Source organism: Pan troglodytes, chromosome 7, assembly GCF_028858775.2.
Source record: "Pan troglodytes isolate AG18354 chromosome 7, NHGRI_mPanTro3-v2.0_pri, whole genome shotgun sequence".
NCBI classification, from domain to species: Eukaryota; Metazoa; Chordata; class Mammalia; order Primates; family Hominidae; genus Pan; species Pan troglodytes.
In genome coordinates this window covers 50,527,902-50,638,255 of record NC_072405.2, presented here as the reverse complement: position 1 = coordinate 50,638,255, position 110,354 = coordinate 50,527,902, and the positions used below count along the sequence as shown (strand labels likewise).

Here is a 110,354-nt window from a genome sequence, read left to right as displayed (position 1 = left end):
CAGAGAAACCAAGGAAAATAATCCATCATCTGTCCTTATCGTCTTAGAACAACCAACATTTGATCTGCTTCACAAAGTTCTTCTTGAAATAACTTGCTTCAATTGGCTTCTAAGATTCCACATGCTCTGGGTTTCCTTTTTCCTCACTGGCCAGTCCTCAGCAGGGTGTGTGTGTGCGCGCATGTGCGCCTGAGCACTGGTTCCCAGCTCCTCCTCCACTCTCCAGCCTTTATGGGAAATGGCTTCACACTTCAGTCTTCTAACCAGCTTTTCCAACTTGTCCAGTTTTACCTGTTTAAATGGCATGTCTAGCTTGAAAGTCTCCTAAACTCATAGTTCAAGTCTTGACCTCTCCCTTGAGTTCCAGTCTCATACATCAGGCTGTCTACTGGATAGCTCTAGTCCATAATAGGCATCTCAAAGATAAAATGTCCTAAAGAACTCCTGACTCTTGCCCCACCAGCTTCTCCTTAACTTTCCCCCATCTCAGTTAATAGCATTTTAATCCACCCTGCTATCAGGCCAAACCCATAGGGGTCATTTTTAATTGCTCTTTTCACACCCCACATCCCGTCTGCCAGCAGACCTTGTCTGTTCTGTCTCAGGAATATGTGCTGAACTGGATGACCTCTCATCCCGAGCTGCCACTGCCCTAGATCAAACTCCCATGACCTCCTGAACTGTTGCCAAAGCCTCCTCAGTGGGCTTCCTGCTTCTGCTCTTGTCCTCTTATAGAACATTCCCCAACATGTCCCTATTTATACACCCTCCCACTGCACTTAGGATAAAATCCAAGCTCCTGGCGGGGCGCAGTGGCTCACACCTGTAATTCCAGCACTTTGGGAGGCTGAGGCAGGCGGATCACCTGAGGTCAGGAGTTCAAGGTCAGCCTGGCCAACATGGTGAAACCCCATTTCTACTAAAAATACAAAAATTAGCCAGGCGTGGTGGTGGGCGCCTGTAATCCCAGCTATTTGGGAAGTTGAGGCAGGGAGGTTGAACCCTGGAGGTGGAGGTTGCAGTGAGCCAAGATCGGGCCACTGCACTCCAGCCTGGGCAACAAGAGTGAGTCTCAAAAAAAAAAAAAAAAAAAAAAAAAAAAAAAAAAAAAAAATCCAAGCTCCTTTTCATGGCCCACAAGGCCTTATGTGATCCACCTCCTGCCTGCTCTCCTACTGCATTTCTTGCCACTTTTCTCATTGTTTAGGACACACACACGCCCATATTTCATACATACATGTGCCTGCTCAGCATTGTCCCCTCATTGTATGGTTCTTTCCCTGGCTGCCTTCTTCTCATCATTCAGGTCCCAGCCTGGCAGTCACACCCTTGTCACGTTCCTGGACCAGGCCCAGGTTTTTACTTGTGTGTTTCCTTCACAGTACTAAGAACGACTGGTAACTTTCACACGTGGTTGCACATTATGCACTCCCTGCTCACTCCTCCTCCCACCAATGTGCAATGCCAGCTCCACGGGAGAAGGGACTTAATTTTTGTTTCCACATAAGTACTCAATAAAGTTAATAACTTAAATTGCAGTTTTGCTGAAGTGTCAAACATGGCCACCTGTAATCCCAGCACTCTGGGAGGTGGAGGCAGGAGGATCGCGCCCAGGAGTTCAAGACCAGACTGGGCAACATGGCGAGACCCCATCTCTTTTACAAAAATAAGAAAAATGTACTGGGTGTGGTGGCACGAAGAGATGAAGCATGGGACTCTTGGACTCACTCAACCATCTCAGTAGAAGTCAGGAATAGAGATGGGATTATCCCAGAAAATTTGTGGAGGACCCTCTTGTCTAATGGCATTGAACTCCATGACATTACACAGGGGACCCACAAGATTTTTGAGAATGTTACATCAGCAGAGACAGCTTAGCCTGGAAGTGACAGAGACAGTGTGAAATGAGAAAAGGCTGTTGAAATCCAAACTGCTACGGGCAAGAAATGGGCTGATAGAGCTACTGGGCTGCAAACATGCTATCCTTCAAGAAAAAGCAAGAATGACTCCAAGGGCAGAGCCAGGGGCACAGAGGCAGAGGCCAGAGGAGCAGACAGAAGTGATGGATGCAGAGACAGAGGCCTATGAGGTCACTGTGAGCACAGACTCAGAGGCCTATGGAGCCACCATGGGTACAGAGAGGCCCATGGTTCTGCTGTGAGCAGACACAAAGGTCTGCACAACTGCTGTGGGCCCAGTGGGCGGCACTTCAAGCTAGGGAATTATTTGCAGGTCTTGAATCCTAATGGAATTTTCTCTGCTAGATCAAAATTGGTTGGGAATGGTGACTTCTTTATCCCTTCCAATTTTCCCTTTCAGAATGAGAACATCTATCATATGCCTATTACATCATTTTAAATAAATTTATTTATCCAAATTCCAAAGTTATTTGGAAGCTGATAACCTGTAGTATCACAGGTCCACAGCCAGAGAAATTTAATCCTAAAATGAATCATGCACAGGGTCTCACCCACATCTGACTTAGATGATGAGATGCAGGACTTCTGAGCTAATATATAGATGCAAATTTGGTCTTAGTTCATGCTGTATGAGTTGAGACTTTGGGAGATGTTGGGAGGAATAAATGTCTTTTTCATGTAGGACAAATATGGATTTTGGGGTGCCAGAGGGTGGACTGTAGTGGGCTGAATGGTGGCCCCCAAGAAGATGTCCACATCATAATCTCCAGAGCCTGTGAACATTACCTCATATGGCAAACTGTGATTACATGAAACATCTTGAGACAAAGTGCTTACCCTGGATTTTTCAAATTGGCTCTAAATCCAATGGCAAGTATTCTTGTAAGAGACACACAGCAGAGATGTGACAGAGAAAGCGGCAGCAATATGACCCAGGGGCAGAGATGCAGTCACAAGCCAAGGATTGCCTAAAGCCAACAGAAGCTGGACGCCACCAGGGATAGAACCTCCCTAGAGCCTTCAGAAGAGGTGTGATCCTGTTCACACCTTTATTTCAGACTTCTGGCCTCCGGAACTGGGGGAGAATAAGTTTCTGTCATGTAAGCCACCAAAGTTGTGGTAACTAGCTAGGGCAGGTCTAGGAAACTAACGCAGGTAGAGAGAGCAGGCTTTCTTGTCTGTGCCCATTGGTTGGCTTCTCCAGCATTCATATCTTTTTTTTTTTTTTTTTTGAGACAGAGTCTTGCTCTGTCATCCATGCAGTGGCATGATCTTGGCTCACTGCAACCTCCGCCTCCCGGGTTCAAGCGATTCTCCTGCCTCAGCCTCCTGGGTTCAAGCGATTCTCCTGCCTCAGCCTCCTGAGTAGCTGGGATTACAGCCGCATGCCACCACACCCGGCTAATTTTTGTATTTTTAGTAGAGGCGGGGTTTCACCATGTTGGTCAGGCTGGTCTCAAACTCCTGACCTCCTGATCCGCCCGCCTTGGCCTTCCGAAGCCAGCACTCAACCTTGAGACAAAAAGAAAAGCCACGGAATAACTACCAGAGTCCTTCCTCAGATCCCAAGGTCCAGGGATAGTCTTCCATCTTATCTCTACCTTTCAGAGTCTTGTGTTTGTTTATGTGACCAAGGAGTTTAGCTGTACTTACTGAGAGGAAAAAATGTATCTATCTAATCTTTTTGGAAGCAGACATACTAACTCCTGGATTTTCACTTTTTTTTTGTTTTTTTTTTTTGAGACAAAGTTTCGCTCTTTTTGCCCAGGCTGGAGTGCAATGGCACAATCTCTGCTCACTGCAACCTCTGCCTCCTAGGTTCAAGTGATTCTCCTGCCTCAGCCTCCCGAGTAGCTGGGATTACAGGCATGTCCCACCACGCCTGGCTTTTGTATTTTTAGTAGAGACAGGGTTTCTCCATATTGGTCAGGCTGGTCTCGAACTCCCGACCTCAGGTGATCTGCCTGCCTCAGCCTCCCAAAGTGTTGGAATTACAGGCGTGAGCCACCGCGCCCGGCCTGGATTTTCACTTTTTAATCAATTACACTGTTTCAGCCATAAACTTTTTCCATTTTTTTTTCTTTCTTTTCACAACTTGTCCTGTAACTGAATAGCCATAAACTTTTAAAATGACTGCTTTGGTTGGCATTTTCTTCGTCAAAATTCTTCAGTGGCTCAGTTGCCTGTAACATAAGCTCACAGCCCTTAGCCCAACATCCTTTCCCTCCCCAATCTGCCCGTCCTTGCCTTTCGGGTGTTATTTCCCACTGTCATTTACCAGGGTTTCCAAAATTGTGCTTTATTAAATGCTAGTTCATTGGAATGTTAATACATGTTTCACACACACAATCAGCAGGAGAAAATGTTTCTATAGCCAAATGACATTGATAAACAGTGTTCTTATACAAAGTTAAGCCTGTTTCTTTATTATAAGACTTTTCAGATACTTTCCCAGTGCATAGTGTGAATCTCCACAAAGCAAGTGAAACATGAATAGCTCCCTAAACTTACTTGACCACAGAATGCTTCATTCTATCTCCATGGAAACCACTTGTGAAAGTCTCCTACTCCAACTTTCTTCTCCAACAAAACTCACCTGTTTGTGATCATCTGAACTCATTTTGTGCTCTTGCCTTTATATAAAAGAGAAGTTCTGTGAAATGTTGAAGAAGCAGGGTTATGGCACTAGTAATGATCCAGGCACTATACAAATTGTTAAAATTTTCCATTATTTTAGTTCAGAAGCCCTAACCATAGGTATTCTAACAGTGGATTGTGGAACCCAGTATGAGTGTTTGAGACATGTTACAAAATATAGGAGCTATTTTAAAAATGAGTCCATTTAATAATACTGCTAGATGCTGTGAGAGACAGGGACTCCCCGGCCCAGCACACACGCTTGAGCAGGAATGGCGACATGGGCATGGGTAGGCAGGCTGGTGGTCAGCAGATACCCTTTCTGTCCCTCCTCTGTGACAATCACCCCCAAGTAATTTTTGGGATTCAGAATAAGGCAGCTGCTCTCCCATCCTGGTTACTATGAGTCGCTCTTGGCAGAAAGGACCACAGATGGAGAGCTTGGCACTCGCTCCAACTTTGCCGAAAAGAGGACAACCACCAAAGTAGTAGGTAAAAACACAATTTTAGCAGCAGTGAAATAAAAAGAGGAAGTGAGGATGGGGCCAGGCCGCAACTATAATTAAACTGTCTGTTTAGGAGAAGCTGAATCCAGAAGAAACACAAGCTGTAAAGTGAGAGAGGACAGGGAGCAGGGCCTTTGGAGAGCAGGAGAGGACAGGCTGTCACCAAGCGCTGCTCGGACTCTGCCCTGAAAGATTTGAATTGGACACTGTCCAGTCACGTGTGTGGCAAACCGTACTCCAAGCACTTTTCTCACGGCAGAGGAAGGAGCTGCCGTGGCTGTACCCCTGAACGCTCGTGGGGCCAGCGATGTGCGCTGGGCCTCTGTAATGGAGGACCTCCAGTGTGCAGACAAGGCGCCGGCAGTGCCCACGGAGGGCTGCGTCCTGGGTCCTGGGTGAAAGTCACAGCTGCTGAGGAAGCGAGAGCTCCATCTGGATACCAGAGACCGCTGGGCCATCAGTGCAGCAGGAACTACCATGTGAGAGCCGCGGCCAGGCAGCCCCACGTCACGCGGCCTGCTCCAGGCAGCCCCATGTCAGGGGGTTGAGTCCCCCCACTGCACAAGGCCTGCTATGGGCTGCCCCATGTCAGGGGGTCGAGTCCCCCCACATCATGAGGCCTGCTCCAGGCAGCTGTGCTCTTCTTCTTCCATCTGTAACCAGCTCCAGTCTAGGGCCTGAAAGTCAACAGACATGTTAAAAATACAACAGCCACCAACACATTTCAGGTTATTTTTCCTCTTCAGGAGGAAATCAGGACAATTGAGAAATATACTAAAACCCAGCCAGGCACAGTGGCTCATGCCTATAATCCCAACACTTTGGGAGGCCAAGGTGGGCAGATCATGAGGTCAGGAGTTCGAGACCAGCCTGGCCAAAATGGTGAAACCCCATTTCTACTAAAAATACAAAATTAGCCAGGCGTGGTGGCAAGCTCCTATAGTCCCAGCTACTCAGGAGGCTGAGGCAGGAGAATCACTTGAACCTGGGAGGTAGGGGTTGCAGTGAGCTGAGATCGTGCCATTGCACTCCACCCTGGGCAAAAGAGCAAGACTCCATCTCAAAAAATAAAAAATAAAAAATAAAAAGAAATATATTGAAACCCCTTTATTGGCTGGGTATGGTGGCTCATGCCTATAGTCCCAGCACTTTGGGAGGCAGAGGCGAGCGGATCGCTTGAGGCCAGGAGTTCAAGACCAGCCTGGGCAACATAGCAAGACCCAGGCCGCATAAAACAAATAAATTAAACAAATACAAATTAAAAAGCCAAACCCTTTTATTAATAAGTCTTGTGACTGCAGGGTACTCTTAAGCTAAGTTACATATTCAAACTGTACAGGATCTTTTCTTTGAATTGGCTCAGAGTCCTTGAGATTCTGTGACTGTGGGAATTAGAAAGTCGATGTCAGTACCACCGTGGCTCACAGCACTCACTCCCGTGCTCACTGTGGGTAGCTAATCTCAGTTATGGATTTCCAGCCTCACCACATGACTTGGCCTGATGAGACTTCCTCTTCCTCCCACAGACATGCAAGTAAGCAATGAACTGATCAAAACATTATCGTGCCAGGAGGAGGAGAGCAGCAAGAGATACAGAATGTCCACAGACTGGAGGAGGACATGTGACTACATCAGCAAAGGCTGCAATTCACAGTGGTATCCCTTGTAATTCTTCCAAAAGCTTAAAGTTAGGGGAGGTTAGCAAGTGATTAGCAGGTAAAGGCCATGTAAAGATCTAAGCAAATGATGCAGGATTCTCTCAACAATGGAAGCTTTGTCTTAATGTACCTGTAACTTGGCTAGTTTTCTCATAACTAGTACTACCTACCACTAAGCTCCAAGGCCCTGAGGACAAGGCCATGGCTGGTTCCTGCTCCTAGCCCAGCACTCAACACACAAATATTCAGCAGTAGTACCAATGGTGCAGGTGGGGACAGGCTTCTGGGAACAATGCTACCTTCCTCCTCGTCATCGGAATTAAGTGTTCCAAGGATTAAATAAGATAATGCATATATGTAGTTGTAAGCCTTCAATAATTGTTAGCCATCACTATTATTATGAATAATAAAAAATGTGTACTAGAAAATTATAAATATACACTGAAAAAATCAGCTGAATGTGGTGACGCACGCCTGTAGTCCCAGCTACTCAGGAGGCTGAGGCATGAGAATCACTTGAACCCGGGAAGCGGAGGTTGCAGTGAGCCAAGATCATGCCACTGCACTCCAGCCTGGATGAGAGAGAGAGACCCTGTCACAAATAAACAAGCAAACAAACAAACACTGAGGTTGAGGATAATGCCAGATTGCATTTCCATTTTCTCTTCTATTTTGCCATAGAAAGAAAGGACATGGAATCGCAGGAGGCTCACACAAGCTGTTACCGTGAAACTCTGGTCTTGTTCCCTCACGGTGTCCTGTATGGCATTTTCTAGCAGGGTGCACAGGTTATGTGCTTCAGCCACCAGTTCTTCACTAAAGAAAATGATCAAATTATTAGAAAGTGGTCATTATTAGTTATCAGAGCTAACACTGCTATTTTAAAATATGCTAGAGAGTTTTGATAATACTTTTTAAATGAAGTAACAATTATTTTGATCCTGAGTGTCTTAAAACACCAACCCATTGACTAATACTTTCATTCATCTTGTTATGCACTTTCCACATATGAGCGTTACTGTCCAAAATGCAAAAAAGCAAACAGATCTCAATAAAAGTCAGAAGTAAAAAGAGCTCTTTCTGCTTTCTGACTTACTAGATAGCTGAATTTAATTTTCAAACTGCCAAAATCTAAAGATATTCTCCAAATCACCTGTTTTCCAATTTTTGAAGTAGACAAAAAAAAGGCCAAGGAATTTATCAGGGTTCACAGTTCCTTGGAATCTGTTGACAATCAAGTTCTGGGATTTGGTTTCATCTAATCTGATCTCTCTCTTTTCTATAATAAGAAACCCATGTTTCCTCTGAGGACTGGGCCACAGTGAGAAAGAGCAGCATGTAGTAAAACATCCGTCTTTTTCTAACCTCAGCTCTATGCTGTGGGGAGACGAGAGACATCCTATATACCCAGGTCCACCTTTCTAGACCTTTGAGGACATCACTGAAGGGAATAAGCCACATAAAGGAAGACTGCCCTGGAACTCCTCTCACTCTGCAAAATGTGACAATCTGATGGCAGGAGCTCAGAGCACATTTTTGCCAAGCCTCATCTATGGGGCCTCTAGCTAGCCTAAAGGCTCAGTGCCTGCCCCAGAAGGGAATGGAACAGGCTCCCGGTCTAGCTACTATACTCCAGGAGCTCATGAGAGGTTGGGGAAATAATTTTTATTTAAAAAAAAAAAAAAAAAAAAGGGCCGGGTGCGGTGGCTCACGCCTGTAATCCCAGCACTTTGGGAGACCAAGGCGGGCGGATCACCCAAGGTCGGGAGTTCGAGATCAGCCTGACCAACAGGCTGGAGAAACCCTGTCTCTAATAAAAATACAAAATTAGCCAGGCCTGGTGGCTCATGCCTGTAATCCCAGCTACTCGGAAGGCTGAGGCAGGAGAATCGCTTGAACCCAGGAGGCTGAGTTTGAGGTGAGCTGAGATCGTGCCATAGCACTCCAGCCTAGGCAACAAGAGCGAAACTCCATTTCAAAAAAAAAAAAAAAAGGCTGGGTGCAGTGGCTCATGCCTGTAATCCCAGCACTTTGGGAGGCTGAGGCAGGTGGATCACAAGGTCAGGAGATTGAGACCATCCTGGCTAATACAGTGAAACCCCATCTCTACTAAAACTACAAAAAATTAGCCGGGTGTGGTGGCATGCACCTGTAGTCCCAGCTACTCGGGAGGCTGAGGCAGAAGAATCACTTGAACCTGAGAGGTGGAGGTTGCAGTGAGCCAAGATCGTACCACTGCACTCCAGCCTGGGCAACAGAGCCAGAGTCTGTCTCAAAAAAAAAAAAAAAAAAAAAAAAAAGAGAGAGAGACAGTCTCACCATGTTGCCCAGGAGGCTTGCCTCGAACTCCTGCGAACCTCCTGCCTTGGCCTCCCAAAGTGCTAGGATTACAAGTGCGTGCCATACAGCCAAGAGAAAATTAAGTATCCAAGGTCACATAAACACCAAAAGAGGCTACAAACTCCCAAGTACAAGATTCTTCAAAGCAGACTGTATTGAGATATAATTTATATACCATAAAGCTCACCCATTTAAAGTGTACAATTCAAGGGTTTTCGCGTATTTACAGAGCTGTGCAACCATCACCATATCTAGTTTCAGAATGTTTTCGTCATCCTCAGAAGAAACCTTGAATTATCAGTCACTCCCAACCTCCTCCCCTGCCCCAGGTAATCATCGGTGTTTCCCATGCCTAGAGATTAGCCTGCAGGAACCCATAGAGCCCTGCACACAGAAGGTGTCAAATAAACCACAGGAAGAGATGGGCGTGGGAGCAGAAGTGGCCTGCAGTGTGCTGGAGAACGGGCGGAGGGCTGCTAGACACAGACTGCTGGGCCCCAACCCTGAGCTCTCAAGTGAGGTCTCCAGCAGGACCTGAGAATTTGATGATGCACTGCTGGCCCAGATGAGACTTGACGAAAGCTCAGACCTGAGCATCTATAACGGAGGGAGAAGCTGTTATTTATGACTGACTAAGGAACACCTTGGTCAGAGTGGTATTTCGTGAAGATTAATTCAACCACACAGGGCCTGGCAGCAGAAAGGCAGGAGGCAGGAGGCAGAAAGCCCTGCCCCCACCTCTGCTGCGATGGTTCAGGCAAGAGGAGGGAGAGGACGGGAAGAATGGGAAGGTCAGTGGCACCGGGAGGAGGGTGGTGACTCGGTAACTCAAGGTACTGGTAGGGTGAGTGGGGGCAGATGGCTCAGGGGAGACGAAGTGGGCCTCCCTGAAGGGAATGTGGCTTCCTATGGATAAAGGGTAACAGCATGTGCCTGACCAGCATTTCCAATGTTCTCATTAAGCAGTTAGTCATCCAAGCCTTGGACAAAGAAACTAGTTAGTAAGTTTCAAGGGACTATGAGAGCCAAACATGTATCACTTTTGTCCCCACAGGACCCAGCAGATGCAACAAACATCCAGAGAGGTGGTAATACCATCAGACAGACATTTACCAGTGACAAACGCCTCCATCCCCGATCTCCTGACGTGCCCTTGATGGTCACACTTGGCACTGCTAAGGAGGACCTACCTCTTCTTGGCTGGCTCAGGTAAGCTGTTGGAGGCCGTGGAGGGCTGAGACATCAGCTGCCCAGGCTGGCTAAGTCGAGAGGCATTCATGCTATCCGGACTTCCACTGACAGGACCACGGACCTTGCTCTAGGGGACAAAATCAAAAGAAATTAGGAGCCAAGTGATGAATCACATTTTGCATTCACGCCACAGTATTTTCTTAGGAGACAACTGGCTGGCTGCCAGAGGCCAGAGCTAACCCTACAGCCTACCAGTTGGCACCCCCACCTGCGGGTCAACTGGTGCTTCACATCTGGCTTCAAAAGTGTTTCTGTATCAACGGGGACTTTTGAGGAAAGGATTCTAAATTTAAGGAGACCTGGGTGCCTACATTAATTTGCAGGCTTTTTTATTTTCATCAGCTTTACTGATTGATTATGATTGAGAGTCTTGCTCTGTCGCCTGGGCTGAAGTGCGATGTGCGATCTTGGCTCACCGCAACCTCCACCTCCGGGGTTTAAGCGATTCTCCTGCCTCAGCTTCCCAAGTAGCTGGGATTACAGGTGTGTGCCACTACACCCAGCTAATTTTTGTATTTTTAGTAGAGACGGTGTTTCACCATATTGGCCAGGCTGGTCTCGAACTCCTGACCTCAGGTGATCTGCCTCAGCCTCCCAAAGTTCTGGGACTCATGATCCACTGCATCCAGCCCCTTAATGAACTTTTACAAGAAAAGAACAGGAAAGTATTCTTACTGTATTCCAGGTAGAAGACAGACACACACACAAAGGCTATGGGAATTCCTGTGGCTTGCATCCTCTATGACCTGGCTGAGAAGAAACAAGGACACCCTGACTCCCAAGGGGCTGCAGCCACTGCCCCTCCCAGCCCAAAGGGTCAAGCAGGGGTTCCCATTCCAGCTACCTGAGCCTCCTCAGCTCACAGCCCACGACCGCCGGCCAATCTTCAGGTCACCCCTCTGCTGATCTCTGCCCTGCATGGTCCCCAACCCACCCATGTAGCCCCCCAGGCCCCACACCTGACACTCACTTCGGCCTGCAGTCCTTCATCCCCTCACGTGTCCCTCAGGCCGTGGAACCATCCTGGCTCCACATCCTCCCCTCCAGCGAAACCTCAAGGCCCACACATCAAGAAGCCATGTTAAGCACCCAAGCCTCCCGTTCCTGGTCCTCCTGCTGCACCTTCCCTGCTGACCATGCCTGGGGAGAGGCCCGGCATTGGCCTCCTGTGCTTCTGCCCTGGACCGAAAGTATGGCAGGGGATGGCTCCTGCACTGCCTGGCTCCCTCCCAGCCAGGCCCTGCCCCAGCTCCTGCCCCACCCTGTTCTGTGCTGCACAGTGGCGGCTCAACTCCAGCCCCGCTGAGCGGCCCTTCTCAGTGCTGAGGTTGGCCAGGGACTCAGATCCTCCAGCTGCCTGGAGAAGGACTTCCCCAAATCCCAGATGTGATCATATCCCTACACTCAAGTTCCTTTAATATCAAGGGAAAAGACAGATACTGCCATGTGTCCTGTGTGCTTTGAAAATGGACATGGGCCAGGCGCGGTGGCTCATGCCTGTAATCCCAGCACTTTGGGAGGCCAAGGGGGGTAGATCTCTTGAGGCCAGTTCAAGACCAGCCTGGCCAACATGGTGAAACCCCATCTCCACTAAAAATACAAAAATTAGCCAGGTGTGGGGGCATGAGCCTATAGTCCCAGCTACTTGGGAGGCTGAGGCAGGAGAATCACTTGAACCCAGGAGATGGAGGTTGCAGTGAACTGAGATTGAGCAGCTGCACTTCAGCCTAAGGGACAGAGCGAGACTTTGTCTCGAAAAAAAAAGAAAATGAAGCGTGGCCCATGTAAGCTCACCCTTGCCTACCTCAGCAGCTTCATCCTCCATTGTGGCCTTCCCCACACACACCAGCCTGTCCCCACTCAGAACACACTGACTCCCCAGGCTCTCTGCCTTTGATAAAGCAGTGTCTCTGTCCTGGAACATCCTCACTCTTCAGCTGGAACAGCTCCTTGTGAACCTTCTTGTTGCTCCCTCTCCTCTAAGACAAGCTGGAGCTCCCCCTGTGCACAGAAACTGCAGCTCATGCCTCCTGGAGCTGCTTCCTAGCCCTTCCTGCCCTGAACGGCTCTCACTCATGCCTCTGTCTGTGCCCCTTGAAGGATCAGGCCCTCCTGGGAACAGGTGCCATGCCTTCTCACCTGTGTGTCTTGCTGGGCATATAGTTAGCATTCAGTAAATGCTCAATGGATGTAGATGGCACATCAGGCTATCACCTGCGCATACCTGCACCTCCCTCTCCTCTTCAGATCCTCCCTACCTCGTCATCCTGTTTTCTCCCGTTCCTCTCTTCTTACAGAAGGATGTGTCAATCACACTCCCAAGGCATGCTCAGTGCTCTGGCATGCGACCCCAGCCCCTCTGTTCTCTGCACTGTGTGTGGATTGTCCCCTCTGCCTTTGACAATGAGAATCTCCTAATGCACCATCTCCTGCTTCCACCATGAGCAACCATCTCCCTCTCTCCTTCCCTTTGCTCTTAAGGGAAACTGACACCTAAATCACTCTTTCATCCATGTCACCTTCTCTGCAGCCTTTCACAATGGGGCTTGCAGTCCCAACAGCTCTGGCTCCCACAACACGGCCAGGCCTGCCCGTCTCAGTTCTTGGCTGTTTTGTTTCCCATTTCCCCACCATGTGGCATCCCATGGACTCACAGCTACGTTAAGATGGTGTGCACAGAAAGCGTGGCTTACTGCACTGAGGGCAGTGCAGACGCAGACGATGGTCAACCAAGTTGCACTGCCGTGCATGACGGTGGGCTGAATTGGTGGCCCTAAGAAGGATATGCCCACATCCCAACTCCTGGAGCCTGTGAGTGTGACCGTACTTGGAGAAAGCGTCTTTAGAGATCCTGAGATGACATCACTCTGAACTATTTGGGTGGGACTCAAATCCAATGACAAGTGTTCTTGTAAGAGTCACCCAGATAAGGGACACAGGGGTCCCATGAAGACAGAGACAGAGACTGGAGTCACACACCAAAGAACGCCTGGAACCACCAGGAGCTGGAAGAAGCAAGGACAGTCCCTCCCCAAGAGCCCTCAGAGGGAGCTTAGCCCTGCTGACACGGGACTTTCAACTCCTGGGCTCTAGAGCTCAGATAACACATTTGTTTTTGTTTTTAGTAGAGACAGCTCTGCTGCCCAGGTTGGAGTGCAGTGGCATGATCACAGCTCACTGCAGCCTTGAACTCCTGGGCTCAAGCAATCCTCCCACCTCAGCCTCCCCAAATTGCTGGCGTTACAGGCATGAGTCACCATGCCTAGCCCAAATTTCTGTTGTTTTAGCCCCTCAGTTTGTGCTAATCTTTACAGTAGCCACGCGAAAGTAATACACAGATGAATGAAAACAATTAGCACAGGCCCTTCCTCTGACCTCCCCGCTTACACCAAGTCAAAGAACAGCGACGTGAAGCCTGAGCAGCAGCTGAGTGGGCTGCTGGTGGCTCTGTGGTGTCCCGTGTGGGATGGCGGCGGTGCACAGAGGTGGAAAGGCACAGGAGGCTGCTAGGCCAAGGGCCCGGGACCACAGCACTCACTCACACAAGCAATCTTCAGGAGATTCCAGAGCTCCTTCTGCCGCTTCTCCTGCAGCCGGACAACAGTCTTCTCATCCTCATTCATTAAGCTCACCACCTCTTCCACCTTGGGCAACAGTTCCAGCGCCTTCTGCTTGCAAATCACAGTTTTACTGCAAAGAATAAACATGGCAAACTAATGGCATTTGGGCTGGAGAAAGCAGAACCTGTGGCAGCTGTGCATCCAGTCAGCAGCTGCAGAAAGTCTCTTCATGAGGTCCAGCGAATGAGAGAGGAGGGAGGAAGGTGACCTCATACCTGCATCTCCCAGTCCTTCCTCCAGAGCAGGAAGGTCGGGGCTCATACCTGAGCTGCGTATAGATCACTCGCACTTTCTTCTCGAAGCTCTGAATTGCCTGAAGCAGCAGCCGTACCATTTCCTGACTGTCACCCTCAGTTCGCTGGTCTGGAGAGAGGGAGGGTAGCACAGTTCCTCAAGGAAGCCAGCAGAGAGTAGTGATGCCCCATAAATGAGATAAGGAGAAGCCCAAGGCAGACACAGAACCCCACTTACCTCGAGGTTTTTCCCTTAGTCTCCTGTACAGCTCTCTTGCTTGCTCCTCTCTAAAATATACAAAGAAGTTCTGTCTAGACTTGAGGTCAAATATGGCTAATTTTTACATTTTTTTGGTAGAGGTAGAGTTTCACCATGTTGCCCAGGCTGGTCTCGAACTTCTGGGCTCACAAGCAATCTTCTTGCCTTGGCATCCCAAGGTGCTGGGATTACAGATGTGATCCACTGTGCCCAGCCAAAAACATTTTTTTTTTAAATTAGTTGAGCATGGTGGCATGCGCCTGTAGTCCCAGTTACTTGGGAGGCTGAGATGGGAGGACTGCATAAGCCTGGGAGGTCGAGGCTGCAGTGAGCTATGATTGTGCCACTGCACTCCAGCACTGGCAACAGGGCAAGACCCTGTCTCTTAAAAAAATAATACAAATACAAATAAAAGAACTAGAGGAGAATAAAGGGTTAATTAGAGAAAATACAGAATCAAAGTTCTGACATTTGGAGCTCCTGTCCTAAGAATCCTAGTGAGAGAATCAGGGAACACTGCTGAGCTCACGGTGACACAGCCCTCAAGCGGCCTGCCTGGTTCCCTCCATCTGTACGCCAGGAGCACATGTGATCTCCTTCAGGTAGGAGTGATCTGCCTAGACCCCTCCGCCCCTCATGGAGCCAATGCCAAATACCTGACAAAGACTCAAACGAATGGTTTCCAGGTCCGAACTCCTAAGCCTCATCAGGTTCTTCCTTCTCTGTTTTACTTTCTGCTCTGAGCTATGCCTGAGTCAGGGTGGGTGGAACAAATCAGGGGAGTCTGCTACAGGGGTAGAGGCTGCTTGCATTTTACAGCCTTTACAGATTATGGCCTGCGTCTCAAATGCATTATCTGAATTCATCCTTACAACTTCGTGACTTAAGACTGTTTTTCTTGTCACTGAACAGATTTGGAAACTGAAGCTCAGTGATGATTTGCTGGAAGTGACCCCACAGAGAAGCATGCTCTAGAGAATGGTCCCGCACAGCCACTGAGGGTGCCCTTGACACACACACCGAAGCTCCAGGGCTGTCTGTGTGTGCTGGGCACAGAGGGGCCCCCCAGCCAGTACTCACAGGTCGTCCAGCGTTCCCCCCTGCTTCCGGCCCATGGGGCTCCTCTGTAAGTCCACAATGTCGGTCTGCAGAGCCATCATCCGTTCTACCAGGAGTTTCACTTCGTTCTCCTAATGGAAAAGCTGTGCTAATGTCAACTGATGTGGTAGGCGCATGCTGAGATGCAAGATCTGCGGGGGAGCGAGACCAGGGGACCCGCCACATTCCCTGAGGACCCTCAATGGACTGGCTCAAAGGAATGTGGACTGTGGGGTCTGAATGGCTGCGCCTGCATCTAGGGTCCACCGCTTTCTAGCTGTGTGACCCCTTGGCAAGTTACTTACCCCCAGCTACAGTTTCCTTTTGCATAAAATAGGCTTCTAACAGGGCCATCTGAGGAGTCAAGTAAGATGAAGTACTTAAAGCCTCTGGCATGGTGCCTGGCATACAGAAGATGCCCAAGACACATTACTTTCTCTTCTCTTCATCTGTCTATCCTGATGCTACCCGGGCAGGGAGGCCCAGACTGTTTTATTTCACAGATTATGAGTCCCAAGATGGGGAGGAGCACTCAGCCCTTCTATGGTTAATATTCACCATTAAACACACATATACTCCATCAGTACTGATTCATAAAAATCGATACTAAGACACAGGTGAAGATCCTTGCCCAAGTACACAGGGGAAAACAGAGGATAAGTCCAGGAAAAAGCCCCGGAGCCTGACTTCAACCTTCAGTTTGTGTGAGGTTCATTAAGTCACACGTATTTCCTTTGCCTTCATAATTAACTTTTTTTGGTGACATCTGATTTACGCTGCCCTGAGACTTTCTGCCTAGACCTTTTATTTCCTATGGATTTAGCATCCCAACAAAATTAGTCAAAAACCTTCGACAAGAGGGAGTGTTGATCATCCATCCAATGCCCTTCCTAACAGGAAATGGTCTTGGCTTTTCCCCAAGGGAACCTAACCCTTGCTTCTTATTTAAACCTGGACCATCTCTGTCCATTCATGCAGCTCTTGCATCTGGCCACAGAGGGGCTCCCTTCACTGGCTACTCTCTTGGCCTCTTTTCAGCTGGTCCAGTTAAGCTCAAAGCATGGTGAGGAACACCTGATTTTTGACAGAGATCGACCCAGTGTTTGATGAGAAAGTGAAAAGTGGGAGCACAAAACCTCACCCCCTTGGTAAGTTCCGAAACCCAAAATGAGTCTCCTACCCGCCCACAGAGCTCCACAGCCTGCTCCATTTCCCTCCAGGCCAGCAGCAGTTTATCTGATGCTGAAAAAAAATTGAGAAGGAAAAACAAAACAAAACAAAATAAAAACACCACAAAACTGAAACAGAAATAAGAACTCAATTATAATAGGACAAAAGAAACCTTAGAAAGAGAAAAAGAAAAAAAAATGGTGTCTTTAAACTCATTGCAAAGTGCACACTCACTGATCCCAAACTCGGTTTGCTCACTGTACTTCTCCAGGTCAATCTGGATGCTGGTTTTGAAGAAATCCAACTTGGCCTTGAGCTGCTGAGACATGGAAGCCATGGAATTCTTCATTTTGGAGAGGCAGCTGTTGTTTCGGAGGAGATTCATCCTGCAGGGACCACAAGGAACAGTCTTGGAGCATCTCTGGGATCCAAATTCCATTTCCTGTACAATAACAAAACCCCCTCAAATGTCAAGGGAGGTCCCTGCTATAATTATCATCATCACTATTATTATAGCAGCCACTTATAACCCAAGGACAATTTCCTAGCCCTCAGCAATGCCTGAGGTTCTGCACTGAACTTGACATCAGGCAAAGGAAGACGCAAAAGGCCAATAATGTTGGCAAACGAGTCACAATGCGGAAAGAGTCCGTAAGTCCCCAGCAGCACGGTCAGGGGAGTTTTGCTAATCCACATGGTAGTGAGCTCCCCTGGGTTCCCAAACCAGCCACAGCTTGGCCAGCCCAGCTTCAGTTCCACACTCCTCACCCTGTGCCAACCACACTCACCTCGCCAGGTCTAAAGGGGCCTCCGTCAGTCCAGCCCACCCAACCGCTTCCCGTCCATCCAAACCAGTGTCTCCCTTTTGTTGCTCATAATGGTTGCTTCTGGGTCCCTGCCTCAACCACCTCCCTGTGGCCAAAGCCACCAAGCAATTTTAAATAAATTAAGTTTAAAAAAAAAAGCCTGGCATGCTACATGGCGGCTCGCTGTCCCTGCTGCAGCCGGTTGCAATCTTCCTTCAGGGTCTGGATGCTGTGCCAGACCTGGCCCCACACCTTCCTCAGCTGGAAGAAGGCGAGATTCCTCTTGGGCTCTTGAACTGGAGACAGAGACACAAGCAATTGTCAAAGAATAACCACAATAACTCTCCTACAATTAACCATATCCTGCCTTCGACACTACTGGCACTTTCACGTTTTGTACCTACTATAGGATCATGTAACTTTGGAGGGTGTTATGCCTGGTTACTGTCACATACATGTATTTGTACCAACAGCATGTACCAGTGGTCAATAAGTAGCTGTTGATTTGAAGGAACACTTTACGAACCATTGGACACATATGTATATAGGGCCATATATTTTCAATAGAATTTTTTTTTTTTTTTTTTTGAGACAAGGTCTCGCTCTTGTCACCCAGGCTGGCATGCAGTGGGGGTGATCATGACTCACTGCAGCCTTGAACTCTCAGGCTCAAGTGATCCTTCTGCCTCAGCCTTCTGAATAGCTGGACTACAGGCATGCACCACCACATCTGGCTAATTTCTAAATTTTTGGTAGACTTGCGAGCTTACTATATTACCCAGGCTGGTCTTGAACTCCTGGGCTCAAGTGATCCTCCTGCCTCAGCCTCCCAAAGTGCTGGGATTACAGGCGTGAGCCACCACGCCCATCCTAGGAGGTTGAAATTAACTAATGGTTTCCTGTATTCTCTCTTGCCTGGCTACTCCTTGCATGTCCTAAATAAGGAAGGCTGCCCTGAGGACTGGCGATACTAATTTCCTTCACGTGGCTCCCTCTTCCTTAGTCCAGTCTCCCTTCCCTGCCTTGTCCCACATATTATAACGGATTATTTAGAAAAACAAAACAAAACAAATTCTTACGGATACAGCTGACACTTTCAGGTTGGGGCCGTGGGGAGATCTGAGTCTCATAGGTGATTTTACTGTTGTCAAAGAGAAAAACAAGATCCATGTCCAATGTGTGGCCCTCATTTAACTGCAAAGGGACAAGGACAAAATGAATCTTGTGGATCCAACCCTCTCTTTTCTAACTAATAATGAAGAGGTTCCACAGCTTTCCCCACTGTTCAGCAAGAGCATCATCTTCAGCCAGCAAGTAGGAAGCATCCATGAAGTGTTTAACGTTTCCAGCCACACTTACTGTCTGAACACACTCTTTATTTACAAACGTATTACATTCTATTTTACTCTCTGTCTTCCCTGGGAAGTTCAGAAATTCACTATATACTTCCCTATGCAATGATTATTTCTCATATGATAACTTTAGCTCCACAAGTCAGCTGAGAAGGTCTTTTTGAGCAGAGGTCATGTCTTACACAGCTATAGTTAACACAGGTGCCTAACCCAGTTCTGTACACAGAGGCCATCATAAATACTTTCAGTTGACTCAAGAAAGTGCAGCATCCTTTTTTTTTTTTTTTTTTAGTACACTTGGAAGAGGGCCAAGCAGGCAACTTGAGAGATTCGAGTGTTATAGCATCATTTTTTGCAATAAAGGCAAGAGAACGGTCTTGGAGGGTTTGGAAGTAACAAGTCCAGCAAGGAGATTTGTGTTTCCTATCAGGCCACACAGAGGACACCATACTCCAACTTAAAAACCAGCCAGGTATCCGCACTGTGTGATTAACAGACTACATGACAAAGCAGAATTGAAATCTGAAAGTGTGTTGAGTTTCCCAGGAGGCACAGCCAAGGTAAACAGGGTGGTGTGTACGAAGCCAGGGCTCACCTTGCCGTCTGAAATACACTGAGTGGCAGGCTTATCGGGGATCAACGCCAGGCCCGCTTCCTGCAGCAGCTCCTGGTCCTCCTCTGGGATGCCCGTGTCCTGCTGGATTCTGGCCTTCAAGCTCTGCAGACTCTCATCCTCTGTCACAGGGTAGGTGTGGATGGTGCCCGTGACCATGTTCAAGATATGAACCAGCTGCAACACAACCCAGATGTTACTGGAAAACCGATTTCTTCAAGGAAATGCCCATCTATTTGCCTAGGTCCTCTCTCTGCTACTCCCAACATTTCCCAACCACACAAAGCAAGGGCCTAGCTTGAGGGAGGGAGGTCATGTGCCATGTTTCGCATATTTTCATCTTTCATAATCCTGTCTGTGGCTATAACCTCATAGCCAATGTCAATTAGCACAACTGTCCTTTCTTTACTTATGCAGAAAGACTGATGCAGGAGCCTAAATTTCCTCACTAGGTCAGCTGGCCCCATCCCCTGCTCTGTCCTAAGAACTGCATGTTCCACTGGGGACCCCAGCTTTTGCCTCAGGGCTAACTTGGCTCCATACTCACCTTTAAGTTTAAGATGTCATCCAGGGCCTTGAAGCAGCCGTTGGGCCCATACGTGGGATCCGTGCCCCTCTGTCGGGGGTGCCACATCAGCATCAGTTGCAGCCACTTCTCCAGTCGCTCAGCCAGGACACTGTGGAGAGGAGCATAGTGTGTGAGGAGACACTTTCAGCCAATGTTGGGCTACAGTGTGCGTCTCCCAGTATACACACAGACAGCAGCCAGTAGACGGTGATTGAAAATGAAAATGGGTTTATCAGAAACAGTATAAACATTTCCAATCAATTATTCAGGTGTTCACACCTCTCTCCTGAATTCTAAAATACCCCCAAATCAGAGATTGCTGACCTCCAAATGGCTGCATAAGAATGACCCATGAGAGCCGGGCACAGTGGCTCATGCCTGTAATCCCAGCACTTTGGGAGGCCAAAGCAGGTGGATCACTTGAGGTCAGGAGTTTGAGACCAGCCTGGCCAACAAGGTGAAACCCCATCTCTACTAAAAACACAAAAATTAGCCAGGCGTGGTGATGCACACCTGTAATCCCAGCTACTCGGGAGGCTGAGACGGGAGAATCCCTTGAACTTGGGAGGCAGAGATTGCAGTGAGCCAAGACTGTGCCACACTGCACTCTAGCCTGGGTGACAGAGGGAGACTCTGTCTTAAAAAGAAAGAAAGAGAGAAAGAAAAAGAGTAACCCATGAGGTTTTAAAAATACACTTTATAGGCACATCCTAGCTTAGGTGACCCCTACAGAATCTAGATCCCATGCTGCCAGATATAGCGGTTCACATGACAAACTCCAAACTCCTTCCCCTGGCCCTGCAGAGCCTGCCTCCTGTGAGCACTCAAACCCTTCCCTGAGGCCAACACAGCTACTCACCACCTCCCAAATGTGCCTTGCTCACCTCAATCTTTCCCTTAGAATGTCCTTCCTCCTTTTTCTTCATCTGTCCATGTCCTGTACATCTGTCTAGACCCTTCCAAAAAGTTCTAGCTTATCCCATGTCATTCCATATAGCACTAATCCATCCAATCATCTCTTCCACCCTCTAAATATGGTAATCATTATCCATGTCACTCAATTATGTGTGACTGCCTCATAGCTTTCTTTTGCACTGTTACCCAATTCTGTACAATTATACAATATTATTAATTGTTTAGATTCTGGCTCTGAGACTGGATTGTAATGCCATTCAAATGACAAAGATTTATTTGTTGACTGTGACACAGAATTGGGCCACATGAGGGGTGGAAAGAGAAATAAGGTATAATTCCCTACCCTTAAAAGGACTGCTGTGAATCAGAGATAAACCCTATGCAAAACCGAATGTGATACAAGGTAGAGGCTATTAAGGGTAATAAGAGGTATAGATAAATTGTTATGTGAACTTAGAAAAGAGATGATTTCTAGGGAGATAAGGGAGGAGAACCCATTCCAGATTTAAGATTAAGAACGACTATGTTAATTTCTTAGTCACAGGACGATATCCTGATAGCCTGTTTAAAAGTTATCAGATGTCACTTCAGACTTGAATTTCTTTTTTCTTTTTTTTTTTTTGAGATGGAGTCTCACTCTGTCTCCCAGGCTGCAGTACAGTGGCACGATCTCAGCTCACTGCAACCTTTGCCTCCCGGGTTCAAGTGATTCTCCTGCCTTAGCCTCCTGAGTAGCTGGGATTACAGGTGCGTGCTACCACTCCTGGCTAATTTTTGCATTTTTAGTAGAGACGGGGTTTCACCATGTTGGCCAGGTTGGTCTTGAACTCCTGACCTCAGGTGATCCACCCGCCTCAGCCTCCCAAACTGTTAGGATTACAGGTGTGAGCCACCGCGCCCAGCCAAGACCTGTATTTCTAAAAAAACGAAGAAAGATATGTATTTGTGTAATGCCACTGTGCCTCACCTGTTAAGATTATTGGGGTAGGGTAAAGAGCTTGAAAACTTCACCGTTCCATTCAAGTCTTCGCTAACAACAATGTCCACCTCACTCTTCTGCCGCACTTTCGAATGCCTGCAAATATGAATCTTGTTAGGTGCAGTCACACGTTGCTATGACAGGGACACATTCTAAGAAATTCGTCATTAGGTGATTTTAGTCCTTGTGTGAACATAACACAAACCTAGATGGTTTAGCCTACTACAGACCTAGGCTGTATAGTACACCCTATTGCTCCTAGGCTACAAACCTGTACAGCATGCTCCGGTACTGAATACTGTAGGCCAGGGTAACACAATGGTAAGTATTGGTGTATCTAAACATATCTAAACCCAGAAAAGGTACGGTAAAAATACAGTATTATAATCTCATGAGACCACTGTCATCTATGCAGTCAATTGTTGACTGGGATGTCAATGAAATATACAGTCATACATATCCCTACAACACTTAGCACTCAAGAGCCATTTTACATTTGTAATATAAGTTTACAACTATACAGGAGACTTATAGCCCCAGTCTTTTGGAATAGCAGTCAGTTCATTCACATCGAGTCAGGCAGATTCTTTGAGAGTTTAAGACTGGTCAGGACTGCCTGGATGAGTTTTTGAAGAGCAACCTTTAGCAGAGTCACTGACCATCTTGTGCCCAGAGTTCTGCAGATAGTACCACTGCCTCCTTATCTCATCCTTGGCTTTTCCTTCTCCCTTGCTCTACCTTCTATTTCATCTATTACACACTCTTGTGTTTTGACAGAGGTTAAAATTAGGACTTCCAAACCTAGATTACAGCATGCATACGACATTTACATAAAATATGCAAAACCTACGCACACACATAGATACTTCCCTCTAAATGTACACAGCTAAATACTAAGGATAAATGAACTTATACATTTCCCAACTTAGGGAACTTCTTGGGGTATGTGAAGTAGTATCTGAAGGTAAAAAAATTTTTTTTTTCTGTCGCCCAGGCTGGAATGCAGTGGCACAATCATAGCTTACTGCAGCCTCGACCTTGTAGGCTCAAGCAATCCTCCCTCCTCAGCCTCCTGAGTAGCTGGGACTACTGGTGTGCACCACCACACCCAGCAAATTTTTGTATTTTTTGTAGAGACGGGGTTTTACCATGTTGCCTAGGCTAGTCTGAAACTCCTGGACTCAAGCAATTCGCCCACTTTGGCCTCACAGAGTGCTAGGATTATAGGGGTAAGCCACAGTGCCCCGCCTACATACAACTGGCTTCAAATCTTGGTAATAAGAAGAGTAAATCTGAATAATACTTCATAGATAACCAAGTACTCTGACACAGATCATTTATTCACTTATTGCCGTGACAGGCCCATGTGGCAGACATTATTTTTAGTCCCCCAATTTGGACTAAAGGAAATGATGATCAAATGATTTGTCCAAGGTCACACAACAGAGTAGCAGAATCAGGGGCTCAAACCCAATGTCTGGTGTTCTTTCTATTCTGTCTGAATGTCCAACTACGGTTTTTCCTCAAAACATCTAGGAAATTCAAATAAAAAATGCTTTGCTCCAAACAATTCTCATTGGCAAGTGGTGAACCGGCCTATCGGGAGCACACTGGCACTGGAAAGCTAGAAGAGCCGGTGCATGGCAGAGGCTGGTGCTTTATAGCTTGGGTTGAAACTCTGACAGCTCTAAGTCGGGGGCTCCAAGACTTTCTAATTATGTAAGTGTGGAATAAGCCTCTGCTAGAAAACTTAGGCTGTTGATGGGAAATTAGAAAAGGACCCAAAATAAGATGCTTATTGCTTGGGCTTGTCCTAAAATATATTTCAAAGTGGCTTTATAATAGAATTGTAAAGCCCAAATTGCATTTGTCTGGAAACTACTATTTACCTGCCATCTGAGATAAGATAGTGAAATTTTTTGAAAGTTGCCCAAAGCATTAAAAACTAGATAGTCCACAAAACAGCTCCTTATTGGGTTTCAGAGAAATCTACTTGAAACTGGCCACCTGGTCCTCCAGCACTGATGAGGGAAGCTCTAGGAAGATGGCTCTGCAGACAACAGATTTCCTATGAAGACGCTGGGCCATTAGGAATGTATTTTCAAAAAGCACCTGTTCTTCTAGTTCTAATGGATTTTAACTCATCTTGTCATAAATAAGAGAAATGCTCAACAAGTGACCTGAAGAAATGCAATAATTCCTTTAGTTAAAACCACTACAGCCGGGCGCGGTGGCTCACGCCTGTAATCCCAGCACTTTGGGAGGCCGAGGCGGGCAGTTCACGAGGTCAGGAGATCGAGACCATCCTGGCTAACACGGTGAAACCCCATCTCTACTAAAAATACAAAAAATTAGCCAGGCGTGGTGGCGGGCACCTGTAGTCCCAGCTACTCGGGAGGCTGAGGCAGGAGAATGGCGTGAACCCGGGAGGCGGAGCTTGCAGTGAGCCGCGATCGCACCACTACACTCCAGCCTGGGCAAAAAAGCGAGATTCTGTCTCAAAAAACAAAAACAAAAACAAAAAAAACCACTATAGATGTACATGCAATTTGAAGCTATTTTTATAATGCGTATACTATAAAGTGTGACTATAAATTAATGAACAAATTCCTCAATATTCCAGAACCTATGTAGCTAAAGGAGCAATGCCTGTTTTAAAATAAATCACCATAGTGGGGCATACTTTGCCACTTCTCAAAACTCAGGGCAGAGACCTCCCTCACTGGGAGGTAAACGTGGAATTGAACAGACTGCCATCACCTAAGACCACTTTTCTGGAATTGATTTCAAAGGATACACTTTATTCTTTTTTTCTTTTCTTTTTTCTTTTTTTTTTTTTTTTTTTTTGGTAAGATGGAGTCTTGCTCTGTTGCCCAGACTGAAGTGCAACAGCGCAATCTTGGCTCACCACAACCGCCGCCTCCTGGGTTCCAGCGATTCTCCTGTTTCAGCCTCCCAAGTAGCTGGGATTACAGGCGTGTGCCACCATGCCCAGCTAATTTTTGTATTTTTAGCAGAGATGGGGTTTCATCATGTTGGCCAGGCTAGCCTCAAACTCGACCTCAGGTGATCCGCCCACCTTGGCCTCCCAAACTGCTGGGATTACAGGCATGAGCCACCACGCCTGGCCCACTTTATTCTTATAAACAAATACTCTCAAGATGTAGACACTTGTCCTCTGAAAACATTCATGTTTTGTTTTCATTACTTCCAGAAGGTGACAATAGCCAGTGTTGGCAAGGATGTGGTGAAAGGGGCAGTGTCCACACTCCAGGTGGAGACGTGTATTTATATGACCTTCCTGGTGAGCAGTTTGCTAACTAATATGCATCAAAAACCTTTACAACGTGCAAACTCTTTAATCTGTTATTTCCCTTTCTAGGTATTATCCTAGGGAAACAACTGTGTGCAAGAATTTCCCTACAAGGATGTTATTCTTGGTGTTATTTTAAGAAGTAAAAATTATCAACGTCCTTCCAACCACGGGGGATAAGTTAAATGAACCACAGCACAGCCATTCAGTGAAATAACAGACATTACAAATAATAAGGAAAAACATACAGCATTTTTGATATCTAGTTTGAAAGGCACGTTGTATGAGGATTATAGTAACCTATTTTTGTTTAAAAAGTACAAAAATATAACGCTGAAGAGCCTGGAGACACACAACTGTTCATAGTGATTGTTTTCCAATTATGGGATGACAGTTGATTCCTGCTTTTTTACTGTTTCCATATTTTCCAAAACACAAAAATGAAACAAAGTTAATCTGGCAAAAATGAGGGGGTAATTAAACTATGCAGTACTATTTAAGTTCAAAATAATAATTTTTTGTGTTGCAGATAAATTGGCTCAAAAAGAAATTCTCATGGTGTGAAAAGCTTGAAAGCATGTGCAGGACCGTGTTCAGATAATGCTACCATTGGGGTAAAAAAGACGGGAAACATCAATGTACAAATAAACAAATATATGCCAATTTACTGGAACACGTAGCAAACACCCTTGGAAGATATGAAAACATTCTTGGAAGACAGCAGGTGCCTGTGGGGAGGTAAATGAGGGCCTGGGAGGCTGGTATGACTTCACTGCATACTCCCTTATTCTTCTGGAAATTTGAGCCACATGAACTTATTACGGTTCCAAAAAAAATAAAACTTGAAATAAGTAAATTTTGAGCAGAGTAGCATCATTTAAACTAGTGTGTGGCCTCTCAAGGAACAATCCTAAATGAAATCTAACTGATTTGGGGGAATATTCATTTTTAAATTATGCCTTTCAGTAATAATTAACTTTTATTTCTTTTCTGCCCCCAGTTCTTGATTTAAACTGACAAATAAAAATGGTCTATATTTATCCTGTACAACATGATGTACACATTGTGGGATGGCTACATTGAGCTAATTACCATATACATTACCTCACATACCATTTTTGGTGGTGATAATTCACTTTTATATAAACATATCCTGCACAATGCATTATTTCTTTAATCAGTAAAACAAAAGCTAAAGAATACAGGGTAATTCTACAAATCTTCATCATATCCTTTAATTTTTACTGGAAAAATTTTTGTGTAATTTATTAGGTTCACAATTTCAGCTACATTCTTGTGCTTTATGCTCAGCTGTTGTTTTTTTTTAATCTTTTTTTGTTTTGAGATAGTCTCACTCTGTCGCCCAAGCTGGATTGCAGTGATGTGACCTCTGCCTCCTGGGTTTAAGCAATTCTCCCACCTCAGCCTTCCGAGTAGCTGGGATTACAGGCGCCCGCCACCACACCTGGCTGGGGTTTTTAGTAGAGACAGGGTTTTGCCATGTTGGCCAGGCTGGTCTGGAACTCCTGGCCTCAACTGATCCACCTGCCTCGGCCTCCCAAAGTGCTGGGATTACAGGAGTGAGCCACTGTACCCGGCCACATTCTTACGCTTTAAAAACAAAAATTTATATTCAGGTTGTAGTAACATTTGTCAACAACAAATTTTCACATATTTCCTCCTGACTTGTCATGTGTACACGTGTTTTATTTGTTTACTAACACACAGCATTCTCAGTGTAAGTGCATATATTCATACAATAGTCTTACTTCTGAACACAGAGCAGATGACATTGACACAGCATTGTATTTAAAGATGTGAAGGCTCAGAATCCACATGAAGACTTAACAGCTACTCTACCTATTAACAGGTCCTTGGAGCACAGACCACTCCCCTACTCGTGCTAGGTCCTGACAGGCCTTCCTCTCGGAAGAGACACAACACAGATCTCCCAGGCCCGGTGATGGGGCGCCAGGGAAACAGGGTACGTGAAGAGAAAGGAAGAGACAGGCTCCCTCCTCCATCCAGGTGCCCCGGGCCCACTCACCACTGCACAGGCTGCCAGTTGGGGAGGAAGGGCCGGAAGCCCGTGATGCACTCAAAGGCCAGGGTGCCGAAGCTCCAGTAGTCGACGGTCACTGTGTACTTCTGCTGCTCCAGTAGCTCTGGGGCCTGCAGCAACAGGAGGGGGCACACCTGAGCTGCTCCTCTCTGGGGGGACCACGGCAGGAGGGGGCGGCCAGCCCATCTGCTTTCACCCCAGGCTTTCCTGGCTTCATCCCAGAGGGCACTGGCACATGCATGCAGGGCGAGGAGGGCACCCCAGGCATGTTTAGCGGGTATATCATGCTACCATTTCTAAGACCTTTCTATGTCCCACTCACTCCAGTAGGTACTGATGGAGGGGCTAAAGATTCAGGGCCAGAGTACATCACACACCCATCGCTAGGCTTTAACTTCTCTCCTTTAAAACTGAGGGTTGCAGGCTGGACGCAGTGGCTCACACCTGTAATCCCAGCACTTTGGGAGGCCGAGGTAGGTGGATTACTTGAGGTCAGGAGTTTGAGACCAGCCTGGCCAACATGGTGAAACCCCGTCTCTACTAAAAATACAAAAATTAGCTGGGCATGGTAGTGTGCACCTTTAGTCCCAGCTATTCAGGAGGCTGAGGCACAAGAATCGCTTGAACCTGGGAAGTGGAGGTTGCAGTGAGCCAAGATCATGCCACTGCACTCCAGCCTGGGCAACAGAGTGAGACTCTGTCTAAAAAAAAAAAGAAAGAAAGAAAGAAAAAAGGAAAAAAAAAAAAAAGGGTTGCAGCATTTCAGACGCTTATTGAAAACTAGCTTAAGGCAGGACACAGTCGTGGGCACTGTGTAGAAATGGGAAGAGAGGCTACAAATGTTAAAGGAAAATGATGCCAGGCTGTCCACACCAAATACACGCATTAAGTGCTGGTTGAACCCCTGAACCAGGTACCATGTGGTTGCAGAAAGGGCCAGGATATCTAGAAACAGGCAGGGAAAGTGTGATGCATGGCTGCTGCTGAGGCGGAGAGCGCTGGGGTGACCAAAGAAGGGGCGGCAGCACGGGGTGCTGGGGGTGCAGACTGGGCTCAGCAGGTGGGTGGAGACAGAAAGGATCGGGGCAAGCAAAAGCACAGAGACAGGGTGGTGCATGGTCTGGTTGGAAATGTGAAGCTTAAGGAAGGGCCCGGGAGACCAAACCAAGAGAAGACATTCCGGGATGGGTAGGTCAACCTCTATGTCTGGTTATGGGCAGACGTTTTAGCTCACGTGAGTACATGACTTGACTCAGCTCCTGGTTAGAGCATGGGGTCCCCCTTGCTCGACTGCTGCTGAGCTGAGGAGGACTTCAGAAGGATCTACCAAATCACACGCCATATGGACACAGGCGCCTGAATCACAGCCCTCTGCGAGACCCACTCTGAAAGCCGCAGACTCCTTGAGTCAATCCCAATTGTGGTGGCTACTGCCATCATCAAGCAACCTATGACAAGTCTTGCTGGGCATTTGTGCTAAGCCCTCCTGGAATCTAATTGCCCTCTACATCTTCACTGCCCCTACCTCACCCACTCTTCGCTCCTGTTCAGTGTGATTCCTTCTCCACACAGTGTCAGGAGTGGGCTTTCCAAAGAGTTGCTCCTTCTCCCACTTAAAACCCATCAATCTCTGCAGAGGTTTTAAGATAAAGTCTAGAACTTTAGCCCAGCCCTGAAGGCCCTTCATAATCTGTGCTCTACCTTGTTCTCAGCTTCAACTCAAGACTCTCTTTCCCTTTTGTGCTCGGTTCCAGTCACACCTGCAAGTCTTCCTGTGTGTGATCCCTCTGCACAGAATTCCCCCTGCCGTCCCCCACCTCCAGCCCTTTTCACCTCCTTACCCTTCAAGTCCCAGACCAGGCTGAGGCCACCCAATATATATTCTCGCAACACCCTGCACTCTTGCTTTGTAACACTCACCACAACTGTAATTTCTTAGTTATCTGTGTAAGCATCACAGTAATGCTTGCTTTCCTGCTAAACTCTAAGCTCTGAAGGCAGAAAAGGGCTTGTCTTTTTTCCCCACTGCATCACCAGCCCTGAGCACAGTGCCTGACACAGACTACACTCCATCAATATGCTTGAATGAATGAGTGACTCAAACAGAAACCTAATATTCAGACCAAATAACATAAACAAAGGGTGGGGAGCTCAGAGCTCTGACCCCTACTCAGTGGCCCCTGAAATACCTCATGGAAAGTGTGGCCTCGGCCAGGCTCAGTGGCTCCTGCCTGTAGTCCTAGCTGCTCAGGAGGCTGAGGTGGGAGGACCGCTCGAGACCAGCATGGATCTGTTTAAAACCCTTTCCTTTCAGAGAAGACACTGAAGCACAGAGAGGCTAGGGGATGGTGCAAGGCACATGAGCAGAGCCCTCCGGACATCAGAGAAGACGACCACATCCCTCCACAGGGCATCTGGTGGCAAAAAATGCTGACTCGACCAGGTTATGGGTGTGACCTCATGCATCTCCAAAACATTCAGAGAGCCGGTGGGACTCAGGTGCTGGGAGCAAGGCAGGACAGGAGCCCCACAAATGCAGCAGCAGGGAGGAGCTGACAGGCAAACAGGCAAGGCCCACTTCTTACCAGGTACTGCAGGGTCCCCACGAATGATGTGCAAAGACTGCCCTGATCCAGCTCCTTGGCATATCCTAGGTCAATAATTTTGTGTATTAACTAAAACAAAAGGAAGGAGAAAGCTAAGGGTTATAAGAACACAATGTCCTTCTATGAGGATTCTGACTGCCTGGTGTTAGAGCAGAGGTATTTCTGAATTCCCAGGTACTATTAGATCCCAAACTCCTAAGAGCCACCAGATACACAAAAGAATGCCCTCGACACGGTAGATTCAGGGCTAAAAGAAAAGGCATATTGTAAAAATGCTAGGCACGTGTCCTCCCACACTCTGCCACGCATCATCAGAGGGAAGCTGAATGAACAGAACAGGCACCAGCCCTCAAGACAGCTAAACCCAGACTTGAAACAGGAAGGACCGGGCCAGCCTCTTCTCAGTAAATGCCCTCAGTTCTCAAATCTGAGCACCACTGACAGGAGTGAGGGTGAACTGGAACAAGGGCGAGCCCTGTGGTAGTCACAGGCCAGGCCTAGGTGCTAAGGGCAGCTGTATGGGAAGGGATTAGGTGATCTAAGAACTCAATCACTGTATTCCACTCAGCTGAGCCTGTGCTCACCACCCCAGCTGAACACATAGAGTGGGTGGGTAAAGACCACAATGTCAAGCTTGTGGGGCAGTCAACACCATGTCTGAGCCGGGTGGCCACTGAGGAGGCCACAAAGAGCTCTGGGGAAACTATAGGCTGGACCAGGCTTGGCAGCAGAGGCCAGCTCCCAGTGCCTCTTCCCAGCCACATCCACAACCAACTGACCACTGGTTTCCATTTAGTGTCGAGAGGCGAGGCTCTTAAAGCAAATGGAAAACAAAAAGTCGACTTCCAAGAAGCGCTAGTCCCAGAGGCTAGGGGTGGAGGTAGGAAGGCAAACATTATTTTCCTTATCAGATTCCTGCAACTTGAGCAACTAACAATGTAATCCATTTAAACTTGCCTCAATCTGCAACAACCTTTTTGCTCAATTTTGTTTCAAATCAAACAGCATTCCCAGAGAATCAAAGCACAGGCAAGGAAATGCAAATACACACAAATATGCAGAGTGTGCTCCTTTCCTCCCAGGCCACTTCCCGGCACGCCCACCTGAGGCTTTCCCAGTCCCAGGAGGTCACTTACCCTCTGTTCTCCTTGCTGCAGGACGATGTTTTCTGGCTTTAGATCCCGATGGATGATTCTGTTTTCATGAAGGTATCTAAGCGCAGAGGCTGAGGAAGAGGGGGGTGAGTTTTTCTTAAGCCTAAAAAATGCTTTTCATGACAGAATCTCCTATCCTGCAAAAGATAAATGCCGCATGCCCCTGAAACATACTCTGACTTGTAGCGCAATACCTCAGGGTGGAGGGCAGGGGCCCTGCTACGTGAGGCTTAAACTTCCACAGGAATCTGGCTTACTTGCGCAAAGCACTCTTTGCCTTGCATCCATGAGGTCACCAACTGCAGCCTAGAGCAGTGCTTCTCAAACTATACTACCTGGACCAGCAGCAAACAAGCTTGTTCAAAATGTGAAATTCTCGGGCCCCACCTGAGACCTCTGGATTCAAGTCTCTGGGGATGACCCCACGATCTGTGTTAACAAACTCTCCAGGTGATGCTGACGCCAATAAAGTTTTGAGAAGGGAAGCTTCTTTGGTCTAGAGGCTCAAAAATCTAAATTCTATAGGGTGGGCAAGGAAGAAGGGCCCTTGGGGACAGAGTCCTATGGTCATATGATCGACAGTCCCAAGAGGTCAGAACTGGCTTCCAGGAAGCAGCGGGGAGGCAGAAGAGGAGAACAGGGACACCTCCCACACATACAGACAGCCCTACACAGACTTACTACATGCCCAGTTCTCTGGGAGGTTCTGTGAGGGACATAAAATAAGGGGCATGATCCCCAACTTTAAAGAGCTCAGAATCTAGTTGGAAGAAAGCAGACTGCACAACACTGGCTACGGAAGCATTTGATACCAAGAGCTTCTGCTGTGAGGAGGCAACGTGATGATGTCACATGAGGAGGCACCCGCCTGCAGCTCAGATGGCAAGAAGGACGTGATTTTACCCTCAAGAGAGGGTGAATAACTTTGACAGACATCTAGTTCACTGCACTATAAAAGAAAGAAATGAAATAAATAGTACTGAAATGAGATAAAATTATTTTTATTTGGAGATGCTATGACTAGAGATGGAGATAGATTTGGAGATGTAGCCTAGAGAGCTCAACAGACTAAACGCTGGATAAAATTTAGCCATTTGTCTGGAAACGAACAAGAATACACAAGTCAATAGCTTTTCTCTATGTTAGCTATATCCAGTTGCAGTGGAAAGGAAAAAAAATCCCATTCACATTAGCAACAAAAACTCCAAAACACCATGGGATACATGTAGCAAAAAGAGCAGTGTATGCAGGAAAGTCACATGGTATAAATAGAACAGTGCAAATAACATTAAAAGGTTTTCAAAGTTTATGGCAAAAGATACTATAAACAAAGCCAAAAGATAAGAGAGGTGGGGAAACAATATCTACAACACATACACCAAAGAGTAAAGATACCTAATAGATAAAAAGCTCTTATAAATCAATAAGAAAGCAACGCAGAAGAAAAATGGGGCTGGGCGCGGTGGCTCACGCCTGTAATCCCAACACTTTGGGAGGCCAACGTGGGCGAATCACCTGAGGTCAGGAGTTCAAGACCAGCTTGGCCAACATGGTGAGACCCTGTATCTACTAAAAATACAAAAAAATTAGCTGGGTGTGGTGGCATGCCCCTGTAATCCCAGCTACTCGGGAGGCTGAGGCAGGAGAATTGCTTGAACCCAGGAGGCAGAGGTTGCAGTGAGCCGAGATCATGGCCACTGCACTCCAACCTGGGTGACAGAGTAAGACTCTACCTAAAAAAAAAAAAAAAAAGAATGGGCAAAGAATGTCAAGTGGTGAGAAAGCACAGAAGAAGAGATACAAATGGTGACAATTACATGAAAAGTTGCTTCACTTCACTGGTAGCCCAAGGATACTTACTGCATATCTTGAATGAAATAATTAGAAACAGACAGTCATTAGGAAATGTTAGAACAAATTATGGTAGTGCCACATTAGAACAGGCAACTCTTGGGTCTATATTTTCTGACTCAGAGGGATAGTTAATGGTATGACCTGTTTCTTGTTTAAAACTTAAAAAGTCAAAAGCAGTAACATTGAGAGGTTTAACAACGAACCCTCTCTATGCCGTCGCCGCCACCACCATTCTCATTCTCTCTGTTTCTCTCTCATTCTCTCTCTCTCTCTCTCTCTCTCTCTCTCGCATTCTCTCTCTCTCTCTCTCTCTCTCTCTCTCTCTCTCTCTCGGCAAGCCGGGGAGGGGAAGACCCCTGAGGCCCAGGCAGCGATCCTATCTGCTGTCATGGGTACGGGCCTCTGTGCAGGGTAACGGAAAAGCCTTCCACAGAAACTGAGTAAGCAAACATGCTCTGCAAAGACTCTAAGCTGAACATTTGCTGAAAACATATTTAAGAGTCAAACTGAGAGCTGGACAACTGACTTCCACCTTATTAAAGGAGTTCCAGCTCAGAACATTAAGCTATACATGATGAGTATCTCTTATCCAAAATGCTTGGGATCAGAAGTTTTTTTTTTTGGATTTTGGAATACTGGCATATTCCTAATGAACCCAAGCTTAAACACAAAATTCATTTGTTTCATATATACCTTATATGAAACAACTGAATTTTTATAAATGATTTTATAGTCTGATGGTAATTTTATACAATAGTCTTAATAATTTTGTGCATGGAACAATGTGTTAAGTACTTAAGTGTGGAATTTTCCACTTCTGGCATCATGTCAGTGTACAAAAACCTTCAGATTTTACAGCCCTTTAGATTTTGGACTTTGGGATTAGGGATGCTCTATCTGTGGTGCCAGATCTCTCCTTGCATCTGCTCTTTTAAGTCCAGCCTTCGACCATGTGGTTCCAACATATCATACTGTTCCTTACTTTTCATTTCCTTCCTAAGTGACAGAGTAGATTAGCTTAGGTCCAATTAATGTCCAGATGAGGTGAAAGACTCGCTGCTTTCCATGTGCCTAAAAAATTCTATTTCATCTTGTTCTCAATTGTGTTAATGTTTCAAGACCAATGCTTCTCATCAGCACTTTTATTTTTGTTTTACTTTTATTAAAAATCAAAGCAAATGAAAAAGCATAATAAATTAAATGAAGTATAAAAAATAGCTGCACTAACACAGCCTTGCAGACAGGGATGGCACTGCTGTTGAATATGAACTACTGGCTGGCAGAGAGCAAGGCCATGTAATAACTCAAAGTGTCTGTTAACTGATAGGTTCACAAAAGACCTGTTTTGGTATATGACAGGCTGCTGGAGAGTATCAGGATGTAATACATAAAAGTGTAGGTTAGTTTTTTCCAAAGCAGAATGTATGGAAGTTGAGATACTGTAATTTGAGCAAGTACACATGCCCAGACTGAGACAAGGCCCCCAGAGCTGGAGGCATAACATCTCAGGGCAAAACCCAGGGCACAACCAGGTGAGATGTCCCCAGAACCCCCCAGTGAAGAGGAGGAGCATTCGGATCAGACCAAAGGCACCGCTCTCTACACCACGTGGATTAGAGTTGTCACCAGATCTTCAGTGAGGAGGGACAAGAGGTTGGTAACTGAATACTCTGACTACTATTAATATCTGTCTATTTTTACGCTTAAACAGCTGTACAAAACAAACTTTATTCCTCATTTCCGGGTGGTCATCTATTCTTCAATACCTCTGTCAACTTAATAAAGTCCAGATTTAAAGAATCCAACAGGTATTGTTACACATAGTTTCTGGGACTGAAATGTAAAAATTCTGATAGGCAAGTCCTCTTAAATGTACCCTGCAGAGAATAAGCTTTCAAAAAGCTTGGTTCAGTATCACTGTGCTACATTTTACAAAACAGTACTTCAGAGCTAAAGTGAAATGAATCAAAATTGTCTCAAGCCCAGAGAATCTAACTTTGTTTAAATTTGATGAAAAATGAGACATTGAGATGAAGAAAAATACTGTTGTATCTGGAAGTTTATTAAAAATCTAAATCCCTGGCAATAGCAGTAAGACATGTTTATAAAAATTGAAAGCCACACCACAAAGCATAAAACTGTACCAGGTAATTTCTCAGGTTCCCATTACAGAGAAGAGCTGTGAGAAGCACCACATTGCAAACTATTAAGCTATTCACAACTACACAGTGAGGCCAGGCATGGTGGCTCACACCTGTAATCCCAGCACTTTCGGAGGCCGAGGTAGGAGGATCCCTTGAGGCCAAGAGTTTGAGACTAGCCTGGGCAATATAGCAAGACCCTGTCTCTAAATAAAAAAAATTTTTAATTAGCCAGGCATGGTGGCGCATGCCTTCATCCCAGCTACGTGGGAGACTGAGGTGAGAGGATCACTTGAGCCCAGGAATTCAAGGCTGCAGTGAAACATGATCGTGCCACTGCACTCTAGCCCGGACAAGAGAGCAAGACCCTGCCTCTAGAAAAATGCAAAAACTAAAATAAACGACACAGTGCAGTGTATGCAGGAAAAACACAAAAACTAAGATAAATGACACAGTACATTTCCACAGAGTGGGTCCACATGGCAGACTTGCCATAGGAAGATAACAGCCTCCTTCTCTCACCCTCCTCAGAAGCCGTGCCCCGGTGGTAACCCCAGCCTTTCCCTGGCTCATGAGGAAGGCACAAACACATAACTGAAGAACGCTGACAATCCTGTGGGTCTTATTGATGAATCACAGCTCCGAATCACAGCCCCACAGCCCTATGTATTTTTTTCAGATGACAAACCACAAACTGGGGAACAGATAAGAGCAGCAAGACTTCCGAGAAGAAAGCAGTTTTATAAGGGTGGGTCCATGAATCTCTATCTATCACAAGTTTAGAGGGATGACTAAGTACCCTTCAGAACATTTTTGTTTGAGCTACATTCCATAGAGAACAGGTGGAAAGAGAAATGGTCCAAAAGGCTGAGATAGAGGTTAGAAGGGTACAAAGATGGTTGGTTGTCAACCGGCTGGTAATCCAAGTCATCACTGAGTGAGAAAGGCAACGGGATGTCCGTTCCCTCAGTAAAATCCACTGCCTGGGTCCTACTGTGCCAGCCACTTCAATGTCACTGGGCTTCCCAAAAAATACAGACTGGAAGGCCAGCTGTGGACATGGGGAGAGAGACTGAGTCTGGCTAAAGGTCACTTGGCTAAAATAGCCTTCAATTAATCAGTGGGGCAGCAAGGCAGTAACGTTGGGTGCCAAGGCGAAAGTGCGACAACTTCACTAATTCACTCAGCAAGGCTCTATTGAGCGTCCACTATCTGCACACAATGGGAAACATGCCACTGAATCAAAGCCTTTTCCTAACTTCCTGCACAGTCTGGTCAACTGGCCCCAAACCCGGAAGTCAGCCCTCACTGCCAAGGCACAGACAGAAATCACAGGGCAGTAATGGCAATGCCAAGCGTCAAAGGAGCAAATGAGGTGACACCAGCAGAAAGACCCACAGGAAAATCCCCGTGACCCCAGGCCAGGCAATCCCCACAGAGGGGCAGGTCTGCAGCTGTGCCCAAAGGACGGGCAGGCTCAGGGTCTCTGGGAGGTGCAAGAACAGCTTCCACAAGGGGCAACGCGTGCAAGGCCAGCAAGGGACTGACAGGTGGGTTTGGAATCACGCACGGAGGCTGGCGGGTAGGTTCTGTGGGTCACATGCAGAGGTTGGCAGGTGGGTTCCGAGGATCATGCCCAGAAGCTGGCAGGTGGGTTCTGCAGGTCACACACAGAGGCTGGCAGGTGGGTTCTGTGGGTCATACACAGAGATTGGCGGGTGGGTTCTGAGGGTCACGCCTGGAGGCTGGCAGGTGGGTTCCAAGGGTCACACACAGAGGTTGGCGGGTGGGTCCTGTGGGTCATGCCCAGGGCTGAGTGGGAGAAAGGTACGGTGAAGGGGCTGGGCCTTTATCTAAGAGCGGACTGTGATGGAAGTGCCCTTCCAAGACAGAAGGGTAGGTTAGCACACAGGGTTAAGGAGGCCAGGGAGGAGGTCGCTGCAGGGGTTTGCTCTGACATTGAATCAGCAGAAGCAGCGGTCTGCAGCCTCCATAATGCAAGGCTATGAGCAGGAGCAGGGGCTGACTCTGTGAGACCGGGTTCGACACGGACACTTGGTCCTGGGCAGCGGGCAGAAAGTGGCACCATGACACAAGAAAGGGGATGGCAGGAGGGACCTGGCTGAAGAAGACAACCGGAGCTTCTACTGGAATTGACTTTGGAAGAAAGACCTGGCGGACATGGGTATGACTTTAGGATGAGTTCAGGGTTGAATTCCAGATTCTGGGAACAATATGGTGAGAAACAGGCCACAAGAACGGCCAGGGAAACAGAACGTCGAGGAGCAGCGGGCAGCCAGCGCAGGGGCAGGGAGGGAAGGACGGACAGGCGAACGCAGGGGCAGGCAGTGGAGATGAGACACAGAGCCTGTGGGAAGCAGTTAGGCCACCAGCTGGCGGATGTCAGAGATGTCCCGGGGCCACCATCCTGAAAACCAGATTTCTGGACAGTGAAATGGAGTTGTTAGAGGGAGACGGGGCCCTAGAGAGCACTCGGAGGTCCAAACCCCTCATCCTAAAGAAGGGGACGCTGCGGCCATGACATTCCATGCCTCGCCCAAGGCTCTAGAGCTATAAAGTGGTGGAGCCATGACTGAGGGCCGGCTGTCTTCTCTCTCATTGTTACTGTATTTATTAACCTGGTTACTTATGCTTTCCAAAAAGCTTTATGTGCAAATGATCTTTTGCTATAATCCACACTTCAGTCAGATGGATGCATGCAACGGAACCAGTCAGAAGATCCACAATGCTAGACAGTGCACCTGATGTGCAGTTCCTGGAATGGAGCTCTCTTCCCCAAAGCCAAATGTTTTCTCTGAAACCCTCTGTTCTTTAACGCTGAAGTCCTGGATGCCTGCTAGGAGCAGCTCCACTAGGAACAGAGGTGGGGCTCAGAGAAGGAAGCAGGGACAGCAACAGAGGGGTGGGTTCCCGAAAGGCCTGGAGCACAGGATGGTGTCACCACAGCAGACTGGCCACCTGCAGAATCCAGGAAAGGCTGATTCCAATCTAAGATCTGATAAGACCCAGGCCCGCCCAGCAGAGCCACACCCCATCAGGCAGGAGAGAGCGCCACAGCCTGCCCTGCAATCTTGAGTGCCCAGAATTTTGAGCCTCCCTTGACAAAAGAAAACACATGCCAATGTTTTCCAAAGGATAATGAGCAAGACTGTTTAAATAAAGTCCACTCACATATAACTTCCTTGAGCTATTTTAGGGTCACATTACATGGCAGTCCATATCATTTCCAGCTGCTCCACATGGGTCCCAGTCTCCTATCAGCATGGAGTGATGGTCTGGCAGAAGAGTCCTGGCCAGGATGCAGGGGGCTCACCTCTGTGCCCGCCAGGCAGCTGCTCATTCTTTTTTCTTTTTTTTTTGAGACAGTCTCGCTCTTGTTGCCAGGCTGGAGTGCAATGGCGCGATCTTGGCTCACTGCAACCTCTGCCTCCCGGGTTCAAGTGATTCTCCTGCCTCAGTCTCCTGAGGAGCTGGGACTACAGGCACACGCCACCATGCCCAGATGATTTTCGTATTTTTAGTAGAGATGGGGTTTCACCATGTTGGCCAGGCTGGTCTCAAACTTTTGACCTCAGGTGATCCACCTGCCTCAGCCTCCCACAGTGCTGAGATTCTAGGCATGAGCCACCGCGCCTGGCCATCTGCTCATTTCTCACAGGCACTCTGCAGCCTCTTCTTGGGCAATTTGAAATTCAGTGGAAAAATCCTATCCATGTCTGTTATCTTGACACTGTTCTGAGCGGGTGTCTCTGGGAGGTTAGCAGCACAGAAGAGAGTAGAGGCCAACAGTTTAAACCAGAAGAAGAGGCAATGAATCCGGACCCAGCGGTCAAGGGTGTGGCTCTGCCACTTATCTGAAGTCAACCTGGCAGAGAACAGCAGTGGCAACTCCAACAAAGGAAATGTGAGGCCAGCACTTGGAACAAACTGGAACAAAATATGCTCAGGAAATGTTCCAAAATACAAAAGAGCTACGTTAGATGAACTCCGGCTCAGTCACCAGATCCTTGCAAAAAGAAATTTAATGGATTTAGAATACAAATCAGAAACAGGGATAAAAGTAAAATACAAGCTCATCAGCAGCCTCAAAAACAAAACCGGGGCTGCACTGCACCCAAAAGGTGGCGGAGATGTGAACAGGTCTGAGGAAGGCTGGCCTCTTCCAGGATGGGAGTCTCAGAAGGCACCCACCCGTGTGGTTCCCTGGATCCAGCCTCAGGTCATGCCCTAAAGAAGGCACTGAAGGTTTCCAAAAGGAGAGGCCAAAAATCAAAATCCAGAGCGGGAAGGAAATGAGCAAGGAACTAACACTTGCTGACTGCACATTCTGCAGGAACAGAGCATTGTGCTAGGAGCTTTATTTATATCATCTCATTTTATTCCATAATTCTAACAAGGTGAGTAACGCTCCCATTTTACCGCTAATAAAAGGGTGTAAGTAACGTGCCCACGGTCACACTGCTAATAAGCAAAGGAGCCAGTATTGGACCTGGAGCTGTTCATGATGTGTGGACATTTGATTTAAAAAAAAAAACTAGGTCCTTACTTATTTTAATTTCCTTTAGGATTTATTTGATTCATTTGACAATTTTTTTTTTTTTTTTTTTTTTTTTTTTTTTTGAGATGGAGTTTCACTCTTGTTGCCCAGGCTGGAGTGCAATGGTGCGATCTTGGCTCACTGCAACCTCTGCCTCCTGGGTTCAAGTGATTCTCCTGCCTCAGCCCCCCGAGTAGCTGGGATTACAGGCATGCCCCACACCTGGCTAATTTAGTTTTTAGTTTTTTGTTTTTTTTGTACGTTTATTAGAGACGGGGTTTCACCATGTTGGCCAGGCTGGCCTCGAACTCCGGACCTCGTGATCTGCCCACCTCGGCCTCCCAAAGTGCTGGGATTATAGGCGTGAGCCACCGCGTCTGGCCTAATTTAGTATTTTTAGTACAGATGGGGTTTCTCCATGTTGGTCAGGCTAGTCTCAAACTCCTGACCTCAGGTGATCCACCCGCTTCCGCCTCCCAAAGTGCTGGGATTACAGGCGTGAGCTACCGCACCCAGCTCTCATTTGACAAATATTTATAGAGAAGATTATATACTGCTATTCCAGATGCTGAAGATAAGCAGTGACTGAAGTTTGTGCCCTCAAGAAGTTTAACTGTAGTGTACTAGTTAGTACTTCAAAGTCAAATTATTTCCAACTCAGGGTCACAGAGAAGACAGACAGAGAATCAGCAACCTACAGAATTTAATATTCACCTACCTATCTATCTATAGGAGACCTATAGCACACAAGCACTTAAGAAGCACCTGTTTTCATTATTCTAATTTATGTGTAACTTAAATACATACATGCACACAATTTGAATAAAATAATATAAAAGCTACCACACAAGTCAATAGTAACTGAATTCAAAGTGGACCCAGACCAAAAGAATACGTAACCAGAGAGGTTCTGTGAATATCAGCAGCAAAACACCTGCAGAATAAACAACCATATGAGGAAGCTGAGAGTTATGTGCACTTGTGCCAATAATTTTTTTTTTTTTTTTTCAAGACGGAGTCTCACTCTGTCATCAGGCGGGAGTGCAATGGCGCAATCTCAGCTTACTGCAACCTCTCCGCCTCCTGGGTTCAAGCAGTTTTCTGCCTCAGCCTCCCGAGTAGCTGGGATTACAGGCGCCTGTCACCATGCCCAGCTAATTTTTGTGTTTTTGGTAGAGATGGGGTTTCAGCATCTCGGCCAGGCTGGTCTTGAACTCCTGACCTTGTGATCCACCCGCATCAGCCCCCCAAAGTGCTGGGATTGCAGGCGTGAGCCACCGCGCCCGGCACTTGTGCCAATAATTTAAAGACTTTTGGCCAGGCGCTGTGGCTCATGCCTGTAATCTCGGCACTTTGGGAAGCTGAGATGGGTGGATCACTTGAGGTCAAGAGTTCGAGACCATCCTGGCCAACATGGTGAAACCCTGTCTCTACTAAAAATACAACAATTAGCCAGGTGTGGTGGTGTGCTCCTGTAATCCCAGCTACTCAGGAGGCTCATGGAGGAGAATCGCTTGGACCCAGGAGGCAGAGGTTGCAGTGAGCTGAGGTCGCCTACTGCACTCCAGCCTGGGCAACAGAGTAAGCCATCATCTCAAAAAAAAAAAAAAAAAAAAAAAAAGACTTTCGTAATAACTACTTGCTAAAGTCATCAACAGCCTAAGGAGTGAAAGAAAAATATCTGAGAGAAAAACATCCAAAAAAAAATAACTTGACAAAGCTTTAACCAAAGAGAAACAAAATAAAAATCACCCAAGAAAAGCAAGAGAATACTCCCCAACCTGCTAACCTGCCTTCAACCCAATTCAACAGAGAACAAATGAAGAATCTGGCCACTGAGGTAAAAAATACAATCAAGTAAGCCTCCAAGCAAAACATGGATGGGTGAGCCTTGGGTCAGGGTGTCAAGAAAACAAGTGGAATTTCTAACTGATGGATTATGCTCTAGGTAGACAGAAGAGACTCATGCGGGCCATGTGCAGGGGGTCCCTTGGGCTAGCACTGGGTGCTCATTCGAGTCAAATAAAACTGATGTAATGTCAACGTATCCTCCATGTGAACTCCACCCAAAGGGACGAAGACACAGCACAGCACAGAGCAAGATGGGAATTTTCTGTGTCAGACTATTTGGATCTTAACCTTAAATATGTCATTGCTTGACTTTTCCCCTTCCTTTCCTTCTTGCTTCTCCTCTGTCAAAAGCAGCAGTCAGGAAGAGACCAGACCCACACTAGCAAGACAGTGTTGGACCATCAACCCTTCCAGGCCCTGGCTTAGAGAAGACAGCTTTACAAATGAGGGAGAATGTTAACATCTGGTGAACCGAGGGGAACGGTATGTGAGTTTTGCTGTACTACTCTTTTAACTTTTCTATATATTTGACAATTTTCCAAAAAAACTTGAGCAAACAAAAAGAAAAAATGTATACAGCTTTGAAAGGTTGAGGTAGGGGAGGGATGAAAATGGCATCATTCTCCAAATCTGGAGGCAAAGAGTCACAGATAAATTCTGATAACTCTAAACCTTAGACCCCAACTATCAACTTGCACCAACAACCCTGGAGATTATTTTTTAAAAAAAACAAAAAGCTCTGAGCAAGTCCCTCTCCCTGTCTCCCCAGGCTGGGGCCAGGTGCTGACCTTTAGCACCCAGCCCTCAGACCCCTCCTGAGTGAGCGCCAGGGTCTAGGAGGCTCCACTGACCGCTGCAGGCTGAGGTCACTCTTCTCCATGAATGGCCAGCTTGGCCTTCTCAGAGGGTGCCGCAGATGCCCTCATCTGGGGACGCCAACAGTACCTTGATTAAACAAGGACAGTTTTTCCTACGCCTCTCATTGGCAAAGAACTGCCTACGTGGGAGCGGAAAAATTCACTGCCAAGGGACAAAACTCATTCGAGTGACAACTTATTCCAGCGCCGGCCATTCCAGGAAAGGAGGGAGGGGAGCTTTATAATGGGAAAGGAAATCTGTTATTCCCTATACATCATAATTCACCTGATGAGTTAATCAGGAAGGAAGGGAAACCTATTTGAGTTCAGCATCTGTCTGGCTGACTCCTTGTTGACCTCCCTACTCCACCAGGGTCCCCCCTCCCCGGGCTCCCATTCCCCTTCCACAGAGACCAAAGGATTGAAGTGTCTGCCTGCAGGGCTCCGCAGGGACTCACAGGGGCACCACACTCTCCCTGAAGGACACGGCCTGACTTCCGGGACTGGGATTTACCAATGTCACTCAGCAAGGTGAGGATGGCACCTTCCCGCAGACCACAGCAGTTCTCAAACTGGTTCAGGTACTGTCAAGAAAGTGAAAAGCAGCATCAGAGCTGGTGGTCACAAACCACCGGAAATCCACACGTCTCTTACCAGCCCATGTGACCAGAGTGCTGACCCTGGGCCCTGGTCTTTAGGGGACCTGCTTTTGAGGAAGCCAGGGCTGCAGAACTAGCAGGGATTGGCCGGAGGAGGAGGAGGAAGAGGAAGCAGTCCTGACCACCCCAGGGCTCTCACATCCTCACAGCAAGGGGCCTCTGGGGTGAGTAAAGTTTGATTCTCACCAGCTGCTGCAGTTCTGAGCAAGGCAGGCTGAAGTCTAAGCACAGGAAATAGGAATTCTCTGTGCATCAGAGTCCTAGAGACGGGCCAGGCTGGGAGGGCATGACTGGAAACCACCCTCCGACCACCGCCCTGCCATCTCCTAGCCATGTGGGTGATGGTAACAGTAGAGAACAGTTACTGAGCACTTACTACGTGCCAGGGGCTGGAAGAGCTCTGCACAGATTAGCTCAGCAAAGCCTTCCCTGCGTGACCTCATTTAATACTAACCACCACCACTGAGTAAGTACGGGTGGAATCCCCGTGTTGGAGGAGGAAACTGAGGTTACACGGTCGGATACCTGTCAGCTCACACAGCTGTGAGAGGGCAGTGCTGGAATGCGGCGCCAGGTCAATCTGAAACTCAAGCCCAAGCCCTTAATCCCCTGCCTTCCTGGCCCCCTCGACTGTCAAGAGGCTCCATGTGCTGCTGGGAGCTGGCCTCCGAGGAGGGCGGAGAGAGGAGCTTCCCATCTGAGCCTCACCGTCGGAATTCACGTCATATTCATAAACACTCATCTGTTTACGTACCCAGCATGTAGACTTTTAACATCAACTCTTACATGTCCCCATGTGCTGGCCAAGCCTGCCTCTCCGTGCCCACGGGTATATTATAGATTTGAACTTTTTAGAGGGAACAAAGGCAACAACACATAACAAGACACTGGGCAACAGTGTCCTCCCCCAACCCCGCTGGGTGACAGCAAGGACAGGGGTCCCTTAGGATGCGAGCTCTTCCTGCCTCCCCCTCAATCATCCTGCAACCCATGCCAGGCCAGTCATGTTAAACTTTCGATCTCTTCTTCCCTGGCTCGTTGGCTCTTTGCCACCTAAAAGACCAAGTCTAAAAGCCTCTGCCTCACTTCAGAGCCCTCTGTAATCTGGCCACATCCCACCTACTTCCAGACTGCCCTCTGAGAAGTCTCCACTTGACTACAACATGGCTTTATCTCTACACAGCTGCAGTTAGTAATGGGTGACTGTCAAAGGTTAGAAAAATAAGGAGAAAATCGAAGTGCTGTTGAGTTCCCCCATCTCTCATTGTGGGTCATGCCAAGGGCTGTGTTCATATCCTGCTGTGAGTGCCACTCCCAGGACATGCCTATCTCCAGGGAGAGCCACTCCAGCACGCCAAGCCCCATGGAAAGTTTCCTTTTATTTTATTTATCTGTCTCTTTCTTCTGAGACAGGATTATCTTTTTTCTTGAGACTGAGTCTTGCTCTGTCACCCAGGCTGGCATGCAGTGGCACAATCATAGCTCACCGTAGCCTCAACCTCCCAGGCTTAAGCCATCCTCCCACCCCAGCCTCCAAAGTAGTAGGGACCACAAGCGCACACCACCACACCTGGCTAATTTTTCATTTTTTATTTTTTGAGGAGACAGGGCCTTGGTATGTTGCCCAGGCTGGTCTCAAACTCCTGGCCTCAAGCTATCCTCCTGTCTCAGCTTTCCAAAGTGGAAAAAAAAAATTTTTTTTTAAGAGGCACAAGGGCCTGGAGGAACAGTGAGAACAGCACCTGAAGTGTGTCTGGGAATGGCCACTGAACAGGAATAAACGCCTGGGCTCCCGCCCCCACTATTGTGACCCTTCTGGAGTGAAGAGGTGCACTCGCAGAGCAACCGACCTCTTTTTCAATTAAAATAAAAATTGTTGTTGGCTGGGCACAGTGGCTCACACCTGTAATCCCAGCACTTTGGGAGCCTGAGGTGGGTGATCATTTGAAGTCAGGAGTTCGAGACCAGCCTGGCTGATGTGGCAAAACCCTGCCTCTACTAAAAATACAAAAATTAGCCAGGCGTGGGGGCGGGCGCCTATAATCCCAGCTACTCGGGAGGGTGAGGCAGGAGAATCGCTTGGACCCAGGAGATGGAGGTTACAGTGAGCCGAGATCACGCCACTGCACTCCAGCCTGGGCAATACAGCGAGACTCTTGTCTCAAAAAAAAAAAAATTATTTTGTTCAGAGCTTCCAGTTTTCATAATGTTATATGGCCTTATTCAGCCTCAGAGATGGAGAGGTGGCCTACAGCTGGGTCTGTGTGGGCTGGGACCCAGGCTCTGCTGCTACAGCTGTGTGAGGCCCAACCTCTCTGGGCCATGATATCCACCCATCATGTGGGAACCATACCTGTGCACCCATGTGTGAGCTTTTGGAAATCGAATGAGGTAACATGTACTAGCAGGCTGTGTGGTACTGTCATAGGGAAAAATGGGGAGGAGGGCACCCAACTGCCCCTGAGACCAGGAGGGGCTGCCATCCACCCACCAGAAGTGAACATTCTAGGGAAGAGGAGGTGGTGTGGTGAGAAGGTGGAGAATAGAGCCCCACAGATGAGTCCAGGTGGGTCAGGTGGATCGGATGGATTGGGGCGGGTCTGCAGCCCTGGCCCGGCTCTCTGATCATGAATCCTGCTCCCTCTCTGCTATGCTCCCTGCCCCCGTGTGTGGTGCTGTCCCATCTCTGGAATAAAATCCCTCCTAATAAGGAGAGCAGTGGCGCTGGCAACAAAGGCCTAACGTGGCCCTAACATGCCCAGGGAGGAAGCATTTGTTTTGGAACTCGCCCAGTCCTTCCCCACGCCCAGACCTGTGATGAGTTTTCCTTGTCATTGGAGTAATCCCAGCAGAGTGTGCAGCACACCCTTACCCCTTCCCTGGTGTTCTCGGAAGCGCCTCTGACTCACACACACACCAGCCCCAGGTAGGCAGGGAACAGAGGATCTGAGAGGCAAAGCAGCCCTGCTGGAGTCACTGGGGCTCCCCAAGCTTCCTGATGATGACAGAAGTGAAAGGTCTCCCCATCCCTCTTCCTGGTGTCCCACCTGCCCAGACAGGCTGTGCACCTGGCAGCCGTGGGAGCCTCACCTTCCGGAGATCTCCTCCTTGGCAGTACTCCATGGCCAGCAGGGGCAGGTCATTGGGCGCCAAGTTCTGCATCCCCTCAGGGACATCTCGGGCAGCCACCACATTGGGGTGGGTCAGCCTAGGAGGAGGAAAACCGATGAGAGCAGACCCAGGCTCCTGCCCAGACCCATCCCCACCACCCCCACCAGGTCTCAGCAACAAAGGCCCAGGATAACCCAGGGCTTTGAAACAGAGGAAGACAGAGCCCAGGACGGGTGGCCAACTGCAATGCCTGGGTCAGTGGCGCTCACCCAGCCCCACTCACAGCACCAGAACTCAGACCCTGAGGGCACACTGCGTGTAACTTCAGTTTTTTGTGCGTGCCACATCCCAAGTCCTCATCGTGCTGCCAAACTGCTCCTACGAGGACCTTCCAATCTCATGCCCTCCACACGGGGAGGATGTGTCACACACGCAAGCAGGCAAACAAGGTGGTGCCTGCTCTTTTTGTTTTCATATTTTTTTTCTTTTGTCTGTTTAATTTTCGGCAGGTTGGTTCATGCACACACATCACCCCAAGGTGGACACAAAGAGAAGGGTCTGAGAAGGAACTCATGTAACCAAATGGAACCATGACATAACCAAATGGCACCTCCTCTTTTTAAGAGGCTGGCAGAGGAGCCCCTGCTTGGTGTCCTCCTCACTGGCTCTTTCGGAGCCCACCTCACGCCTCACTAGCTAGGTGGTCAGCAGCCACCAGGCAGATGGACAGCCCCGTCTCCACACTAGAGGAATAAATGTCAGCGACAGCATGACAGCAGAGAACGGTCACATACCACCTTGGAACTGGAAATATAGGAGGAAAGAAGGCTTTTTTTGCTGACAAAAGAAAAGTCACTGTGATAACTGTGTTAACTTATTTAATACAATGAAATTGATGAACAGCCCTTGACAAGGCCCAGTGTGGACTTTAGCTGCTCTTCCTCTGGTGTCTTTAGAAGCAGCAGAGTCACCGTGGAGACTGCCAGGCTGGCGCCCTGATGGAGGGGCAGATATTTAAGACTCTCTTCTCTTTTTTTTAGACGGAGTCTCACTCTGTTGCCCAGGCTGGAGTGCAGTGGCTTGATCTCGGCTCACTGCAAGCTCCGCCTCCTGGGTTCACGCCATTCTCCTGCCTCAGCCACCCGAGTGGTTGAGACTACAGCGCCCGCCACCATGCCCGGCTAATTTTTTGTATTTTTAGTAGAGACGGGGTTTCCTTGTCATTGGAGTAATCCCAACAGAGTGTGCAGCACGCCCTTCCCCCTTCCCTGGTGTTCTCTGTAGCTGGGACTACAGGCGCCCACCCATGCCCGGCTAATTTTTTGTATTTTTAGTAGAGACGGGGTTTCACCGTGTTAGCCAGGATGGTCTCAATCTCCTGACCTCGTGATCCGCCCGCCTTGGCCTTCCAAAGTGCTAGGATTACAGGCGTGAGCCACCGCGCCCAGCAAGACTCTCCTTTCTAGACACACCGGGGGCTGCTGCTCCAGCTTTCCCTTGGGTCCCTGTGCGCGAGGCCCTCACCTTCTCATGATCTGGATCTCCAGGCACCACCGCTCTCGGTTCCGGGGGCTGAGCTCCTGCCGGCACTGCTTGATGGCAATCTGCTCACCTGTTTCCTACAGAAACAGCACAGTGGGGACCAGCAGAGCAAGCTGCAGGCCAAATCCCACCCTGTCTGCTGCATGGGAGGGGTCTCCAGGCCCCAAGCGTTACCTGCAATCACCTCCTGGTGCTCCGAGGTCACATGTACACCCTGATCGACAGCCACATAGCACCTGCCCTTTGGGCTGTCTCCTTACCACTCCACCTCTCACCCAACCTCTCCAGCCTCATTTCTTTCTCTCTTTTTTTTTTTGTTTGAGATGGAGTCTTGCTCTGTCGCCCAGGCTGAAGTGCACTGGCACAATCTCAGCTCACTGCAAACTCCACCTCCCGTGTTCAAGTGATTCTTGTGCCTCAGCCTCCTGAGTAGCTGGGATTACAGGCATGCGCAACCACACCTGGCAAATTTTTGTATTTTTAGTAGAGACGGGGTTTCACCATGTTGGTGAGGCTAGTCTTGAATTCCTGACCTCAAGTGATCTGCCCGCCTCGCACTCTCAATGTGCTGGGATTACAGACGTGAGCCACCGCACCCAGCCTCTCCCACCTCATTTCTATCCATCCAGAGTCTACAGAGCCTTCAAGGCCCTGCTCCATTCCCAGCTCCGCCATGAAACCTCTACTGACCATTCCTGCGCAGAGAGGTTTCCCTGTCCGAACCCCGGCTGCTGCTGTATTAGGCTGACCCATGGGACACTGCTGATAATTGACCACATTGACCTACAAAAATGGCACCTGCATGTGGTTCAACCTAATAGTGAACACCACATTGAGTGTCTTCACTGTTTCATGTGAGAGTTTTGTCCTTTCAGAGAGAACGCAAGCATAATATGGCATAATATAGCAGATGAAACACTGGCTGGTTCAAATTCCAACTGTGCCATTTACTAGCTATGTGACCTTGGGTAAACCACTTGGTCTGACTCAGTTTCTTCTGTAAAATGGGAATACTGACACCCATCTTTCAGGGCTTGAAAACAAGCCTCTAGCAGGTATTAGTAACCCTGCAGAGCAGGGAACCCAGGTCATCCGAGTACTCCAGTTTAACATTCTACAGAGATTGGCTCCCATCTGCATTTCCAGCCACTCTTCCCACGACACTGCAGCCAGACGGCCCCACCCACCCTGGCGCTTGGCCCTGCTCTGCTACACTTGCCAGCACAGGTGCATGGGCACCACGGTCTGCCGAGCTCAAGAGGGTCTCACCCTCTGCTATACTCCTGTAACAGGTAATTCCTTCAGTGCACATGCCAAAGAGTTACTTTCTGCAGAGTAACAGGCTGTTTTCTCTTCTCTTTGTTAAATTATAGACTTGTCCATCTTCATGGGCTTTAACCTCTATCGAGGTAACCAGCAGCGTCCTCAGTGGTGGCTCCTCCACCTGGTGAATCATGAGCTGAGCCACTGGCTCCTGGCGGCCTCCCCTCTTCTCCCTGGTGCATGAGTGGGGACACTGGAGACGGGCAGGCCCTGAGGCTGTGGCATGGGCAGCAGGGAAAGCGGCTCTGGCCTCGGGCACTCCAGCAGCCACAAGGGAGTCACCACTGCACCACTGTCACCTCTTTTGGCTATGGGGGGTCTCCAAGACAACTGCAGGGCAGCAGCTGCCCAAGGCAGCAGCTCCCGGAGCCCCAGCCTGAGAGCCGATCCTGCCACTGCTAAACAAGCTGACCTGCACCAACATCCTGCACCTCCTGTGTACCTACAGCACGAAACTCCCTACCCGCACACACACCTGGGCAAGAGCCACACCTGCAGGGTGGCACAGGGCACCCAGCAGTAGGAGAAGATTTCAGCATTGTACCAGACTCTACTGTGGCTCACTTGAAGGATGTCCTAGAGGCCCTGTTAGGCCAATTTCTGTTTTCTCAGTTTATGAAGATACAAACTGAAAAGAATCATAAATCTTATAAGTGAGCAACAGACATGGTACTGAATGGGACTTAAAAAGACACACAGATCAGCCTGGGCAACGTGGCAAAACCCCATCTCTACAAAAAAATGCATAAATTAGCCAGGTGTGGTGCCATGCACCTGTAGTCTTAGCCACTCAGGAGGCTGAGGTGGGAGGATTGCTTAAGCCCAAGAGGCAGAGGTTGCAGGAGATCTGGGCAACAGAGTAAGACCCTGTTTCAAAAAAAAACAAAAACAAAAACAAAAAAAGACACATAGAGGACTGTGGCAAGGCCTCCCAGTGTGGCTGTTCCCATGGCACTCAAGCCACCTCAGTCTCACAGTTACCAAACTGGCCAGGATCCCTGCAGGAACAAGGACCTTCACAGCAAGAAAAGGAAAAATGGAAACCTCCACATACACCAGAAGCTGTCTAATAAGACCACTGAGTCACTGACCAATAAACCAATATTTAACACCGACACCAAGAACCAAAAGCTTCAGAAAAAAAGGTGGAAATGGAACAGTAGCCTCCATGCCAGAAAGGAGGTACTGTCAACACCTCTAAAATACTCTCAGAAGCTGCTTTCATCAAAGCCCAATACCACTTTGGCTAAGCTTTCCATCAGATGGTGACCTTGCATGCCTACTTTTTTTAAACAGCTCTATTGAGAATAATTCATGCACCATACAATTCATCCAATTAAATTACACAGTTCAATAGTTTCTGGCATACTAAAGAGTTGTGAGACCAAAACCACGGCACACTTTAGAACATGTCTGCCATCCCACAACAAAACTCCACACCCATCAGCAGCCACTCCCTACTCCCCCTGAGCCCCTCTAGTCCTAGGCAACCACCCACCTCTTTCTGTCTCTACGGATTAGCCTGTCCTGGACATTTCATATAAATGGAATCATATATCATGTGGCCTTTTGTGACAGGCTTCTTTCCCTGAGCACTGTTTCCAAGGTTCACCCATGGTGCAGCCACAAGCTTACGTCTGTGACTATGGGAGACCCCCTCAGTCCAGTCTGCGGCAGTAGGCATGGGCATCCAGGTTCTGCCCTAAGTATCCTTCTCATTCTCTTTGTCTAGTAGAACCCTGATCTTTGGCCTAGATTCTGAGGCGCTCTCTGAACAAGAGCTGACCTCTCTCAACAATTGTAAAACCTGTTGCTATTTTTTCTTTTTAGAGACAGGGTCTCACTCTGTTGCCCAGGCTGCAGTGCAGTGGAGTGATCATAGCTCACTGCTGCCTAAAACTCCTGGGCTCAAGCGATCCTCCCACCTCAGCTTCAAGTAGCTGGGATTACAAGCATGTGTCATTGTGTCCAGCTAATTTTTTTTATTTTTATTTTATTTTTGTAGAGACGGAGTCTCACTATGTTGCCCAGGCTGGTCTCAAACTCCTGGCCTCAAGTGGTCCTCCTACCTTAGCCTCTCTAAGCACTGGGATTACAGGCCTAAGCCCCTGCACCCGGCCACCTTGTTGCTATTAAACTGATTAGTAGTGGTACAAACCATGGTGGACACAAGTCCATCTCAAGCTTTTCAAGAATTAGGGAATGTGTCAAAAGAATAACATTTCTGGCCAGTCATGGTGGCTCATGCCTGTAATCCCAGAACTTTGGGAGGCTCAGGCAGGTGGATCACCTGAGGTCAGGAGTTCGAGACCAGCCTGGCCAACATGGTAAAACCCCATCTCTACTAAAAATAAAAAATTAGCTGGGTGCAATGGTGGGTGCCTCTAATCCTAGCTACTCGGGAGACTGAGGCAGGAGAATCGCTTGAACCCAGGTGTCAGAGGTTGCAGTGAACCGAGATCGTGCCACTGCACTCCAGCCTGGGTGACAGAGTGAGACTCTGTCTCAAAAAAAAAAAAAAAAAAAAAGAATAACGTTTCTTTAATTGATGTGCAGACCATGTTACACCTCCCTGTACCTTCCGATTCCTGGTCTGTTCTCAGGCTGACGTGAATTTGCTTTCAGGTTTCACTTCCCCACAGTGCTCAGACTCATTTTTGCCCAGTTCTGTGGTAGCTTCATCCACAGCAGCTCTGCCTGACGATATCTGCTATGGCTTAAGTTCCACAGTTTTCCATAATTCAATGAAAGCCAATTCCTGTTGTAGCAGTATCACCTCGGTATTTTTTTTTTTTTTTTTGAGATGGAGTCTCGCTTTGTCGCCCAGGCTGGAGTGCAGTGGCACGACCTCAGCTCACTGTAAGCTCCGCCTCCCGGGTTCACGCCATTCTCCTGCCTCAGCCTCCCTAGTAGCTGGGACTACAGGCACCCATCACCACGCCCGGCTAATTTTTTGTATTTTTAGTAGAGATGGGGTTTCACCATGTTAGCCACGATGGTCTCCATCTCCTGACCTCGTGATCCACCCGTCTCGGCCTCCCAAAGTGCTGGGATTACAGGTGTGAGCCACTGCGCCAGGACATCACCTCAGTATTAAGGGGCAATTCGGCCACAATGGCTCTGCATCCCAGGTGGGACTGATGGTTATAAAAGGACAAGTTTGGTCCCTTTTGTCTCTTGCCCTTTCGCCTTCACCCTATGATGATGCCTTGACCTTGGACTTCATAGCCTCTAGGACTATGAGAAATAAAATCATTATAAATTACCCATTCTCAGCTACTCTGTGATAGCAGCACTGAGCCGACTGAGACACTGCTACAGACACTTGCCTCCAGTTAGGCGGAGTTTGCAGAGGAGCTCAGACGTGGGGAACGCAGGGTTCCACAAACAGAGACCGATGGCCCCGCTGCAGCTTGAGGTGCCATTGCCAAGAGCATCTATCCACCTCCATCCACCCTGCAACATTTCCATGGACAGTATTCCAAGCAATGGTTTAGCCAAAGAGACTGTAACTTATGGTTCGTTACCTCAGAATGACTGAGACTAAACCAAGATACTGAAAAATCTGCAGCAATGTAACTTCAATACACAGAAGAGGGCACTTGTTTTCTATTGCTGCCATAATAAATTACCACAAACTTGGTGGCTTAAAATAACACACTTTATTTCCTTGCAGTTCTATCTGCTGAAGCCTGATGTGGGTCTCCCTGAGCTAAGATGTTGGTGGGGCTATGCTCCATCCAGAGGCTCTAGGGGAGAGTCTGTTTCCCTACTTTTCCTTCTGCATCTTCTAGAAGCGCCACTTTCATCAGCTCATAGCCCCTTAGCCCATCCTTGTGTCAGCCATGGCCCGCCATCTTCCTCACATGCATCGGCTGACCCTGGCTCTGCTGCCTCCTTCTCCCACGTTTAAGAACCCTTGGGATTACACTGGGACCCCCAGGGAAGCCAGGCCAATCTCTCCATCTAAGGTCAGCTGATTAGAAAACTTAATTTCATCTGCAACCTTAATTTCCCTTTGCCATGCTGCCCCACCCAGTCATGGGTTCAGGGATTAGGATCCAGATTTCTTGGTGGGGTTGGGGGGGATTATTCTACCTACCATAAATGAAACAGGACAGATCATCAGATCCAAAAAAAGATTAGATGACTTAGTTTATTAAGTGATTTTAGGTAATCTGTCTAGCTACAAATTGGATAATTGCAGTCTTTTGCCCAACACAAACACTGGACCTGATACACAGCTGTCACTTGGCCCAACCCAGAATCAGGAGGAGATTCTGATACTGAAGACTTGATATTGGTCTTAAATATCCAAATGCAAACTAAAAAGACTGAACTCAGCAATGTGAACACTGAACAAGTCTTGAAATAACTGGGCATAGAGACCAAAACTAACTTTCTACTCACAGACAGCTCAGCTTCGCCCTAGAGTTGAGGCGAAATCCTAACTCCCTGGGCCTAGGAAGGTCTGCGTAGATACAGACATACTTAAACTTTTCCTAACACAGTGGCCTTCATCTGCCTCTAGGAAGTATTCTGAAATATTCCCAGTTTTTCCATGAGTAATGTTTCATTTGAAACAGAAATGCAAACAGAATGACTTTGTTACTAAAAACATACCTGCTCTAGAAAGCAAAATTCAATTAAAACAGAAGCAGGCTACGATCACCGGTTCTGAAACCCCAGGGAGTTTGTTCTTCACTAGCAGTGGAACTCAAACACATGTAAGGTAAGAAGGATGGCTTACTTTATTTTTCCTGGAATCTAGTGAGTCTTAGCTTAGTTCTGTGGAAACCCAGACTAGGCCTGCACCATCTCAGTACCCAACTTCTGGTACATGAACTCCTCGTGAAGGACAAAACTTAAAACTGCTTTGTGGCTGGGCATGGTGGCTCACACCTATAATCCCAGCACTTTGGGAGACCAAGGCAGGTAGATCGCTAGAGCCTGGGGGTTTGAGACCAGCCTGGGCAACATGGCAAGACTCTGTCTCTACTAAAAATATTTTTAAAAACTAGCCAGGCATAGTAGTAGATGCCTGTAGTCCCAGCTACTTGGGAGGCTGAGGTGGGAGAATCTCCTGACCCTCGGAAGTCAAGGCTGGGCAATAGAGCGAGACCTGCGTTGAGCTGTGATCACGCTGCTGCACTCCAGCGTGGACTACTGGAGTGAGACCCTGTCTCAAAAAATAAACACACACAAAACAACAAAAAACTGGTCTGTATTTTGAGAAAACGGAGAAAGGGTCCCCTGTATGTCCAGATTGAATGTAGTGATTATGAAGGTCCTCAGAGTTTGCAATTCCTTGCCTTTGATGCATGTAAACATAAAACTTATATATAAGCATGTGTGTCATAAGGTGTAAAAAAGGCAGAGGGGGAGCACATCCTCAGACCAAAAGGTGCCTGGCAGATGCGAGCTGAAGACCCAGTCACAGGAGAAACAAAAGGGGCCCAGCTTCCTCAAGTTTGCCTCTTCCAATGACTCAGGGGAAACTCACAGAGGCCAAGAGCTACGTTTAGACCCTTAGCCCAGAAAGCCCAGTGTCCCGTTATCATGGCAAGCATCCAACCAGTCCACTGTGGACATGGGGGCAATTAGTAAAAACCTCCTCCTCCTTCTCAGACCCCGCCCCCTGAAATGAATGCTTCAGAAAGGAGGTGCAGGGCTGGGACCAGAGAGACTGGGCAGGAGGACCCAGGGCTGGGAGCCAAAAAGGTCCGGGATCCAGCTGCAGTTTCACCCCTGGCTCAGCAGGTGACTGGACAGACCCTGGGCCCCAGCATCGCCTGGTCTATGCTAAGAGGGCCATGACTTCTTCACCCTACTCCCTACAGTGCAGACCCCCAAGGGGCACAGTGGCCTGCCGCCTCACCCACAGAAGCCAGGCACTCAGGCTCAGGAGACAAGCAGGTCCAGGTGTAACTCCCTCCCCCACCGCCTGGTAAAGGTGCGATAGAAGCCCATGGTACAAGCATCTAGGTCCTCATCCATAAGATGGGGATCGCTCCATCCACTCCAGGGATGTCAGCTAAAATGAAACACAGCATCCGACCACAGGGAGCCGGGAATAAACGACCGCAGCCTCACTTCCTTTTCTGGCCCTGTGGAGATGCTGCTCTGCCCACCTGAGTCGGCTTCTGTCTTCTTGCCAGGCCCTCGAAAGTGTACCTCCTATCCAGATCCTGCTAAAGCTCCATTCACCCCAAGAAGCCTCCCTTCCCCAGCGTTCGGGAGAGATCATGCGGACAGGGAACCCAGCTCGGATGCCACATGATGCCCTGGAAAAATGGCAGCCACTGTTATCCATGCAGTTCAGTGCTTGGATTTAGACTCACTTAATGCATTCCTGAATGCTCCCTGGATCACTGTGATCAGAGAGTAAGCACACGAAGGGCAGGGACCCTTTTTTCCTGGTATCCCCGACAGAGCTCGGGCCCAGGCTCTATAAATCCCTAGAGAAGTGACTGAACGGAGCAGAGGCTTTAAGGCTTCCAAGCACACAGATAAGCTGTGGTAAGCTTTGCCTTGTCCCATAAAGGGACAAGTACAGGTCCGTGCTGCTTCATAGAAGGGATCGTTAATACTCTGCCTTCTAACAGCCAGTGCACACACTGCCTCCTCCACCCCAACGAGCATCCCGCAGGGCCCCAGGCAGCGCTTCCTGGCCCTCCTCACAGCCAAGTGTACACAGAACATGATGATATCACAAGGTACCCTGGGTGGCTTCCAGAAGGCAGCTGACCCACATCCTGCCCAGCCATGTTGGGGACCCAGCACTGAGGAGATCAGTATCGGAGAATCCCCATAATCCATGCAAAAAGTGGGGACCCACAGCCAAGACGCTGACAGAGCCAGGATCTGAACCCAGGTCTGTGTGACTGAGTATCGTGTTTCCCGCCCCCACTCCCAAAACATGCTGCCAGGTGGGGGCACTCGGTTATCTCCTCCTCCTCTTCCTTTGTATTTAACAAAGTTCTCATTGAAAATATCAGCCTATCTAAACGGTACTGGGAAGTGGTTTGTGCTGACCCCTGGGCTGGAGGTCTTAGGGAGTCCCAACACAATGTGGAATGGTGAGGCCCGCGTGGCAGGAGAACCACAAGAACAGGGGAAGCAGGTTGTGGCGGGGCTCGCTTGTTCACTGCCCTCCCTCCCTAGGAAACACTCAATGTGGGGTTCTCTGTCTAACAAGGAAGACTTATAAGTGTTTTGTCCTCCAAAGAAGTGTTTTTCAACCAAGCACAGTGGCTCATGCCTGAAATCCCAGCACTTTGGGAGGCCAAGGCAGGAGGACTGCTTGAGCCCAGGAGTTCGAGACCAGCCTGGGCAACATAGAAAGACCTCATCTCTACAAAAATAAAAAAATTAGCCAGGCGTGGTGTCTCACGCCTGTAGTCCCAGCTACCCAGGAGGCTGAAGTGGGAGGACTCCTTGAGCCTGGGAGTTCAAGGCTACAGTGAGCCCTGATCGAGCCACTGCACTCCAGTCTGGGTGACAGAGGGAGACCCTGTCTCAAAAAACAAACAACAAAAAATCAATAGAGAAGTGTTTTCCCCTTCCTGCTTCAAAAAGGTTTAGACTGTGGGGAACAATGAGAGCCTAAGGAACACCGAGGTCCCACCCTGAGTCCTCACCACGGAGAAGCCACAGGCACAATGGAAAAAGCATGAGGTTGGGTTCCGAACAGACGCAGGTTCCAATCCTAGCCTCTTTGCTTGCGAGCTCAGGTCTGTGGGTGAGTCACAGAGACTGTGCTTCAGTCTCCTCAACTATAAAATGGGAACAAAGACAACAGTACTTCCTTTCAGAGTTGTGAGGGCTGGAGAGAAAGCACGTAAATACCTAGTTTGATGCTGGCGCATAGCAGATTCTCAGTAAATGATGCCTCTGATTATCAGGCCACTTCTCTGACTGAGGATACCCATGCTTAGGGGCTTTTTCATGTAACTTCTATTGTGATAACTACAACATTCCTTCTTCTGCAGACAAGATACAGTGCATGGAGTGTCAGGAAAGTGCACACTGTTGTTACGTGGAGTAAAACCATGAGAGTCAAGGAACCAACACCACCATAGCCCAGCTGCTTCTTTTAAGAGGCTGTGAACAGAGGGGTTCCCAACAGAGAACATACACGCTCATCTTCTGAACTTGGACAATGATCAAAGACTTCTCCTCAGCACCCAAAGCAGCCCTAGAGATTTCCCAAACTTGGGGAGAACCCATGGGGAAGGAAGGTAGAGAGCTTCCTGGCCTGGGCTGGGCTCACGGGTAGGCATCATTGAGGACCTGCAGGCACTCCACTCCTCCTGCTCCCCTCCACCTCTACTCCACCACTAAGCGCTGTTAATTCCACTCCTTAAATCTCTCTCTCTTTTTTTTTTTTTTCTCAGACAGAGTTTCGCTCTTGTTGCCCAGGCTGGAGTGCAGTAGCACGATCTCGACTCACTGCAAACTCCACCTCCTGGGTTCAAGTAATTCTCCTGCCTCAGCCTCCTGGCTAATTTTGTATTTTTAGTAGAGACGGGGTTTCTCCACGTTGGTCAGGCTGGTCTCGAACTCCCAACCTCAGGTGATCCACCTGCCTCTGCTCCCAAAGTGCTGGGATTACAGGCATGAGCCACCGCACCAGGCCTAAATATCTCTTAAGTCTGCCCACCTCTCCCCATCTCTCACCTAGACGACTCCAAAACATTCAGACCTGGTCTGCCTGCATCACTGGGATGGAGCCAGTGACACCCTAGTGGCAGTCACTGAGAGCTGGTTGTTAACTACTCAGGAATCGGGCTGGAGCGGGCTATTAAACTACTGGTGGCTTGAAGTCAGCCCTGGTGGGAGTAGCTACTCCATGAGAACTACTGCGCACTATGGATCAAGGCATTTCTTCTGAGAGCTGATTTTTTCCCAGCACGCTGCCCACTGCTTGGGCCCTCCCAATCTGTCCCCATGGGCACAGCGCCTCCCTCTAACATCGTTCCACAGCTCCTCCATCAAAACAAAACCTCCTCAGCTGAAACTGCCCAAAAAACACCACAGGATCTGACTCGCACCGTCCACCCTCAGCCACCCAAGCACTTGTGCCCCATCCTCCCTTCCGGCCACACTGGCCTTCAGTCTTGCCCACTTGCCACACCTGCCCTCCACAGAGGCCCCTCAGGAGCCTCTCCCTTGGCCTGGAACTCTCCTCCCACCTTCTCTGTCAAGCTGACTTCTACTAGGGCCTCAGTTCAAGTGTCACTTCCTTGGGGAACCTCCTCTGACACTGACTGATCCCACCCCAACGGAAGGTCTCAGTGCACTGGGTCCTTCTCCCAACTCACACTTTACCATACTTAGGAGCTTACATTTATAATTAGTTGACTAATGGCTCCTTCCCTTCTCCAAAGGTCTGCTTTAATTACCACTGTACACATAATAGACATTCGATAAATATTTGTGGACTGGCAGAGTAGATGATTTGGGGCACCTAGCACATATACAACGTCAGGCACTTGCTACAGGAGAACTGAAGGAACTCCAAGGCCAGACCCAGCCCTGGCTGACCAGGAATGTAGGGTCCTGACAAGACTTACTCCACATGCAGACAGGAAGGGCGGCACAGGAACCAGCCCAGAGGAACTCACCGGGAGAACCAGTTGCCACAGAACAAAGCCATCCCAGACGCATATGCGGAGGAGATGGCCTAGAGTTGGTCCTGGAGGAATGTGGAGGAGGGGGAGGCCTGTCTGGCAAGAGGGCTCAGCGCTCAAAACAGAGGCAGCCAAGGGGAGGAATGATGGAGAGGCAGGTGCAGACAGACTGCGTGGGGTTCAGCCGGCAGGAGGAGGAAGCTGGCTTTTGGCTTTTTAAAAATAAATAACAGCCCAGGCGCCTGTTAGTGGCTCATGCCTGTAATCCCAACACTTTGGGGGGCCAAGGTGGGCAGATCACTTGAGGTCAAAAGCTTGAGAACAGCCTGGCCGGCATGGTGAAACCCCGTGTCTACTAAAAATATAAAAACTAGCCGGGCATGGTGGCAGGTGCCTGTAATCCCAGCTACTTGGGAAGCTGAGGCAGGAGAATCGCTTGAACCCAGGAGGCAGAGGTTGCAGTGAGCCGAGATCAAGCCACTGCACTCCAGCCTGGGCAACAGAGCGTGACTCCGTTGCAAAAAAAAAAAAAAAAAATTAGCCACACGTGGCCGGGTGCGGTGGCTCACGCCTGTAATCCCAGCACGAGGCCGAGGCAGGCAGATCACAAGGTCAGGAGATTGAGACCGTCCTGGCTAACACAGTGAAACCCCGTCTCTACTAAAAATACAAAAAAAAAATTAGCCGGGGGTGGTGGCGGGCACCTGCAGTCCCAGCTACTTGGGAGGCTGAGGCAGGAGAATGGCATGAACCCGGGAGGCGGAGCTTGCAGTGACCCGAGATCACACCACTGCACTCCAGCCTGGGCGACAGAGCGAGACCCCGTCTCAAAAAAAAAAAAAAAAATTAGCCGGGTGTGATGGCGCTGCCTGTAATCCCAGCTACTCAGGAGGCTGAGGCAGGAGAATCGCTTGAACCCAGGAGATGGAGGCTGCAGTGACCTGAGATCGCACCTGTCTCAGCTGAGAGTGAGACTGTCTCAAAAAAAAAAAAAAAAAAAAAAAAAACAAGAAAACATACGGGAAGTGCTTCAGGGCATTGGTCTGGGAAAAGATTTTATGGATAAGACCTCAAAAGTACAGTTAACAGAGGCAAAAGTAGACAAATGAGATTACATCAAACTAAAAAGCTTCTGCACAGCAAAAGAAAAAACAGAATAAACCTATGGAACCTATGGAGACAACTTATGGAATGGGAGAAATTATTTGCAAACTATCCATCCAACAAGGGATTAATATCAAGAATATGCAAGGAACTCAAACAATTCAACAGCAAAAAAATAAATAATCCAATTTTTCAAATGGGCAAATGATTTGAACAGGGATTTCTCAGACATACAGATGGCCAACAAGTATATGATAAAATGTTTAATATCACTAATCATCAGACAAATGCAAATCAAAACCACAATGAGATATCATCTTACCACAGTTAAAATGGCTATTATCAGAAAGACAAAAAGTAACAAATGAAGGCAAGGATGTGGAGAAAGCGGAACTCTATACACTATTGGTGGGAATGTAAATTAGCACAGCCATTATGGAAAATAGTATGGAGGTTCCTTGAGAAACTACAAACAAGGCTAGCGCAGTGGCTCACACCTGTAATTTCAGCAGGTTGGGAGGCTGAGGCAGGCGGATCACCTGAGGTCAGGAGTTCGAGACCATCCTGACCAACATGGTAAAACCCCGTCTCTGCTAAAAACATAAAAATTAGCCGGGTATGGTGGCATGTACCTGTAATCCCAGCTACTTGGAGGCTGAAGCAGGAGAACTGCTTGATCCTGGGAGGCGGAGGTTGCAGTGAGCTGAGATCATGCCACTGCACTCCAGCCTGGTTGACAGAGCAAGACTCCGTCTCAAAAAAAAAAAAGAAAAACTATAAATAGAACTACCATATGATCCAGCAATCCCACTACTGGGTATCTATCCAAAGGAAAGGAAATCAGTTTATCAAAGAGATATGGGCACCCTCATGTTTACTGCAGCACTATTCACAATAGCCAAAATATGGAATCAACCTAAATGTCCATCAATGAACAAATGAACAAAGAAAATGTGGTACACAGACACAATGTACTCTTATTCAGCCATAAAAAAGAATGAAATCCTGCCATCTGTGGCAACATGGATGAGCCTGGAGGGCATTACATTAAGGGAATTAAGCCAGGCCCAGAGAGATAAATACCACATGTTCTCACTCATCCGTGGGAGCTAATAAAAAACTGATCTCAGTTGGGTAAAGTCTGTTGGCTGACACCTGTAATCCCAGCACTTTGAGAGGCTGAGGTGGGAGGATCACTTGTGTCCAGGAATTCGAGACCAGCCTGGGCAACAGACAGACCTATCTACAAAAAATCAAAAATTAGCCGGGCATGGCGACGCACACCTGTAGTCCCAGCTACTCAGGAGGCTGAGGCAGAAGGATCATTTGAGCCCAGGAGGTCAAGGCTGCAGTGAGCCATGATGGCACCACTGCACTCAGCCTGGATGACAGATTGAGACCCTATCTCCAAAGAAATTAAAAATTAAAAAAAAAAAAATGCCAGGCACAGTGGCTCATGCCTGTAATCCCAGCACTTTGGGAGGCCGAGGCAGGCAGATCGCCTGAAGTCAGGAGTTTGAGACCAGACTGGCCAACATGGTAAAACCCTGTCTCTACTAAAAATATAAAAATTAGCCAGGCGTGGTGGTGCACGGCTATAATCCCAGCTACTTGGGAGGCTGAGGCTGGAGAATCGCTTGAACCTGGGAGACACCAGTTGCAGCGAGCCAAGACTGTGCCACTGCACTCCAGCTTGGGCAACAGAGCAAGAATCCATCTCAAAAAACAAAACAAACAAACAAACAAAAAACTGATCTCATCCAGGCTCGGTGGTTCCCACCTGTAATCCCAGCACTTTGGGAGGCTGAGACGGGGGGCGGGGGGGGTGGGGATCACCTAAGTTCAGGAGTTCGAGACCAGCCTGGCCAACATGGTGAAACCCCGTCTCTACTAAAAATACAAAAATTAGCCAGGTGTGGTGGCAGGCACCTGTAATCTCAGCAACTCGGGAGGCTGGGGCAGGAGAATCACTTGAACCTGGGAGGCAGAGGTTGCAGTGAGCCAAGATCGCGCCACTGCACTCCAGCCTGGGCGACAAGAGCAAAACTCCGTCTCAAAACAACAACAACAACAACAACAACAACAAACTGATCTCACAGAAGTAGAAAGTAGAATAGTGGTCACCAGAGGCAGGAAAGGGTGGTGGGGGTGGGGGGAGTTGTGGAGGGAAATAGGGAGAGACTGGTTAATGGGTACAAAATTACAGTTAGGTGGAATAAGTTACAGTATTCTATAGAACAACAGGGTGACTACAGTGAATAAAACTTTATTGTATATTTCAGGCCGGACGTAGTGGCTCACGTTTGTAATCCAAGCACTTTGGGCAGCTGAGGTGGGCCGATCACCTGAGGTCAGGAGTTTGAGACCAGCATGGCCTACATGGTGAAACCCCATTTCTACTAAAAATACAAAAATTAGCTGGGCGTGGTGGTGCACACCTGTAATTCCAGGTACTCAGGAGGCTGAGGCAGGAGAATCACTTGAACTCAAGAGGCAGAGGTTGCAGTGAGCCAAGATCACACCACTGCACTCCAGCCTGGGCAACAGTGCGAGACTCTGTCTCCGGAAAAAAAAAAATATTGTATATTTCAAAATAGCCAGAAGAAAGAATTTTGACTGTTTCCAACAAAAAGGATAAGTGTTTCAAGTGATGAACATGCCAATTACCCCGATTTGATCATTACACATTATGTATCAAAATATCACACTGTACCCCATAAATATGTACAATTACTATGTGTCAATTAAAAATAAAAACAGGCCAGGTTCAATGACTCATGGCTGTAATCCCAGCACTTTGAGAGGCCAAGGCAGGAAGATCACTTGAGGCCAAGAGTTCTAGACGAGCCTGGACAACATTGTGAGACCACCATCACTACAAAAAATAAAAAAAAACCTCAGCTGAGGCCAGGTCCCATGGCTCAGGCCTGTAATCCAAACATTTTGGGAGGCAAAGACGGGAAGACTGCTTGAGGATGAGAGTTTGAGACAAGCCTGGGCAACATAGCAAGACCCCATCTCTACAAAATTTTAAAAAATGTTAATTATTTGAAATATGGATTTTCATCATCATTCTAAATGAAATTCTCACTTTCATGTGGATCTGCTTATTTTTTGCCGTGCAGTATTGCAAGCAATACTGGGAAGACATCATAATTAGCAAATATTTTAAATATATATATATATATATTTTTGAGACAGGGTCTCATTCTGTCGCCCAGGCTGGAATGCAGTGACACTATCTCAGCTCACTGCAACCTCTGCCTCCTGGGTTCAAGCGATTCTCCTGCCTCAGCCTCCTGAGTAGCTGAAATTACAGGCATGCACCACCACACCGGCTAATTTTGTATTTTTAGTAGAGATGAGGTTTCACCATGTTGGCCAGGCTGGTCTCAAACTCCTGACCTCAAGTGATCCTCCTGCCTCGGCCTCCCTAAGTGCTGGGATTACAGGTGTGAGCCACTGCGCCCGGCATTTTAAATAATTTTAAAAAAATGGTTTTGAAACAAGGTCTCACTCTGTCACCTAGGCTAGAGTACAGTGGCACAATCATAGCTCCCTACAGCCTCAAACTCCTGGACAAGCAATCCTCCCACATCAGCCTCCAATGTAGTGGGACTACAGGTACGCACCATGGCTGCCTAACTTTTTTTTTTTTTTTTTTTTTTTTTGAGACAGAGTCTCACTCTGTTACCCAGGCTGGAGTGCAGTAGCGCAATCTTGGCTCACTGCAACCTCCGCCTCATGGGTTCAAGCGATTCTCCTGCCTCAGCCTCCCAAGTAGCTGGGGACTACAGGCACGTGCCACCAAGCCTGGCTAATTGTTTGTATTTTTAGTAGCGATGGGGTTTCACAGTGTTAGCCAGGATGGTCTCCATCTCCTGACTGCGTGATCCGCCTGCCTCAGCCTCCCAAAGTGCTGAGATTACAGGTATAAGCCACCACGCCCAGCTGGCTGCCTAATTTTTAAAACTTTTTTGTAGAGACGAGGTCTTGCTATGTTGCCCAGGCTGCTCTTGAACTACTGGCCTCAAGGAATTAAAATATTTTAAACTATTTATTTAGTCTCATCCTTTAAATTTTCCTATTTCTATATGTTTTCTAAAATATAATATCAGTATATATTAGTACATGATATTCTACTGTTACCATATATATATAATAGAGACTAAGAGCTTAACTTTATTTTACTATTTATTTAGGTGACATAGTCAATAAAGCATGGAGACCACTAACCTGGAGTCAGCTCACAAGTCCTGAAGCCCTCTTCCCAGTCCCCCTATTCACTGTCCCAAGATGACCAAAGCCAAAGGTGAGCCCTTGGCCCAGCAGGATCAGAGAAAGTGGAGGCAGTGAGGAGGGGGCCTGGTTCCCCGCCCCTCCCCAAGCTGCACAGAGGGCCTACCTGATTGTGCCATCGGATGACATTTCCAAATCCCCCTGTCCCAAGGCGCTCTTTCATTTCCCAGGCCCCACATGTCTGCGTTGTCAGGGAAGGTGACCAGCTCATACTGATGTCGTGCTAACTCTATAAGCAATCTGGGATGGGGAAAAAAGGTTAGGATTAAGAAAAAAATGGAGCTCAAAGGGATGGAGAAGGCAAGAGATACCACTGCTCTTGAATGGGAGAGAAGAAAAATACAACTGGTTTTTTACTTTGTAAAGAAACCAATGTGTTTGGTTGGTCCAAACTTTGTGGCAAACTTTTGTCCCTCTCACCCTCCCCCAGCCGGTTGCTGTGGCATCAGGCAAGGAAGAAAGTCACCGAGGGAGGCGATGCCCACGCCCTTGCCCTAGCGAGGGGATCCCCAGCTGACTCCACCAGGGGCGCCCAGGCCTGCCCGCCTTCTGCCCGAGGTGGCAGGGGCAGAACCTACTTCTGAGCGTCGCCGAGGTCACGTGTTTCTTTACAATGTTCCCATAAATCGCAGGTTCCCCTCAAAGCCACCCACCCCAAGAAGCCACCCCAGGGAGAGCTGTTTCTCCCGGCTTCCCGAACTCCAACCCGCACAAGTGAAACGCTCCCCAGTCCGCAAGCTGCGACTTCCCAGCGGCACAGAGGGGTCTTCCGGGCCTTGCAGGCAGCGGGGCGGCGGGGCCTGCAGGTGGCACCCGGGCCGCACCCACGAGGGGGACTCACCTGTCGGCAGGGACGCGGGGCAGGGGGCGGGCTCCCCGGGGCGGGGAAGGCGGGGCTGGGGCGGCCAAACCCGGGGCTATGACACCCCCCTGAAAACATTAAAATGCGGGAATCTTAACGCGGGCAGCGCGGCGCGACTTCCTCAAACACTTCCTGCTCTGACGTCACGGAGCACGTTGGCCGCGGCCGCTCTTAAAGAGGCCGCTCCCGGCGCGAGGCGGACCAGGTCCGGATGCTGCGAGTGCTGCGCCTGTCCCGGGACCCTCGACCGGGCGACTCCCCCGGGGCGGGGGTGGCGTGTGGTCTCTAGACAACTGAGGGAAAGTAGACAGACCGTGCTCACCGATTTAAAAGAACAGCCCTGAAATGACCCCCGTTACACCCTGTTCTCTTTTTTAGACAAGTTACTTCCACCTGGAGCGGTTTCTGGGCCCGGGTATGGGGATTTCTTCACCCGGCCCCCTAGGCTTTCACCTCGGTGGAATTTCCCGCGCCCCCGCTGGGATGATTTAGGGACTGTTGGCTAGAACTGCCCTTGCCTACCGCCCTACTGCGGGCGCTCCCCTGTCTGGGGGGTGCTTGGCTGGGTGTGGAGAAGGATCAATCACAGCTGACTCCTCAGAGGTGACAGCCCCTGCCCCCTTAAAAACAAGAAAAGACCTAGCAGTGTGAAGCCAAACTGCACCCCCAGCCCCGGTGACATGAGGAAACCGTGAGGCGCTCAGCCTGAGGTTCATCGTTCATCTCCTTCCTGCTTGGAATCAGAATGTCCTCACTGCTGAGTTTCTCCGTTTTATGGGATTACATTAGTGGACAAAGGAGGTGTGTGTGTGTGTGTGTGTGTGTGTGTGTGTGTGTGTTGCTATATTTTATTCAAGCAGAAAAAAACTACCAAAGGAACCTGAAGATGATAATAATAGCTCACATCTATAGAGTGCTTACACAGTGCAGGGCTCTGTTCTAAATCTCTGTACTTAGATTTCCTTATTCAATCCTCAGGGCAACCCTGTAAATTGGAAAATACTGCATCATCATCATCATTATTATTATTATCTCGCTCTGTCACCCAGGCTGGAGTGCAGTGGTGTGATCACAGCTCACTGCAGCCTCCAACTCCTGGGCTCAAGTGATTCTCCTGACTACAGGTGCGCGGCCACCATACCTGGTGGCGGGGTCTCACTCACTGTGTTGCCCAGGCTGGTCTCCAACTCCTGGGCTCAAGGGATCCACCCGCCTGGGCTTCCCAAAGTGTTGAGATTACAGGCTGTGAGCCACTGCACCTGGTCTGCATTATTATTATTTCCAAGGTACATAGCTGCTACGTAGATGAGCTGATACTCAAACCCTTCTTAATCCGTGGCTAAAAGTAGCATGTTAAGAAGTTCGGAAGGAGGCAAACTGGATTTTGAATCCAGATACTGCTGTTGACTACCTCTGAGGCACGGGGGCTGGTTACTTAAACACTCTGAGAACCTATTTCCTCTTTTAAAATTTAGGCAATATTAGGTTGAATTGCATTTAATTGTCATTTTTTGGAAATTGAAAACAGCCAAAACATCAGTGACAAAGATCAGCAGTTTCATCTGCTTCATTGTAATAGCAGGGGGACAGGCGGGCTCATAGAAAGTCATAGAAAGGAGGCCACCCCAGAGTTGTTGTGAGGGACAAATGAGGTATTGATAGCAGCAGTGCCTGACAGCCCTGGGGTTGAAGTTAACTCAGGGACAGATCTCAACCCAAACATAGGGGTCAATGGTGTCCAGGGCTGTGCTAGGCACGCTGGCTGCTCGGTTTCTCCCCTCTCCCCTCTTCCCTCTCCTTTCTCTTTTTCTTTCTCTCTCTCTCTCTTTTCCTTCCTTCCTTCCTTCCCCCTCCCCTCCCCTCCCCTCCCCTCCCCTCCCCTCCCCTCCCCTCCCCTTCCCTTCCCTTCCCTTCCCGGCTACTTGGTTTCTTTCTTTTCCTTCTTTTCTTTTCCTTCCTTCCTTCCTATCTCTCCTCCTTCCTTCCTTCTTTCCTTCTTTCCTTTCCTTTTCCTCCCCTCCCCTCCCCCCTTCCCCTCCCCTCCCCTCCCCCCTTCCCCTTCCCCTCCCCTCCCCTCGCTTCCCCTCCCCTTCCCAGCTGCTAGCTTTCTTTTTTTTCTTTCCTTTCTTTCTTTCTTCCTTTCCTTTCCTTTCCTTTCCTTTCCTTTCCTTTCCTTTCCTTTCCTTTTCTTTCTTTTTTCTTTCTTGACAGGGCCTTTCTCTATCGCCCACTTTGGAGTATAGTGGCAGGATCACGGCTCACTGCAGTCTTGACCTCCTGGGTTCAAGGGGTCCTCCCGCCTCAGCCTCCCCACTAGCTGGGATTACAGGCACGCGCCACCATGACCAGCTAATTTTTAAATTTTATTTTGTTGACATGGGGGGGTCTCACTATGTTACTCAGACTTGGCTCGAACTCCTGGCCTCAAAGCAATCCTCCCGCCTTGGCCTCCCTAAGTGCTGGGATTACAGGTGTGAACCACCGCTCCTGGCCTGGTATTTCTTGATTACTCCCAGCTAAATGGCAAGCTCAGCCTCAAGGCCAGAAGCAACAGGAACATGAGTAAATAGTTGTAACACACGTAGAATAGTGACTGCATTGTCTAAGTGCAATATAAGTGTTTGCTTAATAAGTAAATTTTTTAAATAAAATATTTATTGGCCAGGTGAGGTGGCTCATGCCTGTAATCCCAGCACTTTGGGAGGCCAAGGTAGGCAGATCACTTGAGGTCAGGAATTTGAGACCAGCCTGGCCAACATGGTGAAACCACGTCTCTACGAAAAATACAAAAATTAGCTAGGCGTGGTGGCAGGTGCCTATAATCCCAGCTACTTGGGAGGCTGAGGCAGGAGAATCACTTGAACCCAGGAGCTGGAGGTTGCAGTGAGTGGAGATCGCACCAGTGCACTACAACATGGGCAACAGAGCGAGACTCCATCTCAAAAAAAAAAAATTTGGCCGGGTGTGGTGGCTCACCCCTGTAATCCCAGCACTTTGGGAGGCCGAGGCAGGCAGATCACTTGAGGTCAGGAGTTCAAGACTAGCCTGGCCAACATAGTGAAACCCCGTCTCTACTAAAAATACAAAAATTAGGCCAGGCACAGTGGCTTACACCTGTAATGCCAGCACTTTGGGAGGCCAAGGCGGGCAGATCACGAGGTCAGGAGATCAAGACCATCCTGGCCAATATGGTGAAACGCCATCTCTACTAAAAATACAAAAAAATTAGCTGGGTGTGGTGGCATGTGCCTGTAATCCAAGCTACTCGGGAGGCTGAGGCAGGAGAATCGCTTTAACCCAGGAGGCAGAGGTTGCGGTGAGCCGAGATCGTGCCATTGCACTCCAGCCTGGGCGACAAGAGCAAAACTCCATCTAAAAAAAAAAAAAAAAATTATTGAGCACCTATATGTGCTGGGCACTGTGGAGAGTCTATTTCCAGTACAATGTCATAAAAGGTTTCTCTTTAATCCTGTCATCTCTGAAAAACACTGTCCCTGAGAAACTTACCAAGATGTCCGCTAATATGCCAAAAGTTTACTCTGCGCTCCTGTAATTTGAATCCTCATTTTGCTCAGCTCAAAATAACTTGGCTTTCAACTGAACATAAATCTCTCTGATAAGGTCACGTATTACTAGGCTTTTTTTTTCTTCAATTAATCATGGCCCAGGAAGGGGCCTCTGGGTTTTATCATATTCCAAGATATTTATTATCTTAAGCTCAATTTTCTATCCAGATAAGACATGTTTAGATATCTCTGCCTGCATCTGGTTTCTGTCCTGCTCTGGAGACATGAGCAGACTGTTTACAAAAGATATTTTCAGATTCAGCAGAAAAATGTCCCCTTTTCTTCCTGCTTTGAGGCTGAGTGTGCTTTTTAGCTGTGCTATAGGGAAATCAAGAAATACTGACCAGCCAGAGTGCCTAGCTCAGCCCAGGGCATTACTGACCCAGGGGATCCAAGCAATGGAATGAGATCTCATCAGAGGCACTTAGAATCTTACCGGGTTTTTAAGACCCACAGGGAGCCATGAAGTAAGGACAGACAAAGGCCAGGCAATATAAAATCACACACGGATTTGTTCTGCAGTAATTAGTACCACAGTACAGTACCGTTATAGGAAAGGGGTCCCGATCCAGACCCCAAGAGAGGGTTCTTGGATCTCGCGCAAGAAAGAATTCAGGGCGAGTCAGTAAAGTGAAAGCAAGTTTATTAAGAAAGTAGGGGCCAAGCATGGTGGCTCACGCCTGTAATCCCAGCACTTTGGGAGGCAGGTGGATCACGAGGTCAGGAGATGGAGACCATCCTGGCTAACACGGTGAAATCCCGTCTCTACTAAAAATACAAAAAATTAGCCAGGCATGGTGGCGGGCGCCTGTAGTCCCAGCTACTCAGGAGGCTGAGGCAGGAGAATGGTGTGAACCCAGGAGGTGGATGGATCTTGCAGTGAGCCAAGATCGCGCCAGTGTACTCCAACCTGGGTGACAGAGCGAGACTCCACCTCAAAAAAAAAACAAAAAAAAAACAAAAAACAAAACAAACAAAAAAAGAAGGTAAAGGAATAACAGAACGGCTACTCCTTAGACAGAGCAGCCCCCGAGGGCTGCTGGTTGCCCATTTTTATGTTTATTTATTTATGCTAAACAAGGGGTGGGTTATTCATGCCTCCCTTTTTTTAGACCAAATAGGGTAACTTCCTGATGTTGCCATGGCATTTGTAAACTGTCATGGTGCTGGTGGGAGTATAACAGTGAGGACGACCAGATGTCACTCTCGTGGCCATCTTGGTTTTGGTGGGTTAGATCCGGCTTCTTTACTGAAACCTGTTTTATCTGCAGGGTCTTTATGACCTATATCTTGTGCTGACCTCCTGTCTCGTTCTGTGACTTAGAATGCCTTAACCATCTGGGAATGCAGCCCAGTAGGTCTCAGCCTCATTTTACCCAGCTCCTATTCAAGATGGAGTTGCTCTGGTTCAAATGCTTCTGGCAGTACTAGTGATAAGGATAAGGTTTCTGAGCACTGTTAAATTTAAAATGAAATCTTGTTCACAGAGTAAGTCAAAGATAACTGTCTTCTTACTCAGTCTTTTATGTCATCCACTGATTAAATTCTGCTCTCTCACCTGATGGCAGTGAAGCAAAGCAGCACTGAGCTCCTCCAAGTAAAGAAAGAATTGTTTTCTGTACAACCTGGAGCTGAATCATAGAAGGAGAAGACAGCTTGAAAGATAAGAGGCCGTAAGGCAGACCACAGAGGACGGGGAGGATTTCCCCAGCACCCCAGCCCCCATAGTCAGCTCTGGTTCAGCGATTTCAGCAACTCTTTCATGACCCATCTGATTTTGTTTTATCCCAGCCCTGCAGAGAAAGGACTCTGCAGGTCAGGACTTGCTTCTTCAACAGACAAAAACTCCTCTGCCAGAAAAGTTGCAGAAACTAGTTTAGAAAGTCGGAGGATGTGAAGAAGTCTGCCTTTGTTCTGGGGACCTTGGTGGGAGATGAGGGTGGGCTGGTGGAGACGAGGGTGAGAATGAACCTTGCCGCAGACCCTTTGGGCTCCATGCAGAGCTGGCTGCAGAAGAGGAAGGAAAGGAAATTGGCCAGCTGCTGTCTCTGTGACTGGACCTGGGCCAATCAAGAAACTGAGAGGAGCAGGGCCAGCCAGGTTATTGTGCCTCAAACTTAGGCAGAAACAAGCAAAGGCAAGGATTTGGGGCTCTGAGTCACCCTCTCTGGAGGAACGAGAGCTTAGAGGAGGAAATCACTTTTTAAGCTCCCTTTACTTTTACACACACGTTTTTATTCCAGTAAATTCAAACTAAAGAGGAAGAAGTCATGAAAGGGCAGCTGCCACCTCAGGCCGTGGTGGTGGAGACAAAGGGTATGGGCCGGTGTAGACGTCTAAGAAACCAACAGGTATGCTTTTCGGCTTACCTTGGTTCTGAGCTCCTACTTTTGACCCATGGGCTGTGTTGCAGCTCAGCTGCCGGACTCCAGTCCTTCCTGGGCTCAGGCCTCTCTCTGCACTTCCCCTTGTCAGTGGTGCCTGGCCCTCCTACCTGCCTGTCCCAACTTTTCCTTTCTGCAGGAGTCTGCTGGTGACTATCCGGGAGGCCAGATCACTGTAGGAGACCAGAATATGCCACCCAAAATAGGCCTCTTTGGCATACAGATTATTCTGAGAAACAGCAACCGAAGAAGCAACTCCGAAAGCAGAATAAAAATGACCCTTTTGCCCGGGTGTGGTGGTGTGCACCTGTAGTCCCATCTATCCCAGAGGCTGAAGCAAGAGGATCACTTGAGTCTAGGAGTTCACAATCAGCGTGGGAAACATAACAAGAACCTATCTTTACTTAGAAAATAAAATGGGCTGGGCACGATGGCTCACGCCTGTAATCCCAACACTTTGGGAGGCCGAGTGGGGTGGATTACCTGAGGTCAGGGGTTTGAGACCAGCCTGACCAACATGGTGAAACCCCATCTCTACTAAAAATACAAAAATTAGCTGGGCGTGGTGGCAAACACCTGTAATCCCAGTTACTCGGGAGACTGAGGCGGGAGAATCACTTGAACTCGGGAGGCAGAGGTTGCAGTAAACAGAGATGGCGCCATTGCACTCCAGCCTGGGTGACAAGAGTAAAACTCCATCTCAAAAAAAAAAAAAATGTTTAAGGCCCGGCATGGTGGCTCACACCTGTAATCCCAGCACTTTGGGAGGCTGAGACAGGTGGATCACCTGAGGCCAGGAGTTCAAGACCAGCCTGACCAACATGGTGAAACCCTGTCTCTACTAAAAATACAAAAATTAGCTGGGCATGATGGTGGGCACCTGTAATCCCAGCTACTTGGGAGGCTGAGACAGGAGAGTCGCTTGAACTAGGGAGGCGGAGGCTGCAATGAGCTGAGATCGTGCTACTGCACTCCAGCCTGGGAGACAGAGTGAAACTCAAAAAGTTAAGTTAAATTAAATAATATTTTAAAAGCTACCCTTTTGTAAGGGAAATTTACATCTATAAAAACCATCTCTCTGCTGTTTTCTGTTAGCCTCAGCAACAACAAAAAACATCTCTTGCCAGGTGTAGTGGCTCATGCCTATAATCCCAGGACATTGGGAAGCCCAGGCAGGAGGATTGCTTGAGCCCAGGAGTTTGAGACCAGCCTGGGCAATATAGGGAGACCCCATCTCTACAAAAAAATCAAAATATTAGCTGGGTGTGGTGTCATGCCTGTAGTCCCAGCTACTGGGGAGGCTGAGGTAGGATGGTCACTTGAAATCAGGAGTTCGAGACCAGCAAGACCTTGTCTCTAATTAATTTTTAAAAATATAATTTTATAATTATAAAAAATAAAATAAAATTAATTTTAAAATAAAATATAATCATCTATGTATACTTAAATACCAAAAAAAAGGCCCAGCTGGGCGTAATGGCTCACACCTGTAATCCCAGTGCTTTGGGAGGCCAAGGCAGGTGGATCACCTGAGGTCAGGAGTTCGAAACCAGCCTGGCCAACATGGTGAAACCCCATCTCTACTAAAAATACAAAAATTATCCAGGCATAGTGGCAGGCGCCTGTAATCCAAGCTCCTCAGGAGGCTGAGGCAGGAGAATTGCTTGAACCCAGGAGGCAGAGGTTGCAGTGAGCCAAAATCGTGCCATTGCACTCCGGCCTGGGCAACAGGAATGAAACTCCATCTCAAAAAACAAACAAAAAAACGCGTCTCCATTTGTAAGTGTTTCTTTGTCCCTATACCAGGAAAAGAAGTGTGGCTCTAATGCACCAGAAACTCTAATCATTAGAGAAGACACCAACATAAATCTGCACTACAAACCTTAGCTTTGCTTACCAAGCTTTTTCTGGACACCACCCCATAACTGTCCACCCCAACACCGTTCTTGTTTTGTTTCAGCTGGAGATGGTATTTAAGCCCGAATTCTAAGCCATCCCTCTAGATTTTACTCATTTCTCTGGGTATCTCCTATGTATACCTGAAATATACATGTTGTTAAACTTCCTTTTGTCTTTCTCTTCTTAATCTGCCATTTCGTTATAGGAAGTCCCAGCCGGGAACACAGAAAGGATATGGAGAAAATTATTATTCTGCCCCTACAGTTTCGGTGACCCAGATGGGATCTCTGGGACACCCTGCCTGCTCTACAATTGGGATCCCTGGAAAAGTGACAGAATCTGGCAACAGGTAAGAATGTGGTGTCGGCCGGGTGTGGTGGCTCACACCTGTAATCCCAGCACTTTGGGAGGCCAAGGCAGGTGGATCACTTTAGCCCAGGAGTTTGGGACCAGCCTGGGCAAGATGGCAAGACCCCGTCTCTACTAAAAATACAAAAAATTAGCCAGGCATAGTGACTCACACCTGTAATCCCAGCACTTTGGGAGGACAAGGTAGGTGCATCACTTGAGCCCAGGAGTTTTAGACCACCCTGGGCAAGATGACAAGACCCTGTCTCTACTAAAAATACAAAAAATTAGCCGGGCGTCGTGGCTCATGCCTGTAATCTCAGCACTTTGGGAGGACAAGGCTGGTGGATCACTTGAGCCCAGGAGTTTGAGATCAGCCTGGCCAACATAGCAAGACCCTGTCTCTACTAAAAATACAAAAAATTTAGCCAGGCATGGTGGTGTTCGCCTGTAGTCCCAGCTACTCAGGAGGCTGAGGCAGGAGGATCACTTGAGCCCAGAAAATCGAGGATGCAGTGAGCCGTGATTACGCCACTGCACTCCAGCCTGGGCAATGAGCATGAGACCCTGTCTCAAAAAAATAAAAAAATAGGCCAGGCGTGGTGGCTCATGCCTGTAATCCCAGCACTTTGGGAGGCCGAGGTGGGCGGATCACGAGGTCAGGAGATCGAGACCATCCTGGCTAACACGGTGAAACCCCATCCCTACTAAAAATAAAAAAAAATTAGCCTGGTGTGGTGGCGGGTGCCTGTAGTCCCAGCTACTCAGGAGGCTGAGGCAGGAGAATGGCGTGAACCCAGGAGGCGGAGCTTGCAGTGAGCCAAGATTGCGCCGTTGTACTCCAGCCTGGGCCACAGAGTGAGACTCTGTCTCAAAAAAAAAAAAATAATAAATAAATAAATAAATAAATAAATAAATAAAAGAATGTGGTAGTTAGCTCTCCTGGATCTGTGTGATGTCAGTCAGGGGAGGAAGGTACAAGTTTCTCTTTTGTGCCTTCTATTTCTTTTCTTTTCTTTTTTTTAAATAAAGTGGTCATCTTTTATTTATTTATTTTTTATTATTATACTTTAAGTTTTAGGGTACATGTGCACATTGTGCAGGTTAGTTACATACGTATACATGTGCCATGCTGGTGCGCTGCACCCACTAACTCGTCATCTAGCATTAGGTATATCTCCCAGTGCTATCCCTCCCCCCTCCCACCTTCTATTTCAAATTCACATTAGCAGGAGAAATCATTTGTAAGAATTAATTTTTTTGGACAGTGACTCTGGTGAAATGTGGTTTGGGGTAACCATTGGTTATTGATCCTTTCACTCCCAGGGACAGCTATTGTTTTCCTGTTTGTCTCCTTTTGTGTCCTAAAAACGTAGCGTGACTATCCGCCTGCTGAGGCGCCCAGATTATCCAGGCTGCCTGTGAAGGCAACCAACTGCCAGGTAAGGGACACCCCAGAATACGGCCAGCCAACCACCAGGTCAGGGACACCCCGGAATATAACCAGACAGAAAGAGAAGTGTGGGCTGCATCCCATCTGTGACCAGTGTCTGTCAACCTACAATCATCAAAACGGTCAGAATCTAGTTCAAAGAGAGGTCATCAGCACAAAGTTGAGGACTGCAGCCCGGGACACACTTCCAAGTTGCCTTGGGGACTGCTCCAGACAACAAAAGAGAGGCTCAAGTTTTTAAAGGAAAAAATAACAAATCAGGAGAAGGAGAATTACAAAAGTTGTTTGTCAGGAATTCACATTGGTTTACAGAAATAACCTCGGTTATTTTTATGAATAACATTGGTGATTGGCTGTGCATTCTTGAACTACAGGGTGTATGGCATTTTATGGCTACTTGGTGACAGTTAATCTAGAGCCCCCACAGTGAGTGGCTGCTAGAGGTAATTATTTCACTCAAGGGGGAGAGGGACATGACTGGTGTTACATTTTAAATGCCTTTCTGGGTCTCATAATTTAAAGGGGCTTGCATTCCTCAAATGAAATATATTTCTTGGAAGAGGAGGTGAATAGGGTCTCACTGTCACCCAGGCTGGAGTGCAGTTGCGTGATCATGGCTCACTGCAGCCTCAACCTCCTCAGGCTTAAGCAATCCTCCCATCTCAGCCTCCTGAGTAACTGGGACTACAGGTGTACACCAGCACATCCAGCTAATATTTGTATTTTTTTGTAGAGGCGGGGTCTCACCATGTTGCCCAGGCTGGTCTCAAACCCCTGAGCTCAAATGATCCACCTGCCCCAGCCTCCCAAAGTGCTGGGATTACAGATGTAGGCCATAACAACTAGCCAGATGAAATGATTTTTCTTTTTCTCATATCCTACCAACCACTGCCAGCTCTTGGGGTGTTTTCTAAGACTTTCTTCCCTTGGCTGTCTATGGGAGTGGCTCCCATAGTCTATGGAAAGGGCTGTATCTTTGCACCCTGTTTGGAGAGGCATCTCATTTCTGTGGCTAAGCCATAAAAGGCTCATTGGTTTTAAGTCCTAAGAGGTTTATGGCTTTGGTCTTCAGTCATTTGCTAAGTATACATTTTCTGTAAAAGAAAAAGGAAAAAAACTATTCAAATAGGAGTTCAATATTGCCAAGAATACTTAGTGTTTGTCCCAGGAGAATTTGATAATAAGATATTTGAAAGGATTTTTTTTTTTTTTTTTTTGAGACAGAGTCTTGCTCTGTCACCCAGGCTGGAGTGCAGTGGTGCATCTCGGCTCACTGCAACCTCTGCCTCCCAGAGTCAAGCGATTCCCCTGCCTCAGCCTCCCAAGTAGCTGGGATTACAGACACGTGCCACCATGCTAGGCTAATTTTTGTATTTTAAGTAGGGTTTAAAACGGAGTTTCACCATGTTGGTCAGGCTGGTCTCAAACTCCTGACCTCCTGATCCGCCCGCCTCAGCCTCCCAAAGTGCTGGGATTATAGGCATGAGCCACTGCGCCCGGCCTTGAAAGGCTCTTTTTTAAAGGAGCTCTATGGTCAGAAGTTGGCCTGACTAGAAGCCAATATTCAGACCCTAGTAGGAGTTACTGTTTTAAGTCCTCTCTGTTCTGTCAAGCTGATCCTGCAGCTCCCGTGGGAATGTCTCCATCGCCTGAAACTCCCTTCCTGAAGCCCCACTGTCTATGTGCTCAACCAACTCTGTCACTTCCCTATGGTTGGCACAGTCTTTCTGAGGATAATATGGGACTTTACTGGCTTCTTTGGGGAACTTGAGATCTCCCGACTCTGGCTCCTCTACAACCTCTTCCTTCCCGTTGCTCCTGTTTCTCCTTCCTTCTCTCATCTTCTCTCCACTTCTCTCTCTCTCTTTTCTCTCTCTTTTTTTTGGTTTTTTTTTTTTTTGAGACGGAGTCTTACTCTGTTGCCCAGGCTGGAGTGCAGTGGCACAATCTCAGCTCACTGCAACCTCCGCCTCTGGGGTTCAAGCAATTCTCCTGCCTCAGCCTCCCGAGTAGCTGAAATTACAGACTTCTGCCACTATGCCTGGCTAATTTTTTGTATTTTCGAAGAGACAGGGTTTCACCATGTTGTTCAGGCTGGTCTTGAGCTCCTAAGCTCAGGCAATCCACCCACCTTGGCCTCCCAAAGCACTAAGATTACAGGTGTGAGCCACTGAGCCCGGCCAATTAAACTCTTACTTTATTGCAATGCCATGCTCTTCATTTGTGCAGCAGGCAGGAAGAACCTGTCAGGCAGTTATAAAAATAGGATAAAAGTATATAAATGAGCTTTTAACAATGATTATGGTTTATCACATGTCTACTAAAAATGGTTTCCCAAATCTCTTTGGTAACCTATACTCAGGGTTTTGCTAAGTTAAGTTAAATTAAATGATAAATATTTACTGCATACCTAGATATTTTCCAAATATAATAAAACATGGAAGCATTAATTGCTGAATATATGTCTGTCTACTCTTGGCTTCATAGTACAAGAGACTCCAGATGTTTGAGTGTGTTAGTAAACATATCCCATGCCACATTGAAAAACTGTGCTACAGGCTGGGCACAGTAGCTCATGCCTGTAATCCCAGCACTTTGGGAGGCCAAGGGGAGCAGATCACCTGAGGTCGGGAGTTTGAGACCAGCCTGACCAACCTGGAGAAACCCTGTCTCTACTAAAAATACAAAGTTAGTCAGACATGGTGGTGCATGCCTTTAATTCCAGCTACTCAGGAGGCTGAGGCAGGAGAATCGCTTGAACCCGAGAGGCAGAGGTTGTGGTGAACCGAGATAGCGCCATTGCATTCCAGCCTGGGCAAGGAGAGTGAAACTCCATCTCGGAAAAAAAAAAGAAAGAAAGAAAGAAAGAAAGAAAGAAAGAAAGAAAGAAAGAAAGAAAGAAAGACAAACTGCTATGACAAAATATATGTTTCTAAAAATTATAAAATGGTATATTCATAGATTTGCCTGTCTACAGAATGCTAGTGTGACAGTTCATGATTGCTTAATTTCTAGTGAAAACTAGAAATTTCTTAATGATTGCTTAGTTTCTAGTGAAAACCAGAAAGTGTAAAGAACAAAACTTGTATGCAAGGGAAATAGGATACAGGATTTCTGTAAGATAAGGTATGAAGCAGCTGGGCACGGTGGCTCAAGTCTGTAATTCCAGCACTTTGGGAGGCTGAGGCGGGCGGATCACCAGGTCAGGAGATCTAGACCATCCTGGCCAACATGGTGAAACCCCGTCTCTACTAAAAATACAAAAAATTAGCCGGGCATGGTGGTGGGCGCCTGTAGTTCCAGCTACTCGGGAGGCTGAGGCAGGAGAATGGCGTGAACCCAGGAGGCGGAGGTTGCAGTGAACAGAGATCGCGCCACTGCACTCCATCCAGCCTGGGCGACAGAGTGAGACTCCGTCTCAAAAAAAAAAAAAAGAAAGAAAGACAAAAACTGAATGGAGCTAGGCATGGTGGCACATGCCTGTAGTCCCAGCTACTCAAGAGGCCAAGGCAAGAGTATTGCTTGAGCCCAGGAGTTCAAGACCAGCTGGGGCAACATAGCAAGACTGTCTCAAAACAAAAATAAAACAGAAAAAACCCTGAATAGATTTAGAAAGTTAGAGAGAGAGAATCTTGTGTGATTAAGTTGGCTAAAATTGAATCAATTTATTATAAGGATCTCAAAAATGAGCCTTAATATCAAAAGTACAATCCAAAACTAGAGTTTCATCTTCTTTCTTAAAATTACAAAGTTTTATTGGAGTATTGGACTTCTCTTGATAAAATACTATGGAAGATTTTTCTTTACCATCTATGTAATCTGTGTAGGAAATCTAGAATTTGCTGAGGTGGAAAAAAATCTGCGTCTTATCAGAATAATTTCCTGTGTTTCATGTTGTCTTTTTCAGGTGTTTGATTACTTAAGAAGACTCAGTCTTCTCTGTTAAAAGAGCTAAGCTAAAAAAAAAAAAAAGAAAACTGTATACCTTTCTGTAATTACCTCTGAAATCTTCCAGCGCTTTGGTTAAATGGATAACTGAGTAATGTTTTACAGTGATCTGTGATCCTGTTTAATCAAAAAATTTAGTCTTTTGACTTTTAAAAAAAAAATTGTCCTTTAAAAATTTTTTTTTAGAGATAAGGTCTCCTCCTATGCTGCCCAGGCTGATGTCGAACTCCTGGGCTCAAGTGATCCTCCTGCCTTGGCCTCCCAAAGTGCTGGGATTATAGGCATGAGCCACTGAGCCCAGCCGTCTTTTGGCGTTTTTGACAACTTTGAAAAATCAAACTCTACATGAAGTGTTTTTGACCTTGAGCTAACTTTGGAATTTTCCTGAAGGCCCCTAAAAAGTCACAAAGGACTTGTCTTTCTTCTTTTTTATTTATTATTAATTTTTTTTTTTGAGATGGAGTCTCGCTCTGTTGCCAGGCTGGAGTGCAGTGGCGTGATCTTGGCTCACTGTTACCTCCACCTCCGGGTTCAAGAGATTCTCCTGCCTCAGCCTCCCAAGTAGCTGGGACTACAGGCACGTGCCACCACACCCAGCTAATTTTTGTATTTTTAGTAGAGATGGGGTTTCACCATGTTGGCCAAGATGGTCTCAATTGGTTGACCTCGTGATCTGCCTGCCTCGGCCTCCCAAAGTGCTGGGATTATAGGCATAAGCCACTGCACCCGGCCTTGTCTTTCTTCTTATAAAAACAAACTTGTTAAATTAATTTGGTATGTTAAATTACATGGGAAGCATTGTTAAAAAAGAAGTGATGCTAAAGCTTCTTTATGTCATATTTGTATGTATTTATGTGTTCCAGAAATTGCATGAAGTTATAATGTTGTCAGTTATAATTCTAGTTATTATCTTAAAATGTATGTGACAGAAGTAACTGAATTTTTTTCTCAATTGTATTACAGTTAATTCTCATCCTTTAACCATGGCCATTTGAAGTCTTTTGTCATCCACAGTTAATTGTTTTATTTTGATGCATTCCTAAAAGCTTTTGCAAACAACTATAATATGAACCACCATGCTTATGTGGTTTCTTTGCATGGCTGCTGTGCTGATGAGTAAGAAAAGTCATTTCCTGGTAGGCCCAGGAACCTCAAGAAAGTGCATTTGTATTTAAGGAGATTCATGGAGAAAATGGACAAGTACACATTCCTGATGACTTTAAGATCATACCGTTCAACTTCCAGAACACTAATAGAAAAACTGACTCATTCATGAAATTGCTAACCAAAGATCAAGCAGAACAAGAATTAATTACATCAGACTAGATGACCCAATGAAGATGATTTAAATTATTTTTAATTATTATTATTTTTTTGAGATGCAGTTTTGCTCTTGTTGCCCAGGTTGGAGTGCAATGGCACAATCTTGGCTCACTGCCACCTCCGCCTCTTGGGTTCAAGTGATTCTCCTGCCTCAGCCACCTGAGTAGCTTGGATTACAGGCGCATGCCACCACCCACAGCTATTTTTTTTTTTTTTTTTTTTTTGTATTTTTGGTAGAGACGGGGTTTCACTATGTTGGCCAGGCTGGTCTCAAACTTCTCACCTCAGGCTATCCACCTGCCTCAGCCTCCCAAACTGCTGGGATTACAGGCATGAGCCACCACGCCCGACTGATGATTACAATTCTTATGACTTCTTGTTTTAGGACATTTCTGGGTCTTTAATGGCTTTTCTCTTTTTTTCTTAAGCTAACTAAAATTTACAGCAATCAGGTAAATTATACCTTCGTAAACAGAATTGAAACATTTATCCTTTTTTCTCTACCTGATCCCTGTAGAATTCAGAAACTCTTACTGGCTATTCTTATTTTCATGACTACTCATGACTATATAGTTATTTTCTTTTTCTTTTTTTTTTTTTTTGAGATGGAGTTTCACTCTTGTCACCCAGGCTGGAGTGCAATGGTGCAATCTCGGCTCACTGCAACCTCCACCTCCCGGGTTCAAGCGATTCTCCTGCCTCAGCCTCCCAAATACCTGGGATTACAGGTGCCCGCCACCACTCCTGGCTAATTTTTTTGTATTTTTAGTAGAGATGGGGTTTCACTCTGTTGGCCAGGCTGGTCTTGAACTCATGACCTCGTGATCCACCCGCCTCGGCCTCCCAAAGTGCTGGGATTACAGGTGTGAGTCACCATGCTTGGCACTATATAGTTATTTTCATAAATTCAGTAAGAATCTAGTCTCCTTATAACAGGGACACAATTGAAAACCTTGATTATATTGCTAAGACGTTGACTGGAAGGAATATCAAATATGAAAATGAACATATAATCCGATATGATCAGACAGTTTTAAGGAACTAAGGTTGACTTTATGGAGCCAAAAAGCCAACCTCGTACTTTGCTTATGTGGTTTCTTTATGTGGTTGCCTTACAGATGAGTAAGAAAGGTCACTTCCTGGCAGACCTCAGGTATATTGGGGACATCAAGAAAAGAATAATTCATCAAAGTCTATAGATATTGCAGGCAAAGTTGAAACAAGCCAGACAAGTTCTCTTTGTATTCTTGAGAGACTTGGAAAGTCTAACCTGAGATTCCTTATTAAAAGTTCCAGCAAAACAGACTTAAAAAGAGCCTATATGATTTTTTTTAAATTAAAAAGTAAACTTTAATGTCGAAAATGCGAACTTGGGGAAGACAGAAAAGATCACAAACAAGGCTGTCACGTCACAGTTGGAAGGTTGCATAGCGGCCAGGCAGAGGCACTCCTCACTTCCCAGATGGGGCGACGGCTGGGCAGTGGCACTCCTCACTTCCCAGATGGGGTGGCCGGGCAGAGGTGCTCCTCACTTCCCAGACGGTGGGGGGGCTGGGCAGCGGCACTCTTCACTTGCCAGACAGGGCGGCAGCTGGGCAGACGCGCTCCTTACATCCCAGACAGGGCGGTGGCCAGGCAGAGGCACTCCTCACTTGCCAGACGGTGGGCAGCCGGGCAGAGATGCTCCTCACTTCCCAGACAGGGCGGCAGCTGGGCAGAGGCGCTCCTCACTTCCCAGACAGTGGGCAGCTGGGCAGAGGTGCTCCTCACTTCCCAGACAGGGCAGAAGTCGGGCAGAGGTGCTCCTCACTTCCCAGACAGGGCAGAAGCCGGGGAGAGGCGCTCCTCACTTCCCAGACAGTGGGCAGCCGGGCAGAGGCACTCCTCACTTCCCAGACTGTGGGGCGGCCGGGCAGAGGGGCACCTCACTTCCCAGACGGGGTAGCCGGGCAGAGGCGCTCCTTACTTCCCAGACAGTTGGGCGGCTGGGCAGAGGCGCTCCTCACTTCCCAGACGGTGGGAAGCTGGGCAGTGGTGCTCCTGACATCCCAGATGGGGAGGCCGGGCAGAGGCCCTCATCACTTCCCAGACAGGCTGGCCGGGCAGAGGTGCTCCTCACTTCCCAGTCAGTTGGGCAGCCGGGGAGAGGCGCTTCTCACTTCCCAGACAGTGGGCAGCTGGGCAGAGGCGCTCCTCACTTCCCAGACAGTTGGCGGCCGGGCAGAGGGGCTCCTCACTTCCCAGATGGTTGGCAGCTGGGCAGAGGCACTCCTCACATCCCAGATGGTGGGCAGCTGGGCAGAGGTGCTCCTCACTTCCCAGACGGTGGGCGGCCAGGCAGAGGCACTCCTCACTTCCCAGACAGTTGGCAGCCGGGCAGAGGTGATCCTCACTTCCCAGACGGGGCAGCGGCTGGGCAGAGGTGCTCCTCACTTCCCAGATGGGGCAGTGGCCAAGAGCCTATATGATTAATCACTACTCTTGTTGCACTTAATCAGGGCAAGTATAAAGAGACTAGACTTATTTTGCAAATTAGTCTTTACTGTGACTATCTTTGGTAGAAATGGAGGTGACAGAGAGAAATATTATGTTTTAGTAAAAAAACTATCATGCACCTGTAAAAAGTAAAGTAGAGGTTCCTCTTCAAAGACTTTCCTCCCCGTCTGATTAGGAACAAATAGTAACTTCTCTTAGAAGCAAAATTTATTCAAAGACCTGTGCTAACATTCTTAAATATCTGCTAGCCGTAATAAAGAAATCAATGTACTTTATGTTGTTAGCTCCCACAATTTAGCCTAAATATTTGCCCTGGCATGCTTATACTGGTCCAAGAAAGCATTAGGTCATAGCCTGTTCTTCTTCCTTATTTGAAGGTGTTTTTACCTTTCTCAGCATTCCACGTTACCTCCTCCTTCCTTTGTTCTCCTCTGCCTTTGCCTCTTTTAAAAAGTTCTGAGTTGCTAGAATACAGAATGTGAGGTCCTGTTGCAGCCAGTAGGGTGGATGCGTCAGGTTATAAATGACCCTGACTCCTTTGTTCGGTGTACTCTCATGGCAAAACTGCTGGCGAGTGTACCCTTTCTGCAGGAAGTATACAAATGGCCTTGCTGAGTAAATTAAATTTATGTTCAAGTGCTATTTCTTTACAGCACCAGGGAACAAGCATTTCAAACACACCTGTGACTAGATTCTAGTTCTGTTCATTGTCTTTGAAGTTTTGTTATTTACCTGCAAACTGGACTGGATCCCCAATCCTAGTTTCCTCCAATATCTGGTTATGACTCTCCAAACTAACATTCCAATTTTTTTCCAACCCTTCTGACTTGGAATCACTAAGAACAAACTGCTCTTTTCATGAAGCTGCAAAAACTGAAGCTGCTTGACTTGATATTAACTTCAGAGTGTCGATGAAGAGTCAGACTCTTTGATTGATGATCCAATCAAACATTTGATTGATGTCAAATGTATTCATCATCAATCAAATACATTTGAGAAATACATTGGTTTGGTCCAGAAAGACAAGACAACTCAAAGCAGGGGCTTTCAGGCTATAGGTAAATTGAAACATTTTCTGGTTGAAAATTGGTTGAATTTGTCTAAGACCTGCGATAATAGAAAGGAAATGTTCAGGTTAGGATAAAAGATTGTGGAGACCAAGGTTCTTTTGAAGTCTTATAGTGGCTGCCCTTAGAGACAATAGATGATAAATTTTCCTATTCAGATCTTTAAAAGGTGCTAGACTCTTCGTTAATCTCTTCAGGATTGGAAGGGCCTGGAAGAAAAAGATCTAGCTTTGTTAATAGAGATTCTTTACAGATACAAATTTTCCCCCACAAAGGACAGCTTTGCAGGGCCATTTCAAAATATGGCAAAGAAACATGTTTTGGGTTAAAATACTTTAACTTTCTTCTTTGTCATGTTAGGCTAGAGTCAGATTGGAAAGTACGTCACAATACATAGGGTTAAATAAAACCCATCTGATGAGAATTTATGGTTTGTAGAGGAATGACCCCTTTGTACTTTTTAAGGTATGATGATTCATTTGGAATTTCCTTTTGTATGAGGAATGAGGAAGAGATTCAGCACTATTTCTTTTCCCCAGTGGGCTAGCTTATTATTCCAGACATTTATTTAAAAATCTATCTTGGCTGGGTGCAGTGGCTCACGCCTGTAATCCCAGCACATTTGGAGGCCAGCGCAGGAGGATTGCTTGAGCTCAGGAGTTCAAGACCAGCCTCATCAACCTAGTGAGACTTGGTCTTTACCAAAAATTTAAAAAATTAGCTGGGTGTGGTGGCACGCACCTGTAGTCCCAGCTATTAGTGAGGTGGTGTTGCTCATCTGGGGTAATGCCTGAGGTTCATTGCCTCACACCAAGGAAAAAGAGGATGCAGACACACGCAGGAGTGAGCTTAAGAGCAGAGGTTTAATAGGCAAAAGAAAGAGAATAGCTGGCTCTCCTACACAGAGAGAGGGACTCCTGAGTGGGTCATCCGGTTCTGTGGTGGAATGCATGGGTTTTATAGAGGAGCTTGAGGACGCAGTGTCTGATTTACATAGGGCACAAGACCTTGGTCAGACCAGGTGTGCCGTTTGCATAGTGCGAAGAAGCTGGCCATCCCACCCTAATCTTTTATTATGCAGATGGGGTCTCTACCTGGCCAGTGCCATGTCACCTGCTCTTTTACTGCATATGTGGGGACAAAGAAAAGGGAAGATGGAGCCTCCATGTTGAACATGCCTGGCCTCCAGGTAGCCTTTTCCTATTGGCGCAGCAGCCAGCATTCACTTATGAGAGCTTCCAGCTTGCTTATCTATGTCTGCAGCTTGATTTTACAGGCTCTCAGTCTGCCTTATGCCCCTTGGATGAATTCTTTCCTCTGAAGAGGCAAGAAATGAGGTTGCTGCAGACCTGTATGGATTTGTCACTGCTAACAATCTCTCCATTTGTTACTTTTCTTTTCTTTTTTTTTTTTTTTTTTTTGAGATGGAGTCTTGCTCTATTGCCTAGGCTGGAGTGCAGTGACACAATCTCAGCTCACGGCAACCTCTGCCCCAGGTTCAAGCGATTCTCCTGTCTCACCCTCCCTAGTAGCTGGGATTACAGGTGTCTGCCACCATGCCCGGCTAATTTTTGTATTTTTAGTAGATGTAGAAAGTAAAAAGTTTCCTCTTCAAAGTTTTCCTTCTTGTTAAAGAATAAATCATAAGTGTTACGAAAAATAGTTTATTTTAAAGACTAACTTTCTTCAAGCCTCCTTGCTTTGTGCTAATAACTCTTTGTTAAACCCTATCCTATGTAACTGTTGGACATGCTCACAGGCACGTTCCAGCTCACAGCCTATCCCCCTTCCTTATATGGAAATGTTATTGCTTCCTTAAACCTTCTGTAAGCAACTTCTTTGTTCTTCCCTGCACTAACCTATTGAGGAAAGTTTTAGGCTATTAGCAAATCGGGTATCAGTTTAAGATTGTGAGGTCCTGCTCCAGCCAATGGATGCAGGATACAGTAGTAGAGACGACCCAAATGCTTAAGGGATAACTATGTCTGCTTTTCCTTTGTTCAAGTGTGCTCTTGCCATTGTTCCATCTGTGAGTGAGCACCCTTTCTGCAGAAAGTAAAGATGGCCTTGCTGAGAGATCTTTTGTCTCTGTGGTTTCTTTTCTTCATGGCACTGATGATCTATTTCTAACAGTTTTGGTATTTCTAGCAGTAGAGGTGGGGTTTCACCATGTTGGCCAGGCTGGTCTCGAGCTCCTGACCTCAAGTGATCTGCCCACCTTGGCCCCCCAAAGTGCTGGGCAAAGTGCTGGGATTACAGGTGTGAGCTACTGCGCACAGCCCTCCATTTGTTTCTCTAGGAACTATTTTAATTACTATAACTTCATAATATGTTTTTTTGTTTGTTTGCGAGACAGGGTCTCACTCTGTTGCCCAGGCTGGAGTACAGTGGTGTGATCATAGCTCACTGCAGCCTTGATCCTCCAGGTTCTAGCAATCCTTCTGCCTCAGCCTCCTGAATAGCTGGAATTACAGACACACACCACTGAAACCACCTTTACAAAAAGTATATCAGTGGGAAAATGATGGCAGTGGGAAAGATCTGATCTTGCCAAGCCCCATCACCACCGTTCCCTGCCCCCACCTCCTCACCCCTCCCGGCCCTGTCTTTGGCCTTCTGGCTGCCCTTAATTATTCCTGGGCTTAGGCCAAGATAACTTTGGGAGACATTTAGTTTATAGTTTAAACGATAGTAGCCCTTCCCCAAACTCAACTGCCTTTATAATCCTAATGAGGGAGCACCAGGCTAGGAGAATAGAAGATCCTGAATTCTGCTAGGGTGTAGATGTAAATGATTGGCAGCCATTATTCTGAAGGTCACAAAATATGCAACTTCCCCCAATTACCCCTGCAGATAACATCACTAACATAGAACCAATGATTGGCCTTTTGAGATGTCTTTTCAGGTTTTTTTGTATGTGTGATACCGATGGCTCCACCTGGATCCACCAACTGCTCCCGTGGCCCCACCCAGAAGTGACTCAGTGCCCAGGAGGACTATTTCCCACACCCCTGTGATTGCATTACCAACCAACCAGCAGCAAGCAATCATTACCTAGTCACCCCAACCCCTTTCCCCAAACTACCTTTGAAAAACCCTAGCCCCCAAATGCCCTAGGAGACTTATTTGAGTAATAAAAACAAACAAACAAACAAACGAACAAACAAAAACCTCCAGTTTTTCATTCGGCCAGCTCTATGTGAATTAAACTCTTTCTCCACTGCAATTCCCCTGCCTTGATAAATCGGCTGTATCTGGGCAGTGGACAAGAATTCACTGGGCAGTTACACCACCACACCCAGCTGAATTTTTTTTTTTATTTTTAGTGAAGACGAGGTTTCACTGTGTTGCTCAAGCTGGTCTCGAACTCCTGAGCTCAAGTGATCCTCCTACCTCCACCTCCCAAAGTGCCAGGATGACAGGTGTGAGCTACCGTGCCCGTCCCATAATGTCTTAACATCTGGAGAATAATACATGTTTTCTTTAATCCTCAAAATAATTCAGTGAGTAAAATCCTTCTTCCATGATTGCAAATGAGGAAATGGAACAGCGGTGAAGCAACTTGTCCCTGGCCACAGGGACGTTAAGTGCAACCCTGAGATCTGCACTAGCCTCTGCATTTCTCTCCAGGGCCTTTTTGAATGCATGGCCTTCTAGTAGAGCTTTGTAGGTTCTCATGTCATCCTAAGACTCAGAAAGTCCATCAGGTTTCCCCTGGTAGAATCAAAAGTCTTGTAATTTATTGGTCTTGTTAGTCTTAGTCCCAGTTAATAAAAAAATCATATTATATATATGTATACACACACACACACACACACACACACACACACACATATACATGCATATATAAAATATAGGGATATTTTGTCTTTTTTTTTTGAAACAGGGGCCTGCTCTGTCGCCCAGGCTGGAGTGCAGTGGCACAAACACAGCGGACTGCAGCCTTGACCTCCCAGGCTCATGCAACCCTCCCACCTCGGCCTCTCGAGAAACTGGGACCACAGGCACGTGCCATCATACCTGGCCAATTTTTCAATTTTTTTGTAGAGATGGGGTCCCCTGTATTGCTCAGGCTGGTCTCAAACTCCTGGGCTCAAGTGATCCTCCTGTCTTGGTTTCCCAAAGTGCTGGGATTGCAGGTGTGAGCTACTGCACCCGGCCCAATAAAAAAATCTTGTTCTGTGAAAGAAATGTTTAATAAAAGTTGTATTGTCAAATTTTTATAAAGTGAATCCCTTTTCAAATGAACCAGTGTAAAAGAATGCTTGAAAGAACTTCCAGTGAAGCAGAGTCCTTTTGCAATTGTAAAATTTGCACCTTTGTTTATCTGTTTTGTGATGCAAATTTGGAGGGGATATTTGTTTTTTTTTTTTTTTTTTGGTAGAGCCTCTGTTGCCAGGCTGGAGTACAGTGGCACGATCTCAGCTCACTGTAACCTCCGCCTCCTGGGTTCAATTGATTTCTGCTTCAGCCTCCCAAATGGCTGGGACTACAGGTGCCTGTCACCACACCTGGCCACTTTTTGTATTCTCAGTAGAGACAGGGTTTCACCATGTTGGCCAGGCTGGCCTCGAACTCCTGACCTCATGATCCGCCTGCCTTGGCCTCCCAAAGTGCTGGGATTACAGACATGAGCCACTGCAGCCGGCTATTTGGGTCTCTTAAAAAAAGGCATACCCACCCAATTAAAGTCAAATTGCATTATGGAAAATGTTTGTGAAAATCAAAGCTCTCTGTAAAAAGAGCAGTAACATTGGGCTCTAAGGTAAAGATCAATGCTTCCTGGAAAACATCTACCTTTCTACATCACCAGCAATTGATATGCACTGTACAGCTGCTTGGCAAAAATGGCCAGAACAACAAATGGTAGTATCAATACTCTAAGACAGGGGTCTCCAAACCAAGAGCCGAAGACAGGTCCCGGTCTGTGGCCCGTTAGGAATCAGGCTGTACACCAGGAGGTGAGTGGTGGGCAAGCGAGCATTACCACCTATATTAGTCCGTTTTCACACTGCTGTAAAGTGTGAGATATACCTGAGACAGTAATTTATAAATGAAGGAGGTTTAATTGATTCACAGTTCCACATAGCTGGGGAGGCCTCGGGAAACTTACTGGTGGAAGGAGAAGAAGACACTTTCTTTTTTTTTCTTTTTCCGAGACGGAGTCTCGCTCTGTGGCCCAGGCTGGAGTGTGGCGGTGAGATCTCAGCTCACTACAACCTCCGCCTCCCAGGTTCAAGCAATTCTTCTGCCTCAGCCTCCTGAGTAGCTGGGATTAGAGGCGCCCACTACTGTGCCCAGCTAATTTTTGTATTTTTAGTAGAGACAGGGTTTCACCACGTTGGCCAGGCTGGTCCTGAGCTCCTGACCTTGTGATCCACCCGCCTTAGCCTCCCAAAGTGCTGAGATTATAGGTGTGAGCCACTGCACCCAGCGCAGGCACTTTCTTCACAAGGCAGCAGGAAAGATAGAGAAAAGCCCAGAGGAAATTGTCACTTATAAAACAATCAGATCTCACGAGAACTCCCTCACTATCATGGGAACAGCATGAGGAAACTGCCCCCATGATCCAATCACCTCCCACCAGGTCTCTCCCTCAACACCTGAGGATTACAATTCAAGATGAGATTTGGGTGGGTACACAAAGCCTAACCATATCATTCTGCTCCAGCCCCTCCCAAATCTCATGGCCCTTTCACCTTTCAAAACCAATCATGTCTCCCCTCAGAGTCTTAACTCATTCCAGTATTAACCCAAAAGTTTCAGTCCAAAGTCTCATCTGAGATTAGGCAAGTCCCTTCTGCCTATGAGCCAGTAAAGTCAAAAGCAAGTTAGTTACTTCCTAGATACAATGAGGTACAGGCATTGGGCAAATGTTCCCATTCCAAATAGGAGAAATTGGCCAAAACCAAGGGGCCACTGGTCCTATGCAAGTCCGAAATCCAGTAGGGCAGTCATTAAATCTTAAAGCTCCAAAATAATCTTCTTTGACTCCATGTCTCACATCCAAAACACGCTGATGCATGGCCTTGGGCAGCTCCACCCCTGTGGCTTTGCAGGGTACAGCCCACCCCCTCCGACTGCCAGCTGCTTTCACAAGCAGGCATTGAGTGTTTGTGGCGTTGTCTGTGGCTTTTGCAGACACACGATGCAAGCTGTCAGTGGATCTACCATTTTGGGGTCTGAAGGATGGTGGCCGTCTTCTCATAGCTTCACTAGGCTGCCTGAGCTCCGCCTCCTGTCAGATCAGTGGCGGCCTCAGATTCTCCTAGGAGCAGGAACCCTGTTGTGAACTACGCATGTGAGGGATCTAGGTTGTCTGCTCCCTATGATAATCTAACTAATGCCTGATGATCTGAGGTGGAACAATTTTATCCCAAAACCATTCCCCCTCACTCCCACCCCAACCCCAGGTCCGTGGAAAAATTGTCTCCCACGAAACCAGTCCCTGGTGCCGAAAAGTTTAGGGACTGCTGCTATAAGAAACCAGTCCCAACTTCCTTAGAAAACTTGAAATTGCCATGTAGGGATAGTCAAAGGGTAGAAAAGCTGCTTAAGAAGCTGTTTTCTCCTGACCCTTCTCCCTGAGATTCTGCAGTTTTATGCAACAAGATCAAGAAGGTATCCATTGCACATAGATGTTTACTGATATCGTAGAGCTAAGATTTAGTGAGCATCACTTGATGCCTGACTGTGCTAGGGGCCTGCTAAATCTCACTGGATCCTGACATATAAGTTTTATTACACATATCTTTCCCATTTTGATATTTTTAAAGTGTAGAACAATGTATTTTGGGGAGAAGGGAACCAGAGCAATAGAGAAACATATTATAGAAAGTGAAACTCTGACAAAGTCACTCACAGAGATAAACTTTTCTGCAATTTTTTTTTACTTAATACTATATCTTGAAACTATATCTGGACTGGGCACTGTGGCTTACACCTGTAATTCCAACATTTTGGGAGGCCAAGTGGGGTGGATCGCTTGAGCTCAGGAGTTTGAGACCACCCTGGACAACATAGTGAGACCCTGACTCTACAAAAATTAGCCCGGCATGGTGGCATGCCCCTGCAGTCCCAGCTGCTCAGGAGGTTAAGGCGGGAGGATTGCCTGAGCCTGGGAGGTTGACGCTGCAGTGAGCTGTGACTGTGCCACTGCGCTCTAGCCTGGGTGACAGAGCAAGATCCTGTCTCGAAACAAAAAACAAAACAAGCATAAAAGAAAATATCTCTGCATCAGATCTTATTCTTTTTAACAGCAGGATCATATTCCATTGGATTGATGTATCACTTCTTAATTAACCACTTCCCTGTTTATGATTGTTTCCAATTTTGGCTACTGCAAAATGCTGCAATAAACATCCTTTTACGTGTATCTGCAGTAAACATCCTTTTATATGTCAAGAGTTTCAGAGAAGTTCCTGGAGGTGAAATGGCTGCTTCAAAAAGGAAGCAGATATAAATATTGTAATAGTTCTTGCCCAACTGCTTTCCAAAATGTTTATCTTTTCAGTACATTTTCCAGGTAAGGGCTCTCAGGTCTTGTAAACTAAGGGCTGTCTTTCCTTTCTGAGCTTTAGAGTACTTGATTCTATAATGATTACAGAACGATGAAACAATGAGCCCTTCGAGACAGGATTTCACTCTTCCTTTATCTTGCTGTCAAATGCATGCCAAGTGTGTTCAGACAGAACCTGCGTTACTCTGCCTGGCTGTGTGATTCTCCACCGCTCAAAGGCTTCTCCAACACATTTCTGTGTGGCTCCCTGGGAGCTGCTGGCAGATGGCCTGGGGCCTGTCAATCAGCCTTTGTGAACACAATCAGTTTGCAGAACTGAGGGACTGAGGTGTCCTGACCCATTTTCTGCTTCCATCACACCAGAAGTTGTAAACTCATGGTGTCATTGGAGACATGGAGGTGAGGTATTCCCAACACGTAAAGAATCATCAAACTAGAATTTCTTTTATTATTATTATTTTTTAAATTTTATTTTTGAGATGGAGTCTTGCTCTGTCGCCAGGTTGGAGTGCAGTGGTGCGATCTCAGCTAACTGCAACCTCCACCTCCTGGGTTCAAGCGATTCCCCTGCCTCAGCCTCCTGAGTAGCTGGGACTGCAGGCACGTGCCACCACGCCTGGCTAATTTTTTTTTTTTTTGTATTTTAGTAGAGACGGGGTTTCACCATGTTGACCAGGATGGTCTCAATCTCCTGACCTCGTGATCCTCCTGCCTTGGCCTCCCAAAGTGCTGGGATTACAGGTGTAAACCACCACGCCCGGCCCAAACTAGAATTTCTAAAGAAAGGGCCCAAAAGTCCTTGGAAAGTAAATCATTTGGCAACAACATGCTCTCAGACTAGTCTCTCAAATGCCATAGAAGAGCTTTTTCCATAGGTTATAAGCTAGAGCACAGAGCTAGCACTGAAGTGCAGTTCAGCCTGGTAGGGCATAGGAAATAGCACTTTTGTGTGTGGTCAGTTTGGACATTGGGTCTTTCCAAACCCTGACCCAATTATAGGCGGCAGCCCAATGTAGCTAATCTATTTATAACTAACAATTTCACATATAAAATGAAACTCTAATTGGGAGGCTGAGTCAGAAGGATCACTTAGGCCCAGGAGGTCAAGGCTGCAGTGAGCACCACTGCACTCCAGCCTTGGTGATAGAGCAAGATCCCATCTCTAAAAATTAAAAAAAAAATTCAATTGCTTTTTCAAATTATTATTAATCAGCACAGGAATACCTTAAGGAAGATTAAAAGAAGTAAAAGGAATGTGGCATACTTAAATCAGGTCTGTTTACCCAAAATATAACCAATAGCTCCGTATGTGTCTGTCTGTTAACCGTCTCCACCAATGACACAGTGCTGGGACTGCCCGGGAAGCCCCCTCCCTTATTTTCTAAAGGGGAAACGGAATGGGCTCTGTTCCAAGATCTTCTTCTCCCAAGTAGGATAACTGACTACCCTGTGTCAAGTAAGACTGGAAGACTCTGAAGATTTAAAAATAATTAATCCATTCAAATAAAATTACCTGATCCATGTGACAAACACATGGGCCTGGGTTTCCTCATTTTGGGTGGATGACCTCAAAGCATGGCAAAACTTCCAAATAAAATAAGGAATACATTTTGTGAAACATTTTCATAAATATAATTGAGGGAACCAAAGCTTAGTTTCCAGAAACAGTTATCCCAAGGATAATAGGAACTTGTTTTGCAGTTTGTATAGACAATTGGGCATACAGGCTTGGAGTTAGATTAGAATTCCCTAATGGGGCAGCAGTAGATTAATCCACATCTGCTTAGATGATCCTGCATCATCTGAGTTCAGCCAGTTTCTACCTATATTCTAATTTTTCCAGTATGAACAAAATTCTAGACCATGTGCAATTGCAAAACCTCAAATATTGTGCGACCCAATAAATGAGCTTATCCAAATACATAGACTCTTAAAATGATTAACCCAGAATCCAGAACTGTTTATCCTTATTTTAATGTTCTGAACAACATGACCTTACTCACTACCGGTTACAAACTGGGTTCCTGTGAGTACTGTCCGTCTAAATTAAACTCAATTCTACCATCTGACCAAACTTCAAACCGAAGTGGCTTTATGGAGTGCTATAAGCAGTAGCACCAACAATTTCACGTGAAGTTACACTAGTTATTCTTCTACTGTCCATGATGTCAATTAATAGTTGAGATTATGATTAATCCTAACCAAAACTCAGGGAAGTGGTGGGACATAAAACCTCCAGAGATGTTCTGGGGTTCTGAGAACACAGATCTGTAACCAAGTACCCCAATTTTTCTAAGAAATAGTTTAATTATTTTTTTCCCTTTCTTCTTTTTCCTACTTTTCCCCACTTCCTACTTTAGCTCTTTAGAAATGCAATAATAGTCTATTACCTGCTCTTCATCAGATATTTCTTACAAATTCATCTAACTCTGTGCTTAGACGCTCCAGAGCAGAACGCTCACCCACCAGGAGGCTGCATGGAGAGGTAACAGTCAATTTACAATCCAAAGTCCCACTACAAAACTCTCTCCCCCCCTGGAGAGTTTTAGGCCACTTTTACAACCCATTTCTGCCATGAAAATGCCAGTCCAACCGCCCAGTAGGTAAGACACTAAGCTGGCACGAGGACCACCCCCCACCTGCTCACCTCCTCCCCTGCCTTTTAAAAGTGCCCACTTTCTACTCCGAGAGCAAAGCAGTACCCTTAAGCCAGGAAGCCTATGCTTCTTCCCCTAAGCTGGCTTTGGAATAAAAGCCACTTTATACCAGAACTCGCTCTTGTGAATTAGATTCTGCAAGTAGCAACTGACAGACCCTGCATTTTGGTTATGATCTGGGCCTTCGTTGAGTGGCCTGCTCATTACTACAAAGTCCGGTTCTGCAGCCATCATGTGGAAATCGCACTGGGTGTGGCCAGAGCCAGTGTCCCTCAGCTCCCTGTAGAGCATCAGAAGGGACTGGGGGAGGCTCAGAGCACCAGCAGCGACTTCTCAGCATGGATGAGGGGACACTTGGCAGAGGTGGCCCTGGCTATACAAGCCAGAGGCCGGGGAAGGACTGTAGGCATCAGCCGCAGATGCTGCAGCAAGTGAGGTCAATGACTAGCGACCAGGCCAAATGGAGGACATTGCTGTACAGGGTGGCAGAAGATAGCATGGACCAGTACACTCCCCACTCTCTACAGAACTCAGCTACAATTAATGGGCCAACCACATATATAGAATTCTCATTATACCTTAATTATGGGTTATAGAGACCCTACTTCCTTGATACATCCACTTGACAACATCTACCTTAATATCTCTAATTTCCTTATTATTTTTAGTGTAAAATACTGCTATAAGGTGAGCTCTGCTAATAACAGCATCTAAACCCCACAATATTAGTTCTATTCAAAATCCATTTTTCAATGCTAGGAATCTTTATCCCAACCACAGGGATGATGCTATAATCTGCTTACTGTATTTATTTATTTACTTATGTCTATTTTTAAATATTTATTTATTTATTTTTGAGACGGAGTCTTGCTTTGTCACCCAGGCTGGAGTGCAGTGGTGCAATCTCAGCTCACTGCGACCTCTGCCTTCTGGGTTCAAGCGATTCTCCTGCCTCAGCCTCCTGAGTAGCTGAGATTACAGGTGCGCACCAACATGCCCAGATAAATTTTGTATTTTTAGTAGAGATGGGGTTTCACCATGTTGGCCAGGCCAGCTTCAAACTCCTGACCTCAAGGTGATCCGCCCGCTTCGGCCTCCCAAAGTGTTGGGATTACAGGTGTGAGCCACCACGCCAGGCCATCTGCTTACTTTAAATAGGTACCCTTTTTCATATTAACTGACCTCTCTCCTCTGATATTAGTTTGACCATCTAACTGAAGCTTGAGTTCCATACTAACCAGTTCTACCCATTCTCTTTGTGTTCTCCTGCCAGCATTAACATGACTTTTACCACTGCTACTTATAAGCAGGTGGGCTGATATGTCCCTATCAATTCCACTCTATTCTACCACAAAGGTTTGAAGCTTTCTATTTTTTCATTTGTTTCCAGTAGGTTTCTAGTTGCTCATTGAAGCATTTTTAGGATGACTGCTTTAAAATCTTTGTCAGATAGTTCTAACATCTCAGCGTTGGCCTCTGTTGATTGTCTTTTTCATTCAGTGTGAGATCTTCCTGGTTCTTGCTGTGATTAGTATTTTTTTAGTGGAAAATTCCTTGTTTATTAAGAATGTCACATTTTGAAACTAGAAGCAGTGAAGTGTACGAGAAGTTTAAAATATAAATTTCAGAAAACTCTTATAGCAGCAAAAAAGCAGAATAAAGAAAGACTTGAAAACACAGACATAGCCTTTTCCTATTACTGTGCCGTAATTAACATCAAGTAGCCAACCAGTTTTTCCCCAGAAAATGGTATTACATTCTCTGCCTCCTGGGCCACAGATTTTCAACTGGCCCTTCCTAGGCAAAAAAAAAAAAAAAAAAAAAAAAAGATTCCAACATATCTAAAGGCATCAACAGTTGGGAATAAACCAGTAGCTTCTTAATTCAACCCTGACAAACAATGGAAACAAAGATTAAAAGCATCTGATTTTTTCTTTTAACATTTGACTATAATGGCAAAAATGATACAGATCATGTAATATCTGTTTTCCTAGCACAGCCAGACAGAAAAGAAGGTTGAATTGGAACAAGAAAAAATTCATTTTGTGGGTGTCCTAAATGTACCACATTTTTTTTTTGAGACGGAGTCTTGCTATGTTGCCCAGGCTGGAGTGCAATGGCGCAATCTCAGCTCACAGCAACCTCTGCTTCCAGGGCTCAAGCGATTCTTCTGCCTCAGCCTCCCAGGTAGCTGGGAGTAAAGGTGCGTGCCACCATGCCTGGCTAATGTTTGTATTTTTAGTAGAGATTGGGTTTCACCATATTGGCCAGGCTGGCCTCGAACTCCTGACCTTGTGATCCACCCACCTCAGCCTCTCAAAGTGCTGGGATTACAGGCATGAGCCACAGTGTCTGGCCCACATTCTGTTTTCAAGGTGTGTGGCAATATAGATTACTTGCTCTTTTTTTTTTTTTTTTTTTTTTGAGACTGAGTCTCGCTCTGTCGCTCAGGCTGGAGTGCAGTGGCACGATCTTGGCTCATTGCAAGCTCTACCTCCCGGGTTCACACCATTCTCCTGCCTCAGCCTCCCAAATAGCTGGGACTACAGGCGTCCACCACCATGCCCGGCTAATGTTTTTGGATTTTTAGTAGAGACAGGGTTTCACCGTGTTAGCCAGCATGGTCTCGATCTCCTGACCTCGTGATCTGCCCGCCTCGGCCTACCAAAGTGCTGGGATTGCAGGTGTGAGCCACTGTGCCTGGCCCCAATTACTTGCTGTTTCTAAATAAACTTAAGAGACAGGCTTAGAATTAACACTTCTAATAAAGTTGTAACTAACAGGGGAACAAAAAAACCAAAGTGATTCCTCAAAAAAAAAAAAAAAACAGCATCTGGCTAACAAATTGCCATCTGGTGTCACATGCTTGATTATGAAAGCATCTTGTGCAACCATCTTTAATTTTTCAAATTTTCTTATGTCTAGAGGCTGTATCATAGTTTATGTACAGAACAAGCAAATTTAAGTATTCTGTTAATGTGCAAATGACTTGGGAATCTAAAAATCAGTTTGTTATAAAGGAAAACAGAAATTCAAAAAGATTTTTCCTGGAAGACATATCATCATTCAGTTTACAATCTTGTATTTATAGTTGTAAAAAATTGCCTTTTACGGCCAGGCACGGTGGCTCATGCCTATAATCCCAACACTTTGGGAGGCTGAGGCAGGTGGATCACCTAAGGTCAGGAGTTCGAGACCAGCCTGGCCAACATGGCAAAACCTCCTTTCTACTACAAATACAAAAATTAGCTGTGGGTGGTGGCTGGTGCCTGTACTCCCAGCTATTTGGGAGGCTGAGGCAGGAGAATCACTTGAACCTGTGAGGCAGAGGTTACAGTGAGCCGAGATCATGCCATTGCACTCCAGCCTCAGCAAGAACAGCAAAACTCCATCTCAAAAAAAAAAAAAAAAAAAAAAATATATATATATATATATATATATAAATCGCCTTTTACAAAAATTGGTTGGCTCATTTGAAACCATTCAAAAGAAAGTATTTGTTTTGGAGAAACAAATACACTGTTGTTGGGCCTCAAATTGGTAATTTGTCAATTTTGGATGCTAATTCTTAATACAATATAAAGGAGGTCCAATTTGAAAACACTTTAAATTAGGCTGGGCTGGTGGGGAGAGGTACCCACCCCTCCGGTGGGATGGGGGCCAAGCAGGTCGGGCCAGGCCACCTGAGGAATTGCAGATGCAGTGGCCCGGAGGATGGCTAAAGGGAGCGAGAAGGAGATGGGAAGGGGGATGAGGGCCATGCTGTTGGGCTTCGAGGATGGTCACCCCAGGCTCACAGGAGAGGCCCTGTAGCTGTGGCTGCTGACATAAAGCCTCCAGCTGAAGGAACTGTGATGAGTGTTTTTTGATTGATCCATGGACATTTGGGGCATTAGACTATGAGTCTCTGGATCTTACTTAAAGCATGTGTTTTAGTTTGCTTCCTCTGATACCACTCTGACAGGGGAGGAGGAGCTACCTCATCACAGCCAGATGGGGGTACAGGTCCAGGTGTAATCACCAGATGGATTCTTCTTGTGTACTGCACAGAAAAAACCAATTCACAGAGACAGCAGTGTTGCAGTAGAGAAAGAGTTTAATTAATTCAAAGCTCGCCAAGCAAAAGGATGGGAGTTTATTACTCAAATAAGTCTCCTGAAGAATTCAGAGGCTAGGGATTTTATGGATAATTTAGCAAGCAGGGGCTAGGGAATGGGTGCTGCTGATTGGTAGGGGATGAAATCACAGGGGTGTGAAAAAGAGCCCTCGTGCTAAGTCAGTCTCTGGGTGGTGGCCACAGGACTGGGTGAGTCATGACCCTTGGGTCCAGGTGGAGTCAGTTGGTCCCAGAATTAAAAAGCCTGAAAAACATCACAAAACACCAATCTTAGGTTCTACAACAAGGATGTTATCTATAGAAGTGATTGGGGAAGTCACAAATCTCACGACCTCTGGCTCCGTGACTCCTAACCAGTAAAGGATTATAGGAAAGCCACCTAAGGAACCATGGCTGGTTATCATTTAACTACACCTGCATCTTAGCAAAATTCGGGCCCCTCCCATCATCCTCATCTTGTGGACTTTCATTAGTCTTTCAAAGGCTCTTTCAGTCCCTGAACAAGGAGGGGGTCAGTTTTATGGAGGGGCTATTATCATCCTTGCCTCAAAGTTAAAGTGTAAACTAAATTCCTCCCGTGGCTAGCTTGGCTTACACTCAGGAATGAGTGAGGACAGTCAGCCTGTAAGGCTAGAAGCAAGATGGACCCAGCCAGGCTAGACTTCTCTCACTCTCGTAATTTTTGCAAAGATGATTTCACACGCTCCCCACTCAGCCAATGTTGGTTCTCAAGGGTAGGGACTCATTACTGCTAGGCAGGGACAATGGTTTCCACTAACATTTCTCTGGCTGGCAGGGATCAGAATTCCTAGTTACTGCTCCCCATTTGGTCTCTACTGATACTGAGTTGTGGGGTAGCCTTGTTACCCCTGGTCTTGGTGAAAGTCCTTATTCTTTTTTTTTTTTTTTTTTTTGAGACAGGGCCTTGCTCTGTTGCCCAGGCTGGATGGAGTGCAGTGGTACCATCTCAGCTAACTGCAACCTTGACCTCCTGGGCTCAAGTGGTCCTCCCACCTCAGCCTCTGGAGTAGCTGGGACTATAGGCATGCACTACCACACCCAGCTAATTTTGTTGATTTTTTGTAGAGAGGGGGTCTTACTCTGTTGCCCAAGATGTTGTTGAACTTCTGGATTCAAGCAATCCTCCTGCCTTGGCCTCCCAAAGTGCTGGGTTACAGGTGTGAGCTACTGCACCTGGCCAGTCCTTATTCTTCACCAGGCTCTTCTGCAACCCCCAGAAGAGAGGAGCAGATCCCCCTCATTGTAGCCTGGGGAGGGAGAGAGTCCCCCACTTGGCCTTTACTGGTAGGGGTGGGTGTCAGTCCAGAATTTTTTCTTCGACATTTGGCAAGGTATAAACTAAAAATAAGATCCTAAGGCCCACATCAACTGAAAGGGTCCCCCTCTTGACCAAGGGAACCCTAGAAAAACCTTAAAAACTGAATTCCCAGGCATTACGGGAAAGGAGGTCAGATATGCCCCATTATACCCCTCCCTTTCAGAGTTTAGATGCAACAACTGATGAGTATTAATGTTAAAATAGAGATCATAAGACTAGGCCGGGCATGGTGGTCATGCCTGGAATCCCAGCACTTTGGGAGGCCAAGGCAGGAGGATCACCTGAGCTCAGGAGTTCAAGACCAGTCTGGCTAACATGATGAAACCCAGTCTCTACTAAAAATACAAAAATTAGCTGGGCATGGTGATGGGCACCTGTAATCCCAGCTACTCGGGAGGCTAAGGCAGGAGGATCGCTTGAACCCGGGAGGCGGAGATTGCAGCAAGCCGAGATTGTACCACTCCACTCCAGCCTGGGCAACAGTGAGACTCCATCTCAAAACAAACAAACAAACAAAAAAACTGAGCCTTCTCTCGTAAAAGAGATAAGATTTGGGGTGTTTTTTTAAAAAACAACTACATTGGCCGGGTGTGGTGGTTCATGCCCATAATCTCAGCACTTTAGGAGGCCGAGGTGGAAGGATTACTTGAACTCAAGAGCTCAAGACCGGCCTGGGCAACATGGTGAGACCTTGTCTCTAATTTAAAAAATATTTTAAATTAAAATTTTGAAATATTTTTAAAAGGCTATGTTAGTTTTTGTATTTGCTCTTGAAATTTTTTTCACTTTGGTTATATGGATAACTAAGTATTGTTTCACAGTGACCTATGATTTCTTTGTGTGTGTGACGGAGTTTCACTCTTTTTGCCCAGGCTGGAGTGCAATGGCACAATCTTAGCTCACCGCAACCTCTGCCTTCTGGGTGCAAGCAATTCTCCTGTCTCAGCCTCCCAAGTAGCTGGGATTACAGGCATGCGTCACCACGCCCAGCTAATTTTTAGTAGAGACAAGGTTTCTCCATGTTGGTCAGGCTGGTCTCAAACTCCAACCTCAGGTGATCCACCTGCCTCGGCCTTCCAAAGTGCAAGGATTACAGACATGAGCCACTGTGCCCAGCCCCTGTGATTTATTTTAATCAAGAGTTTTAAATGTTTTGACAGTTTCGACAACTTTCCCAAATCAAAATCTAAATGAAGTCTTTTTGACCTAGACCTCACTTTGAGATTTTACAGAGAGATATTAAACTAATTAGGCTTATTTGATATGTTAAATTACATAGGAAGCATGGCTGAAAAAGAAGTAGCCAGGCACAGTGGCTCACACCTGGAATCCCAGCATTTTGGGAGGTCAAGGTGGGTGGATTGCTTGAGGCCAGGAGTTCAAGACCAGCCTGTGCAACAAGGCAAGACCCCATCTCTAAATATTAAAAAAAAAAAAAAAAGAGAAGTGATGCTTAATCTTTTAAAAGTTTCCTTTGTATGGATATATGTTATTAATATGAATGTTCCATGACATATCCTTATATAATGTTATCAGTCATAATTCTAGTTTTTTTGTTTTTTGTTGTAGTTTTTTGAGATGGAGTCTCACTCTGTCACCAGGCTGGAGGGCAGTTGTGTGATCTCAGCTCACTGCAACCTCCGCGCCAACCCCCACCCGGTTCAAGCAATTCTCCTGCCTCAACAGGTGCCCGCCACCATGCCTAGCTAATTTTTGTATTTTTAGTGGAGATGGGGTCTAACCATGTTGGCCAGGCTGAGCCAATTGGTTCTTACTGCCCACTGCACAAACAAAATCAACTCACTCAGACCATGGCATTGCAGTAAAGACAGTTTAATTGACATGACGCTGGCCATGCCACGTGGGAGATGAAGTTACTACTCAAGTCAATCTCCCCAGAGGCTTGGAGGTTAGGAGGTTTTCAAAGATAGTTTCGTGGGCAGGCCGGTAAAGTAGGGGGAATGCTGATTGATTGGGTTGGAGATGAAATCACAGGAAATCGAAGCTGTCCTCTTATGCTGAGTCAGTTCCTGGGTGGGGCCATCTGGTTGTTAGAAATGCAAAAACTTGAAACGCCATCTCAAAAGGACAATCAGGCCATGTGCGGTGGCTCATGCCTGTAATCTCAGCAATATGGGAGACCAAGGTGGGCAGATCACTTGAGGCCAGGAGTTTGAGACCACCTGGTCAACATAGAGAAACCCTGACTCTAGTAAAAATACAAAAAATTAGCTGGGCGTGGTGGTGTACACCTGTAATCCCAGCTACTTGGGAGGCTGAGGCATGAGAATCACTTGAACCTGGAAAGCAGAGGTTGCTGTGAGCTGAGATTGTGCCACTGCACTCCAGCCTGGGTGACAGAGGGAGACTCTGTCTCAAAAAAAAAAAAAAAAAAAAAGAAAGAAAAGAAAAGAAACAAGAAAAATCCACAGTAAAAAGAGTTAAAAAAATAAAAAAGAAAAAAAGAAAAAAAATTGACATCAAAAGGCCAATGTTAGGTTCTAGAGTAGTGATGTTATCTTCACAAGTAATTGGAGAAGTTGCAAATCTTATGACCTCTGGAACAATGGCAGGTAATTATTTAGAATCTGAGCCATTTTCTTTCTCTTAACTTGGTGGCCTTTCATTCGTTTTATAACAGTTTAATTTTGGGGAAGGACTATTACCATTTAAACTATAAAATAGGCCAGCGCAGTTACTCACGCCTGTAATCCCAGCACTTTGGGAGGCCAAGGCGGGCAGATCACCTGAGGTCAGGAGTTCGAGACCAGCCTCGCCAACATGGTGAAATGCCATCTCTATTGAAAGTACAAACATTAGTCAGGCGTGGTGACTAATATTAGTAATATCAGGTACTTGGGAGTCTGAGGCACGAAAATTGCTTGAACTTGGGAGGTGGAGGTTGCAGTGAGCCAAGATTGCACCACTGCACTCCAGCCTGGGTGACAGAGTGAGACTCCGTCTCAAAATATAAAATAAAATAGAATAAAATAAAATAAATAAAGTATAAAATAAATTTCTCCCAAAGTTAGCTTGGTCCATGCCTAGACAGCCAACCTGTGAGACTACAGACAAATGCAGTTAGACACATCAGATTTATCTTCTTGTCTTAATTTTGCAAAGGTGATTTCATTATTGTCTTAAAATGTTGTGTATCACAGAAATAATCACATTTTCTTGTCAATTACATTATAATGAACTCTCATAAAATCTTTTATCATGACCATTTTAAGAATTTTGTCATCCACAGTTAATTGTTTTATTTTTGTTACAGTGGGAAGCTCGTCAGGCAGGAACAGGGCAGGAGAGGGCCTCATGCCTCACCAGGAAAGTCAGGCGACCATCAGGTGATGGTCATGAAACTGCCTTTGCAAAAGGCACTGAGACAGTGAAAGAGGTCTAACTTAACTGACTCCATCTTGCTTCTAACCTCCAAGCTGTCCTTGTTCATTCCTGGGCGTAGGTTGAACTAACTTTGGGAGAAACTCAGTTTATGGTTTAAAACAAAGATGATAGCAGCCCTTTCCCAAAGCAGACCTCCTTCTTGCCTGGGTACTAGATTGCCTTTGTAGGACTGACATTAGCCACAAGATTAGAAATTATGGTTTAGGGGTCATGCAGCTGGAGGCTACAAGATTCTGACCCTCCCTAAACTGCTCCTAAGATCAGTGCTTGAGATATTTTGCAGACCCTGTACTTGATGGATCAGCTGGCACCACCCAGATCAATAAACTGACTCATCTTATCTTGCAGCCCCCACCTAGGAACTGACTCAGAGCAAGAAGACAGCTTCAACTCCCTGTGATTTCATCCCTGACCAATCAGCTCTCCTGGCTCACTGGCTTCCCCCCACCCACCAAGTTGTCCTTAAAAACTCTGCTTCCGACTGCTGGGAGAGACTGATTTGAGTAATAATAAAACTCTGGTCTCCTGCACAGCCAGCTCTGCATTAATTAGTCTTTATTGCAATTCCCCTGTCTTGATGAATTGGCTCTTTCTAGGAGGCGAGCAAGGTGAACCCCTTGGGTAGTTACAGTCAGGCAGCTGTCACACTGCCTCTCTAAAATAACAACTGGTCCTAGCCACTGCCAGGGAAAGGCAGTCTCCCTATAGATAAAAAAAACCCCTGAAACTGGTGATCAGCATCTTCCTGATAAGATCTCAGGAGTTGGGCAAGTGAGCTCAAGCATGCACATTAAGAGGCAAAATGGCGGAGTTTAACTGGTATATGACCTTCTTGGGGTATTCCACCAGAAAAGGAATGCAAGATGCTGGAAGTAAGCCGACATATAAAGCCCCAAGTCAAAAGGTCAAACCTGGCTGGGCACAGTGGCTCACACCTATAATCCTAGCACTTTGGGAGGCTGAGGCAGGCAGATCACTTGAGGTCAGAAGCTTGAGACCAGCCTGGCCAACTTGGTGAAACCTTGTCTCTACTAAAAATACAAAATTAGCCGTGCTTGGTGGTGTACACCTGTAATCCCCGCTTCTCACTTAGGAGGCTTAGGCAGGAGAATCACTTGAACCCAGGAGGCAGAGACTGCAGTGAGCCGAGATCAAGCCATTGCACTCCACCCTGGTCAACAAGAGTGAAAACTCCATCTTATATAAAAAATAAAAAGATAAAAAGGTCAGACCCCCTGCTGGACCTCCAAGATGTCCACCTGGCTCTCTTCCAAGTGTACTTTACTTTCTTTTCATTACTGCTCTAAAGCTTTTTAATAAACGTTCACTCCTGCTCTGAAACTTGCCTTGGTCTCTTCTTCTGCCTTATGCCCCTCAGTCAAATTCTTTCTTCTGAGGAGGCAAGAACTGAGGTTGCTGCAGACGGGCATGGATTTGCCGCCACTAACACTCTGATCCTTTCCTGAAAGCTTTTGTAAGCAACTATAACCTGAAAGAGCTTTGTCTCCAAGGAAATGCATGATGACAACTCTGACAAGTATAAGTTTCTGATATAATAACTTTAAGATCATCTTACTGGATTGGGTAGGAATTTCCAGAATTCTAATAATGAAACTGAACTAAGATCAAGCAGAACAAGAATTAATTACCTGGGACTAAATAAACTGAGGAGGCTGATTATAATTTTTATGACTCCTTGTTTGAACATTGGTTTTTTTAAATGTTTTGTTTTTGCTGATTTAAGGAAACGTTTTTTCTCTTTTTCTTAAGCTAACTATAATTTACAGCAATCTGGTAAATTATACGTTTGTAAACAGAATTGAAGTATTTATTTTTTTCTCCCTACCTGTTCCATCTGGAATTCAGAACTCTTACGAAGCATTCTTATTTTCATGGCAATGTAGTTTTTTGCATAGGTTCAATGAGAATCTGTTCTCTGTATGTCAGAACACAACTGGAAACATTGGTGATATTACCAATTATTTCACTGAGCCATACATGAGAAGAACATGCACAGAATCAGATATGACCTGACTGTTTTTGGGAACTAAGGAGGACTTTAAGGAACCAATAAAGCCTTTTGGAAGAATTGACTTGGTACCTGGCTCAAAAAGCCACCTGGCCTTATGGTGTCAACCTAAAAGCAAGAAGCTGAGGCAAAATTAGTACAAGTAAAATGTTTCTTTGAGTCACGCTTGAGGATTGCAACCCAGGAACACAGATTCAAGTTGCCCTAAATATATACCCTGCTTAGCAGCAATTACAAGTGGATTTTTGTGGGAGGCAAGAGGCAGTTTCTGAGTTGATTACCAAGAATTTATATTAAAACAACATGAGTTATTGATTGGCTATACATCGTTAAGCTGAGAGTGTGGGTTATAGTGTCTGTTATAGCATTGTTGTGTTAATTTATAGCTACCTGTGGTAATATCAAACAGGTTCAAGAGATGAACACATAGCTCAACAGCGGGGAGTAGAATGTGTAGAATGTGATTGCTGTCAGCACACTGATCATAAGGACCCCTCATTCTCCAAAAGCTAAAGGGCCTTAGCAGCAAGCACACAATAAGGCATACCACATCTTGTTTGACCATGTCACCCCGGAATCAGCAGTGATTTTTAAAAATCAAATGATACATGAGGGTTTGACTAAGCTATCCTCAGAATGGTTAATTTCATCCTAAGCTATCCTCAGAATGGTAAATTTCATCCTGGCAACTGAATTCATACCATTGACTTAAACCAGTACTCCCCAGTGTACAGTATGTTTACAATTTAAAAAGTGGCTGAATGCAGTGGCTCACACCTGAGATTTATTCATTTTTTAGGTATCTCCCATATATACATGAGGCACACAAGTAATTAAATATCTGCTTCTTTTTCTCTTGTTAATCTGTCTTTTGTTACATGGGTCTGTCCTGTCCACCTAAAAGGAAGGGGTTGAGACACAAAATATAATTTAGAGTCTGCTTGAGCCAACGTGAGGACAACTGCCTGGAAGACTCAGACCCAAGCCACCTCGAATAGGCGCTCCATTTGGTCTTGGCTACAAGTGGGTTTTTAAAGGCAATAAAAGGGGAATACAAAGTTCCTTGTCCAGAATTCTCATTGTTTACAGAAATAGCACTGATTTGTGATTGGCTGTATATTGTTATAAGGTATAGGGTATGTGTCATAGTGTGCAGTGCACCATTCTTAGGTTAATTCATAGCTACTTGTGGCACTAGCAAGTAGTTTCAATAGATGAACACATAGCTCAATGGGGAGCAGGACATGATTGCTGGCTCATTTTTATGCCTCTCTGGGGCTGAATAATTTCTTTTTTTTTTTTTTCCTGAGACAAAGTCTCGCCCTGTTGCCCAGGCTGGAGTGCAGTGCTGCAATCTGGGCTCCCTGCAACCTCTGCCTCCTGGGTTCAAGCAATTCTCATGCCTCAGCCTCCAGAGTAGCTGGGATTAGAGGCACCCGTCACCACGCTCAGGTAATTTTTGGTATTTTTAGTAGAGGTAGAGTTTTGCCATGTTGGCCACGCTGGTCTTGAACTCCTGGGCTCAAGTGATTCGCCCGCCTAGGCCTCCCAAAGTGCTGGAATTACAGGCCTGAGCCACCACGCCCAGCCTGGGGATGCTAATTTAAAAGGCTCACACACATCACATAAAAGTTCTTTTCTCAGTTCCAGTTAAGAACTGTGAAAAATAGAAAATGATCTTTCCTCCTCTACATAAACATTACTGTTTTACTGGTAGGTCTAAATTAAGTATTTACAGCTCTCTAATTGTACGGAATCATTATAATAGAATGTAGGAAATTTTATATCAATTAATTAATTAAGACAGTGTCTTGCTGTGTCACCCAGGCTGGAGTGCAGTGGCACAATCATAGCTCACTGCAGCCTCGATTCACCCAGACTCAAGCGATCCTCCTGCCTCAGCCTTCTGAGTAGCTGGGACTACAGGTGTGTGTCACTAAACCCAGCTAATTTTTTTTTTTTTTTTGTAGTAGAGATGAAGTCTCACTATGTTGCCCAGGCTGGTCTCCAACTCTTGAGCTCAAACAATCTTCCTGCCTCAGCCTCCCAAAGTACTGGGACCACAGGTGTGCCCCAACGTGCTTGGCCAAGGATCCTTCTTCTTGGCACTGGCCTACTGTTCAAAGCAATTTCTAGGCTGAAATATAGACAGCTAGTATCTGGGTCTTTCTTCAAGATCATGCAACCCAAAATTGCCCTTCATTCTCTTGAATAAAACCTCATGACAATGAATTCATGACTAATAGGTCTATAGTCATGCATAACTGGTTTCATCTGTTGGATATCTTTTGTTTTGTTTTATTTTAATGTAACCTTAGCAGACAAACAGAAAAGTGCACAAATCATACGGATACATCTTGCCGTCACCCAGGTCACATGGTATCTTATTAAATATGAGGGATGCTGCAATCCTGATATGGCCATGGAAACCGAAAAATAGGCTCACAGCTTGCCATGTGCAATCTGTAAATGCTGTTTACTTAATGTTTGTGAGTGGTCTGGTGTGGTGGCTCACGCCTGTAATTCCAGCATTTTGGGAGGCTGAGACCACTGCACTCCAGCCTGGGCGACAGAGTAAGAGTCCATCTCAAAAAAAAAAAAAAAGTATAAAGTAGAAATAAATATAAAATTAAATTAATCTAATTAATTTACTGCAAATCCTCCCACCTCCCTGAATTACTAACCCTATTACTTTTATTATCTTGTTAAGCCTCTAAAGGAAGATTAGTATCTACAACAGCAATAACTATTATACTATATCAGAAGGCTAATTGTTAAGTATAAACAATGTTTAAATTACTAATGTGTCTTATAATACTTGTAAATTGGATTTACATGTATGTAAATTACCCGATTTTCTGCTTTAATAAAGACACAGGCTGGGCATAGAGGCTCACACCTGTAATCCCAGCACTTTGGGAGGCCGAGGTGGGCAGATCACTTGAGGTCAGAAGTTTGAGACCATCCTGGCCAACATGATGAAACCCTGTCTCCACTAAAAATACAAAAATTAGCCAGGCGTGGTGGCGGGTGCCTGTAGTCCCAGCTACTCGAGAGGCTGAGGCGGAGAATCACTTGAACCCCAGAGACGTAGGTTGTAGTGAGCCAAGATCACACCACTGCACTCCAGCTTGGGCAACGGAGTGAGATTCTGTCTCAAAAAAAATAATAATAATACGGACACAGGACACAAAAGCTTCCCGAATTAATTTAGCTTATATGAGAGCTGGGCAATGGAAACCCACAGATGGGCTTTTATAGGCCAAGATGCATGGAGGTTGGGCCTGGCTTCACTGTTAGTTGTCAGCAGAACTATGCATGGGAGCATCAGCATTACTGATCATAAAGACCCCTCGTTCACCGAAAGCTAAAGGGCCCTGGCAGCAAGCACACCATAAGGCAGCTTACCATATCTTGTTCAACTGTGTCACCCGGGAATCAGCAGTGATTTTTAAAAATCAAGTGATACATGAGGGTTTGACTAAGCTATCCTTAGAATGGTAAATTTCATCCTAGCATAGCAACTGAATTCATACCATTGACTTAAACCAGTACTCCCCAATGTACAGTATGTTTAAGATTTAAAAATTGCAGTTAAGTTTCAACTAAATCATGGATAGCTCCAGCTGAAGTATAAATGAAGCTAAAATTATTTTTCCATTTTTGAAGGCAGAGGTTTCCAACACATAAAAGTTGAAAGAATGGTACAATGAAAATCTACACACCTTCCACCCAGATTAAACAATTGCTGACATATTATCATATTTGTGCATTCTTTCTCTCTCAATCTGTCTGTTAGGTAGACAGATGAGAGATAGATAGATAGAGAGACAGATAGATAAATAGAAAATTTACGTTTATATTTTGCTATGTCATTTGAAAATAAGCTGTAGACATTATTATGAATGACAGGTCATCCCTAAATATTACAGTGTGAATCTTCTTTTTTTTTTTTTTTTTCGAGATGGAGTCTCACTCTGTGGCCCAGGCTGGAGTGCAGTGGCATGATCTCAGCTCACTGCAACCTACACCTCCTGGGTTCAAGTGATGCTCCTGCCTCAGCTTCCCAAAAAGTTGGAACTATAGGCACCACCACCTTGCCCGGCTTTTGTTTGTTTGTTTTTTTTTTTGGAGACAGAGTTTCGTTCTCATCACCCAGGCTAGAGTGCAGTGGAGCAATCTCGGCTCACTGCAACCTCCACCTCCCGAGTTCAAGCGATTCTTCTGTCTCAGCCTCCCAAGTAGCTGGGATTACAGGCACCAGCCACCACCCCCAGCTAATTTTTGTATTTTTAGTAGAGACGGGGTTTCACCATGTTGGCCAGGCTGCTCTCAAACCCCTGACCTCGGGTGATCCGCCCACCTCGGCCTCTCAAAGTGCTGGGATTACGGGTGTGAGCCACTGTGCCCAGCCTCCAGTGTTAATCTAAGAATAATCTCCTATGTAAGTACAGTACTATTATCAGACCTATAAGAACGAATCATAATTCCATAAGATCATCTATATATAAACAGTATTCCAATTTCTGAAATGATCCCAGGAATGTCTTTCGTAGCTTTCACTGCTTGCAAGTGCTAGCTGTGTGTTCTTCCATCATCCCTTTCAGCCTAGCCCTGAAACACCCAGCCCCTTTTTTTCCCCCCAATAACTTTAATTTTTTTTCTTTTTTTTTAGAGACAGGATCTTGCTCTGCCACCCAGGCTGGAGTACTGTGGTGTGGTCACAGCTCACTGTACCTTGAATTCCCAGGCTCAAGCGATCCTCCCACTTCAGCCTCCTGAGTAGCTGGGACCACAGGCACATGCCACCGTGCCCTAGCCATTTAATTTTTAAACATTTTTTTTGTAGAGAAAGGGTCTCACTATGTTGCCCAGGCTGGTTTTGAACTCCCGGCTTCAAGTGACCCTCCTGCCTTGGCCTCCCAAAGTGCTGGGGTTACAGGTTTGTGCCACTGCATCACCTGTAGGCTGACCTTGAATTTGTGGTAAGTCTGGGACAGTCATCTTGTGCAATGTTACACAGGTTGAAGTTGCCTAGATCTGTGTAATTGATCTCTTGATGACTTTTTAAACTTTTTCTCTATCCCCTCTACTTCCAGGGACCTGGAAGTTACATTTGCCACCTTGAATAGACTCAGATTAAACATTTTGGACACTAAAGAGTTCATGGATGATAGGGTGTACTTTTTGCATCACATTAGGAGGCACATTGGGTGAGGCTGTTCCACTATCTGTGAGGCTAATTTTGATTGCCTTATTAAAGTGGTGACTGCCAGATCTCTCCATCATAAAGGCACATTTTCTCTTTGCAATTCACAATGAATCTGTGCATAATTCTTTAGTGCCATGAAAATACTCTGTTTACCATAACCTTTCACTTGATGGTTTTAGTATCTGTTGATAATTCTTGACTAAATAAATTATTACATTTAGGTTTGTAAATAGGTGATATTACAAAAATGACTTTAATATTGGAGAATACATAAATCGAGACCCTGACAAGAACTAGGTATCTCACCATGCTTTGTCCTAAATACAAAGAATTTTTTTTACCAGAGAACTGCAAGTAATGGCTTAACATTAAATGTGTGGTGCTTATATCTCTCTGAGAACCTCTTCTAGAAATGATATTCTTCTATAACCTCAGCTTATTTACCCACCATATCAGCAAAGCCTTGGTTGGATAGAAGAGTCAGTACAAGTGTAGTTATAAAACTGTTAGGAAGGCCAGGTGCAGTGGCTCACACCTGTAATCCCAGCCCTTTGAGAGGCCAAGGTGGGTGGATCATGAGGTCAGGAGTTCGAGACCAGCCTGACCAACATGGTGAAACCCCGTCTCTAGTAAAAATACAAAAATTACCCCGGCGTGGTGGTGTGTGCCTGTAATCCCAGCTACTTGGAAGGCTGAGGCAGGAAAATTGCTTGAACCCGGGAGGCGGAGGTTGCAGTGAG

General features: G+C 46.6%; 1 protein-coding gene, 1 long non-coding RNA gene and 1 pseudogene across 18 annotated transcripts; 2 read left to right on the top strand and 1 right to left on the bottom strand.

Annotated features, from left to right (window-relative positions):
* Nucleotides 1–4,192: 4,192 nt before the first annotated feature.
* IKBKB (inhibitor of nuclear factor kappa B kinase subunit beta) lies at nucleotides 4,193–65,271 on the bottom strand. 17 transcript variants are annotated; one of them, XR_010159240.1, is made up of 23 exons: nucleotides 64,832–65,198; nucleotides 64,097–64,230; nucleotides 47,615–47,709; nucleotides 46,070–46,187; nucleotides 42,835–42,904; nucleotides 31,042–31,130; nucleotides 29,885–29,974; nucleotides 27,285–27,409; nucleotides 21,913–22,020; nucleotides 20,010–20,139; nucleotides 19,445–19,639; nucleotides 18,577–18,691; nucleotides 17,670–17,793; nucleotides 16,926–17,077; nucleotides 16,702–16,763; nucleotides 15,504–15,613; nucleotides 14,403–14,452; nucleotides 14,195–14,294; nucleotides 13,854–14,001; nucleotides 10,987–11,061; nucleotides 10,251–10,378; nucleotides 7,446–7,536; nucleotides 4,193–5,739 (listed from the first exon to the last, which is right to left on the bottom strand). XR_010159240.1 is itself a non-coding variant. In XM_024345145.3 (22 exons), the coding sequence occupies exons 2-22, from the start codon at nucleotides 64,199–64,201 to the stop codon at nucleotides 5,674–5,676; spliced, it is 2,271 nt and encodes a 756-aa protein (XP_024200913.1). In that variant the 5' UTR covers nucleotides 64,202–64,230; nucleotides 64,832–65,271; the 3' UTR covers nucleotides 4,193–5,673. The 17 variants fall into 17 exon arrangements, 13 of the variants coding, with proteins under 13 accessions (XP_024200913.1, XP_016814902.1, XP_016814901.2 ...); XR_010159241.1 differs by having other exon boundaries at nucleotides 5,043–5,739; nucleotides 7,434–7,536; XR_010159243.1 differs by lacking the exon at nucleotides 47,615–47,709.
* LOC101059788 (uncharacterized) lies at nucleotides 65,252–81,086 on the top strand. Its single transcript, XR_001720159.3, has 3 exons — nucleotides 65,252–65,653; nucleotides 72,907–73,050; nucleotides 80,892–81,086. It is a non-coding gene; the product is annotated as an uncharacterized LOC101059788 (long non-coding RNA).
* A 149-nt stretch (nucleotides 81,087–81,235) lies between these two features.
* Nucleotides 81,236–82,245, top strand: LOC129135606 (uncharacterized; annotated as a pseudogene).
* Nucleotides 82,246–110,354: the final 28,109 nt, after the last annotated feature.

What these genes read in the sequence shown, in the direction of transcription:
- IKBKB (XM_016959413.4), bottom strand. Translation starts at nt 64,201, where the DNA reads ATGAGCTGGTCACCTTCCCTGACAACGCAGACATGTGGGGCCTGGGAA. An exon ending in TGGGGACCCTGCAGTACCTG is followed by an intron (nt 27,410 to 29,884) that starts GTAAGAAGTGGG and finishes CTGTTGCTGCAG; the next exon opens with GCCCCAGAGCTACTGGAGCA. An exon ending in CAGGGACAGCGAGCCGCCAT is followed by an intron (nt 17,078 to 17,669) that starts GTAGCATGCCAG and finishes TGGTCCCTGCAG; the next exon opens with GATGAATCTCCTCCGAAACA.